Raw genomic sequence first — 129817 nt, 5'->3', positions numbered from 1 at the left:
AGCACACTACAATAATCCATCCTAAATACCAGTTAATCAAAATTTACACTGAATCTTGACTAAACATAATTCTGTACTTCCCGATTGTCCATACTAATCAACAAGATTGAAGTTTAATATTTCTGATTGTCCAAGTTAATCTATCACGATTGAAGTTAATCCAACATCTCTTATTTCTGATTATGAAAATGCACTTTCTGTAACTGTATTCCTAATCCTCTCTGTCTCCTTCACCTTAAATATGTATTTCTCTTCCGGAATTGGTGATCACCATTATGGAAAATGTAAGCCCCATTGAGCCTGCAAATAGGTGGGAAAATGTGGGATACAAATGCTACACATAAATAAATATTCAGCAGCACTTAACCACTACCTGCACTATCTACTAAAAGAAATACCTTTGATAGTGGTTTCCTAACTTTTTCCACAGTTAAAATGAGTCATTCCTAGCAACTCCATTTTATATCATGCCACACAAACATGTAAAAGAAAATGCTACCTAAATTTAAACAATCACACAGAAAGGATTGGTGTTGTAATTACAGAGACCCTTTGAGACATGAGTCATACATGGAAGGTAGAAGTGGATTCTGCTCTACCAGAGGCTTCTCTTTTATCATAATTCAAAGGTCTGAACAACTAGACCACAGCTTCTTTATTTTAATATAGCCTCACTTTGTGTATCATTTACCTGATATATACTTCAATGGATCATCAGCATATTGGAATTAATTCACTGCATTTTGTCTTTTGGAATACAGTTCTCAATGTCATGGTGCTGTTGGCTCATAGAAGCTATGGGTTTGTGATGCTCATTGCTTCAAGGTGAAAGAATACATGGAGGGGCATAATTGAACGAAAATGTCTATCTCCATGGGCGTTTATCTCCTAGAACGGGTCCGTGAAGGGGCGGACCGAACTGTATTTTCGCAAAAAATAGACGTCCATGTTTTATTCGACAATTTGTGAGCTGGGCGTTTTTGTTTTTCAGTGATAATGGAAAATGAAAGCGCCCAGCTCAAAAACGAATAAATCCAAGGCATTTGTTCGTGGGAGGGGCCAGGATTCACAGTGCACTGGTCCCCCTCACATGCCAGGACACCAACCAGGCACCCTAGGGGGCACTTTTACAATAACAAAAAAAAGGTAAAAGAGCTCCCAGGTGCATAGCACCCTTCCCTTGTGTGTTGAGCCCCCCAAATCCCCCTCAAAACCCACTGCCCACAAGTCTACACCATTACTATAGCCAAAAGGGGTGAAGGGGGGCACCTACATGTGGGTACAGTGGGTTTGGGGGGGTTGGACGACTAATAAGCATTAAGCAGCACAATTGTAACAGGTAGGGGGGGATGGGCCTGGGTCCACCTGCCTGAAGTCCACTGCACCTCCTAACAACTGCTCCAGGGACCTGCATACTGCTGCCAGGGAGGTGGGTATGACATTTGAGGGTGAAAATAAAAGTTGTGAAACATCATTTTTTTTGTGGTGGGAGGGGGTTAGTGACCACTGGGGGGAGTCAGGGGAGGTCATCCCCGATTCCCTCCGATGGTCATCTGGTCATTTAGAGCACTTTTTTGGGACCTGTTCGTGTGAAAAAAGGGTCCAACAAAAGTGGCCTAAATGTTCGCTAAAAACGCCTTTATTTTTTCGATTATCGCCCTAACGCGTACATCTCTCCTCGGCCGATAACCACGCCCCAGTTCCACCTTCGCCACACCACCATCAACTTTGTCCGCATCCGCGACGGAGTGCAGTAGAAAACGTCCAAAATCGGCTTTCGATTATACCAATTTATTCATTTTTGTGAGATAAACGTCTATCTCCCGATTTGGGTCGAAATCTAGGCGTTTTTCTCTTTCGATTATAAGGTGGATAATAACCCTGGACTACAAGAAGATATATTAAATTGTTTTGTAATATATCTTTTATGCAAACCTACTAATAAAAAGGACCCATTGCATTTCAGTGATAGGAATCGTCCAGCATGCTACTGATATGTCAGCAGAACATCTCCACATTAAATGACTCTTTCACTAATTCTCTTCAGCTATGCCTTCCTCCTTCCTTGACTCCTTTCTTCCTCTCTCCCTCCCTCAGACCCTTTTTGCTTCTCTCACTCCCTCTTTCAGTGGTTCCTTCCCTGACCCACCTCTGTCATTTCTTCATTTCCTCATTGACTCTTTCTACTCTGTCAGATCTCCCTCTCTCTCCTCCCTTCCTGACTTCTTCCCTGTTCCTTAACTCACTGACTCCTTGCCTCATTCCCTCCCTCCCTCCCTCCTCACTCACCGCTCTGTCAATCATATTGTCTCTCCTTCTATTCCCTCCTCTATCATAGCCTCTCTCATTATAAAATGCTCACATCCCTGCTTGTCTATGAAGGTAGTATGCATGATCCAATCTAAGAAAATGTGAAGCAGGGTGCTACACTGGTAAAACAAACCAACACTTAAGGACACATATCAGTCTTCACAGACATACCATAAACTATTGCAGAGAAAAATAGAATGACAACTCAGAAAATGAACATTTATCAACCTCACAATCAAGGTACAAGAACACTCCTGGAGCACACGAGAATGGAAAAAAATGAAATTAGGATGATCAAGCATTTTGAAAATAACACAAAACAACTCAATAGAGGCGTTGACTTTCTCACCCATTGTCAGATAGGGCCTTTCAACTTTAGAATGTTATTGTCTCATTACCTCTGTCTACCCATTACCCTCTTTTGCCAAGACCTAGATGAGTTTCTACTATTCAAAGTATGACTGCATTGTTGCTTCATTAGCTTAATGAAGAAAGGATAACCCTCGCATGTTTGTCACAGATATTTTAGTCAATAAAAAGGTATTGCCAACAATTGTTGACTTTTTATTTTCACAAGAAACTGGCTAAATGATGTCTTTCCTCTACTGATACACAAAGATCAGATGTGTTTTGTAAAAGGGTAATGGTTGTAATATTAAGTAGTATAATAAGAACCATCAGCCCTAATCAATACAGAAAGTAAGGTGTATGCAAAATTGATAGATGTACTGTTAAGTGGTATCTTATAAACTATCCAATGTATTGAATATAATTAGACACATAACTGATGAAGTAGACTCTGGTCCTCAAAAACTCATCCCTCAATAAATTGGTTAGTCTAAGATACCTCAAAAATATACAATGTGGGAAAACAAACTGGTATATTGTCAATGCTATATATCTCTATCAGTTTGTGTATAAAAGCCTGTGTCTCCCACCGTTACCCCATGTATATAAATTTTAAATAAAAGAAACTTCAAAGCTTCCTAGTGAGGTCATTCAATTTTGAATACATGTACCATCACTCGGTACTCTTCAACTGCTGTGGAACAACACCACATCATTGGTTTCTATAATATCAATAGGGGAAAAAAAGAATCAATGCAAAAAAAAAAACTCCTTTAAAGGAGAAAAACCATTTGTTCTTTAAAAAAAAAAAACCCAAATCATATTTCTAACAAGATTGAAACTATGAGAGACAGTGCTTTAATAATGTACTATGGCATTAATAACACACTACCAGTATTGAATTAGAAAATGACTTGAAATAATATTACAAAATTATCCTTTAGCAGGCCTGCTTAAAAAAGGCTTATAGAGACTTACAACAGAGGTACACCAGTCAACACTTATCCGGCTTTCATGTGTCATCCGAAAAATCTTCAGTATTGTCCTCCCATCTCATTCCGTCTAAACTACAGTGCTGCCAAAGGCAAAAAATCTATGTCTATAAGATGCCACCTGCTCTGTCAATTTTGTTACATCAGTCTAACAGGTGTAGTTATCACTGTGGGCTATTGTTAAGATGTGTTATTTTATCATTAACTTGTGATTTTTAGCACAAGTCCCATTTATGCAATGAGGCCTAATTTTTAATAACTGGGGATAACAGTAAGATAAAATGTCTTAACAATAGCCCACGTTGATAACTTCTACCCTAAGGGGAATGGTTATTAAAATGGGTTATGGTTAAGGGACCCGATTCTATATATGGCACCTAGAATCTAGATACATCCAATAGAGATGCCCAGGCATATTATACTAGATGTGCCTAAATTCAGATGCAGTATATAGGATACGCCTGGCCTGGATGGACACACCTACATTTAGGCATGTCCATTTACACCAGTGACAAGCTGGTGTAAATGCCTGTGCCTGAATCTACGTGTGCTGCCACAAATTCTGTAACAGCAAGCATAGATGTGATTGATAGACCTGGCAAACCCATAGTCCACCAATGACCATGCCCCCTTTTTTGTTGCACGTATCAGAATTTACGTGTGCCACTTTACAGCATACGTCTAGCAAAGCATACATGTACATTCCAATTATGGCCTATCAGTGTTCATAATTGGTTGTTATTGCTTAATTATCAACACTAAGTGGTGCATTAACCAATTAAGACGCGTGTGTAGATTAGGCACACGCACTAATCTACATACGCGCCTTCGCTCGCCATATATAGAATCCCAAGGAAGGTATGTTATTTTTCTGTTAACCTAAGTTATTAGGAATGAGGTCTTATTGCAAATAATGGGACCTGTGCTAAAATAGCACAAGCTAGTGGTAAAATAACACATCTTAAAGATAGCACACATTGATAACTATACCCGAAGGTGTGTTACTATGAGGGGAATAATCGAACGTCGCCGGCGAAATAGGTCACCGGCGATCTATTTTGGCGGCGGCGCAACAGCCGGCCAGAACCGTATTTTCAAAAAAGATGGCCGGCTATCTTTTTTTTCAATAATACGGTGTGGGCCGGCGAAATGCCTTGGATTTCGCCGGGTTTGAGATCGCCAGTTTTGTTTTTCCGCGATAATGGAAAAAACTGCCGGCGAACTCAAACCCGGCGAAATCCAAGGCATTTGGCCATGGGAGGAGCCAGCATTTGTAGTGCAATGGTCCCCCTCACATGCCAGAACACCAACCGGGCACCCTAGGGGGCACTTCAAACATCTTTTATAAACAACCAAATTAGCTTCCAGGTGCATAGCACCCTTCCCTTGTGTGCTGAGTCCCCCAAATCCCCCCAAAACCCACTGCCCACAAGTGTGCACCATTACCCTAGCCCTAAGGGCTGAAGGGGGGCACCTACATGTGGGTACAGTGGGTTTTGGGGGGTTTGGGAGGGCTCAACATTACCCACCACAAGTGGAACAGGTGGGGGGGGGGATGGGCCTGGCTCTGCCTTTCTGCAGTCCACTGCAACCAACAACAACTGTTCCAGGGACCTGCATACTGCTGTCAGGGTGCTGGGTATGACATTTGAGGCTGGCATACAGGCTGGCAAAAAAGATTTGTATTTTAATAATTTTAGTATGGGAGGGGGTTGGTGACCACTGGGGGAGTAAGGGGAGGTCATCCCCCATTCCCTCCAGTGGTCATCTGGTCAGTTGGGGCACCTTTTTGAGGCTTGGTCGTGAAAATAAAAGGACCAAGTAAACCCGGCGAAATACTGATTAACGCCGCTTTTTTTTTCCATTATCTGGGAAAGCCGGCCATCTGGTAGCCACGCCCACGCCCATGCCTGCCCATGTCCCGCCTTTGCTACGCCGCCGACACGCCCCCTTGAACTTTCGTTGGCTCGGTGACGGGAAAGCGGCAATGGTGTCAAAAAAGCAGCTTTTGATTATACCAATTTCGCCACTTTTGAGAGATCGACGGCCATCTCCCGATTTATGTCGGAAGATGCCCAGCGATCACTTTCGAAAATAAGTCTGCTAGTTACTAATAACTGGGGTTAACAGTAAAATAACACATAACAGTAGCCTATGTTGATAACTTCCCCCTTAAAGTTGTTAATGTGTATATAGATACACTGATATTAGCCATAGATATCTGGAAAACATTTCACCGTGTTGAGTGAGAGTATCTGTTATTTATATTACAAAAGTTCAGTTTGGGGAATAATTTTTTTAATAGATCTGAAGCATTTATCATGAGCATAAGACCCAAGTTAGAGTGAATTGTCAAGTTTCCAGACCATTCCTTTTTTTTTTTTTTTTTTTACGTTTTACTGAAAGACTCAGCCACAAAACAAAGACAATATATTCTGTATATACATTATACTTACATGTATAGGTGTAGTTTTATGTAGATTTTTCCATGCATAAAGCTTGATTTACAAGTGGAAAAAGAAACTTTTATAAAATTGCCCTGCACTATACAATTCCATGGTTTATGCCAATATTAGCTTCAAAGGCTGCAAACTAAACAAAATATCACAATGAAATTAATATGGCTTCCTATCTTCCTTCATGTATCTTTCAAGACCTTGTTTGTTGCTTACCAGAATCATCACACTGGTTTACTTTCCTTTTAATATGGTGTTCTTATCCTATATGTCCCAGTTCGTGCCCTTCATTCTGCTCAGTAACACATTTTGGTTGTATCTACCCATTCACTGATCCACTCCTACTGGGCTAGGTCTTCTTGTTTCAATGTAGTAGCTCCGACACTATGGGACTCTCTCCTTCAAGAACTTCCTTCTGAACCTTCCACTAAGCCATTTAGAGGACCTTTCAATAAACTGTGATAAAATTTGCCTTTCCAGTGGCTTAATGCGGGATTTTACCTTAGTAGCTGCAAATTTAACACAGTACCTAGTGGACGCATTCTCACTATTTTTTATTGAAAAATGTGTATTAACAATCAGATGAATGCTTGGTAACTGCTCATGGCAAACACAGAAGCACTTAGCACCTCCTATTTAGGAGGCTGTAACATACTTTTGAGGTGTTACTGGGGTTCCTGACACAGTATAAATCCTATAAGAAATGGGTCTCAAATGAGACTAACATTAGTGAGAGAAGTGTCAGAAGCAAATGTGTTCCCCCAATATTTAGATCCAAGCCCACAACACCCAAACAATAGAAAGAACTAACTCCACAAACACGTATTGTAAAAATAGAGCAATTATTTTATTTACAATAGCAGCAAAGATAACATGCAAGGAAGGCAAGAATATAGACACATCATGTACTGTTCTACACAAAGTATACTTGTTCTAGGCAAAGCATAGTATAGCTTAAACAGCCAGCATAAACCACCCCCAAGCAGAAGCTCTAAATTCTTAAGAAAATCTTCTTTATTGTAGTACTCAAAATGAACAAAGAAAATCCAACTTACAGTTCAATTGCTTGTAAAAGAATTGTGGCCTTCTGCCCATAGATTCAGTATCTAGCCACCTCAGAGGAAAGAAGATGACCAGAACCTCAGCCCAGCTGAGAGGAAACGCTGTAACACTCATGGAAAATAAGGGGGAGAACTCAGAGAAAATAAATGGTGAATAACTTGGGGAAAGCCTTGGGGAGAAGTGAAAAATCTTAATGGAATTACAGTAGAATAAGGAGGAATCAGTCCCTATAACAGCTGCTGATCACAAAGGCATGCTAGGAAGACTGGGCTCTCTCACATAGTCCACAGGGGCAGAGAGAGAGAGAGAGAGAGAGAGTGCCGGCCGTAGCTCAGAGCTGACAGCCAATAGAGAAAACTCACAAGGAGTCAATCACAGGAACTGCAAACTATAGGAAAAGCAGTCCTAATACGCAATGCTATCTATTACACAAACAATGGAATTAAATACAAATAATACCCATATTAATTATACATCACAATAGACCCTGCCTCCATGAATATGAGGGCAGAACACATCAGGTCTTATAATAGAAATGTCTTAGAGCAAGCACACATAAATCCCTAACTAGACTCTGAAGTAAAAGAGAGTCACTCTGAACCCACAGCATGTATATGAAGGAACACAGCACACATACAATTTGATACAGACCTCTTGATGGCAGCGTGGTCCTCAGATGGTCAGTCAGGTCCAAAGCAGGTCTGCTCCTGGGATGGAATATCAACACAGCAGCCCCTTGCCTCAGATAAGAACCCATTTTTATACAGAAATCAGAGGCTGCAGCTGTACTGATGATGTGCATTCTGGCTTTGGGGGTGACACACACATAACTTTGTTTACCCCAAATATTGCGGCTTCAAGGGCCAACTGATTGTCTCACTGACACCACACTGAAGGAGTCATCTTGACAAGAAGCCGGGGTTCCATAAACAATGTGCGATTTGCCAGCCACAGCATCTCTCCAGCTACAAGGGTAATTCCAAGAGCTTTTGGCTGTTTTGGCCATGACGTTGATGTTAATGACAACCTTATTATCCTGGCACATTGGGACCCTTGTCAGTAGTCTTCATCTGTATGCAAAGTTGAAGCTTCAGCAAATACTAGACTTTGCAATGAAAGATGGAATAAGCTTAAATCTGCATTTTTGCAGTCAGGTTATTAACTGCTGTATAGTGCCATGTATTATAATCCCAATCCCATATATATTTGCTGTATAGGAACACATATAGGGGGAGATTCTATATATGGCGCCTAAAAAATCGGTGCTGAAATCAGTGCCGACTAAGCGTATGGCATCAAATATATAGAATCAGGGAGTTAATACTCAGTTTATTGCATGCTAACTGACAAAATACTGCAAAACTTCTTAATGTAGCTTTGCTTAAGGCCAGTGCCAGATAGACTTCTATACTGTAGCTATGAACTAAGACCAGTGCCGTACAGACTTCTACTGTTTAGTTAGGAATTAAGGCCAGATTTCAATGGTCTGCTTCCCACAAACGGCACAAGACAGATGAAGATCAAGTCTATGTATTGTATATCACTTTATTATCATATGCTATGAGTGAAGGTGCTGTGCATGTCAAGGGGAAGAAGAAGACATCTTAATGTTGAAATCATGCTGTTCGTAATGCTTTTAGTTTTAACACATGGAATTAAATTTTTAAAAAAACATCCAACTCACTATATGGACGTTCAAGTCTGTATGTCAGATATGGACATTCATTTCTCATGTATTTTAGAACAGGATCTCTTGACATACAGCTTGCTCTAAAATATATGAGAAATGAACCGCAAAGTGCTGACTATATGTAGTATGAACATCCAGTTTACAAACTGAAATGTCCAAACTATGAATGTGGCACAACAAGGGATGTGGACTTCTTTGTGGCATTTTCAGACTTGGTATGATTGGTAACTGAGGTTACCTGTGTCCTGCTCTTAATATCTTCCTTAATATCACTTCCTGATAAACTATTGACTCCTTTATTCTATTTCATCCCCTTTTTATTCTATCCTATTAGCACAAAAAGAAAAAAAAAACCTGTCTTTTCACTTGCAGAGGGTCTGACCTCTATAAGTTCCTTATCTGTGTCCATTCTATTGCCTATATTGCACTGTGATTTTATATTTTTATGCTGGTATTGTCTTAAAGGGATTTTATAGAACTGTGTTTTGAACATCTGTGCTAGTGATTTCATCTTTTTATGCTGGGACTGTCTTAAAGGTGTTTTAATTGAAACTGTGTTTTAACCTGTGCCAAGTGTTTTAAACCTGTGACTTAATCCAGTCAATATGGTTACATATAGAATCTGGTGACTGGTGAATCTGGTGTGTGTTTTAAAGGTGCATTCATTAGAATTGTGTGTTAAATCTACACTGCCAGAGACTTAATTCAATCAATGTGGTTACATAGCATCTGGTGACGAATTCTTGCTGAAGCTATGTGGAGCAAACAGTTGGGCTATGGCTCTGGGTCCACCCCATTTCTCTGCCCATATATAATGTTATTGGTTTTGTCCTTTGTGTACGATCTGACAGGCAAGGGACTAATGGGGTGTGTGTGATCAGATGCTGAATAGCCTGGGACAACTTCTCTATCTTTATGTATTAGGATTTAGCCGAGATTGGGTGGCAGAGCCCCTAGTGGGAGGCGGAGATAGTGCTGGGCAGACATATACGGTCTGTGCCAGAGCCGGTGGTGGGAGGTGGGGCTGGTGGTTGGGGGGCGGGAATAGTGCTGGGCAGACTTATACGGTCTGTGCCCTGGAAGGGACAGGTACAAATCAAGGTAAGGTATACACAAAAAGTGGCACATATGAGTTTATTGAGATGAGGAGTGGCCTAGTGGTTAGGGTGGTGGACTTTGGTCCTGGGTTCAATTCCCAGCACAAGCAGCTCCTTGTGACTCTGGGCAAGTCACTTAACCCTCCAATGCCTGCCGCATTGAGCCTGCCATGAGTGGGAAAGTGCAGGGTACAAATGTAACTAAAATAAATAAAAAATTTATCTTGTTGGGTGGACCGTGCAGGTGTTTTTCTGCAGTCATGTACTATGTTACTATCCAGCTTATAATCGAAAGTGATCGCGGGCCATCTTCCGACACAAATCGGGAGATGGTCGGCGATTTCTTAAAAGCGGCGAAATCGGTATAATCGAAAGCGGCATTTTTGACAGCATCACCGCTTTCCTGTTGCATCGCCGGTGAAAGTTCAAGGGGGCGTGTTGGTAGATTAGCAAAGGCGGTACATGGGCGGGCATGGGCGTGGCTACCAGATGGGATAATGGGAAAAAAAAGCGGCGTTAAGCAGTATTTCGCCGGGTTTACTTGGTCCTTTTATTTTCATGACCAAGCCTCAAAAAGGTGCCACAACTGACCAGATGACCACTGGAGGGAATGGGGGATGACCTCCCCATACTCCCCCAGCGGTCACCAACCCCCTTCCATACTAAAAAAATAAAACTAAAAAACTTTTTTGCCAGCCTGTATGCCAGTCTCAAATGCCATACCCACCTCCATGACAGCAGAATGTGTTGTAACCTCCGACAGCCTTTCCATGGTTGCGATGTGGCTCTCGGGTGAGTGTGACACCTTTTCTGTTAGGTGCCCTGCAGAGTCACATTAGCAATGCATTGTGGTGGGTGTAGGGTACTGGGCTCTACTCCCATGGTGCTTTTCCCCCCTGCTAACTGGGTCAGAGTGTGCCCTGTTTTGTTTCCTGTTGTAGTCCATGCGGTAGTGGCCATTTTTGTAAGCCAGTTTTAGTTCCCTTTCCTGTGTTACCCACGTTAGAGAACATAGTTCTTACCTTGAATGGTGCTGAAAGAGGGCATTGTACACCACTGTGCCAGCTCTGACCTACTGCTAATCTTAGTACCAGGGGACTCTTTGCCAGTGGGGCACAACCTCTGATCTGCAGTTAACTGTGAGTAAACGTGCTTATTTCAGGAAAGGACTTTTTCAGAGAGATTAGTCTTCAGGTGTGAACTGGTGTGCCAAAGTTATACAACCAGTAAGAAAAAAATGGCAATGCTCCACCTTATTTATCTTTGTAGAAATACACAACTCTTGAGAGGCAAAGCAATTTACTCAACAGTAATAAATTGTTTGTTGAAGGTGTCTCATACTGTCACATAGACATTCTGTGTCATGCTTATTTCAAGCTTGTACAGTTGTGACTCTGTATAATCATAGACCGCCTCCAGCCTCCAGTAGTACACACTATTTGCTTATGGTGAATCATCTATTCCTATATTTAAATACCAGTGTGCTCACATCAGTTCATTTTTTTAAAAAGTTTTTTCGTGCACTGCTGCTGAAATTTTAAGACATAGAAAAATTATGCCGCTGTGGCACTGTTGCAGTAAACTTGATTATGATGCAAAAATCGACTTATCTTAATATAACTGGAAGTTGCAAGCCATATTTTAATGATCTTGAGCCTTTCGCGCTTCCAGGGTTCCACTTGTCGAACTTTGATTAAGTCTCCGGTATCTTTGGCTCCTTGTCGGTACCGGTTGCTGTTAAAATACATGCCCTTGATAAAGCAGTAGACCATGAAACAGGCTCCTGTCGGGCTGGCAAAGATACCGGAGACTTAATCAAAATTCGACAAGTGGAACCCTGGAAGCGCGAAAGGCTCAAGATCATTAAAATATGGCTTTGCCTCTCAAAAGTTATACAGCAGCAATAAGTCCTAGAGGCTGAATGCAGGTCCCTGGAGCAAATTTAGTGGGTGCAGTACATTTGTGGGGCTCAGCTCCCAAAGTAAGGGAGCTATGCACGTGGGAGCTTTTCTGAAGTCCACCGCAGTGACCCCTAGGGTGGCTGGTTGGTGTCCTGGCATGTCAGGGGGGCCAGTGCACTAAAAATGCTGGCTCCTCCCACGGCCAAATGCCTTGAATTTGGCCGGGGTTTGAGATGACCGACATTACTTTTCATTATCGCTGAAAAACAAACCCGGCCATCTCAAACCCGGCGAACTCCACGGCATTTGGCCAGGCTAAACCATATTATCGATAATACGGTTCCGGCCAGCTGTAGCGCCGCCGCCAACATACATCGCCGGCGATCTATTTGGCCGGCAACGTTCGATTATGCCCCTCCACGTTACTATGAAATGGTGATGCTAGCATTAGTTGTTGTTTCATTCTGTTAGACTGGATCAGATATAGCGAAATGGTCTTAGTCAGCAGTTCAGAGGTGAAGCCCTATAAGATTTGAAAAACTAAACAAGCAGCTTTGAACCTGAGTCTTTCTGCTATGGAAAGTCAGTGTAGTTTGTTTAGATGAGTTGAAACACTAGTATATCTATTCAATCTATATATTAGTCTTACAGCTGTATTTTCTATGATTTGCAGTTTATTTATTTATTTATTTGTAGCATTTGTATCCCACATTTTCCCACCAATTTGCAGGCTCAATGTGTCTGATATTGACACTTAATATCAAGAAATAGAACGTTACAGTAATCCAAGTGAGGTAGGACTAACATTTGGACTAGTAGTGTGAAGGCTTTTTGGTCATAGAATGGTCTGACTAGATGTAGCTGTCTCATTTTGAATAGTGTTTTCTTCCATAGCTGATTAATATGGGAAGAGAATGTGAGTGAAGAATCAAGCAAGACCCCTAATACTCTGGTTTCAGATTCGACTGTAAAGCTTTGACCATTGGACAAAGATATTGATGATGGGACCTCAACTCCCTGATTTCGGAACCACAGGACCTGGTTTTTTGTGCATTCAGTTTCAGTTTATTGGTCAGGGCCCAGGTGCTAACAGCAGTCAAACTGAATTGGATCTTTGTTTGATGTATCATCTGAATAAATCTCTTCCCAAAACCAAAACATTCCAAAGATTGGAGTAGACAATCCACTGTACCCTGTCAAACCTTTCTCAGCATCTAATGATAATACCACTAAGGTGGCATTTGAAATCTAAGTGAGAGACAGGATACTCCAAAACAAATGTGAGTTGTCCATAGGAAGTCTCATGATGTATCAGGGAACGTCAGACAAATTTCAGCCAAGATGCCAATAATCTAGCATAAATTTTATGGTCTATATTAATCAATGAAATGGATTTGTAGTTAAATATACGATAAATATTATAGATACTTAGCAATATATCCTTCCTATGTGCAGGCATCTAATGTTATGAAAGATGAAGCATCTTGAAAACTGGTCTGACTGGAACAAAATCCCATCTGTTCTGGACAAAGAATCAATGTATTAAGTGATTTAAGATGCAATGTAATCAGAAACATGCATAACATATTAAGATTATAATAAGTGGTATTAAAGGATTAGAAAAACAACAACAGGCAAAAGTAAAAGTGAATTGCAAAGGCTAATTGTTATAATTAACTAGAATAGTCATCATACTTATTCATCTGTATTAATAATGTTTATAGTATGGTATGGTTTACAGAGCCTGAATGTCTAAACAAATGATAAAGATCACACCTGCAACCTCCTTTTACCAAGGTAAAAAATAAGTGTTTAGAGAGGAAACTCACTGGCACAGCTTCAGTTAAGTTGATAAAATCATGCTTTTTCAAACTGGCCTTCCATTTTATGCATTATTCATGTTTTAGACATGCTTAAACCAGCATTTAGATATTTCTATTGCATAAACTTCTAAATCCCAATTACATAAAGCTGGGATATGTGTGTTTAGGGAGGGAATAGGCAATCCTATAACATAAGCATCTTTTCCTCATTTTAGAAGGGGAATGCAGGTCTATATCCAAAAAGATCGATGTTGAGATTTACACCTGCTACCTGGACCTCTAGATTTCAGAAAAATGCAGTTCTTCCCACTGTAGGGATTAAGGGAAGTTGTCCCGCCAAAAGCAAAGCTGGAAAGAGATACCAGGCTCTGTGACAGCTTCAAGAAAAACAAACGTTTATGGTTCTAAAATGGCTAACATAAACATTAAGGGGTGGATATTCAAAACGATTTATTGCCAGCAGATGCTCCTGGCTGTCTAGATCACATGCCAAGGGTTATTCGGGGATATTCAGTGGCAAATAATCAGTTAGTGCTACTGAATAACCACACTAAATGGTCAACTCCTAACCAGCCAGGGGTCCTTTTACTAAGCCACAGTAAAAAGTGACCTGCGGTAGTGTAGGCACGTGTATTGGTCGCGCGCTGGGCCAGTTTTTACCGCGTCTGCAAAAAAGGACTTTTTTTAATGGGACGGGAAAAGGGGATGTAGTAAAACTGAACCCGGCACATGTCCAAAATCGGCCTGAGCCCTTAATGCCACCCACTGATCTAGTGATAAGGGCTCACACGCTATATGCACGGTGACCAACTGGCACGCGCCAACTGCCGATTACCTCCGGAAATGATGCACGTGGCAGGAAATAAATAAACTCTAAATTCCACCAGGGATTTTCAAACTAACATCAAAAATAGTTTGAAAAGTACGTGATGTAGACATCTCTCTTTGTTATTAGAGAATTCAATCAACGAATTCCTTACTTCTGAATTAATCAACAAGGAACCTCAAAGCTCCTAATAAGGAAAATACCAAAAGTATTTATCACACCCCTATTTAAGTCAGGAGTAGAGTACTATCGTAGGTCCCAGTGAAAGGAGAAAAGGAGAAAAAAAGACCAAACGCAAAAACTCACGCCTAGGTTGAGGCTTTTTGGATTATGGTGAAAGCGGGGAGGATCCTAGCTTACATAAGTTTAATCGTGAGTAGGTTTCTGGGTGTTTTCCCGGTACTTTTTGGTTATGTGACTTTGGTCTCACTTTGCTTATTAGTTTAATTAGTGAAGGAGATAGTGAGTTTTTTAGATCACTCGTTTTTCTCACGTATACGTGAGTTTTTTGCGTTTGGTCTTTTTTTTCTCCTTTTCTCCTTTCACTGGAACCTATGATAAAACTCTACGCCTTACTTAAATAGGGGTGTGATAAATACTTTTGGTATTTTCCCTATTAGGAGCTTTGAGGTTCCTTGTTGGTTAATTCAGAAGTAAGGAATTTGTTGATTGAATTCTCTAATAACAAAGAGAGGCATCTACATAACAAGTTTTTCAAGCTGTTTTTGATGTTGAAGGAAATAAATAAATAAATAAATAAGTCATCCAGGCATTATAGGTGCATACCAAATCTGAAATGACCACCAGGGGGCATGGTAGCCAGGTGGTAGTCTCATTTAGGCGGTGCATCGCGTTTCAAGGTTCCATAAGTCCTGGCAATGTGTCGTGTTTCAGATGCTGACAGCATACGGCGTTTGGAACAAGGAGGTTAGATTGAGAACAGGAGTCGGCATGCCACTCAGCTGTCAAACCCAGAGGTTAGATTAAGAACAGGAGTCTGCATGCGGCTCAGCTGTCATCCCCATACACAGAGGAAATATATCGTACTTGTGCAGCATATGGCGTCTGGAACAAGGAGGTTATATTGAGAGCCAAGGTCTGGCTATGCCCCTGGTGTAGAGTTTTCATTCAGAGTTTCTGTCTTATTATTTATTTATTTATTTATTTATTTACTTATTTATGACATTAAACATGAATTTGGTTGAAACCTAGTTGGGGCGGTGGAAGGAGGGGGGGATTGCCCATGCCCCAAAATGATCTGGAAAGGGAAAGGGAAGGAGATTATTTGTCTTAGTGTGGTTTGCATTTTTGGGATTATGAGTGTGAACTGTCCTCCCTGGTGTAATGGGAAGTGGTTCAGTGGGAATTGTCCTAATGGGAATTGGTGGGTGAGAACTGTCCAGGTGGGAACTGACCTAGAACCCATTGAATATGGGAATTAGCAGCTTACCACTGTGGGCTGAATATTGGCCGTTTTTTATAGAATCTCCCCCCCTCCCATGCACACATAAGGCTAAATTCAGTAAACAGTGCTCAAAAATTGGTACCAAAAAATGGGTATGCAATGTTATTCTATAATGGATACTCAAAGATGAGCACCCATTACAGAATGGCACCCAAATTTGGGATTCCCAGCTCCCAATTTGGACACACATCCCCACTATTTTATGACACAGAATGCCCTTGACCCGTCCATGCACCTCCCATGGCCATGCCCTCTTTTTGGTAAGGCACTATGGGGCCCTTTTACTAAGGCGCAGTAGGGCTACAGCTTGGGCAGCGCACATAAAATCAGCACTAATGCCGGGGTAGCGCAGGAACCCAGCAGTAATTCTGAAGTTTGTGTGCGCTGTTTCCCACAGTAGAAAATAATTTTCTATTTTCTACCGTGGTGGTGCTCCCAGCGGTAATCGACAGCGTGGCCACATTGCCGCATGCTGCCTGATTACCGCACGAGGAGCACATGAGCCCTTACTGCCAAGTACTACTACTACTACAAATCATTTCTATAGTGCTACCAGTCATACGCAGCGCTTCACAGTTGAACATGAAGAAAAGACAGTCCCTGCTCAAAAGAGCTTACAATCTAAATCAGGACAGACAGACAGGACAAATAAGGGATAAGGGTAGGACAGACAGATAGGACACATAGGGAAAAGGGACTATTGAAGAGAGGAAGACAAGATAAAGGTTACGAGCAGGTGACAAGTTAGGAATTAAAAGCAGCATCAAACAGGTAGGCCTTTAGCCCGGATTTGAAGGCGGCCAGGGAAGGAGCTAGACGTAATGACTCAGGAAGTCTATTCCAGGCGTAGGGTGCGGCGAGATAAAGTAAATAGGTGGCGGTAAGGGCTCAAGCAGTAAATAGCCATGCCCTACTTTTAATATTACCACACGGCCATTTACTGTCCCATTTTTTTAAAAAAAGCCTTTTTACCCGCTGAGGTAAAAAATGGCCCAGCGTGTACCAATTTCACGTGCCCACACTAGTGCAGGCCACTTTATACCACAGATTATTAAAGGGGCCCCTATGGGATTTAGACACACATTGTTGTAGAATAACGTGTAGCACAATGTGCACCCAACTCCAAATTGGTGCTAATTAGTACCTAATTATTGGCACTAATTAGCTAGTCAACCTGACAACAGTTTGAAAATATATTATATACTATGTGTATGTCTCTCACAGTGATTGGAGAATTCAAAGAATTCAAATTTCTTAATCAAAAGGGAACCTCAAAGCTCCTCATAGGGTGAACATCAACAATGTTCATCATAACCCTATATATAATAGGAGTAGAGTAATATCATAGGTCCCGATGTAAAGAGGAAACAGGAGAAAAACAGATCAAAGTAAAAAACTCACACTTATGTGAGGAAAACCAATTGATCTAAAAAACTCTCTGTCTTCTTTACTAACAAAACCCAATCACCACAGGGAGACTAATACACATAACAGAAACTACACCCAAACATACGGGCAGCTCCTCCTCTTCCCATACTAAACCCAACCAGACCTTGATACACTTCTACCCAAACAGACCCACTGTCACATATCAACCCTCTGTAGTAATTTAACTTAGTAACACTTTGATACCAGCATAAACATATAAAGTTCTTTCACTTATCCTTAGCAGAGGACTCCAGGCATCTAACGATCCCCTCCGTTGGCTGTGCACAGCGTTCCAGCTGGTCAATTGGCGAAAATAAAAGTTCAAGGTTCTTCCGGTGTCGTCAGGGAGGAGCTCCTCCGATTTCAAACAATGCTAGCTGTCCTGATTACCATCACCCTTCAACAAGTGCGCCTCGTTTCGCCTACATAGTGGCTGCCTCAGGAAGGGCACAACAAATAGGTCCCTGTTGGACCATAAAGGCCATAAAGTAGCTGTCATATATGTTGTGTCTTCAAAAATGTGAGTTTGAAATTCCCTGGTTTTGTTTAGAGTTTCACTAATTAGCTAGGCAATTTAGTTTTATACAGGTCTTGGATTGATACCCAAATATTGGTGACCAATTTTAGGCACTATTCCAGGGATGCTACATATCGCTCCTAGCATTCTGTGCCAAATTCCAATTGTGTTCTATAACGATGTGCCTAATTTCATTGGCTTAACAAGTTAATCAGTGCTTATAACAGCATTTAAAAAGCAATCATGAGCACTAAGTGGCAGTAATTAGAGTTTATGTGCATAACTCGCAAAAAGCATATTCTGTAATGCACTGTGCCTAAATTCTAATAGGCAGATTCAAAAAGGGGAATGGCTATGGACAGGGAAATTGAGGTTTTGTGGGCATTCCAAAAGTTACATGCACTGTTAAAGAATCCACCCCTCCATGCCAAAATCTACACGCCAGCATTTATGCCACATTTTCCTTGGCGTAAATGCATGTGCATAGATTTAGGCGCAGGAATAGCGCCTAACCATATGTATTTATTTATTTATATATTAGGATTTATTTACCACCTTTTTGAAGGAATTCACTCAAGGCAGTGTACAATAAGAACAAATAAAGTATAAGCAATAGACAATTACAGCAATAAAAATATTCAAATAACAATACAAAGTAAGGCATAGAGGGGCATAATTGAACGCGAATGCCCATCTCCATGGGCACCTATCTCTAAGGACGGGTACGTGAAGGGGCGGGACAGACCGTATTTTCGAAAAAGATGGGCGTCCATCTTTTGTTTCGATAATACGGTTTGTGCCGGGCAAATGCATCGCACTTGGGCGGATTTGAGCTGGGCGGTATCAGTTTTCAGCGATAATGGAAACCGAAAGCGCCCAGCTCAAAAACAAACAACTCCAAGGCATTTGATCGTGGGAGGGGCCAGGATTCGTAGTGCACTGGTCCCCCTCACATGCCAGGACACCAACAGGGCACCCTAGGGGGTACTTGTAAAAAGTAAAAAAAAAAATTAAAATACCTCCCAGGTGCATAGCTCCCTTCCCTTGGGTGCTGAGCCCCCCAAATCCCCCCCAAAAACCCACTGCCCACAACTCTACACCATTACCATAGCACTTATGGCTGAAGGGGGGCACCTAGATGTGGGTACACTGGGTTTTGGGGGCGGTTTGGAGAGCTCCCATTTAGCAGCACAAGTGTAACAGGTAGGGGGGATGGGCCTGGGTCCACCTGCCTGAAGTCCACTGCACCCACTAACAACTGCTCCAGGGACCTGCATACTGCTTTGATGGAGCTGGGTATGACATTTGAGGCTGGCATACAGGCTTGGAAATAAAGTTTTTAAAGTTCCTTTTTTTTTGGTGGGAAGGGGTTAGTGACCACTGGGGGAGTCAGGGGAGGTCATCCCCGATTCCCTCTGGTGGTCATCTGGGCAGTTGGGGCACTTTTTGGGGACTTGTTCATGACAAAAAAGGGTCCAAAAAAAGTGACCCAAATTCTCGCTTCTGGCGCCCTTTTTTTTTTCCATTATCGGCCGAGCGCGCCCATCTCTCCTCGGCCAATAAACACGCCCCAGTCCCGCCTTCACCACGCCTCTGACACACCCCCATCAACTTTGTTTGTTCCCGCGACAGAGTGCAGTTGGAGGCGCCCAAAATCGGCTTTCGATTATACCAATTTGGGCGCCCATGAGAGAAAGGTGCCCATCTCCAGATTTGGGGGTGGAAATATGGGCGTCTTTCTCTTTCCAAAATAAGCTGGATAGTATACTACTTACAAAGTCAACACAATACATAATAGAACATTTTAATTGACAGTGTAGCATATAGACAGGTAAGAGAGTAAGAGGAGTTAGAAAGTAAGGTGACTAATTTAAAGAATGTTATATACTGCTTAGGCATATTCTTTATATTGCACCTAAATTTAGGCACGGTGTCATGAAACGCCTAGCCACCCTGCTTCTAAAATAGGCTTAGGCAGAAATTTGTTCGGCATGGATTTTTTAGGCACTTTATAGAGAATCTAGTCCCATATGTAGAATCCATGAGATAGTGTGCACTCATAACTACATTTGTTTCCCCTTAAAAAAATAATAAAACAAACATGAAAATTAAAAAGTTCTTGGTTCCCATCCCTTCTGTACTGAGGGTTTCTGGTCTACCAAAGAATTATTTGTGAACAAGTCCTAACTCTGTAGCCCCTTCAGGGAAGATCTCACACCAAAGAGTTCTTTTAGGATTACTTGTTCACTGAAAAACTCCAAAGCCTTATGAGGCTACTTTGAAAAGTTACTTCTAGTATCATCTTTATGCATTCAAATACGTAAATCTTTAAGCTGCCCAATTGTTTGACCAACATGGTAATCGCCTTTGAAACTTGCAAGGAGATTGTATCCTGCCAATACTATAAATATTTTGGGTGTGTTGTCCTGTTGCACCTGTACAAGCATTCAGCTTGCCCAAAAGCAGCTGTGAGTTTTGTCCTCACGCACACTGAAGCCTGAAGGATGACCTGCAAACAATAATCAAATATACAAATCAGGGAGTTTTTTCTCAGTTGCTGTCAAGAAATTCCATTACTCCAATACTAGTTGATTTAGAGATTCTGAAATAACATCTATTGTCATTCTTAAAGCTACCATGCAATGTCGTTCTATCTGCTGTTAGAGAATATGGGTTCCAGATGTATTCGGGAGGAGCCAGCTGTCACGGTGTTGGGGAGTACCAATAATATAGGAATGTACAGGAGGGAGGCTCTGGAGGATAAATTTAGGATTTTAGGCAGGGAATTAGAGGAGTGTGGTAGCCGTGTTAGTCCACTCTTAAAGTTATCAATAGAAATCAAACAAAATAAAACATGGAAAAGAAAATAAGATGATACCTTTTTTATTGGACATAACTTAATACATTTCTTGATTAGCTTTCGAAGGTTGCCCTTCTTCGTCAGATCGGAAATAAGCAAAAGATTTGCTTATTTCCGATCGGGGGAAGGGCAACCTTCGTAATCAAGAAATGTATTAAGTTATGTCCAATAAAAAAGGTATCATCTTATTTTCTTTTCCATGTTTTATTTTGTTTGATTTCTATTGATAACCCTAGGCAGGGAATTGAAATTCAAAACCTTCAAGTTAGTATACTTCAAAATGCTTCTTATTCCAAGAGCAGGTCCCCAGAGGCAGGCTGAGCTCTGGAGTTTCAGGGAGTAATTTTACAAAAGGGAGTCTAGCTTAATAGGGCAGGGAAATACCTATTTTTAAATCTATTTTATAAAGACACATAGGGGTAGATTCAGTAAATGGTGCCCAAAGTCAAACACTGGCATGATACCCGCTAAGTGCAAACTCTATAAAGGCAGATCCATGTACAACTGTCTGTTCGGGGAAATTATAGACCGGTGAGTCTGACATCAATGCCAGGCAAAATGGTAGAGACTACTATTAAGAACAAAATTACAGAGCATATTCAAAAGAATGGATTAATGAGACAAAGTCAACATGGATTTAGTGAAGGGAAATCTTGCCTCACCAAACTATTACATTTCTTTGAAGGGGTGAACAAACATGTGGATAAAGGGGAGCCGGTTGGTATTGTGTATCTGGATTTTCAGAAGGCATTTGACAAAGTACCTCATGAAAGACTCCAGAGGAAATTGGAGAGTCATGAGATAGGAGGTAGTGTTCTGTTGTGGATTAAAAACAGATTAAAAGATAGAAAACAGAGAGTAGGGTTAAATGGTCAGTATTCTCAATGGAGAAGGGTAGATAGTGGGGTATCCCAGGGGTCTCGGAGAGGGTGGTGGATGTTTGGAATGCCCTCCCGCGGGAGGTGGTGGAGATGAAAACGGTAACAGAATTCAAACATGCGTGGGATATGCATAAAGGAATCCTGTGCAGCAGGAATGGATCCTCAGAAGCTTAGCTGAAATTGGGTGGCGGAGCAGGTGGGGGGAAGAGGGGTTGGTGGTTGGGAGGCTAGGATAGAGGAGGGCAGACTTATACGGTCTGTACCAGAGCCGGTGATGGGAGACGGGACTGGTGGTTGGGAGGCGGGAAATACTGCTGGGCAGACTTATACGGTCTGTGCCCTGAAAGACAGGTACAAATTCAAGATATGAGTTTATCTTGGGCAGACTAGATGGACCATGCAGGTCTTTTTCTGCCGTCATCTACTATGTTACTATGAGAAGGGTAGATAGTGGGGTATCCAAGGGGTCTGTGCTGGGACCGCTGCTTTTTAACATATTTATAAATGACCTAGAGATGGGAGTAACTAGTGAGGTAATTACATTTGCTGATGACACTAAGTTATTCAAAGTTGTTAAATCGCGGGAGGATTGTGAAAAATTATGAGGACCTTACGAGACTAAATGGCAAATGTCGTTTAATGTGAACAAGTGCAAAGTGATGCATGTGGGAAAGAGGAACCCGAATTATAGCTATGTCATGCAAGGTTCCACGTTAGGAGTCACGGACCAAGAAAGGGATCTAGGTGTTGTCGTTGATGAAACGTTGAAACCTTCTGCTCAGTGTGCTGCTGTGGCTAAGAAAGCAAATAGAATGTTAGGTATTATTAGGAAAGGAATGGAAAACAAAAATGAGGATGTTATAATGCCTTTGTATCTCTCCATGGTGTGACCGCACCTTGATTATTGTGTTCAATTCTGGTCGCCGCATCTCAAAAAAGATATAGATATAGATATAGTGGAATTAGAAAAGGTGCAGAGAAGGGCGACGAAAATGATAAAGTGGATGGGACGACTTCCCTATGAGGAAAGGCTAAAGCGGTGGGGGCTCTTCAGCTTGGAGAAAAGGCGGCTGAGGGGAGATATGATAGAGGTCTATAAAATAATGAGTGGAGTTGAACAGGTAGATGTGAAGCGTCTGTTTACACTTTTCAAAAATACTAGAACTAGGGGGCATGCGATGAAGCTACGATTTAGTAAATTTAAAATGAATCAGAGAAACATTTTCTTCACTCAATGTGTAATTAAACTCTGGAATTCATTGCCAGAGAATGTGGTAAAGGCGGTTAGCTTAGCGGAGTTTAAAAAAGGTTTGGATGGCTTCCTAAAGGAAAAGTCCATAAACCATTATTAAATGGACTAAGGAAAAATCCACTATTTCTGGAATATGCAGTATAAAATGTTTTGCACTTTTTTGGGATCTTGCCAGGTATTTACTACTACTACTACTACTTAACATTTCTAGAGCGCTACTAGGGTTACGCAGCGCTGTACAATTTAACAAAGAGAGACAGTCCCTGCTCAAAGAGCTTACAATCTAATAGACAAGTGAACGGTCGGTCCGATAGGGGCAGTCAAATTGGGGCAGTCTGGATTCACTGAACGGTAAGGGTTAGGTGCCGAACGCAGCATTGAAGAGGTGGGCTTTAAGCAAAGACTTGAAGACGGGCAGGGAGGGGGCTTGGCGTAAGGGTTCAGGAAGGTTGTTCCAAGCATAGGGTGAGGCGAGGCAGAATGAGCGGAGCCTGGAGTTGGCGGTGGTGGAGAAGGGTACTGAGAGGAGGGATTTATCCTGTGAACGGAGGTTACGGGCGGGAACGTAAGGGGAGATGAGGGTAGAGAGGTAGTGAGGGGCAGCAGACTGAGTGCATTTGTAGGTAAGAAGGAGAAGCTTGAATTGAATGCGGTATCTGATCGGAAGCCAGTGAAGTGACCTGAGGAGAGGGGTGATATGAGTATATCGGTTCTGGCGGAATATGAGACGTGCAGCAGAGTTCTGAACAGACTGAAGGGGGGATAGATGGCTAAGTGGGAGGCCGGTGAGGAGTAAGTTGCAGTAGTCCAGGCGAGAGGTAATGAGAGCGTGGACGAGAGTTCGGGTGGTGTGTTCAGAGAGGAAAGGGCGAATTTTGCTGATGTTAAAGAGGAAGAAGCGACAGGTCTTGGCTATCTGCTGGATATGCGCAGAGAAGGAGAGAGAGGAGTCAAAGATGACTCCGAGGTTGCGGGCAGATGAGACGGGGAGGATGAGGGTGTTATCAACTGAGATAGAAAGTGGAGGAAGAGGAGAAGTGGGTTTTGGTGGAAAGACGATAAGCTCGGTCTTGGACATGTTCAGTTTCAGGTGGCGGTTGGACATCCAGGCAGCAATGTCGGATAAGCAGGCCGATACCTTTGCCTGGGTCTCCGCGGTGATGTCTGGTGTGGAGAGATACAGTTGGGTGTCATCAGCATAGAGATGATACTGGAAACCATGAGATGAGATCAGGGAGCCCAGGGAAGAGGTGTAGATTGAGAAGAGAAGGGGTCCAAGGACCGATCCCTGGGGAACACCAACAGATAAGGGGATGGGGGTGGAGGAAGATCCATGAGAGTGAACTTTGAAGGTGCGGTGGGAGAGATAGGAGGAGAACCAGGAGAGGACAGAGCCCTGGAACCCAAATGAGGACAGTGTGGCAAGAAGTAAGTCATGATTGACAGTGTCAAAAGCGGCGGATAGATCCAGGAGGATGAGGATGGAGTAGTGGCCTCTGGATTTGGCAAGGAACAGGTCATTACAGACTTTAGAAAGTGCTGTTTCTGTCGAGTGAAGAGGGCGAAAACCGGATTGAAGCGGATCAAGGATGGCATGAGAGGAGAGAAAATCAAGGCAGCGGCTGTGGACTGCGCGCTCAAGTGTCTTGGAGAGGAAGGGTAGGAGGGAGATGGGGCGGTAGTTGGAGGGACAGGTAGGGTCTAGTGATGGTTTTTTGAGGAGTGGCGTGACTACAGCATGCTTGAAGGTGTATTTGTGACCTGGATTGGCCACAGGATTGGAAACAGGATGCTGTGCTTGATGGACCTTTGGTCTTTCCCAGTATGGCAATACTTATGTACTTATGTACTCATTCCCAGGGTCTGGAAACACAAACTTCCAAAATGTTAACCTTGAAGCAAAAGTTTATTTATTTATTTATTTATTTAAATTATGCTCACACCTTTTTCAGTAGTAGCTCAAGGTGAGTTACATTCAGGTACACTGGATATTTCTCTGTCCCAGGAGGGCTCACAATCTAAGTTTGTACCTGAGGCAATGGAGAGTTAAGTGACTTGCCCAAGATCACAAGGGGCAGCAGCGCGGTTTTGAACCGTTGTAGAGTTTTCAGACTCTGGAATACTACAGCTAAAAAAGGGAAGTTTTTCTTGAAGACAGGAGAATATGGAGAACCAATTGAGAAAAATATCTTAAGATTTATTAACTTCCCTTAGTCTCCATTGATATCAACTGTAGACATGATAAGAACATATTTTAAGGAGATTTTTGGAATACCAGAGGATAATTTTCCATCATTTGTGAATGCTCATTATATAACTGGGATAAGGAGATCTGTATCCTCTGGTGGCACACAGGGAGTTATGAATTTGACTGATTTTTTAGAAAGATTATTTGAGGGTCATCACTGAGCAAACAACTCTGGTTGCTACTTTTCCTCCGGTTAAACAAAATAGTCTGAGAAATGATATACAAAATATGAGAGGAAGCAATACTTGCTTAATTATAGAGTTGAACTTATTCATTGGCAAGTACCACAAAATAGTATTTATCTACAGTGCAAGTTTTTCCATATTTTTCAAAGGAGGTGAAGGGAATTCTTGACTTTATAATCAAGAGTTCAGGCTCGATGCTATATTCCCATTAAAGTTTTCTTGTAGATGTTTTGTGGCATTGAGTTTACATAATTATTAGTTTGTTTTTTTTAAACCCAAACAGCTGACACATTTTCTTGAAGCAAGAGAACGGGGTGCACCTAAAGGTAGTTATAGAGTAACAATTCATATTAGCTGGTTACAGTAATCTACTTTCAACTGTCTTCATTTGAATATGTGTTGTGGTGAATGTTTTTTTTTTTCTTTATTGGTTTAGGTGGACTAATTAAGCCATTGTGATTTTTTTTTAATCTATGCTGGCTGTTGACCTGACATTCAATTGTATTATGGGATGTAAAGTGAAAATTGAATAAAAAATAAAATTGAGCTGTGAAAAATATTGAGTACACATTGAGGGGAGGGCAATTTTCACAGAAACGTTTCCCTGCAGAAATTTCTTCGAAAATTGTCCTGTACATGAACCAGGGGCGTATCTGAGGTTCGGCGGTAGGGGGGGCAGGGGCTAGAGTGAGGGGGCACATTATAGCCCCCCCCTACCGCCGTCAACCCCCCCCACCGCCGTCAACCCCCCCTACCGCCGTTAACACTCCCTCCCTCCCCCGCCTACCGCCGTCACCTACCCCGAGGTCCGCTTCCTCCGGCTTTTTAAAATATTGCTTCAGCTGGCGGGGGACCCCAACCCCCCGCCAGCCCAGCCGCGATCTGTAACTTTTTCATCCTCGTCGTGCAGCGTGCCGTGAAAGCTGCATGCATCTTTAGTTCCAGTTGGATGGAGTCTGACGTCGCCCCTGTGGCCCCACGCAGATACGCCCCTGACATGAACATGTGCATGAACAACAACCCAACAATGAGAATTGGCTGTTAACTTTTAAAAAGTACACAATTCTCCACGCAGGATCAGTCAGAGTTTGGCAAATGTTCGGCTTCATAATTAAACAACCTTGGAACTTTTAATCCTATGATGTTTTGGGCCTTTAGGAGAGAAGAGAGAGGGTGGCATGGGAACATTGGATTTTCATGATCTCCATAATAATTACCTACAAAATACGGAACATATTCACCACATAAATCACAACTGGTGGTTTGAAGTGGCTTACAACATAAGAGGGCCAAGACAGTGTATGGGGAATTATACCAATCACGGCACATTGACTAAAAACAAATTAATAAAATAGCTTCAAATTAACAAAATAAAACACTCAGACCTTATCAAATAAAAAAGTTTCAGTTTCCTTTGAAACCGAAGATAATTAGATTCAGTTCTGATACATTATGGTAGATCATTCCATATAAAGATAGCATTTAATTTTCGAAAGGGTGACTATGACAAAATGAGGAAAATGGTTAAGAAGAAACTAAAAGGATTGGTCGCAATGGTAAAGACTTTAAATCAGGCATGGATGTTGTTTAAAAATATCATTGTGGAGTCCCAGACCAGATGTATTCCACATATTAACAAAGATGGAAAGAAGAGCAAACAACAGCCAGCATGGTTAAAAGATGAGGTGAAAGAGGATAGTAGATCCAAAAGAATATCCTTCAAAGAATGGAAAAAGGACACAAATGAAGAAAATAAGAAGCAACATAAGCACTGTGAAGGCTAAAAGAGAATATGAAGAAAAGCTTGCTGCATTGACAAAAGCTCATAGTAACACCTTTTTCAGGTATATCAGAAGCAGAAAGCCTGCAAGGGAATCTGTGGGACTGTTAGGTCATGAAGGAGCAAAAGGGGCACTCAAGGAGCACAAGGCCATAGCGAAGAGATTGAATGAATTCTTTGTTTTGATCTTTACGGAAGAAGATGTAAGAGATCTACCTATACCAGAAATGGTTTTGAAGGGTGACGATGCAGAGGAACTGAAGAAGTTTCAGTGAACTTTGAAGATGTACTGAGCCAAATTGACAAGTTAAAGCATGATAAATCACCTGGTCCGAGGCAAGATAGCTGCCAGCAAAGATGTATCTAACTGAGCTCTATCTTGATTTTTATTCTAGCGCTCACCAGAGCGCCTTACCTTTTTCTTTCAATGTCGAAATATAAGTGGAAGCTTTGGGCAACCTCCAGCTTGTCTTCTCCTTCAGTTTGGCAGATGGAGATTCTGCAGTTCACACACCAGAATGTTGCATCAGGCGTTTCTGCTGTGCAAGGCATGAGGAAGAGCACTGCACTGGACACCTATGTTATGCTCAGCCCGGTTGGCCCAACTAATCATCTTGCTCGATCTATGGCAACCCATGAGATGTCTACAGTGGCTGGGTTGCCACTGCTTTACAGCTTCAGTTGGAGGGCTGGAGTTGCCCTCTACTTCGGAACTTTACCATCAGGAAGTCAGAAATTGGTCTAAGCTGTTTCAGGAGGATTTCAGGATGACTCATTCCTTCTCTGGTTAAACCTGCTGAGTTAACTTTAGACTCTATTTGGTTACCTTTGGACTCTATACACAAGGTACGTGCCTCGGTGTTGCCTATTGTAGGTGAAAATGCAGTCAGGTTTCAAAAAGTAGAAGACGCTTTTAAAACCTACGAGGGGGAGTTTAAAGAGATGACAAGCCAGGTTCAACTGCTAAAACAGACTCAAACACTTTAATGCAAGATCGTCTACTGTTTCAGAGAAAATTGGAGAACTTTGAAAATCATACAAACCAACTGAACTTGTTTGTTGAATTTTCCTCAAATAATTACATCACGTAAGGAGGAATTTTATAAATATTTGCAGGAATTGTTTAAATGTTCCCTGGAAGGTTTTCCTCTATTACAAGAAGCAACATAAGGATTGTCAAAGCAAATGCAAGGCGCAGATAAAGATGGCCAAGAGGGATTACGAAAAACAGATAGCATTAGAGGCAAAAAAACATAGCAAAACTTTTTTCGGTATATTAAAAGCAGGAAGCCGGCAAAAGAATCATTTGGGCTGCTGGATAACCGAGGGGTAAAAGGGGCGATCAAGGAAGATAAAGACGTAGCGGAGAGATTGAATTAATTCTTTGCTTCGGTCTTCACTGAGGAAGATTTGGGTGGGATACTGGTGTCGGAAATGGTATTTCAAGTGGACGAGTCGGAGAAACTTACTGACTTCACGGTAAACCTGGAGGACGTAATGGGGCAGTTCAGCAGACTGAAGAGTAGCAAATCTCCTGGACCGGATGGTATTCATCCTAGAGTACTGATAGAACTGAAAAATGAGCTTGCGGAGCTACTGTTAGTGATATCTAATTTATCCTTAAAATCGAGCATGGTACCGGAAGATTGGAGGGTGGCTAATGTAACGCCGATTTTTAAAAAAGGTTCCAGGGGAGATCCAGGAAATTATAGACCAGTGAGTCTGATGTCGGTGCCAGGGAAAATGGTAAAGACTATTATCAAAAACAAAATTACAGAGCACATCCAAGGACATGGATTACTAAGACCAAGTCAGCACGGCTTTTTGGGGGGGAAATCTTGCCTGACCAATTTACTTCAATTCTTTGAAGGAGTAAACAAACATGTGGACAAAGGGGAGCCAGTTGATATTGTGTATCTGGATTTTCAAAAGGTGTTTGACAAGGTACCTCATGAAAGGCTACAAAGGACATTGGAGGGTCATGGGATAGGAGGAAATGTCCTATTGTGGATTAAAAACTGGCTGAAGGATAGGAAACAGAGAGTGGGGTTAAATGGGCAGTATTCACAATTGAGAAGGGTAGTTAGTGGGGTTCCTCAGGGGTATGTACTTTTTAATATATTTATAAATGATTTCGAGATGGGAGTAACTAGCGAGGAAATTAAATTTGGTGATGACACAAAGTTATTCAAAATCGTTAACTCGCGACAGGATTGTGAAAAATTACAGAAGGACCTTAAGAGACTGGGAGACTGGGAGGCTAAATGGCAGATGACGTTTAATGTGAGCAAGTACAAGATGATGCATGTGGGAAAAAAGCACCCGAATTATAGCTACGTCATACAAGGTTCCACGTTAGGAGTTACGGACCAAGAAAGGAATCTGGGTGTCATCGTCGATAATACACTGAAACCTTCTGCTCAGTGTGCTTCTGCGGCTAGAAAAGTGAGTAGAATGTTGGGTATCATTAGGAAAGGTATGGAAAACAGGTGTGAGGATGTTATAATGCCGTTGTATCGCTCCATGGTGCGACCACACCTTGAGTACTGTGTTCAATTCTGGTCGCCGCATCTCAAGAAAGTTGTGGAGGGGCATAATCGAATGGAAATGCCTATCTCCATGGGCGTTTATCTCCGAGAACGGGTCCGTGAAGGGGCGGGCTGAATCGTATTTTCGAAAAAATGGACGTTTTTGAGCTGGAAACTAAAAACGCCCAGCTCAAAAACGTCCTAATCCAAGCCATTTGGTCATGGGAGGGGCCAGTATTGGTAGTACACTGGCCCCCCTGATATGCCAGGACACCAACTGGGCACCCTAGGTCAGTGTGGTGGACTTCAGAAAAAGCTCCCACATGCATAGCTCCCTTACCACGGGTGCTGAGCTGCCAACCCCCCCTCCCCCAAAACCCACTACCCACAAATGTACAACACTACCATAGCTCTTAGGGGTGAAGGGAGCACCTACATGTGGGTACAGTGGGTTTTGGAGACCTCCCATTTACCAGCACAAGTGTTACAGGTGGGGGGGGGGGGTGGGCTGAAGTGCACTGCGGTACCCACTAAAAGTGCTCCAGGGACCTGCATACACGCAGGCCTCTGGGACTGGTTGCTGCTATATAACATTGGCACACCAGTTGACACCTGAAGACTAATCTCTTTATTAGAAAAACTGCCTTTACTCACAGTTAACTGCAGATCAGAGGTTGTGCCCCACTGGCAATGAGTCTCCCTGGTACTGAGATTAGCAGTAGGTCAGAGCTGGCAGAATGCTGTACAATGCCCTCTTTCAGCTACATTCAAGGGAAGAACTAAGTTGTCTAACGTGGCTAACACAGGAAAGGGAACTAAAACTGGCTTACAAAAATGGCCACTACCGCATGGACTACAACAGGAAACACAATAGGGCACACTCTGACCCTGTAGGCAGGGGGGAAAGCACCATGTGAGAAGAGCCTACCAACTACCAACATCGTGAGACTGTAACACAAGCTAATGAAATAACGGAGCCCAATACCACCCACCACAATGCAATGCTGATGTGACCCTGTACTGCACCCTAGAGCCACATCTGACCCAGGGAAAGGCTGTGACAGGATCGAACACATTCTGTTGTCATGGAGGTGGGTACAGCATTTGAGGCTGGCATAGAGGCTGGAAAAAAGTTTGTAAAGTGGTTTTTCTTTTGTGGGAGGGGGTTAGTGACCACTGGGGGAGTCCGGGGAGGTCATCCCCGATTCCCTCCAGTGGTCGTCTGGGCAGTTGGAGCACTTTTTTGGGACTTGTTCGTGAAAAAAAGGGTCCAAAAAAAGTGACCCAAAATCGCGGTAAAAACACCTTTTTTTTCGATTATCAGCTAAAGACGCCCATCTCTCCTCGGCTGATAACCACGCCCCAGTTCCGCCTCCACCACGCCTCCGACATGCCCCCGTCAACTTTATTCATTTCCGTGATGGAGTGCAGTTGGAAACGCCCCAAATCGGCTTTCGATTATACTGATTTGGGCGCTTTTGCGAGACAAACGTCTATCTCCCTATTTAGGTCGCACTAAAGGCGTTTTTCTCTTTCGAAAATAAGCTGGATAGTAGAATTGGAAAAGGTGCAGTGAAGGGCGACGAAAATGATAGCGGGGATGGGATGACTTCCCTATGAAGAAAGACTAAGGAGGCTAGGGCTTTTCAGCTTGGAGAAGACGCGGCTGAGGGGAGACATGATAGAGGTATATAAAATATTGAGTGGAGTGGAACAGGTGGATGTGAAGCGTCTGTTCACGCTTTTCAAAAATACTAGGACTAGGGAGCATGCGATGAAACTACAGTGTAGTAAATTTAAAACAAATCCAAGAAAAATTTTCTTCACCCAATGCATAATTAAACTCTTGAATTCGTTGCTGGAGAACGTGGTGAAGGCGGTTAGCTTAGCAGAGTATGAAAAGGGGCTAGACGGTTTCCTAAAGGACAAGTCCATAAACCACTACTAAATGGACTGGGAAAAATCCACAATTCCAGGAATAACATGTATAGAATGTTTGTATGTTTGGGAAGCTAGCCAGGATGCTGGGCTCGATGGACCTTTGGTCTTTTCCTATTGTGGCATTACTTATGTACTTATGTACATAGAAATTATTATATATCAGTTCCAAAGAAGCAATCAACAATGGTTAGAAAATCATTTATGGTGGATGTGTCATCAGAGAGTTTGGATTTGACTGGCATTTTGGAAAAATCCCAGGAGGAGGTTACTGTGAGGACTACTTTGTTGGTTACATTTGTTTTCAACCAAGATAAGGAAGTTTTACTGCATCTTTATTTTCGGTCTAAAGACTTGAACTTTCTTGCTGGAAAAGTTTCTATATTTCCTGATGTGGCGAGGTCCACTCAATCCAGTCACAGGCAATTCTTTTCCCTCCAACAATGATGTTTCTAAATTGCAGCTTTTCTTGGAAGGGAACGATGGAGTGGAGGTGTAGCCTATTGGTTAGTGCAGCCCACTTTGATGCTGGGGAACTGGGTTCACTTCCCACTGCAGCTCCTTGTGACTGTGGGCAAGTCATTTAACCCTCCATTGCCCCAGGTACAAATAAGTACCTGTATATAGTATGTAAACCACTTTGAATATAGTTGCAAAAACCACAGGCAGTATATCAATATTTGAGATTCTACATGGAATGTTGCTAGTATTGGAGATTCTACGTGGAATGTTGCTAGTATTGGAGATTCTACATGGAATGTTACTAGTGTAGCCTAGTGGTTAGTGTAGCAGACTCTGATCCTGGGGAACTGGATTTAATTCCCACTGCAGCTCCTTGTGGCTCTGAGCAAGTCACTTAACCCTCCATTGCCCCAGGTACAAATAAGTGCCTGTATATACTATGTAAACTGCTTTTAATGTAGTTGCAAAAAACCAGAAAGGTGGTATATCAAGTCCCACTTCCCTTTCCCCTTCTGCCACAAATGGAGACTGATTCATCTCAATAAGTCTGAGCCATAATATATTGTCATTCAGCTTGCTGTTATCTTCATAATACTGTTTCCTTTTGAATTTCCCTATTTACTCAGGGATACAGATTTTTGCCTCCCTCTATTTGTGGATTATATAGGGTTAATTTGACTTAATTTTCTTAGAATAACTGTTTTCTTTGCATTCTTCTTTCTTGTTATTAATACCGTGTCCTTATTCAATTTACTTTGAATGTAAATTTAAATGCAAATAAGTTTAAAAAATGGACCTGATGGTATATTCCTCAGGGTACTGAGGGGGTCTTTTATTAAGACACCCTCACGTTTTTAGCAGGTGCTAAAATTGGGTGCATGCTAGACGTTAGAGGCGCCCATAGAAATGCATTGGCATCTCTAATGTTTAGCGTGCTCCTATTTTTAGCACGTGCTAAAAACGTGAGCGCACCTTAGTAAAAAAAAAACCCTGAAAGAACTCAAACATGAAATTGCTGATCTGCTGCTGGTGATCTGTAACCTGTCGTTAAAATTGTCTGTAATACCTGAAGATTGGAGGGTGGCCAATGTGACATTGATTTTTAAAAAAGGTTCTGGGGTGATCTGGGAAATTACAGACCGTTAAAACCTGACTTCAGTGCCAGGCAAAATAGTGGAAACTATTATAAAGAATAAAATTATGGAACACATACATAAACATGGTTTAATGGGACAGAGTCATCATGGATTCATACAAGGGAAGTCGTGTCTCACCAATTCGCTTCATTTCTTTGAAGGCATGAATAAATATGTGGATAAAGGTGAGCTGGTTGATGTAGTGTATCTACATTTTCAGAAATCTTTTGACAAAGCTCCTCATGAGAAACTCCTGAGAAAATTAAAGAGTCATGGGATAGAAAGTAATGTCCTTCTGTGGATTAGGAATTGGAAATTGGACAGAAAACAGAGGGAAGGCTAAATGGCCATTTATCTCAACGGAGAAGGCTAAATAGTGGATTGCTACAGGGATCTACACTGGGACCTGTGCTATTTAATATATAATCTGGAAATTGGAATGATGAGTGAGGTGATTAAATTTGCAGATGACACAAAACTATTCAAATTTTTCAAAACACATTTAGATTGTAAAAAATTGCAGGACAACCTTAGGAAACCGGAAGACTTGGCATCCAAATATATTAGGAAACTAGAAGACTGGGCATCCAAATGGCATATTAAATTTAATGTGGACAAATGCATATTTGGAAGACTAACCTCAATCATAGTTACCTAATGCTAGGATCCACCTTAGGAGTCAGCACTCAAGAAAAAGATTTAGGTGTAGGCAGTATGCTGAAATCTTCTGCCTAGTGTGTGGTGGCACCCAAAAAAAGCAAACAGGATGCCAGGAATTATTGCAAAAGGGATGGTAAATAAGAATTAAAATATTATAATGCCTCTGTATCGTTAAATGGTGTGATCTCATCTTGAGTACTGTGTTCAGTTCTGGTCACCGTATCTCAAAAAAAGATATAAGAGAATTAGAAAAGGTTCAAAGAAGAGCAACCAAAATTATAAAGGGGATGGAAACTTCTCCCATATGAGGAAAGGCTAGAAAGGTTAGGACTCTTCAGCTTAGAAAAGAGCTGGCTGAGGGGAAATATGATTGAGGTCTACAAAATCCTGTGTAGAACGAGTAAAAGTGAATCGATTTTTCACTTTTTCAAAAAGTATAAAGTCTAGAGGACACTCAATGAAATTACATTGAAATACTTTTAAAACAAGAGAAAATACTTTTTCACTCAAAGAATAGTTAAGCTGTAGAACTCATTTCCGGAGGATGTGGTAACAGCAATTAGCATATTTGGGTTTAAAAAAGGTTTGGACAGTTTTTGGAGGAAAAGTCCATAGTCTGTTATTGAGATGGACAAGGGGAAAGCCACTGTTTGTCCCTGGATTGGTAACATGGAATGGTGCTACTAATTGGGTTTTTGCCAGGTATTTGTGACCTGGATTGGCCGCTGCTGGAAGCAGGATATTTGGATAGATGGACCATTGGTCTGGAGGGCAGGCTGGATAGGCCATTTGGTCTTTATCTGCCTTCCTTTTTTATGTCTCTAATATCTTTACAACATGGAGGGTCATTTTTGAAATGGCGTTTAAAGCCGACTTTGGATGTTTTACTCAAATGTTCCAAATTCAAATAGGAAATTGTCACGATTGTGGTCGTGATTCCTCTCTGTCAGCTGTTGTGCTGGCTACTGTCTGCATTGTTTCTTTCAAGCCTCACTTTGGGTTTTGTGTATTTCCTGCCTCTGTCCTGTAGGGTTTCCACGTCCTCTGTGATTCAAGCCTCACTTTGGTGTTCAGTGTGTATTTCCTGCCTCTGTCCTGTTTATAAGGAAGTGGAACACTTTCATTCAGTGCCTTTGCAATGCCAAAGGTCTCCAGGTAAGTCCGTGTGCAGTGTAGCACTTCTGCCTTGTTCTAGTCTGTGTGCCTGTGGGCACTTCTGCCTTGACTTCTTGTTGCTTTGTTCATAGCCTGTGTGTCTGTGGGCACTTCTGTTTTGATTCCTTGTTTAGGGTGCCTGTGTGCACTGCTGCTTCTGTTCTTCTTGGTCTGTTTGTATGCTAGGTTCAGCCTTCATCCATAGTTCTGTTGTTTGTCTGTGTGGGTCAGCTTTGTATCCTGCTTGGGTCTGCCCTGTTTGTCTTCAGCTCCAGTCCCCTTCCTGCTTGTCTCTGCCCTGTTTGCTTTCAGCTTCTGTTGCTGCTAAGCTTGTTTGAGTATCCTGAATCCCGTTCCAGTATCCTGAATCCTGTTCCTGCCAAGCTTGTTTGAGTATCTTGAATCCTGTTCCAGTATCCTGAATCCTGTTCCTGCCAAGCTTGTTTGAGCATCCTGAATCCTGCTTGAGTATCCTGAATCCTGTTCCTGCCAAGCTTGTTCCAGTATCCTGAATCCTGTTCCTGTCAAGCCAAGTCCGTCCCAGCATCCGCTTCCAGCCAAGTCAAGCTTGTTAGTCCAGTCCTGCTTGGGGGTTTTTGCCTCCTGCTGCCGCTCAACAACAGTAGGCCAAGGGCTCACGTTGTTCCAGAGTTCGTGACTGTTGTTTAAAACCTGGGACCATGACAGAAATATAGCAATTTATGAAACAGAAAAACATTTATCTGTTTGTTTTGAAATTGGCCATTTGCTAGATGTTTTTGTGCTCAGTGCATTTATCTTTGTGGTCCATTTTTGAAAAAAAAAAAAAGTCTAAATGAAAAACTAATAAAATCAAGCCATTGGGATGTAGAAGGAGCCAGCATTCTTAGTGGACTAGCCACAGAGACATCCCAGCAGAACAGCGGGGCACCCTAATAGGCACTGCAGTGGACTTCATATAAAAGCTCCCAGGCACACATCTCACTGTTTCTCCCTTATCTTGTCTGCTGAGCCCTCCAAAACCCACCCAAACCTAGTTCCCCCTACTGTACACCACGACAATAGCTCTTATGGGTGAAGGAGTCACCTTTATGTGGGTACAGTGAGTTTCTGGTGAGTTTTGCAGGGCTCACACTTTCCACCACAAGTGTGTCAGGTAGAGTGAGATATAGGCCTGAGTCCCTTTCTCCACAGTGTACTGCACAGACTACTAGGCTACTCAAGTGACCTGCTTGCTGCTCTATTAAGATTGGTCATAACATCTGAAGCTGTCATAGAGGCTGGCATGTACTGTTTCCTTCACATCTTTAGGGGGTGGGAAGGGGTCAGTGACCACTGGGGGAGTAAGGAGGTCATGTCTTTATCCATCCAGTGGTCATTTAGGGCACCTTTTGAGACTTAATTCATGATTGAAACAGGTCTAGAACAAAACATCTAATTTTTAGCATTGGACGTTTTTGTTTCATTCCATCTGGGCTGACGAGAGGGAGGGGCAAGGTTCCCCTGGGCCCAGCCTCCAAGGGGGGCCCGGTGTCGGGGTCTCTCTCTCTCACCTGCTTCTAATGTGACTCGGGTGATCATGTCCCAACAGGAGCAGGAGAGTGAAAACTCCGGCACTGGGTGCAAGGGCCGCCAAGAGACTGAGGCAGTCCTGGGGCAGGGCCGCCGTTGCCACCTCTCCAGGATCGCCACTGACGCCGACGCCCCCCAAGATCATCACCACCTCCCCTCACAAACACACACACCACAATTACACATACCTTGGTCCCCAGGCCCCACCAGCAGAAGAAGCTTTCCTCCAGCGTTGTTCTTCATTCCACCACATTGCCTGCCCTGCCCCTGCGACTGCATTTTCCCTCACTTTGCGCATGCTCAATTTCATCAAAACCAAGCATGCACGACATGAAGGGAGAAGCAGCAGCAGGGCAGGCAAAGCGGTGGAGTGAAAGGCTTCTTCTGCTGGCAGGGCCTGGGGACCCCTGCCAGCCAAGGTATATGGAATTGCGGTGGGGGGCAGCAGCGGCTATTATGGGGGTTGGCGGTGATCTTAGGGAAGTGGCGGAGGCAGAGATCCTGGAGAGGGCAGCAGTGGCAGCCATGACCCGAGCCCGGCTCAGTCTCTCGGCGGCCCTGCCTTCTATTATGGCAGAGAAACAACCTTGTGATTTGGATATACTGCCGATGAACTGCATAGAAAAATGTGTTTAAAACGGGTTTTTGAAAACAGCAATTTGGACATTTTGGCAAAAAAAACTCCATGTGCCGCTTTGTGCCACTTTTTGAACGGTTTGCTGTTTCGAAAATGAGCCCCATAACATCTTAGATCGCATACTGTCATGCTTTTGCAGTGGTTTTAGTACTGAGACATTATTAGCAGTATTAACTGCAGAAGCAAAAGCATTAGGAACTGAGTTTGATTCCCACTTCAGGCACAGGTAGCTCCTTGTGACTCTGGGCAAGTCACTTAACCCTCCATTGCCCCATGTAAGCTGCATTGAGCCTGCCATGAGTGGGAAAGCGCGGGATACAAATGTAACAAAAAATTATTAGCAAAAAGACAACAAGCTGTTGTTTTACAATTTGATATGACCTTGACTTTTGAGCTAGTTGATCATTCATTTCTGTCAATATTAAGTAGTAGTAACAGTAGGTTATGGGCAAAGTAATACATTGGTTCAGAAGTGTTTTATTAAGCAGAATTTATAGAGATAAGTGATGGATTATCAACATTTTGGAGCATAGAAGGCGTCTTTTACTAAGGCACGCTCATGTTTTTAGCACGCGCTAAAATTATGGGCACGCTAAACATTAGAGAAGCCCCTAGGAATGCATTGGCGTCTCTAACGTTTAGCGCGCCCACGATTTTAGCGCATGCTAAAAACATGAGCGCACCTTATTAAAAGATGCCCAGAATGCTGTGTTCCACAGGGCTCACCGTTATCATCATTTTTAAAATACATCTTAGGAAAAGCATTCACAGGATTGCAGATTTATTATTATATTTGTTCAGATGATATACTTATTATTATTATTAGCTTTTGTATAGCGCTACCAGGTGCACGCAGCGCTGAACACCTGACACAGAGAGACTGTCCCTGCTCAATAGAGCTTACAATCTAAAATAATACAGACAGACAAGACAATTAAGGGCGAGGGAAGTACTGGGTGAGAAGGAACAAGGGGGGAGGCAAATGAGTAGTGGCTAGGAGCCAAAAGCAGCAGTGAAAAGGTGGGTTTTCAGCATAGATTTGAAAACAGGTAGAGAAGGAGCTAGACGTACAGGCTCAAGAAGTCTATTCCAGGCATAAGGTGCCGCGAGGGAAAAGGAACGAAGTCTGGAGTTAGCAGTGGAGGAGAAGGGGGACGACAAGAGAGATTTGGCCAGCGAGCGGAGGTCACGAGGAGGAATGTAGGGAGAGATGAGAGTGGAGAGGTAATGGGGGGCTGCAGAATGGATGCATTTAAAGGTCAGTAAGAGAAGTTTGAACTGTATGCGGAAACGGACAGGGAGCCAGTGAAGTGACTTGAGGAGTGGGCTAGTGTGGGTATAACGATTTTGGCGGAAAATAAGCCGTGCTGCAGAATTTTGGACAGACTGGAGAGGAGAGAGATGACTGAGCGGAAGACCAGTGAGAAGTAAATTGCAATAATCCAAGCGAGAGGTGACAAGGGTGTGGATAAGGGTTTTGGCAGCGTATTCAGAAAGGAAGGGGCACATTTTGCTAATTTATTCTCCTTTTGATCATACAGCTATAATTCAAAAGTGTTTTGAGGTGGTTGAAAACTGTCCAGCATACATCAGCAAGACCATTATGCCAAGTAAGTGAATTTGAACATGTTACTCCATTGTCAGTAAAGCTACGCTTGGCTCATTCTTCTAAAAATTGTCCTTGAGGCTTTAGCTCTGATACTACATATTGAATATGATGACAGCATGAAATCTGTTGCCAGCTACAGTCTGTCTAGTTACTTCACATTTTTTTTCTGGTGTCTGTTTGATCATACAGCTATAATTCAAAAGTGCTTTGAAAGACGGGTTTGCAAACTTTCCAACATATGTCAGCAAGACTGTAGTGTCAAGTAAGTCCATTTGAAAAAGTTTCTCCATTGTTAATAAAGCTACGAATGCATTGCCTGTCAGTAGAGTGTCTTATTGTGTTCAAATGCAGCTGCTTGATCTTTAAAATATTGCATAGTCAAGTGCCCCAGTATTTGAATCTGAATTATTCCAGATAGACACAGCCAGGTAGAAATTTAGGGACCCATTTAATAAAGTGCTGTAAAATCTAGGCTTAACGCATTCTAACACATGATTTTCCCATGTGCACAGCCTAGATTTAACACAGCACTTTTTTAAAGCTTTGTGCTGATTTTATTTGCAGATCACGCATTAATGTTGCCATTAGTGGATGGTACCTGCAAAGAGTTGAAACAGGAGCACTTACCGCCTCTTGCTACATTAACCCTGTGCCAGGAATTGAACTCAGTTCCTGAGTACACCCAGGACCAAAGTCCACCACCCTAACCACTAGGCCACTCTTCATCCACTTGGATTAAATGCTGAGATTGACTGGTGGTCTTTATTTTGAAATGGACCGGGAGTCTCTCGTGGTGACAAAATTTCTAATATGTTTTTATTTTGTTTTTGTAGAGAACCTCTTCCCTGAGGATGTTTTTTTTTACGAAACCTGGCCATGTCGGTGGAGGTTCTCCTGCTATTAAACATTGTCGCCAACCAGATAAGATAAGTGCTGTGTTGTGCTACACCATAGGTTCTAAGAATAATCACGATTTGCTATATAAGATATATCAAAAAATCAATACTGCATAAGCAAATAAAAAATTAGAAACTTAATAACTAATATTTGCTAAACGTGAAGGAAAAACGTTTTTTGCTCAGCACTAAAAAATTTTTTTTAATTGTAAATAAATAGCCTCACCAGCCCAGGGTACCAAGCATTTCTAGGACACCCTTTCATATGGCTATCATCATTGGCCCCACCACCAACCAAACCCACCACAGAGAAAAACTCTCCTAACTAACTGAGAGAAAAGTCTGTGGTGAAAGGACGGTGGGGAATACAAAAATTTTTTTTTATTTTAGTGCAAAGAGCAAAATCCAAAAACTTATTCATCAAAAATGTATAAAAAGATAAGAAGTAGAAAATGTCCATATGTCCAAGAGAACAGCTGTAGCGTAAGAAAAAAATTACTTATCTTCAACATGGACCTTTTTATATCCAGTGTCTTCTTTCTTTATTCGTTTAAATCCAGCGCTACAATAGCGTCAATATCAAATATCAGTCTTAACACCGTTCTGGACTCTATCGTCTTTATTCTTCATTTCTCACTTCTCTTCTCGACAGAAATAGCGCTCAACCTGTTTCGAATCTTCATCAGAAGTGCAAAAAGTAAATAACAGAGCCATATTTTACTCTTATCTGTAACATAGAGGATATATGTCACAAATATATACAAAATAAGGGTGATCTAATGAAGATTTGCACCGCAACCATGTTTTCTAAAATGAAGAAAGAGCAAGTTGTTCTAATGGTATGAGTTGCACTAAGATCTGATGATCCCCAAAATAATTTATGAAAAAATAATAAATATGGTAGATTTTGGATTTGATTTTCCTGCTGTAATGTTAATGTCTGGGACACGTTGTATATTTTAGTTATATTCAAGTCCCCACATTGTTTGGAAAACTTTTTGGTCAATCAATTAGATTTGGCACTTAAATTTAGGCACATTGCCCCAACTGCACGTGTAACTTGAATCCACACCAACGCTCTCACCTGAACCTCCCATTCCCTCACCCCCTTTTCCAATATGCACGTAAAATTTAGGCGCGGATCACATAAGAACATAAACATTGACATACTGGGACAGACCGGAGGTCCATCAAGCCCAGTATCCTATTTCCCAGAACAGTAAAACAGATTTTATTATGCGTATCCTAGAAATAAGCTGTGGATTTCCCAAGTCCATCTTAATAATAGCTTATGGACTTTTCATTTAGGAACCTATCCAAACCTTTTATAAACCCTGTTAAGCTAATCGCTTTTACCACATTTTCTGGCAATGAATTCCAGAGTTTAATGACATGTTCAGTGAAGAAATATTTTCTCCGGTTTGTTTTAAATTTACTACTTAGTAGCTTCATTGCATGCCCCCTAATCCTAGTGTTTTTGGAAACAGTAAACAAGTGATTCAGGTCTACCCATTCCACTCCATTCATTATTTTATAGACTTCTATCATATCTCCCCTCAGTCGTCTTTTCTCCAAACTAGAGTCCTAATCTCCTTAGCTTTTCCTTATAGGGAAGTCGTCCCATCCCCTTTATTTATTTATTTATTTATTGCATTTGTATCCCACCTTATCCCACCTATTTGCAGGCTCAAAGTGGCTTACATAGTTTTGTTACACACAGTTAATCCTGGATGTCAGGTATAATTATTGTTGTGCAGAGATTAATTAGGAGGAGAAGTAGAGAGAAGAAGGAAGGAATTTAGTAGGTATATTAAACGATGGGTTTTCTTAGATGATGGGTTTTCAGAATTGGATTAGTACAGTTCTGGGTTTTCATTGTAGGCTTTGTTGTAGAAATATGTCTTGAAGGATTTGCGAAAGATAGTTGTTTCGTTGATTGTTTTCAGGTCTCTAGGTAGTACGTTCCATGCTTGAATGCAGTCCAAGGTGTGCAAAGCTGCTCTCACCAGGATGGGCATGAGGTCAGGGAAAGAATGTTGGCAAGACATCGACTGATTCAGATGGAACTCCGACACAACCTTTGGCAGGAACTTAGAGTGCGTGTGGAGGACTACTCTGTTATGATGAAACTTAGTATAAGCTCACTGACCCTACAAGCTGAAGTTAACAGCCACCAAGAAAATGACCTTCCAAGTCAAGTACTTCAGATGGCAGGAATTCAGTGGCTTGAAAGGAGCTTTTGTGAGCTGGGTGAGAATGACATTGAGGTCCCATGACATAGGCAGAGGTTTGACAGGGGGCTTTAAGAAAAGCAAACCTTTCATGAAGCAAACTAGAGGCTGTCCAGAGATGGGCTTACCGTCTACACACTGATAAGCACTAACTGCACTAAGGTGAACCCTTACAGAGCTGGCCTTTAGACCAGACTCTGATAGGTGTAGAAGGTCCCCTTCCTTGTACATTTTCTAATTCTGCTATATCTTTTTTGAGGTGTGGTGACCAAAATTGCACACAGTATTCAAGGTATGGTGACATGTACATCCAAATTGATTTCAATTAGCACCAGTAATTACTTGTTAAAAAGCCAATTATTAGTGCTAATTATTATTATTATTATTATTATTATTATTATTATTACATTACATTTGTACCCCACGCTTTCCCACACATAGCAGGCTCGATGCGGCTTACATAGTAAAAAAAAAAAAAAAACAATACAAGTTCTGTAAGAAGAACATAATTCTGTAATTGGCTTGTTAAACAATTAATTTGTACAGGGAAATCAACTATGTATGCTGATTTGCAAGCACAACCATAGTCGCTGTTTATAGAATTAAGGTTTAATGCACTTTTAATATTACATTTCCCTGATGAAAAAGGAACAAAATATAAAAAGGTTCTGGAATAATCTTTTGCTACCAGGCAGCACTAGTCTGGAATACTCTACCATAGGAAAACAACTATATGGCATTCTATTTTGTTTTACTATTTAGTTTGGCATTATCACTATTAAGCTTTGTACATCCTAGAAATATCTAGTAAACTCTTTTGCAATCCACATTTATTTATTTATTATTGTTACATTTGTACCCCGCGCTTTCCCACTCATGACAGGCTCAATATGGCTTACATGGGGCAATGGAGGGTTAAGTGGCTTGCCCAGAGTCAAAAGGAGCTACCTGTGCTGGGAATCGAACTCAGTTCCTCAGGACCAAAGTCCACCACCCTAACCACTAGGCGACTCCTCCAGACCATGATGGCAATTTGCAGAATACAAGTTTGTTTTTATATTCGTATTTGTAAAGTTGCAGCTTTCTGAGATATTATATATTGTTCCCAATTTAATAAAGGTTCATTTTGAAACAAAAAATTATCATTGAGTACAGAGGGCCAAGTTCCATATGTTACTCTGTATTTAAGCAGCTCAGTCCCCAACAAAGCTTCTGAAAATTCACAGCTATTGTACTTGAGCTACCATGTAACCTGTATTTCTGTGCGTCCAAGTAGATGAATACAAAAACCACATTTCTTTACGGTTGGGCTACAAAAATATATTCCACATGTGGGGTCCTGAACTGGCAAAATAGGAAGGTGGAATCTGGAACAATTTGTTGAGTCTAGCTGCCAGCACATCATGGTGCATGAAGCAGATCAGATGATAAAAGAGAATGGCTAAATGTTTAAGATTTCAGCTGGGAATTTATTTTATTGTGTTTGAGCACTTGCTTTATTTCAGACTATAAAGTGATTAGGGATCTCTCTCTCATTTTTTTTTTCATTAATCTCATTTAAATGTGGGAGGAGACAAGCAGTATATCACACCACACAACCTCTGCTGGTTCCCAGAGAGTCAGGCTGAAAAGGGACAGGAATGGGAGACTATCAATAGCTGCAACTGCAATAGGTTGACATTAAGATCACTCACCTCTTAAAAATTCTGACTTGTCACATTCCTTTCACAGGTAAGAGACTGCTGGGTCTTAAAATGAGTTAAAAGTAGATCATGAACATTCAATGATATGGAATGATACGTTGATATTGATGGGGAAGATTCTTAAATATGTTATATATATATGTTAAGATATTAATAGTGATTTGGCACAGCTTGTGTTTGTAGCATGCAACAAACCAATTAACTCCTCTTTCACCAATTTTCAGACCACTGCAGCAGCTTTACAGCAGTTATCAGACATTCTCTTTTCTCTCATATATGTCAATTTTGAAAAACATTAAGCGTTGGTTAATTGCCGCATCCTTCAGTTTATCAGTGTTCTGGCTGGAAGTGGTGCTGGTACCAGCTGTTCATGTCAAACCACAATTCTGTAGCACAGATGTAGCCACAGAATTGAGAATTTTCAGAACCTTTGGTACTTAATTCTTCAAGGAACTGGCAAAATTGTTTCATCCCTGAGGATTCTCCAAAACAGAATGCTTTGTCAGATCATTAATAAAACCTACTATTTTAAGGTAAGTATCTTTATAAGTTTGAACATTTATGTAGTGTCTATCAAGCTTTTATTGGCATTATTCAAGTGGCTTTATGTTGTTGTTTGAGAGGCAAGAATAAAAATTGAAGACTAAAGACTTACACTTTGGTGGACATTAAAGAAAGGACGTTTAACTTCACTATACTCCCTATTCCACAAAGGAGGTAATAACAGCATCTATGGAAACTCATTGATGATGGCCAGTTCCAAAGTTGAGCTCCCAAAGCTGCGTTAGCAGTTGATATATTGAAAACTCCCTCACATTTAACAAATGTTATGTGTCTCTCTTTATACTTAAATTTTAGGGATTGTTCTTGTTGCTGATTGAAGATTACCTCTCCATTTTGGGGTTAGTTTGAAGTATGTCAGACTAAGGCATTAGGGGTCTGAGTGAATAATTGGTGGAATAAACGTAGAAGTAGAGTCCAGTGAGGACTTTGGTTTGGGGGGGGGGGGGGGGCAGACTGCAACAGGAGGCTAGGAAGGAAAGATTGCTGGGGACAGTCCAGGGGAATTGGGGAAGAGAGAGACTGCTAGGAATTAATTGGAAGAGAGACAGAGACTGATAGGAATGAGCCAGATGAGGGGTGAAAGTGGATTCAGGGGAACACAGTGAAGGGCTTGTGATCTACTGCAAAGTGAATGTGATCTACTGGCTTATGGTTGGAAGCTTTTATTTTTCAGGGATTTCATTTAGCACTGAAAGGAGCTGTTAGTAGCACTTATTTCTTGCATAACCTTAGGTAACTCTGTACTGTAAGAAGTATTGGCAGCTGCAAGGAGTTAGCAACACCTAGAGTTTGCAACTTTTTAGAATGCAAATTGTTAAAGTTTATTTGCATTTTGCTCACATCTTTTCAGGAGCAAATCAAGGTGAAGTACATTCAGGTATACGAGGTATTTCCACGTCCCTGCAGGGCTCACCATCTAATTTTTGTATCTGAGGCAATGAAGGATTAGTAAGTTGCCCATGATCACAAGAAGCAGTAGTGGAATTTGAACCAGGCACCCCTGGATGTCATGCCCAGTGCTCTAAACATTCGGCTACTCCCCCAGATGCCTTCTTGATGGGGGAACTGTGCACCAACAGCTTTAATTTAGGTATAGCCAAATGACTTTCTGGGGTTGAAATATCCCCCCACCGAGGCCCTGATGCAGTGAGCTGAGCGACTCTTGAGTACATTTTTCCAAACTAATCTTACTTTCAATGCAGCAAGAAATATTAGCATGGGAAATTTAGCATAAAACCACTGTGCAAAAGGGTAGCAGAGTAAGCATGCAAATTACTGATTAAGAAATTGTTCCCAATATTAAAAAAAAAAAAGTGCACAAAAAGGAAACTATTTTTCACTCTTTTTTAAAGCTGAATCTTTACTCCAGCTCAGGCTGGCATAAATATGCAGCTGGGATCAAAAAGGTTATCTGAGTTGAAGTGTGAAACTTCACCTAGATAATCCAAGATCCCCCATTCATCTCCTCCTTCTGACCCCACCCCTACCCCCAAATAATCACCCACAGACACCTTGACCTTTCTCCTTCCAACTCCCAAAAAGTGATCCTTGGTGGTCTTAGTGGAACCTCTCTTGACTCAGAGCCCCACCTCTAGGAAGCTCCTGGTGAACTTCACCCCACCCAACTCTAAACATTGGAAGGCAGGAGTGCTGTCGATTCACTCCTGCCTCCAGTGCCACCACCTTCCAAAATGTTAACCCTTGACCCCTAGTGGTGCATCCTGATGCCCTAGAGGGCACCTGATGGAGCCTAGTCTATAAAGTAAAGGAGGTTCCTACTTTTCTTTATAAAATACTAGTGTAAACAGGTATATAAGGGAAGTTTTAGACATAGATTGCTAATATACAACTAGACTTTACTGCCCATCTGACCTTGAGGTTCTCATTGATGAAAAAAGCCTGTAAATCTGTACTGCCAGTTAATGGCAATACACCTGAAACCAGAATTTCTATCAAAGCTAGAATCTCCGGACCTGGAGCAGACAAGGACAAAAAGACACCATATTGATTTTAAAGAACATCAATGTAGACTACAACTAAGACATATTATTTTACGAGTAACTTGTTCTATTTTAGCATAGGTCCCATTTTAGCCAATGAAATCAAATAAGTAATAACTGGGGTTAACAGTAAAACAACACATCTGAATGGGAGCCCACACTGATAATTTCCCCCAATTAAAGAGAAAATAAATATCTTTAGAAATCTAAATCACTGGTATATGTAATAAAAGTGAAACAAGTATAAGGCAATCAAGCCATTGTGACATCACTGGTGAGGTTGGCTGTTAGGCACTGGTGAGGTTGGCTGTTAGGCACTGGTGGAATAAGGCATTATGACATCATAATATCAGCTCTGGTTACCAGAGACTGAAATTCTTCACACTAAGGGGGTGGGGGAAATTATCAATGTGGCTACTGTTAAGATGGGTTATTATACCACTTGTCCGAGTAGTCGCCGAAATATGGGTCCATGTTGAGTCTGTTTTCATGTAAAATCCTGACATTTTTGATGACACCAATAAAGTTTAGATTATATCCATGTCCCAGTGTGTCCTTTCGGTGACTGGAAAACCATTTATTCATCCCCACTTTTTCTGCGTGGTTTATAGAATATGCCTAATGCCCGTCCCTACAGTTAAAATGTAAACATAGCCATTTACACCAACTAAAATCTGGTGTAAAAGCCCACACATAACTTAGGCGCAGATTGGGCGTAATCTATAACACTGCGTAAATTATAGGAATGCCCATAACCTGCCTATGCTCTTCCCATGGCTACACCCCTTATGATATCTGCCCAGTAGAATTTATGTGCGCCACTTTATAGAATACGCTTAGCAAGTTAGGCATGTAAATTCTAATTAGTGCCAATAATTGCTTGTTAGTGGTCAATTATGAGTGCTGATTAGCTTATTAATCAATTAAGTTATATGCACAATTTGGCCGTGTGTGTAACTTTAGTCACCATATATAGAATCCGAGGGTATCCATGTGATGCCAAGACTCTGCTTATGTGTATGCTTGCCTATAAACTATACATTAGTGGAGATATGTGTTTAGCTATTGAATAGCACTTAAGCACATATCTGGCATGTACACAAATATGTGCACACATGCATAATTTGCTTTATGGAATTAATCCCTTTATTACTAGAAGTTTCTGGTTCTGACATCAAAATTATATCACAATTTGCTTTAGGTTGTAGAAAGCTTGCTGTACTTCAGACTTTTAAGCATATCAAGACTGAGTATGGTACGAAACTAAATAAATCCTGAATAAAGTAGTGATAGTAGCTAAGAAACCTCATGATCAGAATTTGTCCAGCCCAAGGCTAAAGCTAAGCCAAAAATTAATACACCAAGGCCAGTCTAGAAAGCTCCAGCTGGAGCAAGCAGACATTGTCTGCCTACATGGACCACCTTTCCCTTGGGTTGAGCCCACAGGTGCTGATGGACACCAGGGTTTAAACAGTGGAGCTAGGCAGGAAAGTTAGTCCAACAGGTAGAAATTGAAGAACAATGGAAGTGAAGAAGCTTGACTTGAAGAGCAAGATGGTTCTTAAAAACAGAACCCCCATGTACAAGCAGAATATATATAAGCTGCAGAGGAAACAATATGGCTGCCAGCAGAAGAGTGAGCCATAGAGATGGAAGGCCCACAGAAGCTCTTAATGGCAGCAGACAAGAACTACCTATCAAGGCCTTATAATAATAGCCATTTTCTGCATGTAAAACATGCTTTACATGTGGAAATCCTTAATGAAATTACATGGGGGGTTCAGAGAGTAATTTTCCTTAATTCCCCATTGTTTGTTACCACTTCCAAAATAAAAATTGCTTCTTCACTAATTAATCTGGTGGTGCTTGTGTATCTAGGTTTGTAAAATGAGACAGCTACATACGGAAGCGGCACCCCATTCATGTGGAAGTTGCAAAACTTTCTGCTTCCACGTGGAAGCTGTTGGGTTCGTGACACTCATTTTTTCCATATATATATTTGTAACATGGCTGCTCCTGCTATTCAAGCTGGCAAGTAGAAGCAGGAAAAAGTAGAGGCTGGCCAAAGGACGATCCACCACAGAAAATGTTGGTTGACTACACTTTATTCACAGTATCAGTAGAGAGAACTGGCACAGTCCATGTTTCGGTGGTACAACTCACCTGCCTCAGGGGTCACAATCGAAATTTCTATGGGCAAGAAAGGTATATAAAATGCTGGTGCAACAGACTCTTGTAAAACGCAGGAAAGCAAGAAGATGAACTGGTCAAGCAGAGTGACTGCTCTGCTTGACCAGTTTATCTTTTTGCTTTCCTGAAACCGAGTGTAAATCCCGGCACGTAAGTTGGGTGATTAACCCCAGTATTCTATAACACTGCACCTAAATATTTGGAACACTCCTGACCTGCCCATGCAGCTCCCATGGCCACACTCCTTGTAGGTTGTGCATGAAGCATTTTGGGCATGCAGTGTTATGGAATAGTGCATAGAGAGCTGCTCATGCAAATCCAAACTAGTGCCAATGAAGTATTAATCAACTCCAATAAATGTCAATGATTAGTTGTTAGCACCCAACTGATTAATTAGTTTGTGTACACATCTGGGATCTGTGCCCAAATTTGGGTGCCAGGAGTTTGTACCACTTGTTTTGGTTTTCCCTCCCCACCCCATGTATACGCTACTATTATCCCTTATCTCCTTTCATGTTTTTAGTCTTCTTTCCACCTTATAATTGAAAGAGAAAAACGCCTAGATTTCGACCCAAATCGGGAGATAGACGTTTATTTCACAAAAACGAATACATCGGTATAATGGAAAGCCGATTTTGGACGTTTTCAACTGCACTCCATCGCGGAAGCGTACAAAGTTGACGGGGGCATGTCGGAGGCGTGGCGAAGGTGGAACTGGGGCGTGGTTATCGGCCGAGGAGAGATGGGCGCCTTTCGCCGATAATGGAAAAAAAGTATGCGTTTGTAGCTAGAATTTAGGGCACTTTTCCTGGACCCTGTTTTTTCACGAATAAGGCCCCAAAAAGTGCCCTAAATGACCAGATTACCACCAGAGGGAATCGGGGATAACCTCCCCTGACTCCCCCAGTGGTCACTAACCCCCTCCCACCACAAAACACGTTGTTTCACAACTTTTTATTTTCACCCTCAAATGTCATACCCACCTCCCTGGCAGCAGTATGCAGGTCCCTGGAGCAGTTCAGGGGGTGCAGTGGACTTCAGGCAGGTGGACCCAGGCCCATCCCCCTCACCTGTTACAATTGTGCTGCTTAATGCTTAGTCGTCCAACCCCCCCAAACCCACTGTACCCACATGTAGGTGCCCCCCTTCACCCCTTAGGGCTATAGTAATGGTGTAGACTTGTGGGCAGTGGGTTTTGAGGGGGATTTGGGGGGCTCAACACACAAGGGAAGGGTGCTATGCACCTGGGAGCTCTTTTACCTTTTTTTTTGTTTTTGTAAAAGTGCCCCCTAGGGTGCCCGGTTGGTGTCCTGGCATGTGAGGGGGACCAGTGCACTACGAATCCTGGCCCCTCCCATGAACAAATGCATTGGATTTATTCGTTTTTGAGCTGGGCGCTTTCATTTTCCATTATCACTGAAAAACAAAAACGCCCAGCTCACAAATTGTCGAATAAAACATGGATGTCTATTTTTTTGAAAATACGGTTCGGTCCGCCCCTTCACGGACCCGTTCTCGGAGATAAACGCCCATGAAGATAGACATTTTCATTCAATTATGCCCCTCTTTGTAGACTGCTTAGATGTGTTACGATTTTGCATTATATCAAAAAAAGATGAACTATGAAATATGTTTTAGACAGAATTACCCAGAGAGAAAGCAGGTGCAAATCTCAGTAGGTAAGTTTTCAGGACGCAATAATCTGCATAGCTTTGCCTTATGGGTGCAAACCCAACAGATACAAAATGTACCTGCAGAGTTTGTTCTGGTAGTTTCATTATTGCCCTATTCTGCATGGAATATTTACTGTTCTTGGTGCAGAACTCTCTCCAGATGAATAATGTTTGTCTTTCAGGTACAGTGGTGACTTGGTGTGCCTCAGGATGGACTTCAGTTCGCTTTTCATCATCCTGTTCATTTTTATAACTACCTACTTGGCTTTAATGTATTGGAAAATGTTGAAACAGAAAAGTCAGCTCCCTCCTGGTCCAATTCCACTACCGTTTATTGGTAACTTGATGCAGCTGAGCACAAAAGATATAGTGAAATCCCTGATGAAGGTAAAATTGCTCTTTGCTTAGTTGTGTGTTTGTCTTCTCCTTCTGCACAGTCTGTATTCTCAAAATTATCAATCAATGTCTTCTTTCCTTACTCTTTCCTATCTGAATTTTCAAGGAGCCATCACTTAGAGCTCATTCTTTAGACCCACACGTGAGGTTTTCATTAGGGAGTCAACATGTCCCAATCATTCCCACATTTTTTCCAATATTTATTTATTTATTATTTATTTATTGCATTTGTACCCCACATTTTCCCACCTTTTTGCGGGTTCAGTGTGGCTTCACACATGTAAGTCTAATTATTTAATAGCCTTCTATGAAGGACTTTCCATGTTCAAGAGATCAGGGAACAGCTTCATAAAAATAAAAAATATAGATGCATTTTCAAAAATACTTGTGTGGTCAGCAGTCAGTGTGGATCAGAGGAGGAGATGCTAGGAATTATTAAGAAAAGGATGCAAAATATGACCAAGAATTTAATAATGCCTCTTTATCCCTCCATGGTGCAATCTCACCTTCAGTTCTGCATTCAGTTCTGGTTTCCGTAACTCAAAAAAGACATGGAGGGGCATAATTGAACGAAAACGCCTATCTCCATGGGCGTTTATCTCCGAGAACGGGTCCGTGAAGGGGCGGACCGAACCGTATTTTCGAAAAAAATAGACGTCCATGTTTTATTCGACAATTTGTGAGCTGGGCGTTTTTGTTTTTCAGCGATAATGGAAAATGAAAGCGCCCAGCTCAAAAACGAATAAATCCAAGGCATTTGTTCGTGGGAGGGGCCAGGAGTTGTAGTGCACTGGTCCCCCTCACATGCCAGGACACCAACCGGGCATCCTAGGGGGCACTTTTACAAAAACAAAAAAAAAGGTAAAAGAGCTCCCAGGTGCATAGCACCATTCCCTTGTGTGTTGAGCCCCCCAAATCCCCCTCAAAACACACTGCCCACAAGTCTACACCATTACTATAGCCCTAAGGGGTGAAGGGGGGCACCTACATGTGGGTACAGTGGGTTTGGGGGGCGGTTTGGAGGGCTCCCATTTACCAGCACAAGTGTAACAAGTGGGGGGGGGATGGGCCTGGGTCCACCTGCCTGAAGTCCACTGCACCCCCTAATAACTGCTCCAGGGACCTGCATACTGCTGCCAGGGAGGTGGGTATGACATTTGAGGGTGAAAATAAAAAGTTGTGAAATGGCATATTTTGTGGTGGGAGGGGGGTTTGTGACCACTGGGGGAGTCAGGGGAGGTCATCCCCGACTCCCTCCAGTGGTCATCTGGTCATTTAGGGCACTTTTTGGGGCCCTATTCATGGAAAAACAGGGTCCAGGAAAAGTGCCCTAAATTCTCGCTAAAAACGCATATTTATTTTCCATTATCGGCGAAAGGCGCCTATCTCTGATCGCCCGATAACCACGCCCCAGTTCCGCCTTCACCACGCCTTCGACACGCCCCCATCAACTTTGTCCGCATCCGCGACAGAGTGCAGTTGAAAACGTCCAAATTCGCTTTCGATTATACCGCTTTATTCGTTTTGTGAGATAAACGTCTATCTCCCGATTTGGGTCGCAATATAGGCGTTTTTCTTTTTCAATTATAAGCTGGATAGCGGAATTAGAAACGGTTCAAAGAAGAGCAACCAAAATGATAAAGAGGATGGCACTCCTCCCATATGAGGAAAGGCTAAAGAGATTAGTGCTCTTCAGCTTGGAAAAGAGACGGCTGAGGGGGATATAATTGAGGTCTATAATAATAATAATAATAAAACTTTATTTATAACTTGCTATATCTATAAAAGTCTAAGCAGGGAACAAATCACATACAAAATATAAAAGGACAGAACAATAAAAATTATTTCTTTATACAACAAACTATACAAAAATTACTATGTTACTGTAAAATTAAAACAAACAGCAGATTAAAATTTACATGGTATTAAAATAATATCACGTATCAGAGGAACCAAAAGCCTGAAGAAATAAATGAGCTTTCAATGCTTTTTTAAACTGATCCATATTTTGTATTGAACAAAAATCCTGAGTGGGGTAGAATGGGTAAAAGTGAATCAATTTCTCACTCTTTCAAAAAGTACAAAGACTAGGGGACGTTCAATGAAATTACATGGTTAAGCTCTGGAACTCACTGCTGGAGGATGTGGTAACAGTGTTTTGGTTTTTTTTTGTTACATTTGTACCCCGCGCTTTAGCATATCTGGGTTTACAAAAGGTTTGGACAAGTTCCTGGAGGAAAAGTCCATAGTCAACTATTGAGATGGACATGGGGGAAGCCACTGCTTGTCTTGGGATTTGTAGCATGGAATGTTGCTGCTATTTGGGTTTCTGCCAAGTATTTGTGACCTGGATAAGCCACTGTTGGAAGCAGGATACCGGGCTAGATGGACCACTGGTCTGACCTAGTACGGCTATTCTTATGTTCTCATGTTCTTGTATTGAAACTTGGAAGAATGGTGTAGAGGGGGCAACTAAGATTTAATGTTAAAAAAAAATCAATATCATGTATTTGGGCTGCAAAACCCAAGAGAGCAGTACAGTATAAGGGGTGAAGTACTTCTAAGCATGAAAGAAGAGTGGGGTGTAGGAGCAATCATATCTAATGGTCTTAAGGTGGTCAAATAAGTAGGAAAAAAGTGATGGCAAAAGCCAGAAGGATGCTTGGTTGCATAGGGAGAGGAATGGCCAGCAGGAAAAAGGAGTTGATAGTGCCTCTGCATAAATCTCTGGTGAGACCTCATTTGGAATACTGTGTACAATTCTAGAGACCGCATCAGTACCTTGAAAAATATATTTTTCTATTATTAATGTATTTATTAGGATTTATTTACTGCCTTTTTGAAGGGATTCACTCAAGATATAAACAGAACAGAGCTAGTCCAGAGTGTGGTGAATAAAATGGTCAGTGGTCTTCATGGTAAAGCATATGGGGACAATATTAAATATCGCAATATCGCAGTATATTTTGGAAGAAAGGCTGGAGTCGAGAGATCTGCTAGATTTATTTAAATACTGCTGTGGCATAATTGCACAGGAAGCAAGTCTCTTTAAATTCAAAGGAATCTCTGGATCAAGGGGGTATAGGAAAAAGGTGAAAGGGGGTAGATTCAGGAGTAATCCAAAGAAATATTTCTTTATGGAAAGGGTGGTGGATCTGTAGAATGATCTTCCAGAAGAGATGGTGGAGATGAGAAATGTATCTGAATTAAAGAAAGCATGGGACAAGCAAAGAGCATCTCTAAGGAAATGGAAGGGCTTGCAAAACTTAGTTGTTGGTATAGATGAGCAGACTGGCTACGCCATGTGCTCTTTATGTGATATCATTTTCTCTATTTCTATCAATTATTCATCCACATGGCAACAGATAGCAGGTCTAACTTTAATATAACAGCAACTTTATCTATAATAATAACTGCATCTAACTATTCAGCTACTGATAGATAATCTGGAAAACGTTCCTAATATGCGGGGGATCCTTAATCTAACAGGTCTCATGATGGATAATTCAATTATAGTAATAAGGTGACAAGAAATGCCTTGTCCATGTCACTTAAAGAACACCATGAACAATTTCAGTTACTTTCACTCAAGTCAAAATGTACAGGTCACAGTAAATGATGTCTAGTCTGCCTCATCCTCCTGCCATTGAGAATCCCATGTGACTGTTTCTTCATATCCTTTCACAGCTTCATGAAAAGTATGGCTCTGTGTATACAATATATATGGGTCCCCAGCCTTCTTTAGTGCTATGTGGCTACAAGGCAGTGAAAGAGGCCCTCATTGATCAAGGAGAGGACTTTGGTGCCAGGGGTGACTACCCTGTGTTCTTGAGCTACACAAAAGGACATGGTGAGTAAGACATTGTCCAATAGAAAAAGACAGCCCCATCCCCTTTAATCCCTGCTTCAAACTACATTACATTTACATTCATTTTCAGTTATGTCATTTGCTTTTTAAGTACAGTCTCAATTATCTGACCTTCGCTAATCTGACCATCTGCCATATCCGACAGACACCTCCCGGTGATGTCACTGTATTTCTTTCTATTAAAAATCTTTGTTTTACAACAATTTTTGAAAATTGGGAACTCTATGCTTTAGTTTATGAATTGTTTGAGGGGCCTATGCATTTTTTTTCTGTAATATCCGACTTTTCACATATCCGACAACAGGGTCGCTCTCATTTATGTCAGATAATGGAGACTGTAATGTATATGGAAAATGATTTGACTATTATATTGGCCTCATTCAAGTTCACCATCACTGAGTTAGAGTTGTAGCTTTGGAGCATGTTTTTATTTAGGATCTGTTTAAAATATATTGTTCCAATTAAATATGCCAATCATGTTTCTGTTTATGTCTTTTAAAACTTACTATCCTGCTTATTTTCGAAGGAGATCGCCAGTCATCTTCCGACACAAATCGGGAGATGGACGGCCATTTCCTGAAGCCGGCGAAATCGGTATAATCGAAAGCTGATTTTGGCCAGCTCCAACTGCTTTCCGTCGCAGAGCCGGCCAAAGTTAAAGGGGGCATTTCCGCAGGGTATGGAAGGCAGGACGGAGGCGGTACGGGGGCGTTAAGACATGGCCGGCTTCAGCCGATAATGGAAAAAAGAAGGCTGGCACGGATGAGCATTTGGCCAGCTTCACTTTGTCCATTTATTTTTAGGACCAAGCCTCAAAAAAGTGCCCCAATTGACCAGATGACCACTAGAGGGAATCGGAGATCACCTCCCCTTACTCCCCCAGTGGTCACCAACCCTCTCCCACCCAAAAAAATTTTTTTAACTTTTTTTGCCAGCCTCTATGCCAGCCTGAAATCTCATACCCAGCTCCCTGACAGCAGTATGCAGGTCCCTGGAGCAGGTTTTTGTGGGTGCAATGCACTTCAGGCAGGTGGACCCAGGCCTATCCACCCCCCACCTGTTACACTTGTGGTGGTAAATGGGAGCCCTCCAACCCCCCCCCCCAAAACCCACTGTACCCACATGTAGTTGCCCCCGTCACCCCTTAGGGCTATGGTTGTGGTGTAGAGTTGTGGAGAGTGGGTTTTTTTTTGGGGGGGGGTTGGGGGGCTCAGCACCCGAGGTAAGGGAGCTATGCACCTGGGAGCAATTTTTGAAGTCCACTGCAGTGCCCCCTAGGGTACCTGGTTGGTGTCCTGGCATGTGAGGGGGACCAGTGCAGTACAAATGCTGGCTTGGATTTGGCTGGGTTTGAGATGAGCATCCTCGGTTTCCATTATCGGCGAAAACCGATGCCGGTCATCTCAAACCCGGCCATCTCTGACATTTGGCCGGCCCCAACCATATTATCGAAATGAAAGATGGCCGGCCATCTTTTTCGATAATATGGTTCGGGATTGCTCTTTGCTGCGCCGGCCATATAGATGGCCGGCGCCGTTCGATTATACCCCTCTTTACTGCCTTATCTGACAGGCAAGGCCAAGTGGTGTACAAATTGCAATCTATAAAGGATTATGAAAATAGGTATGAAAAAAACTAATGTGAGGGTGATTGGCTAGAGAATAGCATGTGTTCCTTGTATGCAGTTTGGTTGCCCATCTTCTTATAATACATAGACCCCAGGATCACCCAAATTTGAGTGCAGATCTCAGATCTACATACAAGCTAATTAGTAATCAACTATTGACATTAATTGGCACTAATTAGGACTTACACACAGATCTTGCCTATGCGCTATTCTGAAAACACTGCACACCTAAATTGTCTCATGCACAACTCAAAAGGGGGAGTGTCCAGGAGCATTCCCAATATTTAAGTTCTGTGTTATAGAATAGGGTCATTCATGCGCCCAACTGAAATTAGTTGTGCACTAGCATTTACACCAGCAGTCGTATATCCTTGCAACCAAAGTTGGGCATGGGAATCTGCGCCAAGCACTATTCTGTAAAGCTTGCTTAGTGTTAAGAGACCTTTATAGAATTGGCATTTAGCACAGATCTTTACGGCATCTAATTAACCTTCTATAGCAGGTTAATTAGGAAGAAATTGCTTGTTTTGGCCCTGTTTTATGAAGATACATAGAAGCCTATCACGACTTTAAAAAATACCAATGCAAATCCAGCAGAAACAGCACTTACATTGAAGGCATAGACAGTACACCTGCTTGAGAGCAGTTGTAAATGTTCAGGCAGTATATGCAAGTAAGTGCGTAGATTAATGTATTTCATAACCACTGTTCCCTCTAAGCTGAGCAGGAGTCCTCCAACTGCATTGCTGCCAGCAGGGGGCGGCACGTCACTATTATGTTTTCAATGGCTAGAGACAAGCAGGTTCCCTGGAGTCCTGCAGAGCTTGCCTGACCCTCATTATTGAAAGTGTGATAGTGAAACAGCACCACCCACTGGCAGGGCTGTAGGTGGAGGACCCCCACTCAGGTTAGAGGGAACAGTGTTCATAACCAATGTGCATATTTCTTGAGTCTGCTTATACTTTTCCCAGATGCATATATATTTTTATGCCTACCCTAATTATATAAAACCAGGAGGAAGCAAGCCACCCTACATAAAGCTCACAGCAAAGTCAGTAAAAGTAGGAATGGACCATAGTAAATCAACCAAAAATAAGTGGAGACACTAGAAGTAAAAAGTAGGAAACAAGCAGCCATGATGAGACAATAAATAACTATTTATATCATGTCATTTGTGCCCTGTTCAAGTGAGTTAACATAACCTATACTCTAAGGCCCCAATTTTCAGCGCTATTTAACTGGCCAGGAATGGCTCCAAGTCAGTTGAATAGCGCTTAGCCAGCTAACCGCTAATATTCAATGTGAGATAGCCGGTTATCTCCGCTGAATATTAGCACTTACCCCCGGATTCTATATGTTGTGCCAAGATTTACGCTCAGAAATCAAAGCATATTCCATAACAATGCGTATAACTTTGAAGAGCCCAACCCATTTCAGCCTTTCCTGATAGGGAAGTCGTCCTATCCCCTTTATCATTTTTGTCGCCCTTCTCTATACCTTTTCTAATTCCAATATATCTTTATCTATATCTTTATTGAGATGCTTGTAAGTCTACACTTACTTTTGAAAGTGCTGGTATGCTGTACATTTGCATGTGCATGGGGCATGTAAATGTAGCTGCCCGGTTATAGAATTGCCCTTTATCAATATATTTGAAAAACTGAGGTCATACCTAACATACTATGCATTAGCAGTGAGGCTCACTCACTACTGTGACAGTATTCAAAAAAATTCATTTGGAGACTACTGTATCCCCACCACACACCCTCTTCCCCTAAAGAAAGAGGTCAAAAAGAATTTCAAAATGAACCTGGGTAGCTTGCTCATACAAATTACAGATTATGAATTCCAGTGCATAGTGCACAGAGCAAATATTAAGGTGAGCGCTAGAAGTAAATTTGAGAGGCTGAGGTCAAACTCCACAAATCTGGCATAGGAGTGTGATTTATTACAGTCACCATATACGCAAAGCTAACAAATTTGGAAACACTGCCCTGAGAGTAAAACAAACAATTTGAAAGCATAATCTCTATTTTTTGGGGCCTTGCCATAACTTCCAGCCATGGTCTGATCTAACCCCAGATACTCAATGCCGGTGAAGTCAGGACAGCTGTTTTGCTGCCCTAAATTCATGTGCCTACTTAGTTAATGAACTGAGGGGTCCTTTTACTAAGGTTCACTGAAAAATGGATCTGTGCTAGTGTAGTTGCACGTTTTGGATGCATGCAGATCCATTTTTCAGCGCACCTGTAAAAAAATGCCTTTTTAAAATTTTGGCCGAAAATGGACGTGCGGGAAAATGAAAATTGGTGCGCATCTATTTTGGGTCTGAGACCTTACCGCCACCCATTGACTTAGCAGTAAGGTCCCACACGTTAACCAGGCAGTAATGGTCTACGCAAGTAGAATGCCTTTTACTGCCCAGTTAGCGCCGTGCGCCGAAAAGTAAAAAACATGTTTCCAGCACGTGCAGTGGACATGCATAAAAAATGAAATTACCGCCTGGGTTACGCAGTAGCCGGGTGGTAATTCTAAAGTGACGTACATTGGGTGCGCGTAGGCGCCTAAGTGGATTAGTAAAAGGGCCCCTGAATATTGCTGCTAACCAGCTAAGTTGTTTTTTTCACCCAAGCTCTGTCCCTAACCTAACCAGTTAGGGGATGGCTAGTTAGCAGTGATATTCAGTGGCACTAACCAGTTAAGTGCTGCTGAATATTATTTATTTATTTTTTGTTACATTTGTATCCCGTGCTTTCCCACTCATGGCAGGCTCTATGCAGCGGGCAATGGAGGGTTAAGTGACTTGCCCAGAGTCACAAGGAGCTGCCTGTGCCGGGAATCGAACTCAGTTCTTCAGTTCCCCAGGACCAAAGTCCACCACCCTAACCACTAGGCCACTCCTCCACTTATATATTGGTGGCCAACTAGCTTGGTAGGGTTTAACTGGGCAGAAAACTCTCCTGCCCAGTTAAACCCTTTTGAATATCTTCTGCTCTCTGCTGGTACTGTAGTTGTCATTCTCTCTTCTAACATGAACTGCAATTACAGCTAATAACAATACATCACCACAACAAATGATGACATCCTGGCTCAGTCACATCATTCAGCTTAGGCTGGGCAAAGTCAGGAGTGGTGTTAGGGGAATTATCTGGAAACTAATTAGCTCTGGAGATGAGACTTTGACTTCTGAAACTTTGCAACCTTGTTAAATGATGGTGTTTTTTTCCTGATTCACAAACTGCCCGTTTGAGTCAGCTGGCAATAACCGAGACAAGCATGCTTTTCTTAATTCCTTTTATGGGTTTTCCCCTCAGTGAGCATATAGCGATCACACATATACTGCATGATTTGAACAAAGCAACACATATAAAATAAAGCAACAAAGCATGTACAAAATACAAGAGTCATTTAAAGGACAGCAGATGTTCTAAGGATCAGATGATATGTTTACACAGTGTGAGCTAGAGGGCAACAGACAGTAATCTAGATTATTACCACTAATCCCCCCGATGGCAAGAATGGATGACCGAGCCTAACTCCCAATTGTCCCACTCCTGTAGGTCCACTTGGGACTCCCTTGAAGACTCCTAGTGGTCCAGTGGGGTCCTGAAGGCAGGAGCGATGCCCACTTGTTCCTGCCCATGGTGGCTCTTTATCCAAAATGGCTGGCATGACCACTACCGGTAGCCTTGTGGTACTTATGAGTTCCAGCTGTTGGAGCTCTGCAATTTTATGTATTTATTTATTTATTGCATTTGTATCCTACATTTTCCCACCTATTTGCGGTCTCAGTGTGGCTTACAATCATTCACAATGTATTGTAAGCCACACTGAGCCCGCAAATAGGTGGGAAAATGTGGGATACAAATGCAATAAATAAATAAATAAATAAAATTGCAGAGCTCCAACAGCTGGAACTCATAAGTACCACAAGGGTGGGCAGTCTTCAAGCATGCCAGATGTTCACTCCCATCTTCATGTCCACAGGCCCAAGTTATGTCCACAGCCTTTTCCCTTTGAGGTTTAGGAAGGTGGGAAAGTTTTCCTGCCTCCTGTAGCTACTCAGTTTCTCTTCTTTTATCTACTCTACCTGTTCAGAGTCCCACCCACTTGACTCTCATGGATGCAAAAGTTCCATTCGCCATCTCGCTCCTTAAGATTGCTCTCTTTCTATTCCTGTCCTGGAGGTTTCTAACTTTCTAAAATTGCCTTTCCTGAATTAAAGCTGAAGCTCCTTGGTTTCTCACTGCCCATGAAGCCCCTCTTTTTATTAAGGACCTTCCATATAGAGGTAGGGTTATTCATCTTCAGAGCAGCACTGAAAAGTGATCCTTTGTAGGATCTGAAATCAGGTTATAGTAGGCCAAGCCTATGTGCTCATACTTTCTGTTGCTTCACTCAAAATAAAAATAGTCCAAACTTGAATGTATTTATTTCAAACCAAATTTACTGACACAAAAAGAACTATGAAAACAGTAGGCAATGTATAAAGAGAGAGAGAGACAAACAAACAAAGAGAAAGAGTATTAACCTAAATTTATAAGTACATAAATATTGCCATACTGGGGAGCCGATGCTCAAAATTGCTACCGATGTTAATGTAGGGATAACACCAGGTTAGCATGCACTTTATTATGCACCAAATGCTCAAATGGTTTCAGCATGTGTTTTAACTCACACTGAAACCATTACTGCAGACTGCATTAAAATGATTTAAATGCATTTTAATGTGGTCATTAATTACCCCTCAGCTATGCCAAAGAAAAAAGCTTCTCAAGCAAGCTTTGCACAGGAAACTTTTCACCAAGTCCAGGGCAGCATAGAAGGGCTGGTTGAGAGGAGGTGTGTCTAGCTGCACTCCTCCTCTCCCTTTCCCTGACCCAACCCCCCTCCTTCCCTAATATATTTTTGTAAAATACCCTGGTTATCTAATGGCCCCCTCCCAACCCTACCTGACTCATAGTTTTGAGCACTGGCCCAACCTTCCCTTCTGATTCAACCTCCCCCTTCCCCCAATATAAAAAGAAAATGCCCTGGTAGTCGAGTGCCCACCCACCCCGGTCGCAAACATGCCCTGATGGTAGTGGAAGTCCACCCCCGACTTGCATACTTCACAGGAGGCAAGAGTAATGTTCACTTGCTCCTACCTCTGGGCGCTGTCATCTTCAAAATAGTGGCACTCCACCCTGCCCTATGCATCCTGGGATGCAGTGCACAGGGCCTATCTACAATAAAGAGAGAAACTTGGGATTTTTTTTTTAGCCCTGAAGTCAGCCAGCACAGATACCCCACAGCCAGCACAGATACCCCATCAGCAGACCAACTTGCCAAATACTTCAATGAAAAAATTATAAAAATTCGATCCACATTACCACTCAATACCACTGATCATGAAAAATTTATGGATTGCCTGGAGGAGTGGCCTAGTGGTTAGGGTGGTGGACTTTGGTCCTGGGGAACTGAGGAACTGAGTTTGATTCCCGGCACAGGCAGCTACTTGTGACTCTGGGCAAGTCACTTAACCCTCCATTGCCCCATGTAAGCCGCATTGAGCCTGCCATGAGTGGGAAAGTGCAAGGTACAAATGTAACAAAAATAAATAAAATAAAAAACCCTACACCCGGTGAAAACCCAGCAGACCGAACCTGGAATGACTTCGATTTGCTAACCAAAGAAACCATCACTCAAGCAATCAACAAATTCTCCAAAACCCACTTCAAATTGGATATTTGCCCCAGTAACCTAATAAGGTTCGCCCCCAAATGCTTCATAACAGACCTTACGTCACATTTGAACTACATGCTACAACACAGACTTTTCCCCAAGGACAAAGGAAATATTTTACTTACACCCATACCCAAAGACTTAAAGAAAAAATTAAATGACACAACCAACTATCGGCCAGTTGCATCCATCCCCCTGATAGTAAAACTAATGGAAAGTATGGTAACCAAACAACTCACCAATTACCTAAACAAATTCACAATACTACATGAATCGCAGTCAGGATTTCGATCCAACCATAGTACTGAAACAGTGCTAACCACTCTCATAACCAAATTTAAACACCTAATTGCAACTGGAAACAATGTGCTACTCCTACAATTTGATATGTCCAGCGCGTTCGATATGGTCAGCCACCAAATACTCCCGAACATCCTAGACTACTTCAGGATTGGAGGAAACGTACTAGGATGGTTTAAAGGCTTCTTAACAGCAAGATCTTACCAAGTGATCTCAAATTCAAAAACATCAACACCATGGAAACCTGAATGTGGTGTACCACAAGGATCACCGCTCTCACCAACCCTTTTCAACTTAATGATGACACCTTTAGCCAAATCATTGTCCAACCAAGGACTTAACCCATACATCTATGCCGACGATGTTACGATATACATCCCGTTCAAACAAGACATAACCGAAATCACAAATGAAATCACACGTGGAGGGGCATAATTGAACAAAAACGTCTATCTCCATGGGCGTTTATCTCCGAGAACGGGTCCGTGAAGGGGCAGACCGAACCGTATTTTTCGAAAAAAATAGACGTCCATGTTTTATTCGACAATTTGTGAGCTGGGCGTTTTTGTTTTTCAGCGATAATGGAAAATGAAAGCGCCCAGCTCAAAAACGAATAAATCCAAGGCATTTGTTCGTGGGAGGGGCCAGGATTCGTAGTGCACTGTCCCCCCTCACATGCCAGGACATTAACCGGGCACCCTAGGGGGCACTTTTACAAAAAAAAAAAAAAAAAGGTAAAAGAGCTCCCAGGTGCATAGCACCCTTGTGTGTTGAGCCCCCCAAATCCCCCTCAAAACCCACTGCCCACAGGTCTACAACATTACTATAGCCCTAAGGGGTGAAGGGGGGCACCTACATGTGGGTACAGTGGGTTTGGGGGGTTGGACGACTAATAAGCATTAAGCAGCACAATTGTAACAGGTAGGGGAGGGATGGGCCTGGGTCCACCTGCCTGAAGTCCACTGCACCCCCTAATAACTGCTCCAGTGACCTGCATACTGCTGCCAGGGAGGTGGGTATGACATTTGAGGGTGAAAATAAACAGTTGTGAAACGGCATATTTTGTGGTGGGAGGGGGTTTGTGACCACTGGGGGAGTCAGGGGAGGTCATCCCCGATTCCCTCCAGTGGTTATCTGGTCATTTAGGGCACTTTTTGGGGCCTTATTCGTGGAAAAACAGGGTCCAGGAAAAGTGCCCTAAATTCTCGCTAAAAACGCATATTTTTTTCCATTATCGGCGAAAGGCGCCCATCTCTGATCGGCCGATAACCACGCCCCAGTTCCGCCTTCACCACGCCTTCGACATGCCCCGTCAACTTTGTACGCTTCCGCGATGGAGTGCAGTTGAAAACGTCCAAGTTCGGCTTTCGATTATACCGCGTTATTCGTTTTTGGGAGATAAACGCCTATCTCCCGATTTAGGTCGCAATATAGGCGTTTTTGTCTTTCGATTATAAGCTGGATAGCCTCCAAATAATGAACTCATGGGCGGACGCATTCCAACTAAAGCTAAACGCAGAAAAAACACAGTGTCTCATCCTGTCCTCACAATACAACACAAACAATTCCAACACCATAAACACCCCAGATTACACTCTCATGGTCTCAGACAACTTGAAAATTCTGTGAGTCACTATTGACCAAAATCTCACACTCGAAGACCATGCGAAAAACACAGCAAAGAAAATGTTCTACTCAATGTGGAAACTTAAAAGAATCAAACCTTTTTTCCCAAGGGAAGTATTCTGCAGCCTAGTACAATCAATGGTGCTAAGTCATCTAGACTACTGCAATGCCATTTATGCCGGATGCAAAGAACAAATCATCAAGAAGCTGCAAACTGCTCAAAATACAGCAGCCAGACTCATATTTGGGAACACGAAATATGAAAGCGTCAAACCCCTAAGAGAAAAACTACACTGGCTCCCACTAAAAGAACGAATTGCGTTCAAAGTCTGCACCCTGGTCCACAAAATCAACTACGGAGAAGCCCCGACCTAAATGCTAGACCTTATAGACCTGCCTATTAGGAGCGCAAAAAGATCATCACGCACATTCCTCAATCTCCACTACTCTAACTGTAAAGGGATAAAATACAAATCCATATATGCGACCAGCTTCTCATACATCTGCATGCAGCTATGGAACGCACTACCGAAGGCCATAAAAACAACACAAGACGTAACCATCTTCCGAAGACTATTGAAAACAGATCTTTTCAAGAAGGCCTACAATAAACATCCATCTTAAATACTAAATATTAACATTATACACGATCTATACAAATCCAAACTTTTAACACATGACTGCTCAACCTCTTTGCTATTAATGATCAAGCACTACCACTTTAAACCTTATGCTGAATAGGACCTTTCTACAGTCGATGACCTAATGTCTGTTACAATCTAATTTATTACTCAGGAACCTTCTTGCACTACCATAATATATTCTTTACCATGATGTATGTATTCATATGGTATATATATATACCACGATTTGTTCCATATACACTATGTTTCATATATGTTACCATGTATGTATGCACCATGTATGTTAACATGTATGTATGCTCCTTAATGCAATACCATTTGTAATTCTGTTACCTGGAAATGACAACCGCCATTACGGCAAATGTAAGCCACATTGAGCCTGCAAATAGGTGGGAAAATGTGGGATACAAATGCTACAAATAAATAAATAAAATATGGATTTAATTATTTCAAGTTTCAGAAGATATTGGAGACCTGAATCTTTGTCACCCCCTGAATCATGCCAGAAGTTCACTCCCACCTTCATGTCCACAGGCCCAAGTTCATGACTTCTTTGTCTGCGCCCCACAGCCTTTTCCTTTTGAGGTTTAGGAAAGTGGGAAATCTTTCTTGCCTCTTCCGGCTACCCAGTTTCTCTACCTTTATCTACTCTACCTGTTCAGAGTCCTCACCCACTCAGATCTTATAGATGGCTGATGATGGACCTGAATCTATGGGCAATTTCTAGTAGATTTATAGGCTCATACATTTAGGACATCATAGTATTGATACAGGGTTATATTCAATGCCTGAAAGAGGGCATTATGCAATCTGTTCATCTGATTTTACAATTACTAGCAATTCCCAATAGATCTAAATTTATAGGTATTTAAGGTGCTGCAGAATCAATGCAGGGCTATTATGGATTATACAGTTGTATTTATTTACTTAAGTAGTCTCACTATGTAATTTTTATATTTACAATGTTAATGATTTGTTTTTATTTAAGTACAGTTTAATTTATGGCATTTACTTAGGTGGTTTTTGTGTACATTTTGACTTCAGAGCAATTGATATTTGTTTATAATTTTTATGAGAACTGCTTTTACATATGTTTAATTTGCTTCATAATGCAAATCATCTTACGCTAGGTAAGTAACTGGCTAAGCAGTGTAGAATGCCAAATTAAATTGAGCACAGTCCACAGCGGTTGCCTAAGCACACGTCACTGACAAAAAGGGTGCAATCAGGTCCACCATAAGCACGCAATATGCAGGCTAATAATTAATTTTCAGAGTTCAAAACCACAGGAGCTCACCCTGCTGCTGTGAAACAGGTCTCCAAACTGCAGTATGAAACTTAACTGGATCAGTCAAAAAGTAAGAGCACTTGTCTATGAGGTCCTTTTACAAAGCTGTGGTAGAAAGTGGCCTTAGCTCACCCTTACATGGGGCTTTGGAAGTACCACAGGTGTTGCCACGAGAGGTCATGGCAGCCATTTTAGACAGCCAGCAGCTAGGGGCACCAGGGATTTCAAGTAGGCACAGGGAGGCCTATCCTAAATGGTGAGTTGGGAGGGGGGGTCCAGCATTGCGGGGGACCTATACTGAGTTGTGGGGAGTTGAATGGGGGTCTAGCTGTGCAAAAGGGGATTGGGAGGACCACTGGGTACCTCTCTTTTATGCGGGTCCAGGCTAATATTCAATCATGGCCAGCATAACTATAGTTATAGTTTATTGAGTTTGCTTAGCCACTCTAGCTGCCTAGGCAGAGCAGAGCAGTGTACAAAACTTTAAAAAAAAAACCACACACACACACAGAAAAGGAAAGGAACTACAAATAATGATAGGAAAGAGAAACTATCAAACAGAAAAAGGAGAGAGATACAATCACATAGAAGAAAGCATTAAAACACATAGTCAAAAGCAAGGGTTGACTCGACTTGACTATCTGGAAGCTACCTCTGGTCAACTCTAATCTCCACAGGCTTGTCTGAAAAGCTAAGCTTTCAGGTTTGCCTTGAAGCTTTTGAGAGACAGATCACTATGCAGGGAAAGGGGCAGAGAATTCCAAATGTGTGGAAAGAGGAAGAAGAAAGCACGGTGTCTGGTTGTCTCTAGCTAGGCACATTTAGGTCTTGGTGGAATAAGCTCTGGTGGCTAGCACCTGGATACAGCCCGGCACTGAATATCTAAGGCTAATTTAGGGGTCCTTTTACTAAGGTGCACTGAAAAATGGCTTGCGATAGTGTAGGTGTGGGTTTTGGGTGCACGCTGATCCATTTTTCAGCGTGCCTGTAAAAAAGGCATTTTTTAATATTTTTGCTGAAAATGGATGTGCGGCAAAATCAAAATTGCTGCACATCCATTTTGGGTCTGTGACCTTACTGCCAGCCATTGACCTAGCAGTAAAGACTCGCACGGTAACCGGGCGGTAATGATTTACGAGCGTCAAATGCCTACTTGGCACGAGTCCGATATGCGTGTCTGAAAATTATTTTCGGATGCGCGTATTGGATGCACGCCAAAAATGAAATTACCGCATGATCCATGTGATAGCTGGGTAGTAACTCCATCTTGGTGTGCGTTGGGCGCACATAGACGCTTACACAGCTTAGTAAAAGGGCCCCTTAGTTGACGACAGTCAACCTTTTTTAAAGAAATGCTGACTGCCACTTGCTGAATATCAGCTGGCTTGTATTTTGTAGTGCTTTGAGTGTATTTTTATTTAGGTATGTTATCAAGGGGGTAGTTGCTAACATGTGTTAAGGGAATAACCCAAAATATTTCCCCCTAAACACACATTAAATGGCAAAATTGTGCATTGTTTTACTGTAACATGTGTTAGTTTAAGGTACTGTGGGCTAGCTAATAATGACATGCAATCATGCAACTACATGCTAGACCTCGTGGACCTCCCTCCCAGAAACGCTAAAAGATTAGCTCACAAATTTCTTAATCTACATTTCCCCAGCTGTAAAGGATTAAATTACAAGCTAAGGAACGCATCGCATTCAAAATCTGCACGATTGTACACAAAATTATTCACGCAGATGTCCCAACCTACATGCTAAACCTCGTGGACCTGCCTCCCAGAAACGCCAAAAGATCATCCCGCAAATTTCTCAATCTGCACTTCCCCAGCTGTAAAGGACTAAAATACAAGCTGATACATGCCACTACCTTCTCATACATGAGCACGCAGTTGTGGAATGCACTACCCACTACCTTGAAAACTATTGACGAAATAACCAACTTTCGCAAAGCTCTGAAGACATATCTCTTCAACAAAGCCTACAAAGAGAACCCATAGCCTTCCTAATTTATCTCGCTACCTACCCAGTTAAGAAAGCCTACTTTCTATACTTACCTGACTCACACTTTTCCTCTTTCCTCTCCCTTACTTAATCTTTGTACATCACTAATTGTATCTGATATGTTGGAATGACAGTACCATAACAGAACTCTGTAAGCCACATTGAGCCTGCAAATAGGTGGGAAAATGTGGGATACAAATGCAATAAATAAATACATAAATAAATAAACACATGCGACTAGCTTCTCTTACATGAGCACGCAGCTGTGGAATGCACTACCAACTGACCTGAAAACAATTAACGAAATAACTAACTTTTGCAAATCTCTGAACACCTATCTCTTCAACAAGGCCTACAACGAAAATCCATAGCTTAACTATAACACTTCACCACTCCACTCTTATTCTGAAAGTCACCTCTCTATAACTGTCTGCTTAGATCTTATTTCTCATCCTTGATCTCTTTGTAACACCAATTGTATCTGTTTACCCTGAAATGGCGATGCCATAACACTGATTGCTACATTTGTTCCACTATGTTTATCAAGGCTCCTGACAAAGGCACAGCAGCCAAAACAGAGGTGTCAAGTCTTTCGACAGTACACTTGCAGTACTCGGAAGCAATAAAGACTTATTTACACCTTCCTGCTTTGGCTTCCTTTTGTTTCCTCACTCCTTGTTGTTGGTTTTGTATGTGTTCGTGAGGATTGGAGGTTCTCCTATTGTTGTTTTTTCACCATCTTAAAAGGGCCACCGCTGTCAAAAAGATGTGTGACCTAGGGATCCCCCCTCTCCCCTAGCAAAGACCCCCCTTCCTCCAAAGCCACAGTAGTACCAAAATGTTTAAGCTCTACCTCCACCTTCATGGTTGCTCCCCCCCCCCCCCACCTCTTCAAGGCAGCCTGAACCCTAGAGGTAGTAACCTGAGACTATTGCTAAGAATTGTGGGTGCCAATTTGAATCCAAAGTCATGGGGATCATTCCTGACCTATGACTTCTAAACCACCAATGAATCCATCAAGTAGACCTAGGGATGGGGAGTAGGTCAGTCTTGGGAAGGGTCCACTGTTAAATACTTCATTGCTAAGGTGTCTTCAGGGGGTCTTGGGATGGAGAGTTGGGGAAAAACTCAGGGGGTAGTCTTTGCTGGGGGGAAGGGGGAATCCCCAGATGCCAGATTTTTTTGGATTGTGCCAACCCCTTTCAGAGTGGTTCACTTGAATTATCAAGTCAATGCATTAGCAGCTGTGTTTTTGGAAAGCAGAATAACATAGGGCTCCTTTTACCAAGCTGCTGTAAAAGGGGCCAGCGCTGGCATCAGCGCATGTTTTACACGTGCACTGAGGCCTCCCTTTACCGCAGCTGGTAAAAGGGAAGCCTCACCTTTCTGCGGGAAATGGTCGTGCGGCAAGTAAAACAGCTGCCACGCAGCCATTTCATGGATCCCGGCAGTACTTCCTGTATAGCGAGCGGTAAGCCCGCTTTGGGCTTACCGCCGCTTAGTAAAAGGAGCCCATAGCTTGTAAGGCTGATAGCATATTGAATTATTCTTTTACCTTGGAAAACACTAACTTGTTATATTGTGTTACGCCAGCATTAAACTAAGCTGCAGAAAAATGCCATATTTTACCACAGCTTGGTAGCTTTCCCGTTTAAGCTGAATAAATAAACAGTTGCAACTGTAAATATAGGAGGCAGTTTACAGGCACTAACATAGTGAATTTCTAACATAGTAAATGATGGCAGATAGAGACCTGTACGGTCCATCCAGTCTGCTCAACAAGATACACTCATTTTACATGGTATGTGATACTTTACATGTATACCCGAGTTTGATTTGTCCTTGCCATTCTCAGGGCACAGACCGTAAAAGTCTGTCCAACACTCTTCTTGTTTTTTAGTCTGTAAAATGCTGAGCTCTGCTTGCCTGTCAGAGTGATATAATAAGTTCTAATAAATAAATAAAAATCTAACATAGTGAATTTCTGACATAGTAAATGACGGCAGATAAAGACATACATTGTACCTAAAGGTGGACAAAGCCATGGGACCGGACGGGATCCACCCCAGGATATTGAGGGAGCTCAGAGAGGTTTTGGCAGGTCCTCTTAAAGATTTGTTTAATATATCCTTGCAGACGGGAGAGGTTCCGAGGGATTGGAGAACGGCGGAGGTGGTCCCTCTTCACAAAAGTGGTGATAGGGAAGAAGCTGGAAACTACAGGCCGGTAAGCCTCACTTCGGTTATTGGAAAAGTAATGGAAGCGATGCTGAAGGAAAGGATAGTGAATTTCCTGGAAGCCAATAAGTTGCAAGATCTGAGACAACATGGTTATACCAAAGGGAAATCGTGCCAAATGAATCTCATTGAGTTCTTTGATTGGGTGACCGGAGAATTGAATCAGGAACGAGCTATAGACGTAATCTACTTAGATTTCAGCAAAGCTTTTGACACAGTTCCCCACAGGAGGCTCTTAAATAAACTGGATGGGCTGAAGATAGGACCCGAAGTGGTGAACTGGATTAGGAAGTGGTTGACGGACAGACGCCAGAGGGTGGCGGTGAATGGAATTCGCTCGGAGGAGGGAAAGGTGAGTAGTGGAGTGCCTCAGGGATCGGTGCTGGGGCCGATTCTGTTCAATATATTTGTGAGTGACATTGCCAAAGAGTTAGAAGGTAAAGTTTGCCTATTTGCGGATGATACTAAGATCTGTAGTAGAGTGGACACCCGGGAGGGAGTGGAAAATATGAAAAAGGATCTGAGGAAGCTAGAAGAATGGTCTAAGGTTTGGCAATTAAAATTCAATGTGAAGAAATGCAAAGTGATGCACTTAGGGAATAGAAATCCACAGGAGACATATGTGTTAGGCGGGGAGAGTCTGATAGGTACGGACGGAGAGAGGGATCTTGGGGTGATAGTATCTGAGGATTTGAAGGTGACGAAACAGTGTGACAAGGTGGTGGCCGTAGCTAGAAGGTTGTTAGGCTGTATAGAGAGAGGTGTGACCAGCAGAAGAAAGGTGGTGTTGATGCCCCTGTATAAGTCGTTGGTGAGGCCCCACCTGGAGTATTGTGTTCAGTTTTGGAGGCCGTATCTTGTTAAGGATGTAAAAAGAATTGAAGCTGTGCAAAGAAAAGCTACGAGAATGGTATGGGATTTGCGTTACAAGACGTATGAGGAGAGACTTTCTGAACTAAACATGTATACTCTGGAGGAAAGGAGAAGCAGGGGTGATATGATACAGACGTTCAAATATTTGAAAGGTATTAATCCGCAAACGAACCTTTTCCGGAGATGGGAAGGTGGTAGAACGAGAGGACATGAAATGAGATTGAAGGGGGGCAGACTCAAGAAAAATGTTAGGAAGTATTTTTTCACGGAGAGAGTAGTGGATGTTTGGAATGCTCTCCCACGGGAGGTGGTGGAAATGAAAACGGTAACGGAATTCAAACATGCACGGGATAAGCATAAAGGAATCCTGTGCCGAAGGAATGGATCCTCAGGAGCTTAGTCAAGATCGGGAGGGGGGGCTGGTGGTTGGGGGGGCGGGGATAGTGCTGGGCAGACTTGTACGGTCTGTGCCAGAGCTGGTGGTGGGAGGCGGGACTGGTGGTTGGGAGGCGGGGATAGTGCTGGGCAGACTTATACGGTCTGTGCCAGAGCCGGTGGTGGGAGGCAGGGATAGTGCTGGGCAGACTTATACGGTCTGTGCCAGAGCCGGTGGTGGGAGGCAGGGCTGGTGGTTGGGAGGCGGGGATAGTGCTGGGCAGACTTATACAGTCTGTGCCAGAGCCGGTGGTTGGGAGGCGGGGCTGGTGGTTGGGAGGCGGGGATAGTGCTGGGCAGACTTATACGGTCTGTGCCCTGAAGAACACAGGTACAAATCAAAGTAGGGTATACACAAAAATTAGCACATATGAGTTATCTTGTTGGGCAGACTGGATGGACCGTGCAGGTCTTTTTCTGCCATCATCTACTATGTTACTATGTTACATACATTGTACCTACTGGCCTTTCTTTGAGAACATTTTCAAAGGGAATCTCCCCCACGGTTTCTCTATGAAAATTCCTCACCAACCTTAGCCCTTTGCCATTTTAAAACATCTAACATTTAGTTACACAGGTAAAAAAATTTGAAAATTGCTCTTCCAATGTGATTAATTGTAGTATTTGTATTAAACACCAAATTTAAAGTTTCAGTGTCCTATATAGGAGCCCTATAAAAATTAAGGAGTTGGAAAGACCTATGGACAAACGAGACATATGAGAAACAGAAAGAAAATTGGAACATTCATCTCAACACACCTTTAGTGCTTCTTGCAACCCATTTGTAGATGCTCCTTTGCTTAGAATTATTTTTTAAAAACCTTTGCAGGAATTGCTTTCCGCAATGGAGAAAAGTGGAAGGAGCTGCGCCGATTCGCCCTCCTGACACTGAGGAATTTCGGGATGGGAAAGCGGAGCATTGAGGAGCGGATCCAGGAAGAGGCCCGGTTTCTAGTTAAAGAATTTCTCAAAACAAAAGGTTTGTATAGCAACGTATCATTTATGCGTGTGTGTGTGTGTGTGCGTTATCATATTTGTGAATATCTGAAATGTTCAATATTCTATAACTTTTTTGTCCCACTCCCCATAATATTTTCTTCCATAAATATAGTAGAATTAACACTTAGGGGTCCTTTTACTAAGGTGCGCTGAAAAAATGGGCTGCGCTAGTGTGGGTGCATGTTTTGGGCACGCACAGATCAATTTTTCAGCATGCCTTTTTTTTATTTTTGCCAAAAATGGATGTGTGGCAAAATAAAAATTGGCATGTGTCTATTTTGTGAGACCTTACTGCCAGCCATTGACTTAGTGGTAAGGTCTCACGCATTAACTGCGATAATTGTTTACATGCGTAGAATGACTATTACTGCCCGGTTTTTGCTGTGCACCAGAAAATAAAAATTATTTTCCGGTGTGCATAGCGGACGCATGTCAAAAATTAAATTACCGCAAGGGTCATGTGGTAGCCGGGCGGTACTCCAAATTGACGTGTGTTGGGTGCGCGTAGGTGCCTATACAGCTTAGTAAAAAGGCCCATTAGAATGGCACATCTGTTATGAACATCCAAATGGGGCAGTACTGGTGAGAAGGCCAATGCTTAAAGATATATGGTCCTAAACTTAAACAGATAAGCTAAGACAGCTTTTTATGAAGTTCATGTATCTGGATAGTAGTTGAATATCATTGCTATGTGCACAACTTTTGGACCTGACCCTGGAAAGTCATTGACCCCCTTCTGAACTTAGCACATGTAGATTGTTACATGCGCATTACCCTGTTCGCGTCAATAAACGCTACATGGCAAATTCGAAAGAGCTAGGTTCTCAAGTTTTCCTAAATAAAAAATCTCCCCAACTAAATTTAGGGGACCTTTTACTAAAGTGTGCAAAGCAGTTTTCACGTGAATTAACACATGCACTGTTAGCACACAAGAGGGGTAATGAATTACTGAACTGCCATTATAGTACATGCTAATTCATATGCTAACTGTGCAGCTTCTTATGGGATGAAACAAGGGCATGGACTGCACATTGCAGTTAGCGTACAGTATATTTTCATGCGCTATCATTGTCGCAATTAGATAGGAGGTGGTCAGTGCTAACTGTGAAAACACCACACAGTAAAAAGCTTTTCTATGTGGCAATTGTATGGGAATACCCCCAACAGTTAATGCATGAGTTTTGCACTAACCATGCATTATCGTTTGCATCTAGCACACGGTAAGTGCAACATTTTGTCACACTTTATTAAAAGGTCTGCTTAGGTTCCTCAAAAACTGGCAGGGTTAGGTCAATGGAATGAGGTCAAGAATTCAGTGCTGATTTCCAAGGCTCTGTGTCTAACCTAGAAAAATCATTAGCTGTGCTAAATTTAGGTGCCTTAGTTTTAGGAACCTAAAGTTAAAATTAGAGACCTGTTTTCAACTAATTCCCCAACTCTATATAGCTTGCCTAGAGATCTGCGCCAAAATCCAGGAGTATTCTATAACAACGTGCATAACATGATTAGCTTAACAAGCTAATTAGCTTTGATAATAGCACTTAACAAGCAATAATGAGCACTAATTGGCAGTAATTAGAATTTACACGCACAACTCGCTAAATCTATTCTGTAATGCAGTGCACCTAATTTCTAACGTGCACAGGCAAGAAGGGGCATGGTTATATGCGGGGAAATGGATGTTCCATGGGTGTTCCAAAATTTACATGCATAATTATGGAATATGGCCCTCTGCGCCTAAATCTATGCACTGGGATTTGCGCCATGCTTTCACTGGTGTAAATGGAGGCGCATAGTTTTAGGCACTGGGATATCGACTAAGCGTATTCTATATACCATGCCTAAATCTAGGTGCCGCTTATAGAACATGCTTAGTCAGAAATGTTCTCCGTGCAAATTTTTTAGGCGCCATATATAGAATCTCCCCCAATATGTGCAGCCTGATATCAGCTAAAAATAGGAGTCTAAGGGGCCTATTTACTAAGCTGCACTAGTAAATAGACTTAGCGTGCCCTTATGCTGGTCTTTTTTGAGAGCTAAGCCCATTTCTAGTGGGTCCGTAAAAAAGGGTTTTTTTTTCTATTTGTTTCATTTATGGCTGTGCGCTGTTACCATTAGCACACACTCATTTTAAAAAATTAATGTGGGAGCCCTTACCATCTCCTATTTAGGAGGTGCTGAAGGCTCCTGTATTAAGGCATTGCCGGAGAACGTGGTGAAGGCAGTTAGCTTAGCAGAGTTTAAAAAGGGGTTAGATGGTTTCCTAAAGGACAAGTCCATAAATCACTACTAAATGGACTTGGGAAAAATCCACAATTCCAGGAATAACATGTATAGAATGTTTGTACGTTTGGGAAGCTTGCCAGGTGCCCTTGGCCTGGATTGGCCGCTGTCGTGGACAGGATGCTGGGCTCGATGGACCCTTGGTCTTTTCACAGTGTGGCATTACTTATGTACTTATCCTGCTTATTTTCGAAGGAGAAGGGTGCCCATCTTCCGACACAAATCGGGAGATGGGTGCCCTTCTCTCAGGTGTGGCCAAATTGGCATAATCGAAAGCCGATTTTGGCTGCCCTCAACTGCAGTCCATCGCAGGAGCGGCAAAACTTTAAGGGGGCATGTCGGAGGTGTAGCAAAGGTGGGACGGGGGCGTGGTTAACACATGGGCGCCCTTGGCCGATAATGGAAAAAAGAAGGGCGGCCCTGACGAGCATTTGGCCGACTTTACGTGGTCCATTTATTTTCAGGACCAAGCCTCAAAAAGGTGTCCGAACTGACCACATGACCACCGGAGGGAATCGGGGATGACCTCCCTGTACTCTCCCAGTGGTCACCAACCCTCTCCCACCCCCCAAAATAAATTAAAAACATTTTTTTGCCAGCCTGAAATGTCATATCCAGCTCCAAGACAGCAGTATGCAGGTCCCTGGAGCAGTTTTAGTGGGTGCAGTGCACTTCAGGTAGGCGGACCCAGGCCTATCCCCCCCTACCTGTTACACTTGTGGTGATAAATGTGAGCCCTCCAAAACCCACCCGAAACCCACTGTACCCACATGTAGGTGCCCCCCTTCACCCATAAGGGCTATGGTAGTGGTGTACAGTTGTGGGGAGTGGGTTTTGGGGGGGATTTGGGGGGGCTCAGCACCCAAGGGAAGGGAGCTATGTACCTAGGGTGCCTGGTTGGTGTCCTGGCATGTGTGGGGGACCAGTGCAGTACAAATGCTGGCTACTCTCACGACCAAATGACTTGGATTTGGCCGGTTTTGAGATGGCCGGCCTCGGTTTCATCGGCGAAAACCAAGGCCGGCCATCTCTAAGTCCGGCGATCTCAACATTTAGGTCGACCATCTCAAAGGTTGACCTAAATGTTGAGATTTGGCCAGCCCCGACCGTATTATCGAAACGAAAGATGGATGCCCATCTTGTTCGATAATACGGTTGGCTCTGCCCCTTCCCAGGGCCGTCTCCGGAGATGGGCGCCTCCGTTCGATTATGCCCCTCCATGTTAACTAGCTAGTGCATGGTAATATCAGCGCGCTAGCTGGTTAATGCTTCCATGCCCAATCTCTGCCACCGTTCCCTGTAAGCTGAGCGGGAGTCCTCCACCTACAGTCCTGCCAGTGGAGGGGCGCTGTTTCCCTGTCACATTTTCAATACTGAGGTACAGGCAAGCTCTGCCTGTCCTTAGTGATTGGAAACACAATATTAAAGCATCACCCCCTACTGGCAGCAATGCAGTTGGAAGACTTAGAGGGAACAGTGCTGTCCGCCCATTCTCTGCCCATTCCACTCCCCAGCCAAAATAATTTTAAAATAAATACCGCATGCTTAGCATGTGCAATGCTTTAGAGCATCCCACATTAGGCCATTTTTGCTGCATTAGGCGTGCATTAGCACCTAACACAGCTTAGTTAAAGGACCCCCTAAGTTAGGAAACCTAAATTGAGGTTCAACAATCTTTAAATATCATCCTAAATGCAGCCTGAACCCTTAACAAGATCATTTGGCCCCTAACCGTTACTCATTTGCCCTCCTCCTTCCCTGTTCCTCTTTACCCTGTAATTCCCTTGCCCGTAATGTCTTGTCTGTTTTACTTAGATTGTAAGCTCTTTGAGCAGGAACTGTCTCTCTATGTCAAGTGTTCAGCGCTGTGTGCGGCTGGTAGCGCTATATAAAAGTTATTATTATTATTAGTAGTAGTAGATGGAAGAAGATGGATAGTGGACATGGAGAGAGAGTAGAAATATCAAATGGACATGAGACCTTGGTGAGTGAGTTAAGAGAAGACAGAAGGATGTAGAAACCAGAGCCTGGGATCAACATGACTTAGAAAAATAAAATGAGCAGACAACAAAAGGTAGAAAAAAGAATTTTATTTTTCTATTTTGTGACTAGAATATGTCAGATTTGAAATGTACATCCTGCCAGAGCTGGTGTTAGATATGGCTGGGGCCCAAGGCATATATTTAGGAGGGGACCACAAAACTTACTAACTGACTGCACCTTCTTCAGCTTCTAGCTGGCCTGGGGTCAGCTAGGGGGCTAAACACAGTTGTCCTAGTTATACCTCCCCTAACACTGTCTCTTGCATGTGCTATCATATTTTGCACAGTATAGGAGAAAATGCATCTCTTTGTATTTCTCTGTGCTGTGCTAAATGCAAGGTCTGGCCTCTTGGGATTTTGATTTAATTTGTTTATGGTTTGTGGTCACTTATTCTGTATTTGGCATTTGTGTTCTGTGTGTGACCAAAATATTCTTTTAGCATGAATTTTCTATGTAGTATCATGTAGTAATTTGACTTGTTCAGTTTTATTGATAGAAATATTGATATTTTAGGGCCCCACTGTAATATTTAGGGCATATTTGGGGGAAGCATATGTGTGTTGGTGGACCGTGGCTCAGTGGAGGATGAAGAGTGCACCCTCTTATATTTCTCCTAGCTCTCAATGTGGCCTGCAGCCACTGAGGCCAGCACTACTACTCCCATTGAAGTTATTGGGAGTGGGATAGGTGTGCGGTAGGAGTAGGGGCATGGGCAGGGCATATCAGGTGGCAGGTGTTTCTCTAGTGCCCATCCATTCAACCTGTTGGCCCACCCAAAAATTGCCTTCTGCCTACGCCACTGCGGTGCACTAGAGGTGGAAAGGAACTTCCTGTATTGAGGTGGCAGTGGCGGCACTGCCCAATTATCACCAGGTACACTCCAGTGCTACAAAAATAAATATATGATGGCTCACTAGGTGTGAGAAGTACCGCCAGGCTGCTGCGGTAGCCCGGCGATACTTCCTGGTTAGCGGGCTTACCGCTGCTTAGTAAAAGGGGCCCTAAGTGATTTGGCCAAGATCACAAGGAGCAGCAGTGGGATTTGAATCGGGCATTTTTGGATGTCAAGACCAGTGCTCTAACTACTAGACCTCTCCTCCACTCACAACATAACAGAAATTTCAAAAGGCACTAATCAGTTCTACTACTACTACTACTATTTAGCATTTATATAGCGCTACAAAGTGTACGCAGCACTGCACAAACATAGAAGAAAGACAGTCCCTGCTCAAAGAGCTTACAATCTAATAGACAAAAAAATAATAAAGCAAGCAAATCAATTAATGTGTAGAGGAAGGGGAGAGGAAGGTAGGTAGAAGCGAGAGGTTACAAGTGGTTACAAGTCAAAAGCAATGTTAAAGAGGTGGGCTTTCAATCTAGACTTAAAGATGGTCAAGGATGGGGCAAGACGTAGGGGCTCAGGAAGTTTATTCCAGGCGTAGGGTGCAGCGAGACAGAAGGAGTGAAGTCTGGAGTTGGCAGTAGTGGAGAAAGGAACAGATAAGAAGGATTTATCCATGGATCGGAGTGCACGGGAAGGGGAGTAGGGAAGGATGAGTGTGGAGAGATACTGCATTAGAAAAGAAAAATGTGCAGTTATGTAAGAAGGTAATGTACTAATTCAGTAATTCTGTAACAGATATTTGTACAAAAAGGTTAAAAGTTTAAATAAAAACAAATTTAAAAAAATCATAACCAGACTCTTTCCTCACCTTTAATATATATGATTTCTTTTCTCACAGAATCTCCCATTGACCCCAATGTCTTTCTTGCCCGAACTGTGTCCAATGTCATCTGTTCCATTCTCTTTGGAAGGCGATTTGACTATGATGATAAGAGACTCTTGACCATAGTCAAGTCAATCAACCACAACTTTCAGATTATGAGCAATCCCTGGGGAACGGTCAGTTTAATCTATCATCTTTTTATCATTTTTCTACCCCTATAATACTGCAGTTTAACCCTTTATTATTTTGTTAAGCTGGCCACCATTTCCACTGCTTTTTGAAAAGAGACTTTGTCCTCATTAAACTCTGAACTTCCCTCATGTCATCACCTCTATATGCATAAACCATGAGAAGGCTTTTGTTCATTGAAGTGTGTGTCCAATGTCTATGTACTAATTCCTTTCCCCACTGTTTATTAAGCCATGCTAGCATTTACCATGCTGCAATGCCACGCGGTAATGCCGACAAAGCTTATTGAGGGGTCTTTTTACTAAGCTGCGGGTAAAAGGGCCCTGCGGTAGCAGTGGGGGCCATTTTTCCCCAAGTGTCAGGGCCCTTTTAACCGTAATGGGTAAAAAGCCACTAAAAAAATGGCCATACAGTAAGAGTACTCTTATTGTGTGGCTTTGTGGGGGAGGGGGGAATACTTACCATCACCCATTGCAGGGGCATAGCCACGGGTAGGCCTGGGTGGGCCTGGGCCCATCCATTTTCATCTCAGGCCCACCCAGTAGAAAACAAAAACAGCCACTTCAGTCCCTCCTCCCGTTGCAGCTTCAGCAGCGAAGTTATCCTCCCAGCTGCACACGTCACGTCAGCACAGCAGACAACGAATCGGCAGCATCCGAAGATCCAGCTGGGGAGATGTCATCCATTCCTCAGACTGCAGCGCGGGACCAACCACATGCCCGCTAACAGCTCTGTGCAGCGTTCCAACTCCGAGTCCCACCCCTTAAGACACAAACGTCCTGTTTCCGACACAGAAACAGGAAATTTGTATCCTAAGGGGCGGGACTCGGAGTCAGAATGCTGCGCAGAGCTGTTAGCGGGCATGTGGCTGGTCCAGCGCTGCAGTCTGAGGAATGGATGACATCTCCCCACGAATCTTCGGGTGATTCGGAGGCAAGCACCAATGAAGGTTGGGTCCAGCAGGGTTGCAGGGGAAAGGAGCTGCTGCAGTGAGTGAACAGGAAGATCATAAGATTAAGAGAGCTGAAGGGAGAGAGGGGGGATGGGGATGGCTTGGCAGGCAGAAAATATCACCTAGATCATGTAAGGGCACCAGAGTTGGGGAATAAAGACATCGGAGGGTGGAGAGAAATAAAGAGGAGATGCTAGATTGGGGGGGGGGGGGGGAGAAAAAGTTTATAGAGAAGGAATGTTAGACTTGAAGAAAGGAATGAGAGAGGATTCTAATCTACACACAGGGAGAGACTGGACAGAGAGAGGGCATGCTCGTGGGGGGGGGGGGTAGAATTCTGGCCACAGGGAGGGGCAGGTCACAGAGAGGGTGTGCTGGGCATGAGGGAAGGAGTGAGGGAAATCCTGGCCTCACTGGATCATAGGAGAGGGGGGCAAGACGAAAGAGAGAAGTGACAGGAAGATGCTGGGAGGGGGTGAAGGGTGAGAGACACTGAGAAAGGTGGAACCATGTGGGAGAGGCCAAGGGGGTGGCAAGGAAATAAACGCGAGGAGGATGGTGATTACAGGGGAAAGAAATATGGTAATGGGGAATAGATTGAAGATGGAAGGGAATGGATGGCTGGGGAAGTAGAAAGATGGGGAATAGGAGAACTAGTGTGTGAAATGGAAATGGGAATCTGACAGGTATCTGAAAAGTAAAACAAAGGAAAAGGGATTAGGATAAAATTTGGGTGGGCAGAGAAAAGAAAAGAAAAAAAAGAGAGGAAAGAGCTAAAATGGAAAGGTCAATATGTCAGAGGCAAGTGAAGTGAGGGAATGCAACAAGAGAGGAGAAAAAGACAAATGGACAGCAGCTGCTTGAAGGAGAAATAGCAGAAAGATTGGAAAGTTCAAAAGAGAAACTGGATCAACATGATGGAAAAAGAAAATGACCAGACAACAAAGGTAGAAAATGCATTTTATTTTGAATCTTAACTGAAATATGATAGCTTGAGAAATGTGCATAGCGGATGTCACTTTCTTCATGAGCTAAAGTGTTTCTGTTTCTATTTTGAGTTGGAAGGTGGAGAATAGGGGGAGGAAGGGGGCGGGGCAGAGAGAAAATGTTGTGCCCACCCACTTTGGGCTCAGGCCCACCCAAAATTGGCTGTCTGGCTACGCCACTGACCCATTGAGGTGGTGGTAAGGGCTCCTGCGCTAACTCAGTGGTAACTGGGCAGTATGTGGCAATGCCTGATTACCACCAGGTTAGCACCATGCTATTAAATTAAAAAATATTTTCTAGCATGCCAGAAATAGCATGCGCTCGATCCCGAACTACAGCCGGCAACCACATTGGGCTGGCAGTAGTTCCAGGATAGCATGCAGGCAGTAAACCCATGTTGGGCTTACCAAAGCTTTGTAAGAGGGCCCCTCAAAAGTGAATGGGCTGTGTTGACATTAGCAGCACTGATCTCTCTTTCCACTTCTCTAGAGACAATTTGTTAGGTGTTTGTAGGTTAGTTTTTGTTTTATTTCTATTTTGTTTAGTTGGTTGTGTTATATTCTAGTCTTTTTACCACCACCCCAAATTATTATGTACCAGCCACCCACAATTTGGAGTGATAAAAGACCAAGGCCACGTATGAGAAAAGCAATTTTTATTACTTACCAAAGTACAGATACAATCAATAGTTTCTCATGGGAGGACAGCACTGCTACACATAGGTGTTATCTGTAACCAACTCTCCAAAGACATGCTCTAGTTCAACTGCTTATATACCTTTATTTTAAACAACGCTTCACATAGGTTTAGCAAGTTATCTCCCTCAGAGATCATTCTGTTTTCTTTCAACACCATCTGTTTCCCCTCAGTTGCTAAACCACATTTTCTTGTCTATTGTAATTGCTCCTTTCTCATGCCTGCTTGCACGCAGGAATGTCTTATCAGATCATGAGTTTCTGGTTCACATGCTTATCAGTTTTTGGCCCTGTTCCATGGTGCATGACCTGTGCTCATTATTTACAGTTGGAGGGGGTTCATTTCAGTTATGGTTCTGTTTTGTGCATATTATTGTTTTGTTTTGTTTTTTAAATTGTCTGGATAGTGCTGCTGAATGTCTATGGCCAGCACTGGCAAAGCTGTTTATCTGGGTAATGCAGCCATTATCTGAGTAAATGGCTTTGAATATTGACACAGAAGTATTTACACAATAGCAAAAGCAACAAAAAAACAGGGAATAATTAGCAGGATCAGTTACCCAGATCCAACTAGTTCTCTTTTTACTTATACTAATCCTGGGTGAACTTTTCCCAAATCTCAGATGGGGTACCCCAAAATCTTCAATTCCTCAAGTCTTACTGGCCTTCATTTATAATGCAGTACTGAAAAATGTTATTACTCAAAAGAGGCAGTATCTGTGAATTTATTTTTGTACTATCTCTTTATTTTGTCGAAGATTTCTTATATTATAGTCTGCCTTGAATCTCTGTTGAAATAAGGCAGAATATAAATCACAGAGTAGTGCAGAATTATTTCATTGCAAACAACCAATTAGAGTATTGTGTCCAAATCTGGACGTAGACAAAGCAGAAGTAATCCTGAAAAGGTGCCATAAAATTCAAATACCTAAAAGCAATATCTTTGAATAGCCTCTAGAGTTTGCAATGTACAGTACTGAGCACTTTTCACTCCTGTGCATTGAGAACAATTACAAGCACAAGATGCACAAGCCCACAAGGCACCCCTTCCTAGCAGGACCTCCTATTTCTGAGGGCAAGCTAGAGTTAAAAAGTGTCCATACCTTAGATTTTCAAATGTTAACGGGCTGGCCACCCAATATTCAGGGCTATTTAACTGGACAGGAATGGCTCCTGGCCAATTAAGCCTAAAGCCAGTTAAGCAATAATATAATAGCCTAAAGCTAGGGTTACCATATGTCCGGATTTACCCAGACATGTCCTCTTTTTGAGGGCATGTCCGGGCAACCGGGCGGGTTTTGCCAATCTGCCCATTTGTCCAGATTTCTGGACAAATGGGAAGGCTGGTGGGCGGGCCAGCCTGCCCATTTGTCCAGAAATCCCGGACAAATGAGCAGATTGCTAGCCTTCCCGTCCCCTTACTTACCAGTGCCCTGGTGGTCTAGTGACCTCTTCCGCCTTCGGGGCAGGAAAGAGCCCCCTCTTTCCTGCCCAGAGTGCTGCCCTGCATGCATCCTTCCTGTTGCTGATCATCGGTGCCGATTCAAAATGGCCACCGAGGGTTGAAGTGACCTCGCGAGACTTCAACTCTCGGTGGCCATTTTGAATTGGCGCCGAGGATCAGCAACAGGAAGGATGCATGCAGGGCAGCGCTCCGGGCAGGAAAGAGGGGGCTCTTTCCTGCCCCGAACAGGTCACTAGACCACCAGGGCAGTAGTAAGGTAAGGGGAGGGGGGTAACGGGGAGGGGAGGCGACGGGGTATGTGACAAGGGGGAGGGGAAAATGTGACAGGGGAGGAGTGAGGGTGTGAAAGGGGGTGGGACAGGTGTGAAAGGGGTGGGTGGGGTGTGTGGTGGGGCAGGGCATTGTCCTCCTTTTTGGGGGACAAAATATGGTAACCCTATCTAAAGCCAGCTAAGAAAGATAGCCAGCTGTCTCGGCTGAATATTAGAGCTTAGTGGCTAGCCTGGTCACTGGCTTTGTTGCGCAATATAGCCGGTTGCTGACTGGCTAAGTTTAGTATAAATAGCAGGATTTTTGGCCGCTATAACTTAGCCAGTCAGCAGATAAATATTGGCTTAACCAGCTCTGTGCATAGCAGTAAAAAAAAAATGGAAATTCAATGCTGCTCGCCAGATACGGCCTGGCATTGAATTTTGGGGTTCGCCATTGAGTGCAGGAGGCAGTCTGGCTAACTTCCATGGTCTGAATATTGGCCCCTGAGCACTCTCCCAACCTAAAATGTGCCCACTGGAATACCTTTTTTTCTTACAGCTACAAGCACACATGCCACAGAAGTCTGCCCATAATTTTAGCTGAAATAAATTACTAACAATTATCAAATCCCAGGGAAGAGACAAACAATGAAAATTCAAAAAAAACAAAAAAACAAAAATAGTCAATCCCAATACAAAGAAGGTGTAGAGATGTCTAGAGAACAACACAATCCTATGACATGAAATATCTTGATTGAGAAAGGGACAAAAGGAAAATTCAGTATAGGCTGCACCCACAGCCGAGCTTAGATATCAGTGAGTTTAGCCGAAAAAAACTGCTTCACTTGAAAGCTCTATACATCATTTATGCTCCTTATTTATATCCCTGAATTTTTATTTTATATATATGGATTATTTTATATATTTTATATATATGGATAAATGTTACATATGTTATATAAATAAAAATTCAGGGATATAAATAAGGAGCATTACATATTGTGTTGACATTATAAGTAGTATACTATGCTATACTTTGTATTGTTATTTGAATATTTTTACTGCTGTAATTATCTATTGCAGTAAATATATAATATTAAATAGCATGCCATTTTAAGCTGCATTAGGCATTAGTAAAAGGGCCCTTGTGTAATACCATAATGAGACTTGCAGTGATACACCACGTTAAAGGGCAGAAAATCATGCAAAAAGTATTTTATCATGCTAGGAGCATCAGAACTCAAAGTTGTGGCCCAGTGCTAGTGGACAGAGCTTAAAGGGGCCACTGTTCCAATTCCAGATGCCTCCCTCCCTGATCAAAGTCCCCCAAGCACATCTTCCCAACTCTCCTAATGCAGCCCACAACATCCCGATCAATCCCCCTAATCCCTGATCCAATCACCCCTCCCCCCAAAATTCAATCCTTCACCCTCTGATAAATCTCCTACCCCCCCCCCCCACCCCCATCAAAGCTCCCACCCATCTTGAATGACTACTGCTAAGGGGTCATGTTTCCATATAAGAAAACATGATCTCCCAGCTGTAGTTGTGCTAGTCTACAGATAGGAGTGACATTATTTTTCTTTAGCATTCCATATCATATTGTTTTGCATTTTGCAATATTTTTCATAAAAATGAAGAAGAGTAACTGGCAATTGGCAAATTCTATAGAATGACACTTATCTGTGACCCGCTACATCCCAATGTACACCCATTTCACGGCATATTGCATGGTTTTATGATGTGACCACTGGCCCATATCTATTGAGAAAGCGGCAGTGAAATGGACACACATCGGGACATAACGGGTCACAGATAAGTGTCATTCTGTAGAGTTTGCCAGTTGCCAGTTACTTTTGTTCATTTTTATGAAAAATATTGTAAAATGCAAAAAACTATGTTATGGAATGATAATAAAAATGTCAAAATGTTAAAAATATGAAGAGGCAGGAGGGGATTTTTGGTCAATGATTATAGTAGTTATCAATTGGAACTTTTGTTTGACCCGATGTGAATACACAAGGCGTATAGATCCGGTAACATCTGAGACCTTTTCCTTCTTTTCAACATTTGGTGGTGAAAGTCTGGGTCCACTTTTGTTGGTGTTGTTGTATTTTAATATTAAAGCATGGCCATTAATACAAAAAAAATAGAAAAAGGCCATTTTTATGGCTGCAGTAAAAATGGCCTTACTACGTGGAAAAAACCTGTGCAAAGGTGCGCTAAGACCACTTTATAGTTTATAGACACTGGGACAAAAATGCTTAATTTAAGAACCTGGTCCATGTTCATATTTCTTGCAAAACAACACATTTTTACAAAAGAATGATTTTATATTTTTCTTGCTCTTTTTAGCTGTATAATATTTACCCAGATATTATGGATTACTTACCCGGCCAGCACCAGAAGATCTTTTCCAATTTTGACATGATAACAGAAATTATTTTGAAAGAAATTAAATCTCATCAGGAGACCCTGGATCCCAGCAACCCTCGAGATTACATAGACTGTTTCCTTATTAAAATGCAGCAGGTAAGGTTTAAGAAAGCAGGAGTTCAATTGCAAAGAGTTTAAACACCTAACCTTGGAAATCTGAGACCTAAATTGGCCCCTTTGAAAAATGACTGGGGGTTGAGCACCTAAATTTAGCAACTGGTTTCATACTGAGAGCATTTTATTGTCAGTAGAGATGTGCACAGGGTTTTCATTTGTTCAGAAAAATTGTTTAACACATCTTAGAACTGTCTGTCTATCCTAATTAGATTGTAAGCTCTGTCGATCAGGGACTGTCTCTTCATGTCCAGTGTACAGCGCTGCGTACATCTAGTAGCGCTATAGAAATGATAAGCAGTAGTAGTAGTATTCTGAAGGCCCAATATTCAAATTGATTTGAAGGGCCAGGAGAGGGTCCTGGTCATTTAAATCATCTGTCTGGAGCTATCCAGACATTTTCAGTGGCACTTAATCAGATGTTGATGCTAAAAATGCTTGCCTGTTGACCTGCGCTGCCTACTCAAAAGCATAGGCTGAGGAATACTGCATTTAGAGTTCCACCTGCTGAAATGCAAGCTGATTTCAATTCCAGCACTGCTTGCTGAAAATGTAAACTAAATCCAATCCACAGTTCCGCTTGCCAAAGTGCAAGCCAAGTTCAATTCAAGTACAACTTTCTGAAAATACAAGCCAAATCCAATCCACAGCTCCACTTACCAAAATGCAAGCCAAGTTCAATCCAAGCACCACTTACCAAAAATGCAAGCCAAATTTGACCAGAAAACGTTGGTCTCTCCCGCTTGGCTCCCCTCTGCCAGAGTCCTGTCTTGCTGTCCCCTTTACTCTCACGGTGAGGGAGATACAATCCAAAGGTTCCTCAGGTACTGGCCAGGGAAAAACCTTCAAGGGTCCCAACGGTTTCTCCAGCTCCTGGCCTCTTTCTCTGAAACTCCCAGAGTCTTTTGTCAGCCCTCAAAGTTCCTCATCTAATTTGTCCTTGAGAATCTCATGCAAATGGTCCAGTCTCTTCCAACTCTCAGCTGCTCAGCTTTAACCCTCTTCCCTCTCCAAGGAGTTATTTAACTATTCCCCAGTGGCTTAGTCCCCTCTACCTTACTACAACCACGCCAAGCAAGGTTCCGGGACTCCCCCTAAACGCAATAGTGGGGACTAGACCCAAGTAGTCTTCTGGCAGGGGTCTGAAATACTATCTTTTCTTAGGAAGATCTCTTTGCCAGTGATAGGATACACACCCTGTCAGAGCACCCAAGCTGAAACTGGTATTGTACCAATTTTCAGCAAAGTTTGAGCCTTTTTAATCTAGGTAACTAAATTTTGGTCTTCTTGATTTAAGAGAATTGTCTGCCTAAAAGAAAGATACCAAAGTTCAATCAAAGTTTCTCTAAATCACAGTAGTTAAAGTTTGGCCATCTAGATTGGGAACTCAGTTTTGGTTAAAAATTGACTACCACTAACTTACATGATGTCTGCAAAAAGAATCATTTGGCCTACCCACTTAATTAAGTGTATGGCTTTAACTTTGGTCATCATCCTTCATGGGCTTAACCAGCAACCTCTGCTTTAAGGAAATCTCCAAGATGTCAATTACACAAGCTTGATCTCCTGCAGGAAGTTGCTGTTAGCTGGGAAACATAGTCAAGTTTCCATGCTAGGTGATCTACTAACTCTCCCTAGTTATTCACGGGAGCATTCCAGAGCTGTAGTGCTACCTCATGTTGGTCAGTCTCTTCCCTCATGGGAGTTTGATGTATCTGCACTGCTACCTTGTGCTACTTAGACTTAGATTTAGGTCCACTAGTGCCATTAGGCAAATCAGGTAGCAAATTTTTGCCAGTTTCTGGCCACCATAATTGTCCTTGGTTTCTTCCCATTTCAATGTCAACCTGGTATAGATCATCTTTGAAGGTAGGTCACGTGGAGGGTCATAATCGAACGTGAACGCCCATCTCCATGGGCATCTGTCTCCGAGAATGGGTACGTGAAGGGGCAGGGCAAACTGTATTTTGGAAAAAAATGGGCATCCATCTTTTTTCCGATAATACGGTTTGTGCCAGCCAAATGCATCGGATTTGTGCGGATTTGAGCTGGGCGATATCGTTTTTCAGCGATAATGGAAACCGAAGGCACCCAGCTCAAAAACGACCAAATCCAAGGCATTGGATCGTGGGAGGGGCCAGGATTCATAGTGCACTGGTCCCCCTCACATGCCAGGACACCAACCGGGCACCCTAGGGGGCACTTGTAACAATTAAAAAAATAAAGTTAACTACCTCTGAAGTCCATAGCTCCCTTACCTTGGGTGCTGAGTCCCCCAAATCCCCCCCAAACCCACTCCCCACAACTCTACACCATTACCATAGCACTTATGGCTGAAGGGGGGCACCTAGATGTGGGTACAGTGGGTTTTGGGGGCGGTTTGGAGGGCTCTCATTTACCACCACAAGTGTAACAGGAATGGGGGGATGGGCCTGGGTCCATCTGGCTGAAGTCCACTGCACCCACTAACAACTGCTCCAGGGACCTGTATACTGCTGTGATGGAGCTGGGTATGACATTTGAGGCTGGCATACAGGCTGGAAATAAAGTTTTTAAAGTTGTGTTTTTTGGGTGGGAGGGGGTTAGTGACCACTGGGGGAGTCAGGGGTGGTCATCCCCGATTCCCTCCGGTGGTCATCTGGTCATTTAGGGCACTTTTTTGGTACTTGTTTGTGAAAAAAAAGGATCCAAAAAAAGTGACCCAAATTCGCTCTAAAAAAGCCTTTCTTTTTTCGAGTATCGGCCGAGGACGCCCATCTCTCCTCGGCAGATAAACACGCCCCAGTCCCGCCTTCACCACGCCTCCGACACGCCCCTGTCAACTTTGGCTGTTTCCGCTACAGATTGCAGTTGAAGACGCCCAAAATTGGCTTTCGATTATACCGATTTGGACGCCCACGAGAGAAAGATGCCCATCTCCCGATTTGGGTCGAAATATGGGCGTCTTTCTCTTTCAAAAATAAGGCGGCAAGTCTTCCTTGGTTTTCCTTTCTTTCTCTTGCTATTAGATGGCATCCATTTCATTCTGGTCTTTGGAATTTTTTGGTCTGAAAGCCGGAGGAGGATATGGAGAGCTAAACGCATCCAGCACTCTGCTACAATATTTTGTGGTCTACATGACTGGGATCTTTGCAGTATCTCTTCATTAGTAATATGGTCTCACTATGTGACAAGTAATATTTTCCTCAAACACCACTTATGAAATACATGGAGGGCCAGATATTAAAACTGATTAAAATGACCAGGAGAGGCTCCTGGCCATTTAAATCACTTCATACATCAACTTGGGCTCAAAGTTGATGTATGAGTTGATTTGTTAGACTTGGGGTAGCTTTGTGTGTGCTTCCATATATATAGGTTTGTAACATTTAAATCACTTGCCAGGACTACCCGGGCATTTTTAGCAGCACTTAATTCTAGACAAAACCAACTATTTGGGAGGCATTCTGCAGGTGGAGTCAGCACTTGACCTGTTAAGATAATCACATAATAAAGGGAATGGAACTCCTGTCATAATGAGGAAAGACTGAAGAGGTTAGGGCGCTTCAGCTTGAAAAGAAGACGGATGAGAGGAGATATGATTGAGGTCTACAAAATCCTGAGTAGTGTAGAACAAGTAGAAGTAAATCGATATTTTTACTCGTTCCAAAAGTACGAAGACTAGGGGACACTGAAGGAAGTTATATGGAAATACCTTTAAAACAAATAGGAGGAAATATTTTTTCACTCAATGAATAGTTAAGCTCTGGAACTCTTTACTGGAGGATGTAGTAACAGTGGTTACCGTATCTGGGTTTAAAAAAGGTTTAGACAAGTTCCTGCTTGCCCTGGAATTGGTAGCATGGAGTGTTGCCATGATTTGGGTTTTTGCCAGGTACTTGTGACCTGGCTAGGCCACAGTTGGAAACAGGATATTGGGCTAGATGTACCATTGGTCTGACCCAGTATGGCTATTCTTATATTTCTATATTCTAGGACCGCATAAAACACAGTCCTATCTTTATGTGGTTATTCATAGCCAGTTAAGTGCCGAATATCACTCTTAACCAGCTATGCTTTAGCCAGCTCCCTACACCTGGAAATTCAATTCAGGAGCCCAGATATGGCCCAGCATTGAATTTCCGAGTTTAACATCAGTGGTGGCCAACAAAACGCTAATCACCACCAGCTGAATATATTGGGCCCTTAATTTTTGGACTACTGTTAAGTCGCTCCCCTTCACTCCGAGGTTGCAGCTCCCCAAACAAAAGAACACTCTCCAGCCGAGCTCACCTCCAACTCAAAATAAAGCTGTTTATTGCATAGGAAGGGCGTCCCTCCTTCTCTCAAGTATAGATCCAAAACACAAAACAAATCCCTGTTACCCTGTACCTTACCCAAGCCGGTTTGGTACACAGGCCAGGCTTCAGCAGCTGCTTCCTCTCTCTTCCTCTCCTAGAGAGGAGCAGCAAAAAGCAAAAAAAAAAAAACACCCGGTTCAGTTTAGCTAGGCTTACCAAAATACAGTTCAGTTTAGCCAGGCTTTCAAAACACAGTTCAGGTTAGCCAGGCTTTCAAAACACAGTTCAGGCTAGCCAGGCTTTCAAACCACAGTTCAGGTTAGCCAGGCTTTCAAAACACAGTTCAGGTTAGCCAGGCTTTCAAAACACAGTTCACTTTCAATTCCAGCTTTAAAACACAATATGGCTCTGCGCGGGCTCAAAGCCTAGGGTCCCACCCTCTTGGTCAGTCACTCTCTCTTACCTGACCTCCTCCCGCTTGACCCGGCTTGGCCCCGCTACCTCCTTGGCTTTCGCTGAGCCAGGGCTGAAAAGTCCATCGGCTCTTCCAGGGTGTTCTCGGGTTCAGTCAATTCCATAGGGCAAGGCTCACTCTCCCCCCCTCTCTCCTCAGGAGCCCAATCCATATTCTCTTCACCCCGCCCCTCTCCCAGCTGCTCACCCTTTTCTTCATTAAAGTTCTTTGGAGTCCCTTCTTTCTCCACCCACTTGTTCCACCACCTCTTCCACCAGGTTGGAGAATCAGCCTTCCTGCTTCCCCTGCGGCCCTCCTCTGGTGACTCCCGGGAATGCACATAGTTTCTCTTATCCCCAGGTTCCCTTGGGGCATGCTGGGAGTTGTAGTTTCCTATTTCGGGTTCTTCCCTGGGTATTGCCTGCCTGTACCTGGGGTATTCTTGCTTACCCCAGGGTTCCTTTGGGGCATGCTGAAATTTGTAGTTCCTTTCTCTCCTCTTTTCTTGCTGTTCCCCAGGGCTGCCTACATACGCTTTACACTATGCATGCAATACTTTACCAAGTTTCACTAACATAAACTGCAGTGAGTAGAACAATGGTGTTTAGTTAAACTTATATACCGCAAATTTGGCAACTGCTGATCAATGATGTTTACATAAGCTTTACTCATAATAAAATCATTCTTTATTTTTTAACTTGGATTTATTTACCACCTTTATAAAGAAATTCACCCAAAATGGTGTACAGCAAGAACAAGATAATTACAGCAGGGGGACTCTTTAGTGAGGATCGTAAAACTATGGTAGAAATTGAGGATATCACTGGAAAGCAATAGCAAGTGAAGATTTGGGGATATCAGATAAATGACTGCAATGGTAAGGGATCAAACTTTCCTTACCAACTTACTTATAGTAACTTTTTCTTCAGGAGACCCGGGCTGAAGATCCTTCATTCTACAATGACTCTTTGTTAATGAGCGTGCAAAACTTGCTTTTTGGTGGAACCGAAACAGTCAGCACAACCTTGAGATATGGATTCCTGATTTTGATGAAATATCCAGAAATAGCAGGTACTGTTAAAATACAAACTTTAGAATGAAAATAGTTTACCAAACTTTAGTTTATTCGTTTATATTCTGCCTATATCTAGGCAGATCAAACTTGATACATACACAATCGTCCCAGAAAAAATAAAAGCACAAAAAATGTATAATTACATAAAATAACATTACATAAAATGACTTCCTACCTGAAAGTTTAAAATTTCAGATAACTCTAATTCAGATTTCCATAAACCCTGCAAAATAGGAATCTCTTTAAAAGTTTCTTAAATATACTCATGTCAGTTGTCAATCTAATCTACATAGATAAATGACTCCATGCTAAAGGACCTGGGATTGAAAAGATACAATAATAAATTTTTAGGCTTATATGAATAATTACTTATGCAGTCATCAGAGGATTCCAACTGCATAAGTAGGATTATTTACTAAGCAATGTTAGGTGTTTAACATTGGTTTTAACATACACTGGGCAAATGCAAGGCAATTCTATGGATGCCAGAAGGTGCTTGGTAGAACCTTTTCAATATAGGAATATAGGAATATAGGCATCTATGTTTCTTTATACAATAGTAACCTAACTAGCTATGCAAGTGCAAGCACATATGCCAAGCAAAAAAAAGTCCAGTATGGATGACCAAAAAGAAGGAAATGAAACCAGGATGACAAATCACATCCTTTATTGAATAAAAACAATAAATTCCAAAACTTCAAATGCAGACGGACTCAACATGGGCCATGTTTCAGCTTGAGAAGTCCACAAACTAAAAGCCATGAAAAATGCATATAAAAATGAAAACTAAAATAGAAATAGAAATATATCAATGTAAAAATCATGACCCCGAGCATACAAATAAACATAAATAAAATATTGCATTGATCTGTCAAGTACAAAAATAAGTTCCTAGAGAAGAGGACATTTCTCAGGTAAGTGAACACTATTTTGCTTTGTGCTTTGGGAACTTAAAAGATTGGGGTTTAAAGGAGGAATTGCAGCTTAGTGATAGGCAAAATAAAAATATAAAAAGCAAATTGTATCAACTAATTTCCATAGTCTTTTCCACTTAGTTTTAAAAACTTTGTACCACAGCATTAACAGATAGAATCTAGCAGGCACTGCAGGATCTAGTTTAGTCTTACCGCCCACCCCTAGGACAACTCTTCATTTATAATCAGTTATTGTAATTAGGGTAACAAGCAAGGAGTGCTCTTACAGAGTTTTAAATACATTTCATTAACATCTAAGAAGGAAACATTAAAGAAATCATACAATATACACATAAACTAAAAGACACTTTTATATTAGGCTAATATCCTTAATACTGTAGCAAGTTTTAAATTACTGAAAAACTAAAAAACACTAAGATGGAGTCAGCAGTCCAGCAGTGAAAGGTGTGCTATCCAGTCTTTTGCATTGAGTGTCACATGTATGATTATCTCCCAGTTGGTGAGATGTCATATGTGTATGCCTGATGCAAAGAGCTCCTAGCTCTTTGAGCAGGCTATCTTTCTTCTATGTTTGTGCAGTGCTGCGTATGCCTTGTAGCGCTATAGAAATGCTAAATAGTAGTAGTAGTAGTAGAACGTGTCCGTTCTCTTGAGGCAAGAATAGCAGACTTGGTGGACCTGAGAGAGACAGAGAGATACATAGAGGAGCCCTACAGGGATGTTGTACAGAAGTCCCACCTCCAGTCTGGTAGCCCCTGTGCAACCTTGGAGGAGGGAGGTCTCCTAGAAGGAGAGCATCATCCTGGTGAAGTAGGAAGTACTCCTGTAGACAGGACCTGCCCACCAGGGGAAGTACTATCTTCTCACACCGAGGATATGTCTCCAAGTGCTGCCAGGGAGGGAAAGGTTAGGACAGTTGTTGTAGTTGGTGATTCGATCATTAGGAATATAAATAGCTGGGTGGCTGGTGGACATGAGGATCGCCTGGTGACTTGCCTGCCTGGTGTGAAAGTGGTGGACCTCACGCGTCACCTAGATAGGATTTTAGATAGTGCTGGGGAGGAGCCGGCTGCCTTGGTACATGTGGGTACCAATGACATAGGAAAATGTGGGATAGAGGTTCTGGAAGCCAAATTTAGGCTCATAGGTAGAAAGCTCAAATCCAGATCCTCTAGGGTAGCATTTTCTGAAATGCTACCCATTCCACGTGCAGGGCCCAAGAGACAGGCAGAGCTCTAGAGTCTCAATGCATAGATGAGACGATGGTGCAGGGAGGAGGATTTTAGATTTGTTAGAAACTGGGCAAAATTCTGGGGAAGGGGGAGCCTATTCCGAAAGGATGGGCTCCACCTTAACCAGGGTGGAACCGGGCTGCTGGCATCGGCATTTAAAAAGGAGATAGAGCAGCTTTTAAACTAGAAATGGGGGGGAAGGCCTACAGTCGCTCAAAAGCGCATGGTTCAGGATAAGGTATCTTTCAAAGATATCACCAAAACAGGGAAGATAGGGTATCCTGATAGTGAGGTTGTAAAAGAGACAAATTATATCATAGTGATAGGGTGGATCCAATTGGTGGAGGGGTAGCATTGTATATTAACGAGAGCCTTGAATCAAATAGATTGAAAATTCTGCAGGCAACAAAACACTTCTTGGAATCACTGTGAATTGAAATCCCACGTGTAAAGGGGAAAAGGAAAGTGATAGGAGTGTACTACCATCCACCTGTCCAGGATGAACAGATGGATGCAGAAATGTTAAAAGAAATTAGGGATGCAAACAAACTGGCCAACACAATAATAATGGGTGATTTCAATTACCCTGATATTGACTGGGTAAATGTAAGATGGGGACACGCTAGGGAGGTAAAATTCCTTGATGAAATCAAGGACAGCTTTATGGAGCAGCTGGTACAGGAGCCGACGAGAGAAGGAAAAATTCTAGACCTAGTCCTTATTGGAGCGCATGATCTGGTGTGGGAGGTGATGTTGCTGGGGCTGCTTGATAACAGTGATCATAATATGATCAGATTTGTTATTAGCTTTGAAGTAAGCATACATAAGAAATCAAATACGTTAGCGTTTAACTTTAAAAAAGGAGACTATGATAAAATGAGAAGAACGGTGAAAAGAAAACTTAGAGGAGCGACTGCGAGGGTCAAAAATTTACATCAGGCGTGGATGCTGTTTAAAACACCATCCTGGAAGCCCAGGCCAAATATATTCCGTGTATTAAAAAAGGAGGACGGAAGACAACCGACAACCGGCATGGTTAAAAAGTGAGGTGAAGGAAGCTATTAGAACTAAAAGAAAATCCTTCAGAAAATGAAAGAAGGAACCGACTGAAAATAATAAGAAACAGCATAAGGAATGTCAAGTCAAATGCAAAGCGCTGATAAGGAAGGCTAAGAGGGACTTTGAAAAAAAGGTATGCCAAAAAATGGCCTGCACTGCTGTAGACGCATGTATTGGATGCGCGCAGGTCCATTTTTCAGCACGCCAGCAAAAAAGGCCTTTTTTTGGCCGAAAATGGACATGCGGCAAAATAAAAATTGGCGCACATCCATTTTGGGCCTGAGACCTTACTGCCACCCATTGACCTAGTGGTAGTCTCACGCGTTAACCGGGTGGTAATGGTCTACACATGTATAATGCCGATTACTGCCCGGTTAGCGCCGCACGCTAGAACATTTTCGGCGCGCTTAGTGGCCACACATAAAAACTGAAATTACCACCCGGGCCACACAGTAACCGGACAGTAGTTCGAAACTGACACGCATAGGACGCACGTACACGCCTACGTGGCTTAGTAATAGGGCCACCTAGATCAGCTGAGGTACTCCTTACACTTCTGTATATGAAAAATCATTGTTAGATACCCTGTCCTTTCACTCTCATTCATTTACACTTAAAGAGAAAAGTAAAACACCCAAAGATATCTTCCTGTATAATCATTAGAAATTAATTTATTGCTAACTCCATATGAAGGAGTGGAGGAGTGGCCTAGTGATGGTGGACTTTGGTCCTGAGGAACTGAGTTCGATTCCCACTTCAGGCACAGGCAAGTCACTTAACCCTCCATTGCCCTATGTAAGCTGCACTGAGCCTGTCATGAGTGGGAAAGCGCAGGGTACAAATGTAAAAAAAATAAATTAGCAAGTCTTGAAGACTGGACACTCATTAGTTGTAGTTCAATCTTAAGGACAACCTTGCATGCACCTCCTACCTCTGACTCTCCCCTCGTCTGACCACCTGCAAGTTCTTCAGTCAGCATGACCTCTCTCCTTTTCTATAGCTTGCGAGCTCCAGAATTTTCCATACGCAAGCTTTGAAAAAAACAATTAGTTTTCCTTTCCCCGTAAGATAATCATAGTTCGTGCCTATTCTATCCATGTTCACTCATGGGCATAACTCTTATCAATGAGGGGTCAGTCTGACAAAATATCTGTTCCAAGTTTAAACAAACAACCCCAGGGTCTTTCCATTAGACAAACCTCAGACCTAATGACCCTGGCTATAATAAAAGCAGGTCAAGTTATAGAAAATACCTGCATTCCAATTAAAAATACTAACCCCCCCCCCCCAACACACACACACACACACATACATACAAACACAGTTTTAAACCTTAACAAGTGGTTAATTCTATAATGAAGGCCCTAACAAAGGCAGTTTCAAAAGCAGGAAGAATGCTTGGGGACTTAGGAAGAGGAATGACCAGCAGGAAAAAGGAGGCAATAGTGATTCTGTATAAGTCTCTGGTGAGACCTCATCTGGATTTGTGTGTACAGTTCTGTAGACTGTACCTCAAAAAGATATAAACAAGATGGAGGCAGTCTAGCGGATGGCTACTAAACTGGCCAGAGGTGTCCATCATAACGCATATGGTTCATCATAAGGCATATGGAGACAGACAGAGATCTCAATATCTATAATTTGGAAGAAAGGCGGGAGAGGGGAGATATGATAGAGACATTTTGAGGTCCTTTTACTAAGGTGCACTGAAAAATGGCCTGCGGTAGTGTAGACGGATTTTTTTGGGCGCGCACAGAATTATTTTTCAGTGCACCTACAAAAAAAATGGCTTTTTAAAATTTTTGCCAAAAATGGAGATGCAGCAAAATGAAAATTGCCACATGTCCATTTTGGGTCTGAGACCTTACTGCAAACCATTGACCTAGCAGTAAGGTCTCACACGGTAACCGGGCGGTAATGGTTCTACATGTGTCAAATGCCACTTGATGCGCTTAGCTGCTGCCCATCAGAAAAAAAATACTTTTTTGGACGCACGTAGCGGACGTGCGCCAAAATTGAAATTGCCGCAAGGTCCACACAGTAACTGGGCGGTAACTCTAATTTGGCGCATGTTGGGCATGCGTGGGAATCTAAGAGGCTTAGTAAACGGGTCCCTTAAATACCTCCATGGCATAAATGCATAGGAGGCAGGCCGCTTTCAATTGATAAACTCAGTAATAGTCTAAGGAAATATTTCTTTATGGAAAGGTGGTGGATGCATGGCACGGACTCTCAGTGGAGGTGGTGGAGATGAGAACTGTACTTGAATTCAAGAAAGCATGGGACAGGGATCTCTGGAGAGAAGAAGGGAATGTACAGCTGGATGAGCAGACTGGATGGGCCATATGATCTTTTCTACTTTTCTATATATGCTTCTATATTACAAGTCTATGCTAAACTTAAAAGTTCAGGTTTTGGACAAAATGTTACCTTTCTTGACAGAAAAGATGCAGAAGGAGATTGACAGTGTGGTAGGACGAGACCGCAGTCCGTCTTTGGATGACAGAAGCCAGATGCCGTTTATAGAAGCCGTGATCAATGAGATAATGCGTTTCGCTGATGTCATCCCCCTAAGCCTGCCTCACTTGGTCTCAAAAGATATATCATTTCGAGGATACAGGATCCCCAAGGTATCAGTTCCAGTGGGTCTCTTGAACTCAGTATGGGAGAGTGTAGCCAAAGAGATAGTGAAAAGAAATTGATGCATTCTTCCCCCCCCCCCCCCCCCCAATCCACACTAAACTTCAGAATGACCATACCTTAAAAGTTCCCAGATATAAAATTTGCAAAGAAGTGGCTGGGTGGGTTAAGGGGGTGAATGGAAGGTTTGCTGTTCCAGACTCCATGCAGACACCATGCACTGGAAATATAACTGAGTCTGGCAGTGCCCTCTGAATAGTGCAACCCCCCCCCCCCCCCCCCTTCATTAAAAAAAAAGAAGAGAGATTGGCTTAGAAAATCAAACAGTGAAGGAGAAGCCTTTGACTGAAAAGACATGTTGGGATTTGGGGGAAAGGAAAAAACCTGTGAGACATCCAGGTGCAGGAGCCATAAGGCCCAGCAATAGGGTAAGGTAGAGGGAAAGAGGGAGACGGAGACACTAGTGAGCATCCTCTACTGGTAATGCAATCTAGGTTTATTTTTGTTGTTTACAGGGCACGTTTGTCATCCCTTTGCTTACATCAGTGCACTATGACCCATCTCAGTTCAAAGTCCCCCAAACATTTCACCCTCAAAATTTCCTGGATGAAAATGGATGTTTCAAGAAGAACGATGCTCTCATGCCCTTTTCTGCAGGTAGAGTTTGAATTTTATTTGCATTAAGGACAAGAATTCCAGCATACCATTTTATAACTGGGCAATATATACGCCGTCCAAGCAGTGATATTGCTGGCATAGGGGTCCATTTACTAAGCTGTGCTAAAATGTGGCCTGCGCTACTTTAAGTGCATGGATTTCCTATGCACTGCGGCAATAGGGCTGCCATTAATTTTGTGTCATTAATGGCTGTGTGCTAATTTCCAAATTAGCATGCAGCCATTACCGCCTGAGCCCTTACTGCCACCTATTTAGTAGGCGGTAAGGACTTACGACGGGCGTAGCCAGACTTTGGCAGAAGGGGGGTCCAGAGCCCGAGGTGAGGGGGCACATTTTAGTACCCCCCCCCCCCCCGCCGCCACCACCAACTTTGACCCTCCCCGCCGATGACCCTCTCGACCCCCCCTCCCGCCACAACCCCCCCCCCCCCCCCGCCGCCACGTCACCTACCTTTGCTGGCGGGGGACCCCAACCCACGCCAGCTGAGGTCCTCTTCTTCCAGTGCAAGGCTTCGCTCTGTTTCTCAGTCTGATGTCCAGCACGTTTTACAGAACGAAGCCTTGCGCCAGAAGACGAGGACCTCGGCTGGAGGGGGTTGGGGTCCCCCACCAGCAAAGGTAGCCCACGGCGACGGTGGCAGGGGCGAGGGTTGGCGGTGGGAGGGGGGGTCGAGAGGGTCATCGGCAGGGGGGTCCAGGGCCAAATCCACATAGCTACGCCACTGACTCACGAGCTCATCATGTGGTAATCAGACAGCATGCATCGTTGTGGGCCCCTTTTACTAAGCTGCGTAGGCACCTAAGCGCGTTAAACGCACGCCAAATTGGAGCTACCGCCCAGTTAGCACATGGCCCTTGCGGTATTTTCAATTTTGCCGCGTGTCCGCTACACGCATCTGAAAAATATTTTTTTATTTTCTGCTGTGCATAACAGACATGTGCCAAGAGGCATTTGATGCGCATAGGTCATTACCACACAGATTCTTTACCGCTAGATCTATGGCTGCTGCACATCCATTTTTGGCCAAAAAAAGAGGTCTTTTTTACAGGTGCGCTAAAAAATGGATCAGCGCGCACCCAAAACCCGCACCTACACTACTGCAAGCCATTTTTCAGCGGGCCTTTGTAAAAGGACCCCTGTGTCTGCACTACACGATTACTGCTGGGCAGACTACTTCCTGCCACCATGCTACAAAATATTTTCTAGCGCGGAAATTGGCACGTGCTGATCACAGCCATACCATGGGATGCTCAGCGCACTCTGCGGTTGTGCTGTTTTGGCACTCGCTATCCATTCAGTAGCCCTACTGCCTTTTAGTAAAAGGACTCCATGGTTTGCTGTTCTTTAATTTCACAACTTACATCCCACGACTTTCAGACAATTCAACTGTATAGTACATTCTACAAAAAATGTTAAAACACAATAAAATCATATATTGCTTGATCTTGTCCATCGCAACTCTTCAATTACAAATAAACCAAACTCGGCCACCCACACAAAATTTATAAGAACTTTATTAACCTCTCCCCATAACATGAAATGAAAGCAAAGATGAAAATATTCAGCTGGTGGCTGTCAGCTTTACTTATTATTTTTTTTAATGCAGGCCACTGCTCCTTGAATAAGACCCGGATTTTCAGTGCTGGTCCCTATCCAAGAACTGACACTGAGGGACCCTTTTACTAAGGTGCACCGAAAAATGGCCTGCGCTGGTGTAGGTGCGTGTTTTGGACATGTGCAGGTCCATTTTTCAGTGCATCCGCAAAAAGGCTTTTTTTTGGCCGAAAGTGGACATGCGGCAAAATTAAAACCAGCGCGCGTCCATTTTCGGCCTGAGACCTTACCGCCAGCCACTGACTTAGTGGTAAGGTCTCACGCATTAACCAGAAGGTAATCGTCAGTGCACGTACACTTCCGATTACCGCCGGGTAATCGCCACATGGTAGAAAATAGAAAATATTTTCTACCTCGTGTTTTGAATGCACATCAAAAATGGAATTACTGCCCGAGGCATGGGGTAGCCGGGCAGTAGTTCCAATTTGACACACGGACACGCGTAGGTGCCTACACGCCTTAGTAAAAGGGCCCCTGAATATTCAGGTCTGAGGATATCCCACACAAATGGTTGTCCTATCTTTGATCACTTAGCTGCGCAGGTCCTGGTATTAAATATTACCCAGTATCCACATAGCTTCCCAGAAGTGGCCTGATACATCCTGGGCTGTCCCCCTCCTGAGAAAGTCCCACCCCTTCTGGGCCCCCCTATAGCAGCCCCCAACCCAGACCCTACACCTAAGAACATCAGCCCCCCCTCCCCCCCCAAGAACATCACCCTTCCCCAAGAGCAGCCCCTTTCTGGACCTCCCCCCAAAAGCATCAGCCCTCGTTCTAAGAGGAGCCCCCACCAGACGACCCCTCTCTCTATTTTTTGCAGACGTGCTGGAAAATGGATCTGCGTGCGCCCAAAGCCCGCACCTTCACTACCGCAGGACATTTTTCAGTGCACCTTAGTAAAAGGACCCCTATTAATCTAAAAATATCCTGATCAAAACAATTTGTAATACGTCTCAGTTTTCTAAGTAGCAAAAACATATTTTCAACACATTCTGTATCTTCTTATCCATACACAAAATATTAATTCCATACCCTGTTTTTTCCTCAGGGAAAAGGATTTGCCTTGGAGAGAGCCTGGCTCGCATGGAGCTCTTCTTGTATTTCACTACACTTCTGCAGAACTTCACCTTCCAGCCCGTTGTTGACAAGGAGAAGCTTGACCTAACACCAATAGGGAGCGGCCTTGGAAATGTGCCCCAGCAATACAAGTGCCGTGTTGTAGCTCGCTAAAAGGAGATGAAGAGAAATGCTCAGTGTCCCAAGTACGCTCCATCATAGGCTTCTCCTATTCATACTCCAGCCAAAAGAAGACATGACATTTAACCTGTATTGTCAGCCTTCTAGTTGCTTTTTCTTTTTATTAGGAAAAAGTACATTTTCCTTCGATTTGCACAATGCCCCATCAGAACGACCAAAGGTTTTGCTGGACAGTTCTTTGGAAAATCAGTTTCTGTCTTTCATCACACCTAAATTACCTTGCCAAAAATAAATCTGTACGTCAATATTTAAAGGTGAATTAAAAAAAAAAACCCATCAGCCGTGGTGTTTAAATAAAATTTGGATATTCAGCACTGCTATCCACTACTACTACTACTACTATTTATCATTTCTATAGCGCTACTAGACGTATCCAGATAATGAACAGCACTGAATAGTCAGATAAAGAGAACAGAGACACCTTTATCTGGATAGCAGTGATATTCAAATTATCAGCATACAGTTAGGACGATTTTTCTGTCCTAATTTTGTTGGGATAGTTACCCAGATAGCAGTATGAACATCGCCGCTAACTGGATAACTTCTGTTTCTGTCCATGCTCTGCTCAGTACTGCCCTGGCACTATCTGGATAAGAAACTCAAAACTCACAGTGTCACACTAACTGTGTTTATTATAAGATACAAGAGTCCGTTGTCGCCCACAGATCAATACAAGTCTTTTAGCATGTAAAGTGGAGAAAAAAGGGGATTCAGTAATGCCACCCAGCCAGCCCAAGATCATCGGACTATAAGGCATGGGCCCGGCGCAGCATCATCTAACCCCAAAAAAACTTCACACTATCAAATATCCAATATTATCAAAAAATAGACTTGAAAGATCCTAAGGGTAGACAATGAGTATATCCCTGTATCAAAAAGTTGAGATCACAGAGTATATCTATCTCAAAAAGTATGTTAAGTGTTTCTGCCTTACAGTATGCTATTGTTGAAACGCCACAGATTACTTATCTTGACTCCCAAGGTACTGGTGTCAGACACCCGATCTGTAGCTGAATCGTAGCCCAACAGGGAAGTCCCTGTTTCGCTGTCCCTGCTTCAGGGGTTTGATACGTTTGTAAAGACTCCAAAAACGTGTGCTCGTCTGCTCACGCTCCAAGACATCAACACACTACCATGTCTCTTGTGCTGTACTCCGAAGACAAGCCACTGTCTGGATAAGGGCATTTGAATACTGGACCCTTAGGTGCACTTTTACAGAGCAGCGGTAAGCCCAACGCGGGCTTACCGCTCACTCTTTTGGGACTGCCGCCGGCCCAACACTGATGCTGGAGGTAGTCCCTCCCCAAACGCGCACAATTTCTGTGGGAAAAAGAAAACCCCTAGAAATGCGTGTGCCCAAAATATGCTTGTACTCTACCGCAGGCCATTTTTCAGCGCGCCTTTCTAAAAGGGACCCCATGTTCTTGCAGGAAAGTCTCCAATTGCAAAGATTCATAAAAATATACCTTGCTTTTTCTAAACCAAGGGGCCCTTTTACTAGGCTGCGGGGGGGGGGGGGGGGGGGGGAGGGGGGAGGTTTTCCCATGCACCGGGGACCTTTTTACTGCAGCAGGTAAAAAAGTCCCCAGCACACATGGCCATATGGTAAGATAACTCTTACCGTATGGTCATTTGACGGGGAGCCCTTACCGTCTCCTATTGAGGTGGCGATAAGGGTCCTGCGCTAACCCAGTGGTAACCAGGCTGCCTGCGGTGATGCTTGATTACCGCCATGCAAGCCATTTCTAGGGGTTTTCTTTTTCCCACAGAAATTGTGCGCGTTTGGGGAGGGACTACCTCCAGCATCAGTGTTGGGCCGGCGGCAGTCCCAAAAGAGTGAGCGGTAAGCCCGCGTTGGGCTTACCGCTGCTCTGTAAAAGTGCACCTAAGGGTCCAGTATTCAAATGCCCTTATCCAGACAGTGGCTTGTCTTCGGAGTACAGCACAAGAGACATGGTAGTGTGTTGATGCCTTTTTAACATTTTTGCCAAAAATGGACATGCGGTAAAATGAAAATTGCCACGCGTCCATTTTGGGTCTGAGACCTTACCGCCAGCCATTGACCTAGCGGTAAAGTCTCACATGGTAACCGGGCGGTAATGACCTAAGTGCGCCAAATGCCACTTGGCACGCGTCCGATACATGCGGCAGAAAATAAAACTATTTTTCAGCTGTGCTTATTGAATCCATGCCAAAAATGAAATTACCGCAAGAGCCATGCGGTAGCCGTGCGGTAACTCCATTTTGGCGCATGATAGGTGCGCTTAGAAAAAGCAAAGTGGGCGATGAGGGATGATACCATGTAGGTTTATGCTATAATTCTATAATAAAATTATAGCTACGTCATGCAAGGTTCCATGTTCGGAGTTACGGACAAAGAAAGGGATCTGGGTGTCGTCGTCGATAATACACTGAAACCTTCTGCTCAGTGTGCTGCTGCAGCTTGGAAAGCGAATAGAATGTTGGGTATTAGGAAAGTGAATAGAATGTTGGGTATTATTAGGAAAGGTATAGAAAACAGGTGTGAGGATGTTAAAATGCCGTTGTATCGTTCCATGGTGCGACCGCACCTTGAGTATTGTGTCCAATTCTGGTCGCCGCATCTCAAGAAAGATATAGTGGAATTGGAAAAGGTGCAGCAAAGGGCAACGACAATGATAGTGGAGATGGGACGACTTCCCTATGAAGAAAGACTAAGGAGGCTAGGGCTTTTCAGCTTGGAGAAAAGACAGCTGAGGGGAGACATGATAGAGGTATATAAAATAATGAGTGGAGTGGAACCGGTGGATGTGAAGCGTCTGTTCACGCTTTCCAAAAATAGTAGGATTAGAGGGCATGCGATGAAACTACAGTGTAGTACATTTAAAACAAATAGGAGAAAATTTGTCTTCACCCAACACGTAATTAAACTCTGGAATTTGTTGCTGGAGAATGTGGTGAAGGCGGTTAGCTTGACAGAGTTTAAAAAGGGTTTGGACGGTTTCCTAAAGGACAAGTCCATAGACTGCTACTAAATGGACTTGGAAAAATCCACAATTTCGGGAATAACATGTATAGAATGTTTGTACGTTTGAGAAGCTCGCCAGGTGCCCTTGGCCTGGATTGGTCGCTGTCGTGGACAGGATGCTGGACTCGATGGACCCTTGGTCTTTTCCCAGGGTGGCATTACTTATGTACTTATGTAGAATCTGGGTTCTCGGATGCCATTATAGAATAGGCGGTCTCTGTGTTGCACCTGGGCACCCATATGGAGGCTCCCAGTAATAGTATTGACCCCTTAGCTTTTATTAATGAGAGCCACCAAGATTAATGTATTTGTGTTTTTAGGAACTATGTGGAATAGTCCAGTCTAGGAGCCAGGCAAAATTCTGAGTTATTTGTCTGGGAAATTAAAACCCATCATTTGGCCAGGTAACTCCCAAAGAGGGGAATAATCGAACGTCGCCGGCGAAATACATGGCCGGCGATGTATTTTGGCGGCAACGCAAACAGCTGGCCAAACCCGTATTTTCGAAAAAGATGGCCGGCCATCTTTTGTTTCGATAACATGGTTCCAGCCAGCCAAATGCCTCGAATTTGGCCGGGGTTTGAGATGGCCGGCTTCATTTTTTAGTGATAATGGAAAGTTATGTCGGCCATTTCAAACTCCGGCCAAATTCAAGGCATTTGGCCGTGGGAGGAGCCAGCATTTTTAGTGCACTGGCCCCCCTGACATGCTAGGACACCAACCGGGCTCCCTAGGGGTCACTGCGGTGGACTTCAGAAAAGCTCCCACATGCATAGCTCCCTTACTTTGGGAGCTCAGCCCCCCCCCCCCCCCCACAACCCACTACCCACAAATGTACTGCACCCACTAAAATTGCTCCAGGGACCTGCATACAGCCTCTAGGACTTATTGCTGCTGTATAACTTTGGCACACCAGTTCACACCTGAAGACTAATCTCTCTGAAAAAGTCCTTTCTTGAAATAACCACGTTTACTCACAGTTAACTGCAGATCAGAGGTTGTGGCCCACTGGCAAAGAGTCCCCTGGTACTAAGATTAGCAGTAGGTCAGAGCTGGCACAATGGTGTACAATGCCCTCTTTCAGCCACATTCAAGGTAAGAACTACGTTCTCTAACGTGGGTAACACAGGAAAGGGAACTAAAACTGGTTTACAAAAATGGCCACTACCGTATGGACTACAACAGGAAACAAAACAGGGCACACTCTGACCCAGTTAGCAGGGGGGGAAAGCACCATGGGAGTAGAGCCCAGTACCCTACACCCACCACAATGCATTGCTACTGTGACTCTGCAGGGCACCTAACAGAAAAGGTGTCACACTCACCCGAGAGCCACATCGCAACCAGGAAAAGGCTGACGGAGGATACAACACATTCTGCTGTCATGGAGGTGGTTACGGCATTTGAGGCTGGCATACCGGCTGGCAAAAAAAGGTTTTTAGTTTTATTTTTTTTAGTTTGGAAGAGGATTGGTGACCACTGGGGGAGTATGGGGAGGTCATACCCCATTCCCTCCAGTGGTCATCTGGTCAGTTGGGGCACCTTTTTGAGGCTTGGTTGTGAAAATAAAAGGACCAAGTAAAGCCGGCGAAATACTGCTTAACGCCGCTTTTTTTTTCCATTATCGGCGAAAGCCGGCCATCTGGTAGCCATGCCCATGCCCGCCCATATCCCGCCTTTGCTAATCTACCAACACACCCCCTTGAACTTTCGCTGGCAAAGCAATGGGAAAGCGGCGATGCTGTCAAAAATGCTGCTTTCGATTATACCAATTTCGCCGCTTTTAAGAAATCGCCAGCCATCTCCCGATTTATGTCAGGAAATGGCCAGCGATCACTTTCGATTATAAGCTGGAAAGTTACCCAGACAAAGTATAATGAAGAGCAGACCACAGAATTTGGGAGTCCTTTTACTATGGTGCGCTGAAAAATGGCCTGCAGTAATGCAGACGCGTGTTTTGGGTGCATGCAGAATCATTTTTCAGTGCACCTGCAAAAAATGTTGCCGAAAGTGGACATGCAGCAAAATGAAAATTGCCGCACGTCCATTTCGGGTCTGAGACCTTACCGCCAGCCATTGACCTAGCGGTAAAGTCTCGCATGGTAACCAGGCAGTAATGGCCTATGCATGCCAAATGCTGCTTGGCGCTGGTAGCTGATGCGTGCCGGAAAATAAAAAATATTTTTCAGGTGCACGTAGTGGATGCGCGCCAAAAATAAAATTACTGCAAGGGCCATGCGGTAGCCATGTGGTAAGTCCATTTTGGCGCACATTGGGCACACATAGACGCTTACGCGGCTTAGTAAAAGGGCCCCTTAGCCTGTTAACTTCATTCTGGGAAACAGGGAGCAGTAGGCCGGAAGGAATTACTCACCCACACTCCATCAGAGGACTCATTCTTGTAACCCAACACTAATTAACTGCATTCCTTGTCAGGTATATAGCATTTGAAGTTTTGTAAAAATGCTACGCCTCTGGAGACCCTTTACTAAGCTGTGGTGAAAGGGGGCCTGCAGATACATTTAAGTGCCCTAATGTATATTTACACTATCCTATATAATAATTTGCACCTCCAACATTCCATGGCTGGCTGGCTGGGTTCGTAACATCTCCTGACGTCAGCCAGCCTCCAGCAATCCATTCCCCCTCAGTGTCCCACCCTCACGTCAAGACGTAATGATATCAGAGGGCGGAACAGTGAGAGGGAAGGGAACGCTAGAGGCGAGTTGACGTCAGGAGGGATGTTCCGAACGGAATGGAACGGAAGCCAGTGCCAGCCAGCCAGAGAACGTTCAGGTACAAATCGAGGGAGGAGAGAATCGCGGGACATCGAGGGGAGGGAGGGAGGAAGGGGAGGGGAGGGCAGGGCAACACTTACTGCCACCCATTGAGGGCTCCCACGCTAACCCGGCGGTAATTCCAGATTGGTGCACTGCAAGCTTGTTGCCAGGCACCAACCCTTTAGTAAAAGGGCCCCTCTGTTTTTTAAAGTCATGACACACAGCACAAATGTGGACTATAGAACTACGGAGAACAAAGAAAAGGGTGAATTATGAATCAGTACTTAAGTATTATAGTACTCTGGAGCACTCTTATTATTCGGTTTTGCATCCATAAAGGAACCAACCCACTCAAATTAATCTGCTGGCTTTCATGGGAAGTACAAGATTCTTACTGATATACTGCCTTTCTGGGGTACAACTAGTCTACATTTTGCTCTTTTCAGCTTTTAGAAATATGCAATATGTAACATGAACAGGATTTGTGTTTTTAATAAATTCATTGCAAAATTAAGATTGAGTGCTTTGCTATTCTTACCACACATTATGGAAGGTAATGAAATAACAGGGCACTTATTAAAAAGGGTAATTTTATAAAGGTTTCCCCACATATGGAGGCACTTTTATATATAATGGAATATTATATATAGTGGAATTAGAAAAGGTACAGAGAAGGGCGACCAAAATGATAAAGGGGATGGGACGACTTCACTTTGAGGAAAGGCTGAAACGGCTTGGGCTCTTCAGCTTGGAGAAAAGACGGCTATGATAGAGGTCTATAAAATATTGAGTGGAGTGGAACAGGTTGACATGTATCACTTGTTTACTCTTTCCAAAAATACTAGGACTAAGGGGCATGCAATGAAGCAACAAAGTAGTAAATTTAAAACGAATCAGAGAAAATATCTCCGCTAAGATTCCGTGAATCCATTCCTTCTAAACAGGATTCCTTTGTGTTTATCCCACGCATGTTTGAATTCCACTATCTTTTTCATCTCCACCACATCCGGCTGGAGGGCATTCCTTGTACCCACCACCTTCTCTGTGAAAAAGTACTTCCTGACATTACTCATGAGTCTGCCCCCCAATGTTCAGTTTGGCAAGTCTCTACCTGATTACTGCATGAGTAGTGCCTGAGCCCTTACCACTAGGTCAATGGGTGGCGGTAAGTGCTCAGGCAGTAAATAGCTGTGCTCTACTTTTAATTTTAGCGCATAGCCATTTACCGCCCCACTAAAAAAAAGCCCATTTTCCTAGCTGCCCAGCACATGCCAAATTCATGTGTTGGCAGGCTGATAAAAGGTTACCGTTAGGGGACCTCCTTGATAAAGCATTTGTGTACCCCTATTGCCGACTATATGTGAAGTTTCACCTTTAAGATGAGTATTGTTTGAATTCAAGTAAACTTCTATAAAGAAAACCAGTTATTTATACTATAACATAAATCATGTATTTGAGGATGGTGGAGGCCGTTGAACCGATGACGAAGTGAGTGCATAAGTCTCTGCGTTAGAGAGGGTGGACGCAGAGCGGCACAGCTGAGGTTCACAGCCTAACACACCAAAAAACTTACCTTAGCTGGTTCAGTTGATGATATTCAAAAAGATATATTGGATATTTTATATGGTCTTATTTTAGGGAGCCAGCAGAAGGCAGTGTTGTTACGCCAGGTTTTGGTCACCAAAACAAAATATGTATGTTTAGACTATCCTTGGTGTAAGTGTACAGAATTTAACCATACTCCGGATGATATTAAATCTGGTGCCTGGTGAACCCGGCAGATTATATTGTATTGTATGATGTGATTTCTATTCCGCTTTAAGTAATCAAAAATAGGAAAAAGCTCTCATAATAACAGTGGCACAGAAAAAAGTACTTGAATCTATCCCACTAAAGATTCAGTGGAGTGTATCTGTTCTAATTTTGAAAATACAACAAGGGAAAAGCCTCAGAATTCCCCAACCTCCAGCCTATATATATATATATATACACAAGGCTTCACATTGAGAGCCGTAGTGCTCTTCTAACATCGGAGGGGGTTATCCTCACAGACAGAAAACCCCTTGTGTTTCAAAAGGTAAAGGATACTAAAAGAATCCACAGAATCAAAAAAAAAAGGGGGGGGGGGATCCATATGAAAAGAACTAATAATAACAAGTTGAACTTAACTTTTAAGCTTGCAGGTATAGATAAAGAAGTGTCATGGGTTCCAAACACATCGACTCAGGCCTCAGTTTCGCAAAATATCGCTGTGTACCACAAATTTAGACACAGGTCTGTTTCCTGCTATGCCACTGTTATTAAGAGAGCTTTTTCCTATTTTTGATTACTTGGTAGTATTGTTCGCTTTCTCTTTTGTGACGTATTTCTATTCCGCTTTAACCATAACAGTGCAAAGTGGCACACAAAGCTTTTAAAAGAAAATCACAATCAGAAAAAATGTACCAAAAAAACTAGTCATTTTACAATAGCTACATCAAAATAATCAGATCTAAACACTAAAAAATCAGGATTACTGATATACCTCTTTTTGTAAAGTGCTCAAAACACAACAGATGCGTTTTGAGTGCTTTACAAAAAAAGATATATACGGTGTGTAATAAGACATATTTCTATGGGAATAGCATTCTTAATCCAGCCTTTCAGCTGTTCCAACTTTATGTGCTCACTTAGGAACCCTTTTATTAAAAAGTGTTAAGCCCTTAATGCGCAGTTGGCATGCACAATCAGGATACCGCAGGAATGCGTGAAAGTGTTTTCTTGTATTGTGCCTGGTTGTGCATGTTAACCTGCACATTACTGATTTTGAGGGGAAATGTTTTCTGACAGGGCATGGCATGGGCAGTGAATGGGCATTCTTGTGTTTATCCAGGTAGTACGTTGTAATTAGTGCATTGTTAACTGGATAATGCAAGTCCAGGAAGTTACATCAGAGGGAAGGTTCAGAGCTGGCAGGAGCAAAGGAAATGAGCTGCTGTTCATTGCCAGTGAAGACCTAAAGGATATAAAGGTACTGGGGGAGGAACAGGGGAGTGAACTAACTCCCCAATTGCCTGGGGGAGGGAGAAATACTGGGAAGGGGCGGGGTTGTCTTGCCTACCCACTTTGGCCTCACACCCATCCAAAACTGGGTGTCTGGCTATGTCCCTGACTCCTCCACTGTGTTTTTCACCAATGTATAGGGGATAATTCTATAAATGGTGCTCAAAATTCAGCACTTTAAAAAGGCAATGCTGAACAGTATTCTTTAAAATAGTGCATAGTGGCGAGATCCACACTTTACTGTGGGTGCAAGGAGTTACACCAACTGAAACATGTTGGGCACAGATCCCCCCCAAATTCTACAACTTCGCATATTTTAAAGGAATGCCCCTCCCATAGCCATGCCCCCTTCTCAGATTGGTGCGGACACACTTATGCTTAATTCTATAAATGGGTGCATGTGTGTTTTTGCACAAATCTGCCATTTCTGCTCTATTTCAGCATCTTGCATTCATTAGAATGTTTTTTTCCATGCCTAATTTGGTCTGTTCTTACCATACCTTACTCTCCTAATAAAGTCTTATGATCCCTTAATGACCACCATCTTGTAGTGCCGAATCTAAAACTAGCCCATTACGACTCCACCCAGTGCATGGCTTTTTATTTTCTGGCTCCTTTTACCTAGAACAACTTACCCTTTCTCTTTGTGCTACCTTGTCATTTAAAGGTTTTAAGGCTGCCCTCAAAACCTGTCTATTCAAAGAAGCATATGTTACTCCTGACTTCTAGACAGTGCATTTTTTCTAGTGAAAAAGGTGCGGGTACTCAAATGCCAGGCCACCCTTAAGGGGTGGGGTGATCACTGAGGGACCCACCCCACAATAGCCAGGTCCCCTGCAACCAGTCACAGAATCTATGACAAGGCAGAATTGTCTGTAGAGCCTGAGCTCTTTCATTAAAACTTGGGGACCATGGGTCAATTTTAGCACACAATGGAAAAGGTGCCGGTACTCAGTACCCCCAAATACCCCCTCAAAAAAAAAAGCCCTGCTTCTAGAACACTGACCCATTAGACCCATTTCTATTACCCTCTCTCTTTACCATCTTTTGTACCTTATCCCTTGGAAATGTTTGTGTTTCTTTCCTAATTTATGGAGTTCCTGTCTTGCTGTACATTAGATTTGTAAACTGCTTTGCTCTGATTTCAATTTGAGCGGTATAGTAAATTTTAATAAACTATAAACTACAGAAGAAGCACCTAATGTTTGGTACCATATACAGAATTTCCCCCATAGTGTCTACCCAGAAATCACGGACTACCTATTGAAACCACACAAAAAGATGTTTGCAAATTACAAAATGTTGAAAGTACTTATTCAGGATTTAATCAAGACTCATCTTTCCATGAGATTGCATTAATGTTTTCCTTATCACAATCAAAAAGTAACATTTAGGGGATTGGAATACTTAACAATAAACTCTGCTACTTTGCAATGAGGAGGATTTTGGAGGTTTTTTGCGCAGTTGTTTCCTACATAAATGGAGAAGGGTAGTTAGTGGGGTTCCCCAGGGTTCTGTGCTGGGACCGCTGCTTTTTAACATATTTATAAATGACCTAGAGATGGGAGTCACTAGTGAGATAATTAAATTTGCTGACGACACAAAGTTATTCAAAGTCGTTAAATTGCGGGAGGATTGTGAAAAATTACAAGAGGACCTTACGAGACTGGGCGTCTAAATGGCAGATGACATTTAATGTACGAGACTGGGTATCTAAATGGCAGATGATGTTTAATGTGAGCAAGTGCAAAGTGATGCATGTGGGAAAGAGGAACCCGAATTATAGCTATGTCATGCAAGGTTCCACGTTAGGAGTCACAGACCAAGAAAGGGATCTAGGTGCCATTGTTGATGATACATTGAAACCGTCTACTCAGTGTGCTGCTGCGGCTAAGAAAGCAAATAGAATGTTACGTATTATTAGGAAAGGAATGGAAAACAAAAATGAGGATGTTGTAATGCCTTTGTATCGCTCCATGGTGCGACCGCACCTCGAATATTGTGTTCAATTCTGGTTGCCGCATCTCAAAAAAGATATAGTGGAATTAGAAAAGTTGCAGAGAAGGGTGACGAAAATGATAAAGGGGATTGGACGACTTCCCTATGAGGAAAGGCTAAAGCAGCTAGGGCTCTTCAGCTTGGAGAAAAGGCGACTGAGGGGAGATGTGATAGAGGTCTATAAAATAATGAGTGGAGTTGAACGGGTAGACGTGAAGCATCTGTTCACGCTTTCCAAAAATACTAGGACTAGGGGGCATGCAATGAGGCTACAATGTAGTAAATTTAAAATGAATCGGAGAAAATGTTTCTTCACTCAACGTGTAATTAAACTCTGGAATTCATTGTCAGAGAATGTGTTAAAGGCGGTTAGCTTAGCGGAGTTTAAAAAAAGGTTTGGACAGCTTCCTAAAGGAAAAGTCCATAGACTGTTATTAAATGGACTTGGGGAAAATCCACTATTTCTGGGATAAGCAGTATAAAATATTTTGTGCATTTTTGGGATCTTGCCAGGTATTTGTGACCTGGGTTGGCCACTGTTGGAAACAGGATGCTGGGCTCGATGGACCTTTGGTCTTTCTCAGTATGGCAATACTTATGTACTTATATATGTACTGTTTTCGTATTTGAGTGTAATCAGAGTAGGTAATGGAATCCAGCACAAGGTATACCCTAATTTTTTATATCTTTCCTTCTCCAAGGACAAGTAGGATATCAAGTCCTCGTAGACAAATGATGTCATTCAATGGAGCCTACAAGGGGTGGCATCTTCAGAATAGATAATTCTAGAAGCTTTAAAGGAGCAGTACTGCACATGTGCCTATTTTCTTGCTCATTGACGTTGCAAGCAACCTCCTCAGTATTGTTTTTCTGAAAATCCTAATGGACATCTTTTGGTAACTAAACTTTTGGAGTTTTTCATCCCTTACTGTCGTATGGGCCTCTTTTAAACTGAGCTTTTTCCTATCAGTTTCACTAGTTAGGGTTTTCAACTGTTTTTAAGTATTTAATTTTTTGGGCATTCACCCAGTCAGACTCCTTTCAGGCCTTGGGTTGACCCAGTCAAACTGTCTTAAAATCGATTCATTTGTTTTCTCAAATTATTTGGCAACATCTCTCAGAAAAAAAGGGCCCAGCAGCTTTACAAAATGTGAGTAATGCAGGAAAACCACATTCAGAGAAGATATACAGAATTAGTGCTTGCAGTGACTTAGGCCTGATCATGAACCCTCTAAATGTCATTTGTGTTCTCAGATCAGAAAAGGAGGGATTCTTAGCCATGAAGAACTATGTAAAAAAAACCTGTGGTATATCATAATCCAGTCTTTCAATGTCAGCATTGGAGGATTTGGTCTCGAAGAATCAAGGACCTGTACCAGAGGCTGAGGGTGCATAGACCTTAGGAATTGATCAATCACACTCAACATCAAGCATCAATAGAGCCCACTAGAAACAGACATCAACCAAGCCCCACCCAATAAAGAAGAAGGATTTATCCGCTTCGATGATGAAGGCTTATAATGTTAATCATCAGGCAGAGGTCAGGAAGCATAAACATCATAACTCACTGGGGCACAGCAGTGAGAGGTTTGAGGTACTGAGTTCTCCTGTATCCTAAAGCAACCCTGCAGAAAGGACCACTCATCCTCTTCAATTCCAGCAGAGTTGCAACAGCCTCTGAGAACCTGAGACCAAGGCACTGATATTCCCCAATTACTCCAGACATGTCCTTTCTTACTGGACTCCTTGAACCCTTGTTATTGGTAGTCTTCAAGGAGGAGCTCAACAAAAAGATCAATAAAAGTCTGGAACAGATCCTTACTTGACTCAGTGTCTCAACTTTGATGTCATCAATGTTGATATACAGAGTTATACAACTAATCTTTGAGACTCATGTGATATTTGGAGGAGATTTGCCAATGCCAAGATCTTGAAGGGTCTCAGAGTCTATGAAGCTTATTTTCAACACTTATGGACTTCTCAAAATGCTCAAATGGATATCTATGTCCTTGAAATGTCCAAATCCCGATTTTGCAAAAGCATGAAAGGGAAAATCAACACTGCAGTACACATGAATAGCAAGGGGGCATGTTGTGGGCATGTTTTGGCCAGGAATAGGGAGGGCCCAAAATCAGAATTCCAACAGCAATTGCCAAACAGGAAGAAATGTCCAAGCCTAAAAAGAAGGATATCCTAAATTAGACCTGTTTCAGTCAAATCCAGAGTAGAAAAAGGTGTTCTGATTGAGCAGCTGACCACTGGAGGAATTAAGACTTGACACTTCCTTAATCCCCCAGTGGTTATGGTCCCCCACCCTCTCCCCTGAAAGTGAAGCTGAAAGGGATACCAGGCTGTATGTCAGTTTCAGGTATTATGGGCATTCTTACCAAAGCAAGAAGCAAGTATGAGGAGTAGCTTAGTGGCTAGTGCAGTGGGCTTTAAATCAAGTAACCGAGATTTAAATCCCACATTAATTATTTTTTATTATTATTGTGAGCCCTACAGAAACAGAAAAAATAACCCTCTCCACCTAAATTTATAAGCCACCAGCAAGACTGAAGACTATTGACGTGATGCATGTTCAGGTATAGCGTGCATTTTTCTGTTCCTGAAGAGCTCACAATTACAAAAGAAGGGGTCCTTTTAATAAGGTGCACTGAAAAATTGCTTGCGGTAGTGTAGTTGTGGGTTTTGGGTGCGCACCAATCAATTTTTCAGTGCGCCTGTGAAAAAGGCCTTTTTTTTGCCAAAAATGGACATGGGTCTGAGACCTTACCACCAGCCATTGACCTAGCGGTAAAGAATCCGGGTGGTAATGACCTATGCGCATGAAATGCCACTTGGCGTGCGTCCGTTACTTGGTTCCTTCTGCTGGGATCTGGAGTTCCACAGTCATTTGGCAGGATCTCTCAGGTTTCTTTTGTTGCTTCTTGCTGGATCTGCTCTGGTGGTGATCTTCAGGATTGTTCAACCTGTCACAACCTCTCCAGTTGGTATTTTTCAGCTTCTTCAGGTTGCCATCTGAGCTCTTGCTGTAGTGTGAGCTTCTGCTTCAGTCTGAATCCCTGGATTCCTCTCATTAGAGAATGAGACAAAGTTTATCCCCGTCCCCATGGGCTCTGTCCCCATCCCCATCCTGTCCCCATGGGCTCCGTCCTCATCTGCATAAGTCTCAAACACTTATTATGATGTTATATTTAAATCGTTTTATTAAAGTATAAAAAGGAACAATGTGCAACTATTGTTTATAAATCACAAATAGAAAACAATAACAACAACCAGCAACTATAATTACCCCTCTCCCCCAGCACTTTCTTCCCTTCCAATCCTAGTAATAGCTGACTTCTACTACAACAAGTAACCCTGATCCACCCTGTTAAAATGTTCAGGGGGTCAAAACACAACCCACTCTGTATGTCCTAGCGGTGGAGAAATATGCCCTATGAAGCACTGTTATGATTCTTAAATCTGTGAATGAATAATAAGTCACCAACAATCTCAGGATTCAGTCTAGCTCTTCTGTCTTCCACAGTCATTCCCACAATAGAAAATATCCTCTCAGAAGATATGCTGGTAGCAGGAATGCACAGGATCCCCCATGCAAGTTTTGCCAGTTTTGGCCAGCACTTTTACTTATTTTTCCAAAAATCAAAACATCGTTGTCTGTATCACTCAAATATAAATAACTGTCCAATTCATTTGCAATAGCTTTCAAAAGAGCCCCCTAGTCCCATGAGCTTACTCTGTCCTACATGAACCTCAATAGGATTTAAATGCATCACCGGTGGCATGCAACATTACCTCAGACAGAGTGCTCATGTAAAGACAAAGGGAAAAGCTTCATTAACAAACTTACCTCGTCTCAAGTTCCAAAAAAACTTGAGAGGAAAAATAAGTGAAAATCTAGTGAAAAGGTGTTACATTCCAAAGGAAAGTTTTGTAAGTAATTATATACAAGATAATGAAAAGATGACCTACTGAAAGTTTTACAGAATATGTTTATTCCACAAGATGTGGTTTACTTAAGGACTACTTGAACTATAAAAGTTTTATAGAACCTTAGTTAACAGGGGTGCAAGAAAAGGAAACTATACACCTCAATGTATAAATGCAAAGGAAAGTTACAAATCAAATGTTTCTTCCCTCCCACTTAACAATAAACTACGTAGAAACTCCTCTTACAGCTCATAACACTTTGGTGTATACAAAAATCAGAAACCCCTTTTTCTTACTACAATATCAGATGAGGGGTAGTGCAGAAAATGTGGTATCCCACTCTGGTACCGGTACACTTTCTCTCAGGATCATGAATCAACCAGGGAAGTATGGCTTTATCCCCTGCTAATACCTTCTGTGTGTCAGTGTCTCTTTATCTCAATGAAAAGGGATAGAAATTTTAATCTAATTCCTGGATGTCATAAGTGCAATTGTTGAAATATTTTCTGATGGTTCAAGCTTTCCTTGGGTCTTCTGCTTGCATGGAAAAGGTAGGGCCCTTCTTTTTCTTTGTCCTCCTTCTGCGTAGGGTGATGAATGATCAGCTGCTGTGGAACCTACTGCCTACTACTAAAACCAAAACAAAATGGAGAGAAATCTACCTCCTTATCTAAAAGTGTGTGCAACCTGTCACTCAGGATATGTTCCTAAAAAAAATAATAATTCTCCTTTAGTTTAAGAATCTGAATACTGGTTTGGACTCACTTCTCTTAAATAAAAATAATTATTGGTCTCACTGACTACTTTTTGTCTTCTTGGTTGACTCTTCAAAAATACTATTCACTTCACACCACAGTAGCAATCACCGAGACAAGATTACTGTCTTAGAACAACAAAAATATGGCTGTTTACTACATTTTAAGTCCTCAGTGACAATGAAGCCACTGAAGGAAAAGAAAAACTTCCTCCTCCTCCTCCTCAAAATTCTCAGAAATTTCAAATACACTCTGAATTATACTTGAAGCTGAGACATATCTCAACCCTTTCAAAGTTCAAATTTAGCTCTGTAACAAATTTGGATTAACTTCAATATGTCTTCCCTAAAATACTGCTCAAGCTGTACACTTTGCAGGGTGCTCACAGAACTTGTATGTACCTTAGTTCTCTCCCCTTCCCTTTAAGTTCTCACAGCTTTTCAGTTAGATGAAAAAAATCACTACTAGGTAATTCTGATAATTATCAGAACAAATGTTTACTTTACACTTTACTTTATATCCAAAACACAGTCTCACACTTTAGCTCTCAGTTTCACTCACCAAACGTCTTCATATATTGCTCAAATTATTTATTTCTGCAACTCACACTTTAACCTCCCAAACTCTCAGACATTCACCCTGTCTGTTTCAGAGTCCAATTGTCTTTTTTTTCTTTTTTTTTCTCCCTGAGACTTGAGAAAATTTCCCAGACACAGGCTCCTGTGGTGAGCTGTGCAGCCAATCAGATTCAAACTATGCAAATTTCTATTGAAGAGGGCTGCCAAAGAGTGAGCCCTGCACAGCTCAAACACAGTTAAAACAGTCAAAATTATCCTAAATAAACCTTTCATGTTCACTTTTAACATCAAACAACATCTTATAGCCATGTTTTGAGGAGAATTATGAGAAAATCTGCACTTTTAAACCTCTCTTAAACCCCCAAAGAGAAACACAATTTAAAACATTTTGAGGGGCGTAATCGAACGGAAACGCCTATCTCCATGGGCATTTATCTCCGAGAATGCGTCCGTGAAGGGGCGGGCCGAACCGTATTTTCGAAAAAATGGATGTTTTTGAGCTGGGCGTTTTTAGTTTCTATTATCGCTAAAAAAAACAAACGCCCAGCTCAAAAACGTCCTAATCCGAGCCATTTGGTCGTGGAAGAGGCCACGATTCGTAGTACACTCGCCCCCCTGATATGCCAGGACACCAACTGGGCACCCTAGGTCAGTGCGGTAGACTTCAGGAAAAGCTCCCACATGCATAGCTCCCTTACCACAGGTGCTGAGCTCCCAACCCCCCTCCCCCAAAACCCACTACCCACAAATGTACAACACTACCATAGCTCTTAGGGGTGAAGGGGGCACCTACATGTGGGTACAGTGGGTTTTGGAGGCCTCCCATTTACCAGCACAAGTGTTACAGGTGGGGGGATGGGCCTGGGGCCACCTGGCTGACGTGCACTGCGGTACCCACTAAAAGTGCTCCAGGGACCTGCATACACGCAGGCCTCTAGGACTGGTTGCTGCTATATAACATTGGCACACCAGTTTACACCTGAAGACTAATCACGTTTACTCACAGTTAACTGCAGATCAGAGGTTGTGCCCCACTGGCAACGAGTCTCCCTGATACTGAGATGAGCAGTAGGTCAGAGCTGGCAGAATGGGAGGGGGTTAGTGACTACTAGGGGAGTCCGGGGAGGTCATCCCCGATTCCCTCTAGTGGTCATCTGGGCAGTTGGAGCACTTTTTTGGGACTTGTTCGTGAAAAAAAAGGGTCCAAAAAAGTGACCCAAAATCGCGGTCAAAACGCCTTTTTTTCGATTATCAGCTAAAGACGCCCCTCTCCTCAGCTGATAACCATGCCCCAGTTCCGCCTCCACCACGCCTCCGACATGCCCCGTCAACTTTATTCGTTTCTGCGACGGAGTACAGTTGGAAACGCCCAAAATCGGCTTTCGATTATACCGATTTGGGCGCCTTTGCGAGACAAACGTCTATCTCCCGATTTAGATCGCACTATAGGCGTTTTTCTCTTTTGAAAATAAGCTGGTTTATATATCAAACTTCCTCTAAGGTCACAGCACCACTTTAGGACCTCCGGGCATCTGAATTCTAAAACTTATAATCATATACAATCATCAAAACATTTTTTAACAATGTATCTTATATACTGGTCTCAGTGCCATTGTGGGCTATTTCTGGGCTGCCCTGCCCCTGCCTGAAACGAGCTTCCCCTTCAGGGAAAAAAAATAATATTTAACTACAGGTTACATAAGGTTATAGGCAGTGGTGCACTGGTAAATGTTTAATAACAGGCTCTCTTCCCGGTCCACCTCTGTGCCCCCCCCCCCCCCCCAAATTGCAGAGCTGGCTATAGCTGGGGAGAGAACCTGGGGGGGAGCAATGCATTACTCCAGGAAAAAAAATTAAATGATCCCAGGTTCCAATCTAATTCATGTTTAATGTGGTATAAAATGCCATAAATAAGTAAATAAATACAAACTTTTAATGTTCAGCACCTGATTCTCAAAGTGGACATGTTCCAAACACTATAATGAAAATAACATGATTTTTTCTACCTTTGTTGTCTGGCGACTTTGTTTTTCTGATCATGCTGGCCCAGTAGCCGATTCTGCTGCTATCTGTCCTCTTAACTCCATTTCCAGGGCTTCATTTTCATTTATTTCTTTACTTTCCGCCTTCCTTCTTCATTTCTTGACCTACATCCGTAAGTAAAAGCTGGGTCCTCCGCAGACTTGACTGTCCAGTGGATCCAGCTTCTGTCTATTTTCTTTATCCATGTGCAGTTTTTCTCCTCTCTTCCTTTTCCCTCATCTCATCTCCTTCCTCACTCTTCCCTCCCCTCCGTCCATGTCCAGCATTTCTTCTCTCTCCCTTCCCTCTCCTCCACCCATGTCCAGCAACCCTCCTCGTCCCCCCTGCCCTCCCCTCCATCCACAGATGTCCAGCAACTCTCCTCTCCCCTGCCCTCCCCTCCATCCACCCATGTCCAACAACTCTCCTCTCCCCTACCCTCCCCTCCATCCACCTGTCCAGCAACTCTCCTCTCCCCTGCCCTCACTCCATCCATCCATATCAGCAATTCTCTTCTCTCCCCTACCCCCTCTATCCATCCATACCCATTGATTCTCTTCTCTCCCCTGCCTCCCTCCATCCATACCCATCAATTCTCTTCTCTCCCCTGCCCCACCTCCAGCCATCCATACCCATCGATTCTCTTCTCTCCCCTGCCCCCCTCCAGCCATCCATACCCATCGATTCTCTTCTCTCCCCTGCCCTACCTCCAGCCATCCATACCCATCGATTCTCTTCTCTCCCCTGCCTCCCTCCAGCCATCCATACCCAGCGATTCTCTTCTCTCCCCTGCTCCCCTCCAGCCACCCATACCCAGCGATTCTCTTCTCTCCCCTGCCCCCCTCCAGCCACCCATACCAGCCAGGGCCGTGCCTAGGGTCTCTGGTGCCCCCCTTCAGACTATCAGTTGGCGAATTCCCCCCCCCCCCCCCCGTGTGGCACAAGATGCAAAGGAAATAGGAGCTGAGAGATGGAGTGCATCTTTGTGGGATTGCTGAACAAATAGAGGGTTTACAACCACTTAGCTTTTCGTGCTTTCATGTTCACGAAATTAGTAATTAAATCTTTGATATCTAACTGGGCACATACATCATTCTCAATAGCAATCATGGCAAGGCTTACAAGCCTTTCTTGTGAAACACTTGATCGCAAATAATTCTAAATAATAATTCTCACCTCCAACAGGATGTGCCTGGGACCGTGCCTCCCTCGGAGGTGGTCTACTAGGCAGGCACGCACTGATGTCAGTGACAGCTGATACCAAAGCAAGAGGAGGAGTACTCCTCCCCCTGTGTTACAGCCCACTGCACCCCCCTTCCGCAACCCAGTCGACCCCCCCTTCTCAGCGAAAACCGTCCCCCACCGCCGTCTAGTACCTGTGCTGACGGGGGACCCCAACCCCCGTCAGCCGAAGTCCTGTGCTGGCCTTCGCAACTTGGACACAAAATCATTGAAGAAGCAACGCCTCGAAGGCCAGCACAGGGTCGCGGAAAGGGGGATGAAAACGGATGGATTGCAGAGTCTGGAACAGCAAGGGAGGGAGGGTGGGGGATGGCCTTGCTAGCGCCCGTTTCCTTCCATTTTGAAATGGGCTTTTTACTAGTTTTTTATGATTTTTAACCGTGAAAATGATTGCTCACCACTTGCCACACTGACAGGAATTGTCAGCAATATTCTTAGAAACAAATTGCTATACATTGCAAAATAAGATAGCAGATGTAAATTCTCAAAGTGGACATATTCCAAACACTAAAATGAAAATAAAATGATTTTTCTCTACCTTTGTTGTCTGGTGACTTTCTTTTTCTGATCATTGATAAGTCTCTGACTCTAAAGTTTAGCAATTTCATTAAAGCAAAATATATTTTCACATATCACAGATTCTTCCCTATCCAAGGAGAATCTTTTATATAAAAACAAACACCAAAAAAAACAATCAGATTTTCACTTACCAGCTCTCCTACACTACGTCAGCTAAACTTCCTCTGAAACTACTGTTGGAACCATCAGCCAATGAAATGGCTTTCAGCTGTAGCTATCCGGTTACCTGATAATTATGCAAACATCATTGCAGTCATGCCTTCCTCTCGGTGTACAAGCTCAGAGAAAAAAAAAAAAAAAAAACTTTGAACCACTTACAAATTTTAACAATTACACTATTTAGTTTTTATTTCTCCCCAGTCTCACTTGCACACCTCCCTCCAAACCTGGCTGTTCTCTTTAATTTGAATGTTGTTCAAGCTCACCCTGAATGAGGAGTTCGTCCCACACCAAAGACATAAATAGCACTGGTTGTATTCTTTCAAACAGCTTCAGCAGAGCCTGCCTGCCTCAGTGAGAACTGTGGTCAAAAAGGGGAGGGCAGGGGAGAGAGGAAAATCACAGCTTCAGGTAAAACATTTTGCAATTGAGCTGACCTCAGGAAATGGTAGGCGCCCTCCAGAGGTCAGCGCCCCCCTGCGGTGCCTACCTCGCTCACCGTGTTAGCACGGCCCTGATACCAGCGATTCTCCTCGCTCCCCTGATTACCTCCGTCGAAGCGGCCACATTATTGAAGGCCCTGCCCGTCTCTAGCCTTCTCTTCCAGTTCTTTCCCTCAGAATCCCGCCCTCGCGGAAAGAGGAAATGATGTCAGAAGGCGGGACTCTGAGGGAATGAACTCACAAAGGGAAGGCTAGAGACGGGCAGGGCTTTCAATGATGCGGCCAGACAGAGGTAATAAAAAAGATTTAACCCCCCCCCCCCAGGGCAGCGCAGGCAAACGAGGGCAGTGGTGGGAGGTGAGGTAAATGGGGTAAGCATGGCTTGTGGCGCCCTCCTGCCATGTTTACATCATTTACCAGAGCTTGCCCTGCAGAACAACCAGCTCGCAAGATGTTAAAACATTTTACAACCGCAAGCCGGCTCCATCAGTCCACTGGTTATAGGAATAACTCTCCAGAGGTTGCTGGGGGAGGATGAGAGGTATAAGAGGAGTTGGGGATACAGCCCAAAGGGGTGGGAAATAACATGCAGAGAAATAGTGCTGAGAGTTAGGATGATAAGAAGGGAGGAGTTTGAGGTAATAAAAAGGAGTACAGTGGGGAACACATGGTCTTTGGTTGCCTGTATCCCCGCCGGGACCCTTGGAGGAGAGGGGGATCCTGGAGTGCAGAATAAACTCAGGCTGATATGAGGAGTAGTTGCTGCCCAATAATGGCAACTGAAAAGGTGTGAGAGCTTTGGTTGAGAAGGGGAACCCAGCCTGAACACAGGATCCAGAACAGGGAAAGCCTTTTCAAGGCCAGGGTGCAGGTCGAGAAGTGCATCGCTGGAAGGAGGACAGCCTAAAGGGTCTGTGCCTGAGGGAAGAGGAGCATGATTAAGAATTCAGGAACAGCCCTGGATTATTATCTGCCCAAAAGAGTGAGTATGGGACAGGAGGAGCATACATATATAAATAACTAGAGTTTTCCACTAGAACCTGGTAGAATAAGGAGCTGAGGCTGTGGATTGTAGTCTTAGATGGACATAAGAAACCTAGTAAAGCAGATTGTGACAAAACAGGGAATTTATGTCTGTTATTTGTTATGTGAATGTATGACGTATTTATTCTCCAGTGTATGTCCCTTGTTTGGCCAGCAGATAGTGACTTTTGTTTTGTTTTGTTTTGTTTGTAAAGCTGTTGCAGAAGTGACCTAAGCTCTATGGAGAAAAAAAATATCCTGCAGTGCTGTTGTTCAGAGGCCCCTCAGCCCTCAGTGTTTATGCTCTGGGCTCTGATTGAATCTGCGGGTAATCTTTGGTCTCAGAGTGGGAGTGTGGAAGGTACAGACCTCTATACTGAGACCCTGTTCAAATCTTGTGAGCAGTTAATTTTCCTGAACTCACAGGTACTACTCAGGTAGTGAATAAGTGTTTAGTTAGTTTAATATTGATTCCTGTTTAATTTACCTGCTATTGTTGCTGGTTACATCTTTTTTTCTTCACCATACACTGTTCTATTTTTCCATGATAATAAATCAATTCATTTATTAGCTCTGTTTATCCCGGACTGACTAAGAATCCTGGTGTTTGTGTGCTCGGTCTTTGGGCGCTTTCTGTGAACTGTGGGATCCCTGAGATTGTGGCCCCAGTGTCCTTAGAAACCACCAGGGAAATAACTTGCTGGTGGGAGACTCAGTCAGAGGCAAGCATAACCTAGCAGGTGGGAGGAAGGGTATGCAAGAGTAGAGCATGTGCACAGGTGGTAGTGGGCCTGAGCAGTGCTGGGACAGACCCTTTAGGTGGCCGCAGGGTTAGCCTCCCCCCCCCCCCCCCCGGTAGGTGCTAGGCATTTTGTGACAGACCTTTGTCTTCTTTTTATGTGGCAGTGTGGTGGGATTGTCAGGCTCAGTGTGTGGTGTAAGGGTCACTATCCACTGAGTGGTTCAGAGTTTTTATCTGTAACCTCCAGACACAGAGCACAGTGAATGAGCGCAGCAGTAACGGTGTCCCTTCCTCATTTAGTTTTTTTTTGTAGTGTTAGGAGATTAGCAGCCTGCTGATGGTGACTGACACTGGCCATCAGACACCAGATGTGTCAGTCCTAACACCAGAGCAATCAGATGACCTCAGGGAAGAGTTGCTGTAGAACTTGTTTGCATAGAGTTCTCCTGGAGGGAGACCAGACTCCATGTGGGCAGAGGCCCATGAGTTGGCAGGGTCTGATGTCAAGGAAGCTGAAATCCAACAGATTTACATGGTAGAGCGACAGCAGTGAGAGGAATGGGAAAAGCGGCTAGAAGAAAGAGAACAGCGATGAGAGGAGTGGGAATTCCAGCTGTAGAAATTAAAGTTGGAGATGGAAATGGCTCATATCCAGAGCTTCAGCCCAACCTCTGCACCGAGGCCAGATGAAGGATTCACAGCCCAGATCGGGTCCAACTTGTTTGAACACTTTGATGGTACTTGAAGTGACATTGATGGATATCTAACTGCCTTTGAGAAAATTTGCCGCCTCAATGAGATTCCCAAGGTGCGCTATCTGGGAGGGAAGCTAACTGGTAGAGCATTTCAGGCATTCCAAGGACTGTCCTTGGAGACTTGCTCCCTGTTTGAGAAGGTGTGCAAAGCTTTGTTGAACTGTTATGCCATTACTCCCGAGACCTACAGACTAAAGTTCCAGACTTTGCAAAAGGGGGTGGGTGGATGATACTCACAGTGAGTTTGTGATTCAGCTAAGATACCAGCACAAGTGGTGACTCAATGGAGCCGAGGTTAAAACCCTGGAGGATTGCCAAAATCTTATGGTGCTAGAGCAGTTTTTACAGTGTTGTTGTCCAGAGGTGAGGGAACACGTTCAAGATCACCAGCCCCGTACTCTGGAGAAAGCGGCTGAGTTGGCAAACATCTCTGTGGCTAACCATTCCTGTTTGGCAAAGAGAAGCTGTCCATATCCGCAGCAGCTGAGATCTAAGGGCAGCCAGGGCCTTAAGACAAATATTCCTGCAACCTCAGAGACTGTCAGCAAACCCTCCAGTGCTCCCCAAAAACCTAAAAACTTTAGGCATGAGTGTCCTTGTTACCAGTGTGTGTGTACAGGACATTTCAAAGTGGATTGCCCAGATAACCCCAAGCCTGCAATGAAGAGCATTTCTGCTCCTACACCAAAGCTGGCGGCTTTCATGGGTAGCTCCGGTCCCACGGAGGAGACTCAAACAGTTGCCGCAGCACAAAATGTTACTGGCCATTCTGTGCTAGGACCGCTGCTTTTTAATTTATTTATAAATGATTTAGAGATGGGAGTAACTAGCGAGGTAATTAAATTTGCTGATGACACAAAGTTATTCAAAGTCGTTAACTCGCGACAGGATTGTGAAAAATTACAGAAGGACCTTACGAGACTGGGAGACTAGGCGGCTAGATGGCAGATGACGTTTAATGTGAGCAAGTGCAAGGTGATGCATGTGGGAAAAAAGAACCTGAATTATAGCTACGTCATGCAAGGTTCAATGTTAGGAGTTACGGACCAAGAAAGGGATCTGGGTGTCGTCGTCGATAATACACTGAAACCTTCTGCTCAGTGTGCTGCTGCGGCTAGGAAAGCGAATAGAATGTTGGGTATTATTAGGAAAGTTATGGAAAACAGGTGTGAGGATGTTATAATGCTGTTGTATCGCTCCATGGTGCGACCACACCTTGAGTATTGTGTTCAATTCTGGTCGCCGCATCTCAAGAAAGATATAGTGGAATTGGAAAAGATGCAGCGAAGGGCGACTAAAATGATAGCGGGGATAGGGCGACTTCCCTATGAAGAAAGACTAAGGAGACTAGGGCTTTTCAGCTTGGAGAAGAGACGGCTGAGGGGAGACATGATAGAGGTATATAAAATAATGAGTGGAGTGAAACAGGTGGATGTGAAGCGTCTGTTCACGCTTTCCAAAAATACTGGGACTAGGGGGCATATGATGAAACAATAGTGTAGTAAATTTAAAATAAATCGGAGAAAATCTTTTTACACCCAACGCATAATTAAACTCTGGAAATTGTTGCCGGAGAACGTAGTGAAGGCGGTTAGCTTGGCAGAGTTTTAAAAGGGTTTAGACGGTTTCCTAAAGGACAAGTCCATAAACCGCTACTAAATGGACTTGGGAAAAACCCACAATTCCAGGAATAACATGTATAGAATGTTTGTACGTTTGGGAAGCTGGGCTCGATGGACCCTTGGTCTTTTCCCAGTGTAGCATTACTTATGTACTTATATGTACTTATGTACTTATTCATCAAGCAAGAAAGCAGATGAGTTTCCACAACACTACAGCACCCTAGTAACTGTCAATTAGACCCAGGTGGCTAGACTTGTGGATACGAGCTCTAGCATGACTTTATTGCGACCAGAGCTAGTGCTGGAAGATGCTATTCTACCAGGGTGCACTGCAGAGGTAGTGTTAGCCAATGGATCCAGAGAGACTGTACCCTTTGTTTGAGTATTCCTGGATTGGGGTACATGCCGGTACCAATGCTGTGTGGAACTGACATGGGTCCAATGAACATTACCCTTGATAGCGGAGTCAGTGTTTCTGCTATGGTGACCCATAGACTGGCAAGGGCGGCCCAACAAGCAGAAGCAGCAGAGACCTCCATTCCAGTACCAGATCCTGAGCCAGTCGAGGTGGGACTAGCTGACCAGGTGTCAGGAGGAGGAGCTTCAGTGTTTCAAGCAGAACCAGTTCCTGAGGTAACCGAGACCTTGAGTATGGAACAGCCAGACATACCCAACACAACTATTGATCAGACTGTTAACCCTGATTTGTCAGAATCACAAGCAGAGACCCTTCCAGCTATAGGACATAGGACAGAGACATGCTTTTCAAGAAGCACAACACTCTGATCCTGACCTGGAAACCCTGCAGCAGAGGGCTGGTCAGTCAACTGATGAGACTTGTAAAGTTCGTATCCTATGGAAAGGAGGCTTGCTGTACAGAGAGACTGATCCCATTGATCCCAACAGGCCCTGGACAGCAGGAAAACAGCTTATAGTACCCAAAGCATACAAGAAGCAACTCCTATAGATTGTACATGACATACCATTAGCAGGACATCAGGGGATGACACGCACAGGCACTAGATTGACACAGAACTTCTATTGGCTGGGAGCATCTTGAGCCGTAACTGACCATTGTCGAACCTGTGATGAGTACCAGAGAGTGGGTAAGTCCCAAGATCACCCCGAGCCCCCCCCCCCCCCCTCGAAACCTTTACTCATCATCATTGAACCATTTGAGAGGATAGCTGTGATTATAGTGGGGCCTCTAGCTGTCCTTAGCTGGACTGGGAAAAGGTATATACTGACAGTGGTGGACTTTGCTACCAGATATCCTGAAGCGGTAGTCTTATCCTCGGTAGAAGCAGAGAAAGTTGCCACCGCCCTGCTAGAAATATTTTCCTGGGTAGGATATCCACAAGAAATACTCTCATATTAAAGGACACAGTTTATGTCTGAGCTGATCACAAATCTGTGGATACACTGTGGAGTGAAATCTGTCCGTAGTACCCCATATCACCCTGAAACTGATGGGTTGGTGGAGAGATTTAATGGGACACTAAAACATATGTTAAAGACTTTTATGGAGTCAGGAGACCGGGACAGGGAAAAGTACATAAGTAATGCCACACTGTGAAAAGACTAAGGGTCCATCGAGCCCAGCATCCTGTCCACGACAGCAGCCAATCCAGGCCAAGGGCACCTGACAAGCTTCCCAAACATACAAACATTCTATACATGTTATTCCTGGAATTGTGGATTTTTCCCAAGTCCATTTAGTAGTGGTTTATGGACTTGTCCTTTAGGAAACCGTCTAACCCCTTTTTAAACTCTGTCAAGCTAACTGCCTTCACCATGTTCTCCGGCAACGAATTCCAGACTTTAGTTACGCGTTGGGTGAAGAAAATTTTCTCCGATTTGTTTTAAATTTACTACACTATAGTTTCATCGCATGCCCCCTAGTCCTGGTATTTTTGGAAAGCGTGAACAGACGCTTCACATCCACCTGTTCCACTCCACTCGTTATTTTATATACCTCTATCATGTCTCCCCTCAGCTGTCTCTTCTCCAAGCTGAAAAGCCCTAGCCTCCTTAGTCTTTCTTCATAGGGAAGTCGTCCCATCCCCGCTATCATTTTAGTCGCCCTTCACTGCACCTTTTCCAATTCTGCTATATCTTTCTTGAGATGCGTCGACCAGAATTGAACACAATACTCAAGGTGCGGTCGCACCATGGAGCGATATAACGGTATTATGACATCCTCACACCTGTTTTCAATACCTTTCCTAATAATACCCAACATTCTATTCGCTTTCCTAGCCGCAGCAGCACACTGAGCAGCAGGGCCGTGCCTAGGGTATCTGGTGCCCCCCTGCAGACTATCAGTTGGCGCCCCCCCCCCCCCCCCCCCCGTCTAGCATAAAATACCATAAATAAGTAAATAAATATAAACTTTTAACGTTGAGCACCTGATTATCAAAGTGGACATATTCCAAACACTATAATGGAAATAAAATGATTTTTTTCTACCTTTGTTGTCTGGTGACTTTGTTTTTCTGATCATGCTGGCCCAGTACCTGATTCTGCTGCTATTTACAGTTTGTTGTCTCTGGTTTCTGCTTTCCTCATCTTCTTTTCACTGTCTTCCTTCCATCCAGCATCTCTTTGTTCTCTCTCTGCCATCCAGTGTCTGCCCTCTCTGCTGTCCCCTCCATCCAATGTCTGCCCTCTCTCCCTGCCCCTTCCATCTACATCTGCCCTCTATCTCTGCCCCTTCCATCCACCATCTGCCCCTGTCTGCCCTCTCTCTCTCCCCCTTCCATTCACTGTTTGCCCTTTCTATCCCTTCCATCCACTGTCTGCCCTTTCTCTCTGCCCCTTCAATCCACCATTTGCCCTCCCTCTCCCATCCATCCAGGATCTGTCCCTTTTTTTCAGCCCCCAGTTCCAGTCCCACTATCCCACCAGTCCCCAGTTTCATCCCCAGCCCTTTTCTCCTACCAGTCCCAAGCGTCAGCCCCCAGCCACTTCTCCCTGTTCCCTTTTCAGCCCCCAGTCCCCACAGTTTCAGCCCCTGCCCCTTTTCAGCCCCCAGTCCCAGTACTAGCCCCCTTATCCCACCTACCCTCCTTTTCAGCCCCCAGTTCCAGCCCCCTTCATCCACATGCCTTGCATTATGGCCCCCCTTTTCAGACCAACCCATTCTCCCACATGACCCAGGCATGCCCCATTTTCCCTCATGACCCCTTCTCAGACCCCAGTTCCAGCCCCCTTCGCCCATCTGAGAACCCCCACCCCCACCCTTTCTCCCATCTGAGAATCCCCCCTTCTCCCATCAGAGAACCCCCTCCCCACCCCAGTCCCCTGCTCCCATCTGAAAACCCCCTCCCCATCTGAGAACCCCCACAACACCCCTCTCCCATCTGTAGTAGCCAGGGTCTAAGTTCAAAGCCAGGACTGGCCCAAGAGTCTCCTCCTGGAGCTGGGTAACTCAGCATCTCTATAAACTGAGTCTCCCCATCTACAGATCCCAGGTCTAAGCAGTAGCAACCCCAAGGCTGAAAGACAGAGTCCCCTCTCCCGCCTGAGGTTTCCCTGGAGGGGCACAAGCCTCGATTTGTCTACTTACTGTTCATGCCCTGGAAGGGAAGCAACATGGCTCCTCTCTGCTCCAGCACATCAGTCTCCAGCTGGAAAGTGATCTTCTCCACTCCGGTATCAGGTCCTGCATGCTTGCCAACCGAGCCAGGCCAGATCCGGGGACTAGAACTTCTTCTCGGCTGGGGTCAAGCTGCGTAATCAGCAAAGAAGCTCTGCACCAAATTTCACCTTCTTCCTTTCAACTCGCAGGCATCTGCTTTACAAATGGAATAGCACAGAAATCGGCCTTTAGCATGCACTAGCTTGGATCAGGCACGTGGAAGAGAAAAGAAAGCTTAGCCGCCCAGAGAAATCCAGTTGAGATCTGGACCCTCAAAACGGTCCTATTTGACTCTTAAAGAGACAGCGTTCAGGAGGCCACTTAAAGCTACGTCTGTATTTCTGTTCCTAGTAGGAAGAATAAAAAAAGAGAGAGTGTGTGTGTTTTAATAAAAATAAACAAATCCCAGAAACCCTCCCTTCTTTTTTTAACCTGTCCGAAATAATAAAGTGCTTTCCAAATCTGTCCTAACACCAGTTGGGTTTTAGAAGATCCATACTAATATGCACAAGATGAATTTGCATATATTGAATCCTGAAACTGGCCCAGGAGGGAGACATTTGGCAGTCCTACTTTTCAATTCAAAACACTTTATTGACTTTTTATAACAAAATACAACTGAGAACTATATAAAATATAAATAAAACAGAATTATATCATTCTCAGAACGGGGAGAAAGACTGCTGCTCACATTCCGCGCACTCCTCCTCACACGCATTCGGGGACCAGTCTCCCCCCTCCCCTTGGTCTGCTTCCGTTCTCCTCCTGCGACCCGGCACCTTTACCAACATCCTACTACCGTCAAACTCATACCTGAGGTCGCCTCTCGTCTGCCCTGCTGCTTGTAGAACAAGTATATCTCTTCTCCTCGTCATTGTCGGGCCTCACTGTGTCCCGCCCTCGCAGAAATAGGAAGTTACCTCAGAGGAGGGCGGGACACAGTGAGGCCCGACGATAACGAGGAGAAGAGATTTACTTGTTTTACAAGCAGCCGGGCAGACGCAAGGCACTGCCTGCAACTCGGCTTCACAAATGTTTTTTTAAAGGTAG

At 43.2% G+C, this 129817-nt stretch overlaps 1 protein-coding gene across 2 annotated transcripts; it reads left to right on the top strand.

Moving 5' to 3' along the window:
- Positions 1–43517: 43517 nt before the first annotated feature.
- LOC115480205 (cytochrome P450 2F2-like) lies at positions 43518–100755 on the top strand. 2 transcript variants are annotated; one of them, XM_030218711.1, is made up of 10 exons: positions 43518–43655; positions 50237–50441; positions 54138–54300; positions 71909–72058; positions 78147–78307; positions 85026–85202; positions 90884–91025; positions 96698–96885; positions 97411–97552; positions 100236–100755. In XM_030218711.1, the coding sequence occupies exons 2-10, from the start codon at positions 50265–50267 to the stop codon at positions 100415–100417; spliced, it is 1482 nt and encodes a 493-aa protein (XP_030074571.1). In that variant the 5' UTR covers positions 43518–43655; positions 50237–50264; the 3' UTR covers positions 100418–100755. The 2 variants fall into 2 exon arrangements, with proteins under 2 accessions (XP_030074571.1, XP_030074572.1); XM_030218712.1 differs by lacking the exon at positions 50237–50441 and having other exon boundaries at positions 43519–43655.
- The last annotated feature ends 29062 nt before the right edge of the window (positions 100756–129817 follow it).

This window comes from Microcaecilia unicolor, chromosome 11, assembly GCF_901765095.1.
Source record: "Microcaecilia unicolor chromosome 11, aMicUni1.1, whole genome shotgun sequence".
Classification (NCBI taxonomy): domain Eukaryota; kingdom Metazoa; phylum Chordata; class Amphibia; order Gymnophiona; family Siphonopidae; genus Microcaecilia; species Microcaecilia unicolor.
The sequence above is the reverse complement of the archived record's forward strand: the minus strand, read 5'-3'. Positions and strand labels throughout refer to the sequence as shown.

Coding starts and splice junctions, on each gene's coding strand:
- LOC115480205 (XM_030218711.1), top strand. CDS start 50,265: ATGGACTTCAGTTCGCTTTTCATCATCCTGTTCATTTTTATAACTACC. Junction 85,203..90,883: donor TCCTTATTAAAATGCAGCAG/GTAAGGTTTAAG, acceptor CTTTTTCTTCAG/GAGACCCGGGCTGAAGATCC. Junction 97,553..100,235: donor TCTCATGCCCTTTTCTGCAG/GTAGAGTTTGAA, acceptor TTTTTTCCTCAG/GGAAAAGGATTTGCCTTGGA.